We start from the raw sequence: 141,582 nt of genomic DNA on the forward strand, positions 1-141,582 counted from the left end.
CTTGGAGAAGACCCCTTTGACTTTAACCCAGAGGCATTCAATAGGCAGTCGCAGTCACCATAGCTGACTTCAAAATGTTCAAGGTTTTCCTTAATGTAGAGTGCAACTCCTCCACCTCTTCTACCCTGCCTGTCCTTTTGAAAGAGCCTGTAACCATCCATTGGGATCCCACAGTCATTTGAGTTGTCCCACCAGGTTTCAGTTACTCCTATGATGCTGTACCCTTCTGAGTGGGCACGGCGCTCCAGTTCCTCCTGTTTGTTACCTAGACTGCATGCATTTGTATACATACACTTGAGGTGATTACTCTTCTGTTTCACCTCTTGGGAGGCAGCTAAGGAACCTTTATCACCACACTGCTTGGCCTGACTTACTCCCCCGTTGGACGTGCTGGTGTGAGCGTTTTCGCAACGGATCCCACCCCCTAAGTCCCTCAGTTTAAAGCCCATCTCACAGAAAATTCAGTTGAGGTAAATGTTTGATACTCAGGGAAACTGAAAGCAAATATATACATTATTCCCCTGCTTTAGCGTAAGTAATGGTTCAAAATAAAACTGTATCTTTTAATGAAATTGCTTATCTGGCAATATTAATGCAAACAACCCCAAAAGTCTCACTTGAACACCTTCTCTGGAAAATTCACCTGGAATATATATTCAGTAAACAATATTGCAGTACTACTACTTTCAGTAACTTACTGTGTGAGTGGGCTACAGTGATATAAAATTACTTTATTCCTGAGAAATTGAGTACTCCACTATGAAAACAACCACAGTGGACACCTGAACAAGATGTATAACTACAATTAGAAGTATCTCCCACATGTAAATCACTGGATTAGAATTTAAAAGTTCACCTGACATTTGGAAACATATGGTTTTCCTCTGGGACTAAGGATTCATTGAATTCAAATCTTCAAGTAAATCTCATCAATGAAAAATAATTAGCTGCAATACTCCCATGTACTGTCACTGCATTTCTGTGTATTGGTAAAATCATTATGGTACAAGGTACTAAAACTAATAGAAAGTATTTAGAAAAAACCTTACAAAAGATGTGGATTCTGTTGATAAATTGAGCTCAAGCTTAGATCAACTTTTATTTAAACAAACTGAACAATGGCTTAGCCATTAAAAAGTAAATAAATATCAGGAAGATCTCTTGCTTCCTAATCTTGTCAGGCACTCTGTTTCATCAGAACAGAGGGAGCTTTTCCTATTCTTCCACAACAATACCTTCACCTCTGAGGTAACTGTGCACTCATGGACATTAAAATAAATTTTGTCCTCTCCTGGAGACTGAATGGCTTGTGTACAGCTGCAATTACCTCTGAGGAAAAGCTGGTGAAAAGAGAAATCTGTGATGACCACTGAAAGGGAGTCCTGTCATTCCAAACAAATACAAGTGAAGCTGGAAGCCAGATTAGTGACTTAATCATAAACTATAAGTCAATAGATAGGATTCCGTTATAATCCATCCAAGACCAGGTTTTCATAGTTCTTATGTTATAAAATAGGAGTGCTGCAAAGGTTATTCTTCTAGATTATTAAATGGCCATTTTGAAACCTCCTTTCTTTAGGCTAAAGAAAATATAGTGGAAAACGAGAGACAGTTGTATAATCTCCTGAAAGACACTATGAGAAACAGCCCCACCAGGAGCCATGTTACCCATCTGAATTAATAATAACATGCATTTAGGTTTGGAACTTCTCCAACTTCACATGATTTGCCAAATTTCATAAAAAATAGTGAAAAACCCCAATTTGTTTCCTCCTTGACGACCTCTGAAACATGTTTCAGCTTCGGGCACTTTTTACAGCCACGCACAACAATTCAGAAAAGAAAAAAATGACAGATCTCATACTCCAGCAGTGCTGGTAAATACCATTGCAATAATGTTATCATTCACTGTCAGATACTGAAAAGGTACAAATGGAGGCAGACAGTATGACACTGTGGGTGCACACGGTACTGTGTGAGGCTTTTTCTTCTCACTACTCTTCATTGCTTATTCGTGCAGACACCACTAATGCATTTCCATCCAAAGGAGGGTTATGATAATGAACTACTAGTGCTTATTTTGCAGAGTGAGTTAAACTAAGTCTGAAGTCTAAGCTTGTAATATTGTACAGTTCACAGACAGAATAATTTCAGATTGTTTCTTAGACTACTTGAGAAGAGAGTTCATAGGTTCAGAATACTTGAGCAAAAACCCAAATCGCTGTATCAAAGTTCCTTCCTCAACCATTCACTCCGCATGTGTGCTAAACATGAGGCACACCCAGAGCCTGTTCTGTGTCCAAGCCTGTTCTATTTATGAGATATCCCCATACCTCTGGTGTTTCCTGATCCTCTCCATTCATACACTGAGCTGCAGGCCTGGGAATCAAGCCAGACACTTTCTTGTGGCAACACATGGTAGTAGCATGCCTGGAAAACTGAATTATCTCCAGTCACTTAAAGCCTTGTTTTCCTACTGCACAATGCTCAGAAAGACTACACAGTTTATTTCTTTTTGTATCACAGCTTATGTCTGTATTACTTTGTTGAAAAGTCATGTTTCTGCGGCTTTAGTGCTATAAACACCTAAAAGCTCACCTAAAGCTTGCTTAACTAGGCTCACACTATCATATAGGCACTGACTGTATTTATTTCTTTGAAAGAGGCTACAAGATTTGCAGATGTAAAGCATATTCAGAGCATTAACTTGATTTCCTCAGTTTGTCCAATCAAAATTATCAATTCTGCCCTGAAAATTTAATTTCAGGGATTTGTCCCTCCCACAATATTTTTTACTTAAAAGCAGTGCTACTGTAAACAAGCTACAGTTCCAATCATACATTTACAAGCTTGTGGGAATCAGTCAACAGTCAGGCCATCGCTCCAGGGTCCCACTATATACCAAGGTGCCTCTGGTCCATGCTACTCCCTGTGACTTAGCAGAGTTGCTGCCCAGTGCCCATTGTCATGGGAAGCTGGGTTCTACACCTGCTGACCCCCAGTCACTGTGACATCACCCTTAATATTAGAAAAATCGTAAAACTTAGGAAGTAAGGTATTTGCAGTTAGAGAAGTGTACAGAAATTCACTAGGATTTGAGATTTTTGTGATTTTTTTCTATTATCCAGCTAAAAACCTATTGTATATTAGATATTCGAAAAATTTTACACATTCAAACCTTCCCTGGATGTCTATTCAAACTGAAACATCCCCCACTGCTCCAAGGATTTCCTGTGGTTCCTATAGTCTTAATCTGGATGCTGAAGGAAATACTGACTCCTCTCACCTTACTTTTAGAAGTGTTAATGTTCTTTGGATAAGGTGAGGCAGAGCCTTTTCATATTCAAGAGGTAAACAGAAATGTGTTAACAAGTATCCCAACACTTCACTTAATTATTAATAAATTGTAAACAACACATGAAGTAAATATATTAAATCCAGCTGTTGGAAGGGAGCAGGAAGGGATTCAACTCACCTTTCATCACATCTCCAAACCCAGGTTTCATATACACAGACAAACCTATTTTGTGTGAACCAATGAGCAAGAATAATGCACAAAATTTTGTCTTGATCTGGACATAGCAGCACCCAGAAAACTTCAACATGATCATAGCTCTATTTGGGTTTTGAGCTATAATATGACATGGACCCAATGGAACTTGACAGTCCTCCTTGTCATTGACCCTCAGACTGAAATAAGCAAGAAAAAAATTCTTATGGACAGATAGTTCTCCCAGGAAGGGCAACCAACCTTTATATGCAAAAGTGGTGTAAGACAACAACTAAACACATATTACTTGTCTGCAAAAGGAATAACACTTCCTGCACTGACCTTCATCTCTCTTCCTGCTGTGCCTTCCCATAAAATGCCTGTGGAGGTCAGTAATGCATAAAGCTGATAGAGGATTATTAATACTGGGTCCATGCAATGTACTGATGATGGAATCTTTCCTCTGCAAATAAACGAAGGTCTGTTCACTGTCAACACTTCACAGGAAGCTGCTGGAGTCCTCAACTATTCTGCTATACACAAATCTATAAGTATATATGAATTTAGACATATCCACATACTCTCTTTTTCACACACACTCTTTTAAAAAAATGAAGCCAGCAAATTAATATGAAAGCAAAATTATCTCTGTCCTGGACAGTTTGCTATCCAGCCTACTAACAGAAGTGGCAGACAATGGGAGTATTTAAAATACAAGAAGGGATAAGAGGAACACAGGTTTACAGAATTATGAACATTAAGTGACTTGGTTTAAACAAATCTATCTTTTGGGGTTCCAAGTCTATTTTCTATGTGTTTAATTAGAGGTGAATTGCTGTATATAGCACTATGGAAATTAATTTCTAAGTGCTACTTGAATTAGACAAGATATTTGGGAAAGTTTGAGAAAGTTATTCCTCTTTTGAATAATTTTTACCCCTCTTCTCATTCACTTAACCAGTCATTATGCTCAGTATGTCACACAGGTAAGTGGGTTTGTTTCTGTCTTTTTATAAAATCAGCAGATATATTCATATCACTTAGAACACAATATTGAAATGGTACTGATTAATAGCTCACCCTTCTACTAAATCTAAAGAAAGGCATTCTGACTTTCACCCACTTTGCTGCTTAACAGGGCAGTGAATGAGATCATTGCGGAGCAAACAAGTCAAAAAGAGCCTTTTCCAGGTAGGTAACAGAGCAAACCAATTTGTATATTTGGCACTGGAGGACAGATGTAAGGCAGCACCAAAAACTGAGAACTGTAGTTTTTATTTATTAATATTATTATTAATGTATTATTAATACAAATTAATACAATTTTATGCTGTTTTATTATAAATAAACTAATAAAAAACACCTTTGTCCTCCGAGTGTACACGTATAATTTTCTTTCCTGGGTCTGCCACCTAGAATAGGCTGCAAAAGTTACCTATGTGCAACTTTGAACAAGCAACTCTTGTTCACAGTTATTTTTTGGTCATGATTGGATGCTCATTAGGCACACAAATGCATAAGCTTTTTGCAAGTGTAAAGGGATAAAAGTAAGTTTACAGCAGGTAGTGTCTATTACACAAATGTTAATAAATACAGTCAAAGTCTGTGCACGGATGTTTACGCTTATCTTAATCAGGACAAAATTAAAATGTCTTCTATCAAGTTAGTTCGCTAAATTGATGTAAAAATCTAGTTAGAAACAATTCATTTTTGCAGTCAGTGGAGATCTAGTTAAGAGTCAACAGTGCATAGCATGCAACCCATCCTGTCCTGAAGGGCATTATGTATATTGGTCGTATGAACTACACCCAGAACATACTAATTTCTCTCCATTGGCTGTAAATACAGTCTACAATGACTAGTTCAGGTATCAATAACTGGCCTTAATTCCACCTGCTAATTTATAGGAAAGCTAAAAACTGTCTTGCTTCAACTCAATACTTGGATGTTTCTATTTTAACATTAGAAAACATGCTAGTCTCAGAGATATTGAGGGCACAGCATCCCTGCATGGGGGTAGAGTTCCTGAGTAAGCTTCATGCAGAAGCAGAGATGCCATAAAGTCCATTTTAAGAAAGAGAGTACCAGTGCAGTTATTTAAGTTTGGATCTGAACTTTCCCATAATTTGGAAATACAATCTTCCCAATTCAAACCTCTCTCAGTTGTTCTGCTATTTAGGGTAAGACAAGGCTTGCTGTTCCAGAATGATTTTGCAAGAGATGACAATTCAAGTCTGTTCAGCACCGAGATATCTGCTGCCCAGAGGGCTAGCCCAAATCACACTTCAGCTGATGAAAGCCTGTTCCATCAACTGTCTCTGCTAGTGTGTTCAAAAGAGGACAAAGGTTCTCCCACAGAGGAAGAGCTAACAAACTTCAAGCAGTTATTTGTCCTCTCCAAGAGGCTTTCCTGGCTCTTGTACCAGGCAATATGCTAGAGTGGCAGCTCTGCTCTGGTCTAAATTAATAAAAAAAAATCAGGGATTCTAGCTGTGAAATAATTTAAAGCAGCACAGCTACACAGGGCTTGACATACCCCAGCTCTTGGGAACTCTGGACCCAACCCAGCTTGTTACGGTTCTTTTCTGTCTGGACCCATCACAATATAACATGGTGATCTGGGTTCCGTTCTATAGTGACAGACTATGACCAATTACCTCTGAATTCAGAGGAAACTAGTTGCATAAATCTGGCAGCTAAAGAATCAGGCTCCTGGATTACCACCTACTTGTACCTTTAGGGCATTTATTTCTCTGATTCTGTGTTTCTGTTTTCCATGTGAAAGACATTCAGGATACTTTGACACTCTCTCATAGCACTGCTTTTCAAGGCCAAGTAGTAGTAAAATTTTTTTTCAAGTAAGCAGGGCTTGGGATCATTTTTTTTGAAGTCACAAGAATGATGCTGCAAACAGACTTTTTTAACAGAGTTTCCTTCCATATATGTTTCCATTATAGCTCTTGCAAGCCTAAGCAAGGTGAAAATTACAGTAAAAACCTATAGGCTTCATTTTGAAAGCAGATACCTTTACTAAATTCTACATTCTTTCATTTAACTATTAAAAACATACATATTTATGCAATATATGTTAACACACACAGGCAAGGCAAGAACAGAAGGAAAGCAAAGCTTCTCTTTCAATTACTTTGTGGAATGTTTACCATTGTGGTTCAGAACTCTAGTTTTTCAAAAGGTTGAGGGGATTAAAAAAAAAGACTTGAAAATGATAGCATCATTGGAGAAAGACCATCACCAAACAGCATATAGATGTTTGCCCAGCATCTGTTTTTTCTTATTTTGTCTGCTTTGCAATCATTTTTGCTTACATGTTCATAAATAGAGTTGTGCTTTAAAATACACTATTATTCAAATGAGAAAACAGGGTGCATTTTAAAAACAAGCAGTAACCACAAGTCAAAAAGAAGTGAAACATAATAAGTTTCCAAGGGTCTTTTCCCCTGTTCTCCTCTTATACTAACCATCTAAGGGGTCTCTAAATTCAGCAAAACAATAACACCTGAAATTCTCTATCCTTTTTTGTGATATTCTCTCTTCTCAAGCAAGGACAACGAACACCTTTTCTTCCCATTACAGGAGAGGCCTTGCTCTTGAAAGGCCACTACATGACACAGACTTTAGCAAGATGGCATCAACCAAGAACTGTTTTGGCCACCTCTACTCTGGTATGCACCCTTCAGAAAGATATAGCCAGAAGTACTTTCATCTCAACTGGCCACTTAGCAATATCTTCATGAGTTTGCACAGAGGCTGTGTCTTCCATCATTTACCAGTACCTTGATATAGACTGTGTGAATATTTTATGCTTTGTCCAGAAATTTCTTCACTTTTTCGATGCTTTTTTGTCATTACTGGTTATCCTGGTGGGAAAGCTAGTAGGGGAAGTAGGATGTCATATTTAAAAGAAGGATCACTTTACGGTCCTAGAACAAAAGAAAGAAAAGACAACTCATACTGAAATATTTGGTCAGAATAGCTAGCTTTTATTCCTTCTAACAGACACACTGTGTTCCTACCATCAAAAGTAGCATGACTTCTGTTAGAGGCTCTTGCCAGTGCCTTTGTTGTAGCTACTTCTCTGCCACAGGAAACAAAGCTGTCCCCCACACATATGATAGGTTTATACTCTACAAAAGTATTACAGTTACTGGGCTCATCTGACACAAACAAGGCATGTCAGGCAAATCCTGCCAATACCATTCTAGTTTTTTAAGGGAATCCAAGAAAGAAAGAGGCTAGAAGAATAGCACAGCCAGCTCTCCCACTGAAGTAGTACGTGAAAGAGTGAGGACACAGAGACTCCTCACCACCCTTTGTCTGGTGGCTTCTCTTAATATTTACAGAGGTTCTTAAAGGTATCACCAAAGAGCAACAGTGAAAGCACAGCATTCATAGCCTGATAGTAACATGCTTGGGTTGCCTTATATTCCTGTAGTAAGGTAGTGAGTCAGCATTAGTCAACTCCAGAGACCACACTTACATAGAAAGGTTTTTCCTTCAAATGCAGAAACCATTTCTGTAAATGACCTTTCTGCTGAGTGCACCTGAGATAGATTCCAAATTCACCAGCTGATTTACAGATTAGCACTTGTATATGTGTATAACACATACAGTAGGTACAGGTCCCCAGCAGGCTAGATCAAGATCTGAACCAAAAGGCTGGGGCCGAGGTGGGGGGAAGACACATGACCCAAAACCAAACACCAAACAACCCTCCCCAAATAACTCCAGACCTCCTGAAAAAACAAAATAAGTAAACAAAAATCCACCACACCACATACTTACATCACTCCCTCTCCCCTTCCTTTGATCTATTCAGCAGTCACAGAGCCCCACATGCCCAAACAACACCCCAATGACAAATCAAAGGACAAGGAGAAAATACTGATGAAAAATAGACTTCTAACTTTGGTCTCAAGTTCATAACAAACCTGCAATTAGAATATACATTAGAAACATTTCAATGTTGCATCAACAGAATTTTAAAAGAATACAGATGGATTCTTCATTTAGTTCTTGATCATGGTAGAGAAACAAATGCATTTTTAAATAATTCATCTGTTGCTGGCTTTATGATGAGACTTGCGAATCTTCCTCAAGGCAGAGGTCATGAGAATGGACATTCAAAATGTAATGTACTCAGGTAAGCTACTCTTTCTCTAATATGTATTTCTAGTTAGGAAAGCTCTTTTTGTTATGTTTTTCATTCTTATATTGTGGAATACTTGGGAATATACATTGATAAATTATGTTGATGCAGATTTTATTTTCACTTTAAACTGTGATTAGTATTCCAACCTATTGACAGTGACAGATATGTCATAAAACACTAATTATTCTTAGCTTATCTGTATCCTGGAAAAGAATTTGAGCATCAAACATAAAGATGACTTTTTCTTTTTTTTAAATCTGTTTCTAAAAAACCATGCTTTTTAACCTGAAAGATACAACTTATTAATTGGATCAGGGTTCCTTAGAGGTCAAGCAGGTAATGCATGGAGACCATTCCATAACTTTTCCTTAGCTGCCATTCATTAAATATGTTCCATCTCATGAACCATTTCATTTTTAAGCACTCTTATTTCGTTTAAATTTACCTAAAACTTTATTGGATTCAGTCAATACAGCCCTGACAGACAGCCCACATACATTTAAGACATTCCCAGTGGAGAAGCATAAAACATTTAAAATCTATATTTGATCTGACAACAGTAGCACCGCGTTTGAGTTAGAAACAGATTAGACATAATTGAAGATAAAGAGGACACAAGCATCACTCCCATTTTGGTGGAGTGGGCTTTAAATTATCAGATTCATCCAGAATACATTACTGAAAAACATTGAATTGTTATCTTTAGACAGCCTTTTCTAAGAGTTTACAATTTCTCAGTTCAGTGAAGCTTACCACCAGCTTGTTATCAGAACAAAAAACGAAAAATCATTCGGTTCAGAGCACAGAACTGATCTCACCTCCAAACGTACACGTTTTCTTCTGATAACAGACACTTCTTTGGACTGCGGAGGTACCACTTCATGCTTTACAGTGAAGGCCATCTTTTCCAAGATTCTTCCACTTTTCAGGTAATTCCTAACAACATTAGAAGTAGATATTGTTTGTCAGTTTGCAGAGCCAGCAACCCTCCCCACAGAGAAACATACATACCCATACTTTAATTCTTCCGTCCTCCCCTTGTTTTTTCCTTTTTTTTTTGAAAAATATTAGTTGACTTTATGTCATTCCTTCCCTATATCCTTATGTGGTAACAAAGGTGGACTAATTACTCGGGGTAATTTGCAAAATATAATTTATGCAAATGATTAAAGTTTGTTTACAATATCCTGCATTTCCTAGTTAGAACAAGTTTATGTACATTGAGTTTGGAAATAACCCTCAGCAGTATAAAAAAAGACCCCAGTGATGCAACTCACTATATAATAGTTTTGATAAACACATTATTATTTTGACCCACCCCTAAGAAGAGTGCAAAAATGCACATAGTGACAATTGAATGTAATAGTAAGTCCCAAGCTCAGGGTTAAGTGCTTTTGCTTAACCTGGCTAGCTCTTCGCAAGGGTGTGATTGACCCCAGTCTGGTCCCAAAAAGTCATATTCCTTACATTGCTTTCAGATATCCCAAAAGCTTATCTACTCTACAAGATATACCTGTTGCTGACAAAGAAGTCAGCCCCAAGCATAGCTGAGTATGGACAAAGGCTTGCTCACAACATGCAGAATTAGACACTGCAGTTTAAAGGCAACTATACAAAGACAGATAGTTTTGTTGTTGTTGTTTTGGAAAACTTATGTAGGGCTTTTGCAAACATTTGTGTTTACTTCGAATCTTGTTCTATATAATTCCACAATTCTATGACACAGCTGAATCTCATTGTCTCCTTGAAAGTCATATTGCTCGGAAAGGTTTCCAATCACTATTTGAAGCAAGCTGGTTAGAAGTTTAATAAACACTACCAATCCTCTGACAACGCATTCATAGATAAGTGTCACAACAAAGTATCTGTCTATAAACTGTATTTAAAAGGATATTTCCATGGTGAAGTTTATTTTTCAGCTACATTAAGTAGCATGAAAGATAAAAATTGAAAAGTAACAAAGTTATTTGGAAAGATTCCCCATTTTCATATGTAATATAAATCTTCACACTTCCTGCAAATCATGCGGGGGTGGGGGGGGAACCAAACCTACAGAAACACCTTTAGTCCTCTGGAAATATCAGGTTAAAAGCAAAGCTCTGATTCATAAAGAACTAGTGTTTTACATTCTAAAATGGTCAAATATTATAATGGTGCTATTTTTACTGCTTCAATTTTTGGTCTGTCAACACTTCCCTAATTAAAGTTACATTAAAGAGCATAGTTAAAATTTGCAAGACTATCTTCAATTTGCACATACCATCGGAGACTATTTCTGCACCTCTGTGTGCAAACAGGCACATACTCATCAGGGAGCAACAAGGGCTGGCTGCTTCCAGAGGGAAGGGGAGCCAAAGAAGGTCACCCTGGCACAGACAATGCCCTCACCAACCAAGGGCACAGTCCCGCAGGTACTTAAGGATAGCAGCATAGCCCGGTGCTTCTAACTAGGTTCATCAATAGCCCCAGGTGCAGCCAGCAACAAACCAGGTCCTAGCATCCTCTGGGAGATGCAGCCAGGAGGTGTAAGAGAGACAGGGACAAACTACAGCATACAGACATGGGAGCCTACCCAGGAGAACATATCTACCTAGAGCATAGGTCCAGATCTAGGTCACCCAGGAAGCAGGGCCAGAGGCAAGCTTAGAGACAGGCACACCTATCATGTAGCTTAGAGAGAGACTAAAGGTGCAGGGCTGAGTTTAAGTGGAGCCCCCTGGGTGTGGGGTGGAGCCCCCAGGTGGGGTTAGGCAGGATCATTAAAGACATATTAGTGCACTCAGGACCCTAACAGTTTGCACACAAGCAAAGTAATTAAGCTGCTAATTACCTGACCTACCTGCATAAACAAGGAATGCCCTGATCCTGCAAGATTAAGACTACTCAGTAGTTTTTCACAGGATCAGGATTTAACCTGCCTCAGGGTACATATAGAACTTTTTATTTCAGGGATAGAGGCAGAACTGAGACCTTTACAGTAGCTGTTTGCCAGGTCTTAAGTATGACAACTAAAATAAAATGTACCCTCTGAGTTTCTTAGCAAAGATCAGTTGGAAAGTAATTTTCATTTAACCAGAAATGTTCATGTTTCAAAAAATTATTTTTGTCCCAGGTTTAACTGAAATGCAAGCACGAACATAAAAATAAAAGCAAAAGTTTCCAGATGTGCCTTCTAGGACATATTTGTGCAGTCTGGAAATCCTATTCTGAGGAAGGCAGACCACATAAACTAGTGATCCTGTCTGGCCTTAAAATCTATGTTTCATTAATAAAGGAGATCCATAGTTTAAAATTGCCTTTAAAACTGCCTTTAGCTTATGACTAGTGAAAACACTACCTCACACTTACAAATATGTTTTTCTCCTAACATTTCAATTGATTCCTGGGAGGACAATGATGGTTCAGCATTGATAAACACTTCTCATTAAGTCTCTTGAATGAAACTTGAGAACTCTAAGAAAAATCTACAATGTCGCTGTTCTAGACCCAATTAAGTGAACAGAGTTTTTACCTTTAGAATTAAGAGCAGATGGCAGACATCATTCTATATTTAAAAATATATCCAGTAAAAGAAGTGTTCGAGGTAAACAGCTGTTCAAAAAAATCATATAAGCTCATTTAGGGTTATTTTTATTCTTGCTCCTATTTAAGTGTGAGCCAAAGTTTTATAGATGTTATGTTGAACCCTTACCCCCAGTTCTGCATAGGATCCCCACCCCCAATTTTGGCAGCTGCTATCCACAAATTCTAAAGATGTCAGTTTTAAGACTTTGAAAATGCTATCTATGAATTCCTGGTCCTGTATAGCCATTGGATGCCCCATTATTTCACTCAGACCTGTGCACTCTCCTCATACTGTCTTAGTCAAACCTGTCTCCAGTTTCATGAATGAGTCTCTCCATTCAATAAAACTAATAATATGTAACATAGGAAAATGTCAAGTTAATTAGCACAGAGCACCTGAAAACTTAAAGCAAACCACACACATCAATTACATTAATGAACAAGTAAATGCAATCAAATCAAATGTAGAAGCATTGTGTCAAGGCTTGGTTGGTGGGCTCTTTTTTTCTCTTTCTAAACAAGAGAAAAATTAATTTCACGCTTACAATAAGATATTTTTGAGAAATATCATGGACTTATTTACACTTGACCGTCTCTTCCTTTTCTGCATCTACTGCACGTATTTCGAGTAATAACGCTATTTGGGATCTCAGTGCTGCAGAGCCAGGGGCAGGGGTATGCTGGCTGACAGCAGGAAATAGTTCAGGTGGGCATCTGAGGGGATGGTTACAGCACTGTGATCCACACCCATCTTTTAGAAGAGTCCAGGATTACCACTAATTTCAAAGAGCTCTTCTCCCACAGAACAGATCTTCAGAATACCATTCACAGCCAATTTTCAATCTAGACACCAGCTCTCATGCTCTAAACAGTCCTGCTCTAGTTTTTTAGCATGGTGAGAAGTGCCATTCTGAAGTGCATTTTAGATATAAATTTATACCAAAGATGACACAGAAATGTTAAAAGTCCTTAATACAGTAATGACTAAAAATCCAGCCCACATCAATCAAAGAAGAAATAACTATTTCTAAGATATTATGAACACCTTCCAGAAGAAATTTAAGGCTAAAGAAGTTATGCCTGTTGTCCCAAGGACACATCCAAGGCAGCAGGGAGACCAAAGCCTACAAAAACATCTCTATTGTCTCATAACTAAAAGGGATGGAAAGGACTTAAAGACATCCTTCAGTCCATCTGTCTGAATTTAAATACAAGCATATATATACATATGCAGAGAAGGATTTTATATATATGTATGTGTGTGTATGTATGTATGTATACATAAAAATATATATGAAACAGAAACCAGAGAAGTTTGCCTAAGCCTAAGCTGTTTTCCTTAAAAATTCAGGTCCATTGTTAAATTAAATTCACCAATTATATTTAAAAGGCTTATGGTCAACTTGATTTGAAACAACTATTAAAAAAACCTTCTGATTTTAAGATTCACAAACTTCTTTGGAATATTGGCCCTAAAGAAAAAAAACATTACGAACACTGGTTTTTAAACAAATCAAAAAAATAAAGCAATTTTTTATATTTCCTTAATAGGCACAAGAAAGAAAAGTAAAGAAACCTCTTCAAAAAATGGAAATACCTGCTCTTTAGAGTGCACTAAGTCTCATGAACATTTCAGAAGCTCATACTTTTCATAGAATTCCAGCTCCCCTTTACTAAGAAATTGTCTATGGAGCAGAAACTGCTTCACACAGCCAATTTTATCATCCATCCTTTAAGTACCATTATCTGTTAAAGTGCTCCAGAACATAAACAGTGACCAAGTTCCTCTTCTTAATATCTACTTGACTTACATATCCCAGGGTATCCGTCTGATCTATGTCATGCTAAATGAACACCTGAAAGTGAAAAAGCGGCGGAGGCAAAGATTAAATTGAAGAAAGAAAAGATGTCGTTAAAGTCAAGTCACATGCCAAGATCCAAGATATTGTACTGATGGCAATGACAATTACAACTTGTCAGCAGCAAGTTTCCTATCTGCTTCTAGAAACAAGTTAATAGGAAATGACTGCTTGGATACATATTTCTCAAGGATTCTAATTTCTGTTTCACACATCATACTAACATAAAAAATACAAAGCACCTAGTGTCATCAGGCAGACACAAAACACTGCACTTGTAATTACTCACTTCCTCCAATATGTTGATTTAACTTAGAATGCTTGCTAGTGAGATGTGTTGTGATTCGACTCTTATGACCATCAGTGTCACTTTCCAGTAGAGCTCAAAAAATTGGAATCTGGAGTCCAGGTATCTTCACCAAGAGTTTTCTTTAGCCCATGAACATATTTCTACCCTTAGAGAGATGATGAAAATCTCTCAGCTGGCTGGACTGCTATGGCTAGTAGAGAGTCAGTGAGGCTCACAAACCCCACCCTTTCTAACACTGGGGTCGAAGATACTGTTTTGCTGGCAAAGGTAATGGACTCACTAAAGCCCAGAGTCAAAACTAGGGGCCCTTCCTGCTTCTAAGGGTACCAGTGAAGCATAGTTTACAAATACAAGCTGTTGCCTGTTGCTAATAACACAATTTCCATTTCCACAGGCTGCATCACCTGCTGGAGAAAGACGAAAGGAAATTCAACATCCACAGAGCACAGATTACGCGAACATGGTTCTGTGTGACTGGAAAAGCAGGTTAGGACCTTTATTTCCACTGTTTTCTCTTTGGTCCTAGCTTAAAAGGAGCCAGCCAAGCAGTGACGGACTCGTAACGAACAGGTATGTCCTCCTGTCCATTCAACAGGCAGTGCTGGTAAACCATTACATCCTTGCTTACAAGTATTGTGGAATCAGTTGCCATGAAGTTTGGAGAAAAATCAAGCTGGCAGAAGCCAGAAGAGCTTCAGGAGCAGAGTTTCCGGGGTGGCTGGCTATTTGTTCCTGTCCTCTTCTATCTTTTCCTCTGCTATCTCCTCACCTCATAATTTCTCTAGCTGCTTTCTTTTCTATTCTTCTCTGTCCTGTCAACATCCCTTCTTTTCTCAACTGTTATTTTACCCTTCCTTTGTTTAGTTTTCACTATTATACAGTGCAACTAACTTACAGTTAATCTATTTTTTTCCCTGGATAAACTGTGATATTTTGATTACTTATTTACTGATATTTGCTTCCATCTCATATAAAAAAATTTGAAAGAAGAAATTGCATAAAGATTTTTGCATGTCCTGCTAGTCTGGCAAAAAATAGTTTTGAAAAAAACCCCCTTGCATTAACATTAAATCTCTAGAAAAAGTGTTTCACTGTAATTCACAAACCACTTTTGTCTGCTGTCTGTGGATCTAACCTCATAGCTTATAGAGAAGGAAAGTTTTGTGGATACATAAGCTCAGTGATACTTGCAGATCTGGGAGCAGAAACATTATCAGGTGTCTTGATGAGAAATGAGGCACCAAAAGAGCAGTCAGCCAATAATCATAAACAAACAAACAAACAGTTCTTCAGAATCACCCAGCCTGGAATATAGGTATAGAAGTCATTTGACACCAAACACTCAGTAATACATGCACTGTCAAGCCAAAGACTGCCTGTGCACAACACACAAGCAAAAGTAGTAGGTAAATTCATGAACCAGTTTTGCAGACAGTCCGTCAAGCTGCAGACTTCAGTGCGTATTACAAAGGCACTCTCAAATGGGCAAGTGAACCAGCAGTTGTTACAAAAAAAGCTAGCCAATATCATTCAAAGAATGTGTGCTGCTGGCTGATGGAAATGACCGGGTGCATTCATAAAACAAGGGAGGCAGAGGTTAAGGAGGGCAGAATATGACAGCTCACAGTGAACAGATGGGAAAAACCCTCACAGCCTCTCTGGAGATATTAGCCGCCTTGTCATAAACTATTGGATAGGGGTGACTCTGCTGGGAAAACAACTACATTCAAATGCCTCAAGAAAGGGTCAGTTGTTACACTTCAAACAAAGAAACGAAACATAGCAAAAGTAACTATACTTGAAAAGGGTCTTTTCCAAGGTATTTGACAAATCTGTTCACACATGATGTAGTATTATAGGTGTTTTTGATTAGTCCCTCTATAATATCACAGAAATTGCCATTGACATTAAGTCCAAAGAAGGTTTAAAAGTCCTTTCACGGCCATTAAGAACAAGCTGCACTTCAAATAAAGGAGCGGATTTAAATATTGTTTCAGTGTTTTCAGTCAGATACTGAAGAGAACACTTGATAGCTTTGAACAGCCCATCTACAATCATGTGGTCTATGTATTCAGCGTAGAGTTTCCATTCATCAGAAAGAGGATCTGCCTGGAGCAAATACTGATTGTCCTGGAAAGAGTAATTTAGAGAATCAGTAACAGTTTAGAATTGCTCTTCCCAGTGTAGATTTCTTACCCCAGCTAACTGATCAGTCCAGGAATAAAGGAACTCTCACTTTGATGAAGAAAAGACTTTCCACTATTTACAACATAATTACCTTTTCATTGTAACTTTTACAAGTACATCTGGAACTAATTACTGAAAGCTATTTCCCTTTGGAGTTAGATTTGCATCAGCAAGTGCAAATATTTGAAAACAGTTTTAGCTTTTACTTAATCCTGGTTTTCCTATGTATTTACACCTACTTAGCGACTATAGCTACTCCCAGGACAAAATATTTACCAGGCCTACTATAATGTAGACTATCTGGTGGATCTTTTCTACTGTTTCTTGAATCATACTCCGTAGATTGAACATCTCTTTTTTTCTTTTTTTTTTTGTCAACAAAGGACAGAAGAAAGGATTTCTGCCAACTTTTTCTCAAGAAAAGAAGGGTTTGACTCTATCTATACAACTTCCAATTTCACATTATGCTTGAATATTCAGATTCTTTTATCCGCATTTTAAAAAAGGTCTCCCTGTCTGAGGCAGGCATCTTTTTTTTTGTTAAAACTCTCCAGTTCATGTATTCTACTTCTCTTTACAGCATGGTCTTCCACAGCCTCTGGCACAACTTTGTAATTACAGTTACATTTGTAGTATAAAGAGAGTAAGAAAAACTTATATTCTTTCTAAGGTTATCAGATATATTTTTGGCCAGAATCCTTCCTTCTTTGTTCAGTCTATTTAGTCAAGAAACCCTGATAAATCAATTGTACCAAAACAAAGTTTACCTGTTATGCTACAATAAACCATTGATCTTTTCCTTTAGAAAAAAGGATGAAAATCAAAGGTACTCAAACTTCTGGATTTAAGAACATCTAACGCCAGGTTCTCAGTTAATTCAGCCTTGTTCTTATTAAATCAGCAGAGTCTGCATCCTATTTATACATTAGTAGAGAATCTGGCTTTCAGTGTAAACAAAATGCACCAGGACAGCCTGTAAAATTGAACATTTCGGGCTCTTCATAGACAGATGAGTGGGCAAAAGCAGGACAAGTTTCTCTATACTGCAGCTCCTCCTTTGTCTTTCTGCCATAGCTTCTATTTGACATACACAAGTTTTAGTTAATGAGCAATGCAAGCTAAACTGGTACAATGCTGAACGTGGACATTACCCTGTTTTAAAACTGGATGATATCAGCTTGTTCCTGTTACATAACAATCTATTTAGACCCTAGGAAAGCCTATTTTACTGGCTGTCCTTATGCAGACTAGAACCATTTTAACTAAAATCAATCCTACAGCACATCTTTTATTAAAAAGGTCCATATTAACTTTTACAGAAAAATCCAATGTGTATCTGCACGGTTCCTGAGATGCCATTTCCATCCGCAGGAAGAAGTCCCATTAGGAGATTTTTTTGTTCCTATGGGGAGGCTGCAACACTTCCAGTCAGTACTCACTACAGTAATGACAGTAGTTTTGTCAGCATACATCTCTGGGAAACTGGACTAAAATCACCAATAGATTTTATTCCAGTCCTTGAAGAGCATTTTGTTCATCCTACTAAGAGAAGTTTCATAATCTATTACTAATCTCGTAAACCACTTATGCTTGATTTCATAAACTTCTTGATGGGAGGAATTAGTTCTGTCCATTCATTTACAGATTAATGCATTAGGAGTCACCCTTTTGTATTCAAAGAAAAACATACATACACTCAATAAGACAACAATATACGATTAACTACAAACTGCAGAGTAACAACCATCCAGCAGACAAGATAATTGGGAAAAATAGTTGAACACAGTTTGGTTTTGGTTTAGCGTAGTTGAAGATTTGAGGAGATTATTATGGTTATGTCAGTTTTCTAGTATGTCTTTATATCCACACACATCTGTCAGAAAGAATCTTCTTTATTTACCTTGTAAAGTCTGTGTGTCTTGCAACATGAGAACACTGCAACTGCTTGGTGTTAGAAGCATGTTGTAAAATCTCAAGGTATTACACCCCTTGGAGAAACAGCAGAAAGCTACAGAATCACAAAAAGGCAGGAAAAAAATCAGAATCAGAAAAAGGTAATCAGACGTTTACTAAAAAGCTTTCTCAAGTTACCACATCATGACTACAAAATATACTGAAGCAGAATTTACATCAGCCTCCTGAAAGCAAGAGATATAAGTCTTTGCCATATCCTTGTATCCTGCACTTCTAGTCACTTCATTTAGATCCCATGTACAATATCCTTTTTTAAAAATGAAATCTAAATAGCATTTCTCTTATTTTAAATCACTAATGATTCTCAGGGAGCATGTATTGTAGTTATCTGGAGTAAAAAATTATGAAATTTGATATATAACTTCTGCTGCTTATCTCTAGAGCGAAAGACAATTTTTTCCATAAAACAAGATCATTGCTAAAACAATTAAAAGAAATCCTTATTGTCATGTAATGAAATTTACTACTGTGTCACTTTCTTATTAAAATCACTTCATACCATGCAAATTGCAGAGAATTATTACAATGAGGTCTGGGGTACAGAGGAGGTATAGATTCTGGGTCTAAAAGAGGTATATTTCTTCATTATATCAGTCCATCCATTCCAATACTCTCTCACATTTTTGCAAAATAGGATTTGTTTCCTCTATCTGCAAAATTCTACAGAGACGAGAGATTTCACCTCAATGTCATTTCTAAGTACACAGCGTGGCTATAACTTCAGAAAGTACCTGAAGTGTTTTAAGCCCCATTGTACAATATTTTACAGCAATACTTACAGATGATTGATGTGCTTAAAATGTGTTCTGTGCCTGTTAAGATTCTCATAACTCCTGAGACCATTTTAAACTGCCTGCAGTCACTGGCATGTTTTTATAAAGTGCTCACATCCATTCCTTAACTTAAATAAACAAAAACATTTATGGTGATAGACTGCCAGTTTTACCATTGTATAAGCCACACATAAAACACCAAATCCGCTCTCTAAAGAGGGAGGTAACCAAAGTGGTAGCAACTTCAGATCCAAAACACTCTGCCTCTGGGCAAAATGCCCAAGGGCTCTGCGGGACAAGTTACACTGGGTGACAGAGGAGTTTTTTGTGCTCCACAGAGATTATTTCATTCCCCTCTGTGAAACATCCATCAGTCTAGAAAAAGCAAGGCCTTGTGCTGGCTATAGGCAAGTCCAGTTATTGTTTAGGAATCCCAGTGGCTTTTCTGACATGCCACAGAAAGGAAAATGCATTTCCAAAGGCTGGAGAACTGCTGGGTGTTCCTTCGGCAAAACTTCAGCAAGAAATGTATGGATGACACAAAAACAGTGGGCTGCAAACACAAATAAGGACACTTGTATAGTTATGAGGCCCATGAAGACAAGACACCTACCAGGTCTCATGTGGTTTGTAACTCGACCCTTATTTTAAGAGCATTCTGAAATCTGATTTCTACTGTAACTGCCAAGATAGCCAATTGCTTTCTCTTTAGATTTTTTTCTTACAAAAACCAAGTTTCTTCACATTTTGTGAAGAAATTTCCCTCTCTTCCACATGATCCCTGCAGAAATCAGAGAAATCATGAAAAAAATTCAATGAGGAGGATAGTTACAAACATCATTCAATGCTCATGGAACAGTTTATAAAAATGAAAAAGCATCCTATGAGAACTTTATGAGCACGTTTCCATATTTGTCACTCATGTCAAAGTATACCTGTAATTGCTTATATAACGATGTGCAGATCTAAGCTTTTAGAGACAGGAAATAGAGCCAAAATGTCACCAGCTACACCAGCTTTTTTGTACATCTATGCAATCTCTGCTGTAGTTATTTTCCATTGGGATTCTAAAGAACTGGAAATGGCCTGTCAAATTTTTGTCTAATTCCATTTTGTCCTTTAAGTGTTTTGCTTTCACTGAATTTCATCAGAAGGTAGTTTGGTTGTGGGGAAAAAAAAATTGAGCATCTGCATGTTCATTTTAAAGTGGTAGTTTAACATAATTTGAATTTCAATGAAATAAAATAAGAAAGTGTTCAGATTTCAAGTATTTTTAAATTTCTCATGAACTTTTAGCAGCCTCCAGAACTTGTGTTTTGGTTCACAAGAGTATCTGGCTTTTAAAATCTCCCTGTTTCCTGCTACTATTGCTACTCTGTCAAGTTCCTTTTCATGGTATCTCCTTTTTCAAATCCTAATGCACGGAAGAAGTGATCTGCCATACTCTTAAGTATGAAGGCCTCATTTCCACACAGGCAACAGGTGTCATTACAAACTAGATCAGTAAAGAGAAAATTTAAAAATATTTAACTTCCAAAGGCTGCATATTGGCCAGAATTGTCAAAATACCACAAATCCTCCAAATGGTACAGTAAATCTCCTCAGAATGAACTAAATAATGAAATTCCCATGAAATCTGCTTGTAATCAAGCTAGAAATATTATTAAAAACTGCCTGTCTCATGACATTTCTAGAATTCTGATTTTGGTTTTGTTTAGAAACCAGAATGCCAAACCTGACAATGCATGAAAATAAGCAATGTTCTAAAAGCCATGGCAGCATTTTGAGAAGATGGGAAAATTCCACTGCAGATTTATTTTGAATTCTGTTCAGCTTTCTCTTAAGTCATTTGGCTATTCCAGCATGTGTGGAAATGTTTCCTTACTTTCCAATTACTTTAGAAACAGAGTTATTAGCCATACAAAATTTCATCTTGTATACCTTAGTAATTGCTGGCTTGAAAATCAAGATGCTGTTCTATGCATATTTATGTTTCTTCCAAGGAGGAAAGATTTTTAATTTCTATCACCAAGGTGCAAAAATGAACAGAAAAAAAATTTGGCTCCCCTAGTTAGCATATAATAGATACACAAGTATGTACTTGCAGAACAGTAATACCACTAAAAACACTGCATAGCAGAAAACAAAATAAGCTCTTGGAACTAAACTTCTGTGAAAATATAGCATGTGTCCAATGGTAAGAGAGAAAATCAGTAGGTATAATCCAGAAAACAGGCAAAGAAAATTACTATGTTCCTGACACTGCACATAAAATGGTAAAGAATATTAAAAATATAACTGAAAATACCTAGCTAATACTTAAAACTTATGTCAAACACCAATCCAAATAAAATCTATTTCTCTGGGGAAAAATAGATAATTAATAAGATATATTAGATGAATTACTGTACTGTTTTGGCTGAGAAGGGGTTAATTCTCCTCACTGTGGGGGTCGGCTACCTTTCCATCTTCCCACGCTCTGCCGCGTGGCGGGGGGGGCTGGGAGGGGCAGGGCCATGGTGGGGGCGGCTGACCCCGACTGGCCAATGGCAGGTTCATTCCATACCATGTGACACCATGACCAGTATATGGAGGGGGGGCAGGTTGCGGCGCGGCGTCGGGTCGTGAGAGGCTGCATCGCGTACGGTTTGTTTCCGTGGTTCATTCCCCTTCCCCCCCCGGGGCTTTGCGCCTCTCGTTGTTCTCCTTTACATTGTATTTCTGTTGTTGTTTCTTTTAATTTTAATTATTAAACTGTTCTTATCCCAACCCACGAGCGCTAGCCTTCTGATTCCCTCCCCCATTTACCGGTGGGGGAGCGAGCGAGCGACTGTGTGGGGCTGAGCTGCCGGCTAAACCACAACAGTCTTTTTGGCGCCCAACGTGGGGCTCAAGGGTTGGAGATAACAACAGCTGCTGGTCACAGCACCATATTGTCCTTTTTGCAGTTGGTGTTAAAGACTGGTGTTGGTTTGTTTAGTCTGCTGGGTTCTGCTGTGATTAGTAATGTTTTGCCTACAAGATTTGTTATACAAACACTCGTTTTCAGCTTTATCTGGTATTTGGGGTTTTTGCTGAAACCGTTACTGTACTTCGGATACCACCTTGTTGAGGCAATTCGCAATTATACCTCCTCCTCTGAGAGATTTTATATGGAGGAAATACAGAATAGTACCTTTGCAACTTTGTTCTATGATGTCTGTGCCTCTATTACAACAACCTTTTTGTATCTTGAACATCCTTGGGTGGTTAAGGTGCACTTATTGTTAGTTTTTGGGTATGTTTTTTTGGTTTTGACTAAGCAACTTAAGAATATGACCCAGAGATCTGCCCCAAGGCTTGATAGTTATGAGTAGCAGGGCGTGTGGGATAGCATGGGCAAATACCTAGGGCAGTGGGCACCCCCAGTGTTTTGGAGTTTCACCCCCGAACAAGTGCAGAATCCTAAAAAACTAGTAGAATATTTGGATAAAGTATGTTGTTACGCTGGGAACTCCAGAGAGACACAGATAACTGCATCATGCTGCGGCCTGGCCCATGTGTACCGAGCCCTGCTCAACAGTATTCAGTGCTCCCAAGGGGAAGAGGAGGTCTCTGGATTGAAAGGCAAAGTGACAGGCATTGCGGTCACTCAAACCCCATGACAAGTACTGGAGCTGGCTCAGAGAATCAACCTGTACCCGTATCAGTTGCCCCCATACACAAGATGAAATATTGGAAGCGGACGTCAACTCGTTTAGAACGGGATGATGAAAAAGCAGGGCTGTCATGAGGAAAGGAGGAAGAAGTCATAAATGAAATAGAGACCACCCGATCCCTGTCCTTGAGCGAGTTGCGAGATATGCAAAAAGATTATAGCCGTCGTTGAGGTGAGCACATTGCCACCTGGCTGCTCCGATGCTGGGATAATGGGGCCAGTAGCCTGGAACTAGAGGGAAAAGAAGCCAAACATCTGGGATCCCTTTCTGGGGAAGGGGGCGTTGGCAAAGCAATTGGGGAAAAAAACACAAGCCCTCAGCCTCTGGAGGCAACTCCTGTCCGGAGTGAAGGAAGGGTGTCCCTTTAAAGAAGATGTTACGGATTGCCCAGGAAAATGGACAACCATGGAGAAAGGCATCCAGTATCTAAGGGAATTAGCTGTGCTTGAGGTGATTTATGGTGACCTGGATGATCAACGGTCATCCAAAGATCCAGATGAAGCCGAGTGCACATGACCCATGTGGCGGAAGTTTGTACGGAGCGCACCATCTTCGCATGCAAACCCATTGGCAGTTATGTCCTGGAAAGATGATGAGACACCAATGGTGGCAGAGGTGATTGATAGACTCCGGGATTACGAAACAAATATCTCTTCCTTGCTAGTCTCTGCTGTGGAGAAACTATCCCAAGAGGTCCAGCAACTCGAAGAAGATATGTCCTGCTCCCCACCTCGACAGAGCAGTGTCTCAGCTGTTAGGATTAAGCATCCTTTGGCTCAAAGGAGAGGATACGCACCATGGGCCACCCTGTGGTTCTACCTGCGTGACCACGGAGAGGACATGATGAGGTGGGATTGCAAGCCTACCTCGACCCTGGAGGCACGAGTGCGTGAACTGCAAGGAAGAATAATCACTCAGGGAGGCTCTTCCAGGAAAGCTGCTGCTCCAGTTTCCAGTAAGCAATTCCCCAGGCAGAGGAGTAGAAGCGCTGATTTTATTTCTAAGTGTAATAGAGGGACTTTTGATTCACATTTACAGGAAGTGAGTTGTGACTGCCATGATCAAGACTAGAGAGGTCCTGCCTCCAGCCAGGTGGAGGAAAGGGATAACCGGGCTTACTGGACTGTGTGGATCCAATGGCCTGGCACATCCGACCCACAGGAGTATAAAGCTTTAGTGGACACCGGTGCACAGGGCACCTTAATGCCGTGAAACTATATAGGGGTAGAAACCATCAGCATTGCTGGAGTGACAGGGGGATCCCAAGAGCTAACTGTGTTGGAGGCCGAAGTGAGCCTAACTGGGAATGAGTGGCAAATGCACCCCATTGTGACTGGCCCAGAGGCTCCGTGCATCCTTGGCATAGACTGCCTCAGGAGATGCTGTTTCAAGGACCCAAAAGGGTACAGGTGGGCTTTTGGTGTAGCTGCCTTGGAGACGGAGGATATTAAACAGCCGCCTATCTTGCCTGGCCTCTCGAAGGACCCTTCTGTTGTGGGGTTGCTGAATGTCAAAGAACAACAGGTGCCGGTCGCCACCACAACAGTGCACCGGCGGCAATATCGCACCAACTGAGACTCTCTGATCCTCACCCTTGAGCTCATTCACCAACTGAGGAGCCAAGGAGTCAACAGTAAGACCCACTCACCCTTTAACAGTCCCATATGGCCAGTGTGGAAGTTTAATGGAGAGTGGAGGCTAACAGTAGACTGTTGTGGCCTGAACGAAGTCACTCCACCGTTGAGTGCTGCTGTGCCAGACATGCTAGAACTTCAGTACAAACTGGAGTCAAAGGCAGCCAAGTGGTATGCCACAATTGATATCACCATCTACGGGTGGGGGAGTGAGCGAGCGACTGTGTGGGGCTGAGATGCCGGCTAAACCATGACAACTATATTAATAAATAATACAACCAATTAAAGTAAATTAATCATTAAAATAAAAAACAATTATTAAAATAAAATTAATAAAAGAGGGGAGATTTTCCCTACTTACTTTGATTCTCAAAGATCTCTTTGTACCAGGTAATTTCCTCATCAAACATTGAAAGACAGCAGCAAAACTGTGATAAAAGCTGGAACTGGTGACAAGACTTTTGAGTAGATTACTAAATATCTGCAAATTTGCAGAAAATTCATTGAACAATAAATAATAATAAATAAACAATAAACAAACAAAAAAATAAAGAACTTCTAAAACATCTTATTCTGAACCCTGCATTTTTCCCAGAAGTTATTTCGTTATAATAACTTCTATTTTACCAAATAATTGCTTTTTTTTCTTTTTGGCTTGAAAAGTAAACTAGGAATTGCATTAGGAACTGTATATAGAATCCTATTTTACAGTTACGTTTATTGCCTCTTCATATGCAGGATTAACATTTTGCATGAAATGGAATGGCATTAAGGAAGAGATTATTAAGAAGTGAATGATGGGAACTAATTTAATAAAGGTATTAAAAATTGAATATAGGAAAACAAAAATTATAGAAAAATCTAGGTACCTTGTGTATGAATGGAAGAAAAATGAACACAGCAGAAAATATAACTGTTTATATACATTAAAAACATATATGAAAATAGATACATGAATTATTTCTATAGTTATTAGAAAAAACTATATTTGCTCAATTTGTAGGAGTGTTTCTGAGAGACAATTAAGAATGGTGGCTGGAACAGCACCATGAAAGATCTTTGTACCACTTTGTATCTTGTACCACTGGAAATCAGGCTAGACAACATGCCCAAAAAACACCTTTTAAGAAGGCATGAAGTACTTGGGGGACAGTGGCAAAACTCTCAAACTTGTGTTAGCTTTTGTAGACCCATTCCAAAACACAGGACATTGGAATAGTGGTCAAAAAGCTGAGACAGTGCTGCAGCCTTGCAAGTAGCATTGGCCAGGAATGCTTTTTTAGATATTATCCTCAGTAGCTCTTACACTACAACAATGGGTCAAAAAGCCAGTGGCACAAAGCTCCAAGAAAACCATCTGGCAGAAAACAAAATAGCTGCCCTAAAGCACTGAACAACCATTGGTCATAGGTTCTCCACATACCCAAGTAATTTCAGAGACCTTGATGGACTGAGATGACAAAAATTCTTTATGCTCCGATCAGTTAACATCACTTGGAAAAAATGCCATAGAAGGTAATCCTAGAAATTCTTAACTGTTGTGCAACTGCCTGTTGAGTCTGTGACAATCCAGTTTGTTCATGGGAATACTCACAGTACAAAATAATTATTCTTACTATGTAAATGTAGGTATAACTATTCCCATGATACTGTCAAAATCGCACTGAAGCTATCACTTCTTCAGATGTCAGGTCCGCAAAAGACAAAATACAGATGCCTTGTGGACAAATCCAAGAAATAAACCCAAAAAGTTTATAGTGTGATTTTATAGAGTTTTCCCCAATAACAGGTTTGCTCTATTTGAATATGTATTACCAGCAGCAGCCTCAGTTTCTGGCAGTTTGTGTTTAAATATCCCATAAAAGCTAACTTGTTCTATTCTGAACTCACTACATTCATGCTGACAGCCCAAATTACAGTATTTTATTATATTGCATCTTCACTGTGTATTTTATTTATCTCTGTTGTGCCTTCTAGTTTCTGGCATCTATTCAGAACCTTTACCTGTGTTCTCCTGCTGTTCGTCCTTCTGGCAAACTGTTCTAGGGGTTTTTTTGTAGTTTGTTTTGCTTTGTACTTGGAGCAATATCTTTTACTGTCATATGGTACAAAGTTCATTAGTTTAGAGAGCTTATGCAGTCTCTCAATAACACCAAATTGTGCTTCTGAATTGCTGTGCAGCTGCAAAGATAGCCTGTGTATTAAATCACCATTTTGATGTCTGAAATGCTGCTCGTAAATATGCTTTTTATGGCATAAAGCCAGCTTAGTTTAGCAGTTAAATTTTTTTAAGTGAAACGTCACAGTAAATAGGTATGTTACCTATAAACAATTCACAATTCAACTAGTTTGCAAACTGTCCATTTACTGTTTGTTAGAACTTCATGTCTTGGTTCTTTATGTCTTTTCACACATTCTGATATTATAGTATCCATAAAAATTTGAACTTTTCATGGGGCATCTAAGTTTGCTCCCTGCTCTAACAGTTACATTGACTTCATTGTTTCTGAATTTCCTTGAAAGAGGACATTTTTCCTAGGTCTGAAAAGCTTTAACAATTAATGTCTTAATCTGACAATACATTCCACTGTGTAGCTCTTAAGAGTATTTTGTCTTCAATTAACTTTGGTTTTCCTCCAGAGTCTGAGATTAGGACACAGCTCACCACAGGCATAAAATAACATGCTTCTATTTACTTCAGCAGCTGCACAGATAGGAACAGATAGTGAGCTTCATTCACTGACATTTAACTTCATCATTCTTCATATGCATTGCAAAACCTTATCTTCTTTTTAATGTTTGCAAAGGGATTTTTTTATGAATGGCTTTTTATTTTTATTTATTTGCTTGCCTCTCTGAAAGACCATTTCTAAATAGTAGCTTTTGAGGACAGAGATTTTATCCATTTTTGTTTGGGTGAGCTTTTATAAGGGTCATAAGCACCTGCATCTTGTAAAACTAAAAGGAATGCAGTTTGTAATCGCCCTCTTTTTCTTCTGAAACTTCCTACCACAGGTTTGAAATCTTATCTATTAGAAGTGAATTAGACAGAACTTGAATTTCCATTTAGATCAGAGAAAGTCCCATGTTTTACTGTAATACTTTTTATGGAACTAGTGAGTTATTTTGCTGAGTATATCTGCTGGATAAAGAAATCCCTGCTGTAAAGATTTAGCTTCTCCCTGTGCCAATTACTTTCATCAGAATCGCCCTTCTTCAAGGCTCCCCATGTTCCTCAGCCAGCCGTATCCTATCACCTCCTTTCTTCCTCAACCACAGTGCAATGCCCATTTTCTCCCATGTTTTCCTTTTTCCCCCCACAGTTCTCCCTTTGTTCTGTCTCTCCTCCGTTACATGTGGTATGTTAGTATGCTTATATAAATGCCTTCTCCTACCTCTTCATTTTATGATGCATCTACTTTTACGTTTGTTGTACTTGTTGGGATGCATTTGCAGAGCACTGATGGTAAACTACTTCTGTCTCAGCAGGAAGCTGTTCCTCACAGCAATTATACCTGATGGCTTTCCTTCCATTTTCCTTCAGCTTCTCAATAAAAGATTTTTCTGAAACCCTATGAATTCTCCCTTAGAGTCTTACATAACTCAATGTATTCAGCCACCACTCTTCCATACATCATCTCTTTTCCATCACGTTTTTCATTTTGTTAGATATTTGGCTCATTTGCTCATATATTATATACTCTGATACTTTATATTTTTCCCCACTATTTCGATTGTTGTTTTCTTAAAAATTTCTGGAGTTTACGTGAGACCAAGGTACACAGCTCCCACTGATTTTAGTAACACCCATCGACTGTAATGTAAGTTTTGTGGCTAACTCCCTGGCAACTCTGAAAATACAGGGTCTGGTGGGTGTAATTTTTTTTTTTTTTGTACCTTCTTTTAACAGGAGTTTAGAATCACTTATTTAAAAGAATAACCTTTTAAAAGATTTTTCTATTTTTGTGATCTCACGTTATTATGACTTCTAATAGTTGAGGGAACAAAGCAGACATTTTAATGTAAGTTAGAGCATTTGAGCTCTGCACTTCCAGATTCAGAACAAATTAAGAAAGATTAGTCATTTCCCCTTGAGTCATGGCCGAATTTTGCCCTTGCTTTTATCGTTGCAGTCATTGGTGGTCTTCTCTCTTCTATTGCAGATGAGCACACGTCTTGAATAGTGAATGAGTCTGCCATCAAAAATATGCAAATCTTGTTCTTAATTTCAGTATTTGGACATATCAATTTCAATTTCCTAAATCCTGTCTTCTAACTTGAGCTATTAATGATGCTAAGACAATTATCTAACTCTACCAGACTGCCTCTTGTTCATCCAACAATAACTCCTATTTTTACAAGTATGTCAAACTATTTCTGTAATTTTTCATATATAATTTCCTTATTTTTCCACAGTGTTTCTGCATCTGAAGTAGTAGCCAGGTTGTCTACAGCTATAAGACAAAGCAGCTTTCTCTGAAAAAGCAATGTATTCTTATAGACCATCTGATATAGCTAAGAAGAACAGGTGAGCTTTTAGGCTCATAATGCATTCATCTGTATTTTAATCTTGTGTTCTTTTCAACAAGACTAAAATCCACTGTCACACTTTGGTCATCTAAAAAAATTGTTCTTTTCTTCCATCTTCTTCATGTACGTCCAAAGGCAGTTTCTCCAAACCTGGGTATTTTTGTACCCATTTTTCATTCTAGACATCAAGCCAATTCTCACATAGCTACAGCTTCTAGTGCAACTGAAGACATCAGGTTTTAGCTACTTGTCATATTTGTTTTTAAAGTCAATACAGCAGCTTACAAAATATGAGACTGAACATTAGAAATACCTACTGTAAATGAGAACATGAGGTCTTTATTCAAGGCCAGACTGTGATTATCCTTTATGTAATTTTAAGGGAAAAAAATAATATACTGGCAGCCAACCACTGCTGTGGTCTTGCATACTTCTTGGGGAGCAAAAGACCAAGGTGTTGGCAGAGCCCTGAGTCACCTTCCCAGACCGGTAAGGAAGCTGGCCACGAAGAAGAGAATTGAGATTCCAAAAAGGCTAGGGTACTTCAATGCACAAAACTTTTTGCATCCCCTGTTTCAGAGAGGTAATACATACAGTATCACTTACTGTGAGCAAACAACAGGATTACATTCATTGTCTACCATTGCTTCTTATGCAAATAAGCTGTGACTGGAGTCAGGGTCACCATATGTCCCTGCATATAAAGTGATTTGCAACCACAATGACTGATACTTGTCTTCAAACTACTGCAAGGTTGTGTTTTAAACAGATTTTAGTTATTAGCGTTGATTTTAGTTGGGGCTGAGGAGTTATATCTCATTTGTCCATATTCTTCAGATTTTGTTTCCCCACTTTTTCTTTACTAGGAGACATTTACTCCATGTGAAGGAAAGCTTATTTTAACAGTTGAGAGCATTTATCCAGAAACAAAAGTCTTTGTAATTGAAAAAAGAATATTTGCCAAAATTATTAATTTCCCAACATTTTCTGTTTAATTACATGAAGGCTAAAAGCTGCACATGAACCAAATCTAAATATTTTTTAAAATCAATCCATACAAGTTCAAAAAGGAAAAAAAATAAAAAACAAGCCTATAGGGGTGCAAAACAGGCTAGCACGATTTATTTTCATTCTGCCACCCTTATTCACATATGTCAAATTTTAGCTCCGAGTCCTGAAAATTGCTCAAGGCAGTTAAGTTTTCATTGGAAGTCTGCCTGGAGCATTTTTCAGGATCAGGGCCTGCCTCATCAGGTGGCCCTATCAACATGAGTTACATTAGTTCAAAGTACAATTCTAATATAAATTAATCACAGCTCATAATCAAATATTTATCAAAATGTTTCTCAACCTAGTAATTTCAGACTATAGAATTTTGAGATATGAAATAGATAAAATATTTTACCTTAGAAGCAGATTCCAGTCCTTTTGACTCTTGAAATGCAGGATTTAATATTGTTCCTAACTGGTGAACATTCGTCTGCCAAGTGAATCTCACATAATGAGAGAGCTTCCTGCATTACAAATGTATGGAAAGTTCTATCTCAGAGGGCAATTACAAGTATCAATACTTGCTATTCAGAGCAAGTTCCAAAATAAAGCTCTTTAATTTCAGATTATAATTGAAAGTGTAACCAAAAAATTCTGTCGCTTTTGGCACCACTGACAAATACAGGAACTAATCCTGTACCTGCTACTCACATTAACACTAATGCAAGTAATCCCATTCAAATTAAGAATGTGTAAATAAAGATTATTCATGTAAGTAAAAATTACAAGATAGGGTGGATAAATCCCCTGAAACTGAATGATACGATCCATTTATTTAGTTTCTTTCTCTAAGGTATGTGGTTTCATATGCCCAGTTGAAGCTGAAAGTACAATTGAGAATACAAGACCCTAAATAACAGATACTGCACAAGGTGCAGTCAGCAGCCCTGATACCAGTTGTTGAGCTTATGATAAAAGCAGCTCTCAAAACCTCCCTGCATACCTCAGTTCTCCCACTTGCTTATAGAATCTAGGAGGCTCATGACTCAAGCATAGGGCTCAACCTTATGAGCTCTTTCTTAGGCGGGTATAGCCTACTGCTATGAATAGTCTTATTAGAGAGAATGAGACAGAAACAAATATTGGCAGGATTACACCTAGAATTTTCTATTTTTCTGCCTCGGTTTTAGATCCTCACCCCACCACTACTCAGTTACAGCACAGATGACTCACCAAGAAATGGCACATTATAACCAAGATAATAACATCAAAGGAGCATTTGAGTAAGAAAAAGTTTTAAAAAAACATATCAGCATTCTCCTTAAAAAGGGCTGAATAAAAATGCTATGGGTAAAACCCAGTTAGATTTAGACTACAGTTTTGCAAGGCGCCTGGTACTTTCAAACATTTGCATGCTTAAAATATTCTCATACACAGCTCCACCACCGGTACTGGACCATTCTAACTACACTTCTGCTGCTGCATAGCCAGGAATGTAACAAGCACAGCTGAGCTGGTGAAAAGAGGAATTCATTTGTGTAGACCCAGAGCTTACTTCCCAGACAGCTTCCCATGATTTAGAGTCACCCTGAGCCAGCAGTCATGCCTCGATCTGCCTCTGTGGCAGCTAGGCTTCTTGTCAGCCCTTACTAACGGTCCAGTGCTATGTGAAATCATCAGTCCTTCAAATGTCAAGGTAAAGGCAATTAGTTTGTAAGGTTAAAAGTAGAGTTTTGTGGATTGACTCCCTAATCCGTATCATAACTCTCAAAAGAAGTATTTTTATACAACTTGTTTAAAAATAAGCAAGCCATATCTAGATAGAGCATGAGTCTTCTGTGCAAAAGTAATAATCACGTTTCACCAAAAATTGAATAAGTCTATCGTGTAAATGAAGGACTCCCTAAGCACACATTAACAAGAGAGACCATAGCAATCTATCATTTCAATGACCCCTGAACAACAGGATCTGTAAGTAATTTTGATAGAAAAGGTTGTGACAGCTTCATAGGAATTATTACGACTTGCACAGGCAAAAATCTACAGAATAAAAGAAATCAAAATAAGCTGTAGGCTGTTGTGTCAATACACATATGATCAAGCATTGAAAGTAGCCTTGCTAAAATTGGTGGAAGGGTTCGCTAGAATAAAAAGACACAGTGATGGTACAGGAGTGACTGAAGTGTCACATATGAGCTAACCATACTGAGAATACTAAATGAAGGTTTTGTTGTTAATTTAAAATATAAATAAACCAACAAGATTTCTTTTCATCTTTCAGAAAAAGCAAAACTAAGCACTGTACTCCCCATCATATATAAAAACAGTATGTACATATGTATATTAGCTTGACTGGCCTCCCAGCCAGTCCTGCAAGTTAACTGGGTAAGAACAGGAAGGTCTGGATATTTTTTTTACAAAACGATAAACCCAAGTTATTAATGCATGGCGTAGTCTGTTATAGGTGGAAGTAGGTGTGCTGGCATTATTTGGGTTATCAATCTTTTACCTTCACCTCCTTCATTTGTCTTTGCATACCATCTTACACAGAAATAGTTACAAGAAATTTGCCAAGTAGGACAATGTTAGAAAACTGCACTAGCCTTCTCCTTGAGGAACAATTCCAGGTTTAAGAAAATGTTTCTCCATTTGACAGAACTCGCAAACAGAACACTTATAATGAAATACTTCATAGAGCAAAATATGGTGCTCTCCTCTCAACTTCTCTGCAAAAGAACTAAGAAGTTGCTGTCTGTGAAAGTGAATGTGAGTGGAATTTATCTGCCAGCCCATACTTGTGAATAGTCAGAAAATAAATAATTGAGAATAGTTCAGAAATTCTTGTCCATGGTAATTTAGGCTTTCATATCAACACTTCTTTTACCACTGACATTAGTGTATCTTGTCAATAGAAAGGTGTTTACATTTTGACAACTTTGCATGGGGGAAAAAAAAAACCAAACAAACCAGAAAGGTAAAAGGATGAGCTGAAAAGAAGAAAAGTTAGTATGTGCAAAAGTAATAATCACAGCTGACTGGGAAGTTAGGCCCATTTTGTACTTCCACTGTGCTGCCTAAATTTCAGCATCTTGATGTTAAATACATAACTTCATTTATGTTCCCTCTCCTCTGCTCAGGGATAACTCCATGGATAACAAACAAAAGCAATTCAGATTGATACAGAAAGTTATATCAGTATCTCATTGCATTCGACAAAAACTAGTAATTGAGCCTTCCTCTTCATCCTACTAAGTTCAGCGGTAGTTTTGCCACAAAGTTCATGGGAGTTAGAGGTGTCTCTGTGCCCAGCACTGTTGCAAGGTACAGGTATGGTTTACAACAACTTTAAGACATTACAGGAGACCTAGGCCACAAAAATGGTGTTCCGAAGGCACACTAGAAGCCAAAACCACCAGATTCCAAGACACCCTGATAATGACTGGTTTACCTAAATTGTAACATCTCTTTTCCACATTTTTTTGGAAACTTTTATGTCCCTCAGTGCTATTACTCACCAATTTCAAGCAACTTTTGTAAATGAAACAAAAAGAAGAAAGGCAAATAACTTATAAAATATGATAATAATAAAACAACATGATACATTGCATATAACAGTTGCCTTTACAGAAAGAGCTGCATGGAAATGTTACAGCATTTGTATTTACTAACCTGTTGCAATCCGGTTGGCTGTGTTTACTTTCCTGTGTTGGACATGTTCGACACTCATGAAACTCTTCCCGTATGCACTGAACTTCTTCTCTGAACACCTTTCTCTCTGACTCCCAATCGCTGTTTTCTCCGACTGAGAAGGGCAGTAGCTGGTGTGAAAAGCTTTAGAGAACAGCAGAAGAGTTTGAGACATCAAAGCTGCTTCTATTATCTTTCACCAATAAAATGTTTCATTTTGGTGACTTCAGCAAAAGTGACTCCAGTCACTGTCAATGGCTTCATTCATGTGCCACTAACACTGCAAAATGTCATCTCTTTTTTCACCCAAGAAATAGGTGTTTTTGCTAAAACATGCAGGTTGAGACAACCCAAAAACAACTGCCTGCTTAGTAAACAGTTTGGGCTAGCTACAAATTTTTGGCTTTGGTGCCATTTGTAAAATAACATTAGTGTTGACAGCCTACCCCTTGTACCTTCTATCATATAAAAACTAGGGCACTCAGTGAGGAATTTGCAGGCATTTGAAGTCACATATTTGTCCCCTATTTACCCCCTTCAGAGAGTGCTGTTTCTGAGAATCTTTCCCCCACTCTCTCCCTGGAATTTCAGGTGGGAAATGTCAAGAAATCAGTTGTCCTTCAATAACTTTTATTCAATTAAGCTATCAAAACTCAAAATTCATTTTCCTGATTCAGGCAGTCCCCAAAATTTAAATCTAATAGTAATTAAAAAAAAAAAAAAAAGGCAAAAAAGGTGAGTGCTACAGAATGAAAACCTGATAATGTAGTGACTTTACCCTGCCAAAGAGAGGATGACTTGGCACCAGTTCACAAGCTTAGCACAGGCACAAAAGTGAGACCGCAGCAGTCAGGGTCACACTCAAGAATTTAAGTCTTCACTGATCACCTTCACTGAAAATCCAACTGTGTTTGATTTCCAGATACAAGTTCTGCACTCTGCATCAGGGCAGTCAAATGCAAGTTAGCTTCAGTCCAAAAATCCCATATTGTCACAGTGCATATTAGCTCAGGAGAAAAAGAAGCACTAAAACAGTTGTGGAGCTTTTGGACTGAAGTTGCCTTCTGTCCAGAGCTCAGAAGGACTTGTGTCATCAATCAGCCTACACAGCCTACACAGGCAGAGACAGCTTGACTCGCTTATTGTTAAATGTTCTTTTTTCCTGATAACTTTGAAATCCATTTCATTGTACTAAAGCTAGTTTTTGAAAACAGACTGTAGCAACAATATGATTATGGGAAAATTATGATTAATCAAATTTCAACTGCTGCAAACAAACTGTTTTCAAAAGTAGAGTCCTTCTCCCCAATAACTGCTAATTACAACCAAAACATCCTGGCTTTCCTTGTCTCAGCTGAACATACACATTGTTTTTCTGGCAATTCATGCTGCATAGGCTGCATTATGTTCTTAGCCCACTGCTTTTTTTTTTAAATATAAGATGTAAAATTGTATTTAATTTTGTATACAAACTAAATAATAAATTGATTATACTGTCCCAATATACAGCAACATTTCAAAAATTTCATTAAACTGAGAAAATACCTGTGCAGAAGCAAAGTCTCACTGTTTAACAGCTCCCCCCTTTTCTAGGGCTCTAAGGAATTGTTGTCTTTTAAGTATAAAAAGCATTCTTAAAACTTCTGAATGCATACACGTTGTTGGACATTTTCGATTCCTTCTTCTAGGTCTATTTTGATAACCTCTGCATAAGCTTATTTCAATTTCCAAAAATACATATAATTATTCCCATAGGTTTGAAATATTACACTTCTATGTTTCAAATTCCAGTTAATCATATAGCTGTGCAATATTAGCCTGTGATACTGATGATATTCCTGTAAAATAAACGAGTAAAAATTGTTTTGCTTTTCAGAGCCTGATGTATAATAATTAATACCCATTTTGTTCTAGAAGTGCATGAAACACAGACAAGCATATAAATCTTGACAGAAAAACTGGCCAGAGATGCACATGCATTACCATGACAGTCAGGGCACATACTTAGCTGCACCAAAGAGATCTGTGGTGGAGTAAGCTGAATAGATGGAACAAATTTCTAGAGCAAGAAGCAAGAAGGGAGGCAGAAGCAGCAGCATCTGGGGCTTTGAGGAGGATCTCTTGTATAAAAAAAACCCCAAACAAATCATGGATTGACATCAACCTGAAAGTATTTTCTTTCATTCTGAAGATTTATAACCTCCTTCTTTTTTCCAAATAAATGAAAAATGCGATGCCAAAAAAAAAAAGTAAAAAACCTTTGGTTTTAATTTCTCAAAACAGAGCAATCCAGCTTAAAAAACAAAACAAAACAACAATAACAACAAAACCCACAAAAACCAACGACCACTGCCCTGTGGCCAAATACTCAATATCAGATGATCTGAATTTTTAAAATTTGCTTTCATTTTTTCCTGGCAACAATATTTGCCAAAGTTGAGCAAAAGTTAGGAATGGTTTGAATTTTTCAGAGATCCTTTTTATGATGAATACACTATGAACAGTTAAAACATCATCCTACCCTTAGAGCTATCTTTTCCTCAACATCATGCAAGGTGTAGTAAATATTTATATCCTCATGCTTCACTCTACTTCCCTGTATAATGATATGCTGCCATACCTACACTGTCTTTATCTAAAGTCTGATTCATTAATGATTGTAAGGCACACTGAAAGGCTCACTTAAAAGCTTAATATCAGAACCAGCTTTTGCAAAGAGCATCGCAAATGAAGTGTTGTTACAGTAAAATTCAACTTTTCTATAAGAAAAGGTACAATTACATTCATATGTATTTCTTAAACATTAGAAAGACTGATATCAAAAGCTTTTAATCAACAGAAATGCACTTCTATCCACATTTAAGTACAGAAGAGATCATTTGGTAATGATTCTATTTTTAACATCTTATATTTGTGATCTGGAAGCCAAGTACAAGAATAGGCTTAAGCAGATCCTTACCAGACACCAGACAACTGACAGTTAAAATCTGCATCTCAGCTTTGTTCCTGCTCTCCTATGTCAAGGTGCAACAAAGAGGCCTAGCTCCAGGTGATTCAATGTGCCATATGTGCTGCATTTCCTGCACACACTAGGAGTCGAGAACAGCATTTCCAGATTTACAGCTAGTCTGATTTTCTTGCTTTTTGTCAGTTTAAGCCTGCCCCCTCCTGTTGTTTATACATTTTATTTAACTTGTGCCTTTTTTCTTTTTTTATACCAAGGACAATTAAAAACATACAAGAAGGCACAAGAAGGGAAAAAATGAAGTATTCCCTGAAAGACTCACAGCCAAACCCAGTCCTTTGGAGAGTCTGCTCACAGAAGCATGAAATTTTCACAGATGTCTGGGTAGTGCTAAGGGAGCATGACTGACATATTCTGCTGCCCTTGCTATTCAGAATATTTTTGTGGGTGGCTCTGGGTGTGGGAGGGGCTTCTCTTTCACAGCATTTCAAAACACAGATCAGCATAGCCATTTTCAAAAGGGGAAGACATACTAAAATGATGACCCATACGCTGAGCTTTAGCCTCTCTGAGTGGTCTTGCTAACTTTGAAGGGGCCATCCATATGCAAAAGGTACAGAATTTGGTGTGGGCTCAGTTGTATGGTCAGGTTTTAGGAGGTATGCCAGCTTTGCTGAGGTACCTCAGACTGATTAGCTGGTTCTGCCATGGAGGGGCAACAATGAACACAGGAGGCAGAGACACTGTGGGTCATGCTGCAGCTGTGCTCTACAGAGCTTCAGCAGCAGCGATACTGGCATGGGAAGGAAAAGAACAGGGAAACAAGACCATTCAGACTACAGTTTTGAGGCTATTATTATAGCTGCCGTGCAGCATATCTCCTACGCCAAGAACATCCAACATGCAAAAGGTAGTTTCTCACACACAAAATTCATGGAGCAAGCATATTCACCCAGGTTTGCAGAGGCAGTAAGATGGGAATCACTGGCAGTAATTGTCCTCCAGCCACCACTTCCCCTTGGGATTTGGCACAGTGATAGTCTAAGCACTGCAGAAACACGAGAACAATGAGATAAATCCAATGTTACAGACTAGTCACATCTGAGAAGATTAATTTGGAAACTAAAATTCTGCAAAAGCAACTAGCATTGGTAAACATTTTTATTTGTTACAAGTACTTTGAACCAGATTTCCTGCTCTCCAAATATCTCTATCCTGATGTCCAAAAAAAAAGACCAAAACCTTTTAAAATAAATTCCATGCATAAGCCTGTTTTTAGCAAGCAAGTTATTGTGGCTACAAGAACAGGGCTCAGGGTCAACAGTACTAATCCAAAAAACACTGCTTGTGACAAAACATTATGCTTAACATCACAGTCCTATTCAATTTCCACATTCTGGTCAGTAAGATTGTTTTGTGACCACATTCATGTAATTAAATAACAGTGAATCTCTTATTAAATACAAGGCCTGATTCTAATCTCACAGGAACTGTTTTGCCACAGGAAAAGGATCTGGCAGTGTACATCTGTTTCACAGTAAAAACAAGATATGAATATTACCCAGTAATTCAGCTGCTTCCCAGTCTTTGGGCAAACTTTGGTGAAGTGAGCAGACTCCCTGTTTTCATACTTGTTAATTCTGCCAGCTTCCTCTTGAGGAATTTACATAAGAATATGTTCATTTTCATGCAAGTTACAGTCTGGGGCTTTTTTTCCAGATAGCTTTCCAGACTAATAAATATCATCTGGTTGTAAAGCTACACCCTGCACTATGAGTTAGGTGCTGAGTGTCTGTTTAGTAAAGAAGACATAGTAAACCAATATCATAATTGCACAAAATGGAATCCAGATACAATTCCAGCAGGTTGCATTGAATGCTGATCACTTGGGGGGGGGGGGGGAGGAATCTTTCAGACAGTGTATTGATAACTCACAGACACATTGGAAAAAATAATAAACTGTAAATTGCTTTTGGTACTGAACACATTGACCACCTGAAGAGGGGGAAGAACTTTCTTGTTATAGAAACTTACTCTGGTGCAGGAAATACACCTTCTCAAATTCCAGCTGAAGAACAGAAAATTAATTATATTTTCTATTTCTCCCTCTTTAAATTATCAAGGTAGAGACTCATTAGGAAGCTATTTAACATACGAGTTTTATCAATCATATCTGCCTTTGCAGTGAAATTGTTGTCCTCAGCTGCCTTGATTTCAGCCAGTCCTGGCTTTTACTTACCAACTATTACTTCAGTGTATCAGCACAGGTCAAAAGATGAACATGGGCTTACATGCACTACTCCTGCAATTCCAGTTCAAAACAGGCTTAGCAAATGCAATATTTGTACTGCCAGGGCACTAGAAAAGGGCCCTGTAAAAGAAACGCAAGTCTTCAAGTTATGGCTTAGAGTAGACTTAAATAGTGCTGACACTTTTGAGCTACCCTCCATGTGTATCCTCAAACCATTGACTGAACTCCCAATGTCTTGACCCAGCGTGCACAGGATTCAGAGTTAACCCTGGACTGGCTGCCTGAGAAGACAGCTGTTTCAAGCTCCTAGTCAAGAATTTGGAAGTGACTCTGACACAGTGATTGTTCCTGAGAGACAAAGGTTCACTCTTTCCATTGAATGGATGAAAATTGCTCCTTGAAACCAGGACTACAGATAACCTAAGACATTCATCTTTCTTAAAGAAAAGAGTAGTGTCCTCTCTTAAATGTGAGAGTGCATACAGTAGCAAAAAAAAAAAAAAAAAAGAAAAGAGAAAGGCTGTGTGTGAGATATTCTGAGAAGCTTCTGGGATACATAGTTAACTGTTCAATAAGAAATTCTATCACTGTTCAGAAATTATCTACATAGTTCAGAGTATAATGTAATATGCTCCTCTTAAAGGAAGTTGTCAGTGCCTGATGAGTGTTCGTTACAATTGCTCACTGTAAAACACACAATGTAATTACTAGCATGAAAGTGATTCTAGCATAAAGGAAGAAGGGGAAATGAGACCTCTCTACCTTTTCAACAGTTAATGCACTTTTGCACATAAAAATACAATGCTTATTCATACGTATTTTTTATGATGCATTGCATTCTCTTAGGTCTATGGGATGTAACTTCTCTGTTGATGTCCTTAGATATGATGCAATAACTAAAGCAATATATGACCACAATATACAATTTAAATAAATCTAAAATTCTTAAGATATTAGTCAAGAAGAGAGTAGTGATTTTGTGCCCAACATTAAATGACACTTGGCTAAGTGCTCAGCTTCTAAAATACACTTCTTTCCTAAGACATCTCATGTTGAACTTCTAAAATAAGACAACTATTTCCAAAATGTTGAATTAACACTTCTGCAATGTTGTGTATAATCTGGAACTTGACTTTTTTTTTTTTTAAACCAGCAACCAGATCACAAAACATGCATTCTTGAAGATTATACTGATACTGTAATAAAGTAATTGTCAAAATGAACAAACGAGCACAGAACATAATGACAGAACACACAAATATTTTTAACAGTGAGCGTCAAGTTTTCAACAAAGCAGAGTAGAAGTCAGAGTTCCTGACAAACAGAGTTTTTTTTTTGGTGTGCACCTTAGAATCTACAAACTGTAAGTGTACATGGCCATTCAATATTTATATGCACTATCAAAGAAACAACTGAACATAATGTGAATTTTTCTTACCCTGACTGAAAACTCTTGTACCAGGACAAGCATATCCATTGGGAAAGCAGTATTATTTGGAAAGAGGCCAGATCAGACAGATGGCAGAGAAAAGGGGAGCAGTGAAATGTTCAGTGTTGGAAAGTTTCAGTAGCAATGTAATATTTTAAAGGACAAAGAAATTGGTCGGTCTCTTCAGCTTCTGATTTTACTAAAAGCAAAGAAAGGTATGGCATAAACAAAACACATTTTTCTAAATTAAACCAAATAACTATAATCACCTGTGGTTTTGAGAAAAGTATCTGAAATATTTAGTGAAAAGGGGTATCAAAATGTAGACATTCTCTTCATATATATATATATGATCCAAAATATTTTCCTGTGTTTTCCAAAGGAGTACACACTCTATAAAAAAAATCATGCCTCTTAGCTTCCTTAATTTTAAGATAAGTTTTTGAAACTAGGGTAGTTTGAGTCTTATTATTTTTATGATCTGTATGACCACCTGTGACTTTCAAATTTTTAACTACGATAAAAATATGACATATTCAGTTCAGGTGTGTGATCAATAGACTACACACTTCAAGTCACTGTTTTTTATTTGATGTAGTGCTGCTTACAAAAACCTGAGATAAACAAACAGACATCACCTCTTTTCATGTTTCATGCACCAAGTTTATGTATGCCCAGTGAAACCCTAAAGTAAAAATTTAACCAGATCTAATCAAGCTATCAAAGAATGATTCAAGCAGACCTGTTTCTGTTGCCAGCAACACACAAAATGTTGGAGTGGCTCCATCACCCGGCCACTTTGACTCCCCACCTGAGCGACTCTGGGAGATTGATAAATTTGGGAATGAAGCTCTGACTCATACAACTGGATCCATAGTGCTAAGGGAGATAAGTGGCAGCTAATAACGCAACAAGAATCTGCTGAGACATTACAGGGGAATCCTGTGGAACTACAGTGAACCCAGCTGTCTTTTGCAGACCCCTCTGAACTGTTCAGGGGAAATATTTTAGGCAGCCACACAACCAGTGTTCCTGCAAACATCTTCATATTAAATCCAAGTCATGTATATGTACGTATTCTCTTTATTGGCTCCTATCCAGCTCAAACACATGGGCAATATGGATCCCACTGTGTCAGTCATCATGCTATACAATTATTTTCATTTGTGCTGCCACAAATAAAGAATTAAAGATAAAACTGTTACCTCTGGTATGAAATCTAGCTTTTGTTGTTAAGATTATTTCCTTGCCCAGTGACATAAAAGTGATCAGTATGCCATTATGTGGATAAAACAATTAAAAAGTTTCTCAGAACTAACTCTGTCATCCTGGACAGCAAAATTACTGCTGCAAGGAGCCGCGAGCACATTTGTTTTCATTATAACCAAATGCACCATCCTCATCAAAATGATAATTTGACAGGGTTTTTTTTGTTCAACTCATGACAATTTATCCATGTCAGTGTTTATTATCATACTGTCTTGAAAGCTCCTATGCAGACTGCCAGTTCATTATCTATACATGAGTTTAAAGCAGCATTTTGCTTGATCAGAAATGCCAAGCAACTTATCATTTCGCATTTGCCTAAATTATTTTGTCAATGGGTTTTTTTCTTAGAAAGCAATCTGTACTGAATCTTTTCTTAAAGTGTTAGATAGCCACTGCATCTACTGGATTAGTATAGTTCATTGGAGTACAGTGCCATAGTTTCAATGGAACATAGAACAAAGATTTTGGCTAGTTGTAATGAAAATAAGTACCAATTCTTAACTGTATTTTCTATTAAACACTGTTTAATGCCAGTTCTTTTGCCCACTTACAAGAACATAAAACTGGAAAAAAAGTAGGTTTATTATTAGCAAAACACCAAGATTCATAAATGCCGAGCCTCAGCACAAATCTGAACATTTTACAAACTACTCTGGGAAAGTAGCAAAGACACAGCAAAATATAACAAGAATATAGCTCTGTAAAGAGATATCAAAGACTACAGTAGTGACCAGTGTTTCAGTTATGAGCGAATTGGATTTCTGGCTGCAGCTTGTTCCTTCAAATTTTAAGACCTCCTATCTTTAAAAAAACCCTCTCATGATCTCTGTTGAACATTTTCCTAACTACCACCAACACTTGGTATGTTCACCTTCATATGATGTTTGTATGTACTTTCTAAAGTTGTTTTTATCTTTTCTGAGGTACAGCAGCCCCTGACTCATTCAGTCAGCCTCAACAGTCAGGAACACTCATCTTGATGCCCTGTTCTTTCTTGACTTGAGGTTTCACATTTTCTTTTACTTCTAATATCTCGTTGCCTTTGCAGGGACATGTATGGAGAAATCCCTGTGATTGTGCCCTTCAGCTTGCCAGCTCTATCAGGTATTTTGCAGACATATCAGATGTCCACATCTGAAGTCTCTAATCCTACACCTATACTGCAACTTCTTTGGACCTCCATCCTTGGTTAGTCTTCCCCACCCCCCAGACATTACTGCTTTTGACTTCAAACACAAATCCCTCTAGTGCACACACGTCAAGACAAACTGCCTCAGTTCCCCAACACCTACATCTTTCTGTATATACGTTCCCACCCACTCTCTGACAGCTCTCTCTGGATCACCAGCTGAAATAGAGCTGTTACTCTCCCCACCCTTCTCTCTGTCCAAGTTAACCTTGCACACGGTCTCCTGTCACAGCCACAGTGGATAATACTGCCATCCTGCCCATCACTCAAACACATAACCCAGACATCATCTTCAAGTTAGACTTCTCTATAGGTCCTTTCCTAATAGCTATATACAACTATTACAGAGCGTTGCTGCTTAGTGCAAGAGGTAAAGTTTTCTCACCCATCCATATAGATAAAAGTCTTCCCCAAGCTCTCGTCATCTCACAACTTGGTTATTCCAGTATTGTTTCTTCCAATCCTGCCAAATGCCACCATATTACATTGTCATATAAGAACACATACACTTTATCCTACACTGCCTTTCACACTTGGGAGGAGCTTTTCAGAAACACCTGTGCAGGATTCTGTTATCTTCAAATCCTTCCTTCAAACTCTGTTTTACCACCATGCCAATTAAATGCTGAGAAAACTGCTGTTCCGTGCTCCCAGACCAACACTGTCATTGGGTCCTTCAGCTTCCCTGTCTCCATGTCCACCTGCTGTCATCTCTCACTTTACACCTAGACTGCAAGGCCTTTGGGCTAGGGACAGCCTCTTGAGTTTGTATAGTGCCACCCAGAGCAAAGCCCACTTTAGGACTAGGACTTTTAGAGAACATAGAGCAGTACTGCAAACCACAGCAAAGCACCACTGTGGTAAGAGCAGATCTCTCTGCCAGCATAGCTTTCCTTACTGCAGAAGGGAGAGAAACCCCAGCAGACCTTCCTTCCCACACTTGTCTTCTTGCAACTTCTCGTAACAAAACAGTGCCTGGTTGACTTGGAGGCAGTCTCTCCAAGGGACACATCAGTGTCTCACACTTTGAAACCTGTCTAGCAGTCAACCAGCCCTCGTTCCCTCATCAGAAACAGAATAAAGTAAAACAAAAACAGTGTCAAAACAAGCAGGGACCACATCCAGAACCTATTACATTTACAGAAAATGCTAAATTTACTTTAATGGACTTTGACAAAAGTCCGCTGTTATAAAGAAAAGCAGGCTTTTGCTGAAATTGGTCAAGTCATCACAGTAAGAGGCAGAGCTCTCTTCCAGTCCCACCACTGAGTTATTCAACCATTCCCAGCCACCTGCTGGCAGTTCACACTCCCTCTCTGGGCTGCCTTCCTGTAAAACTAACATATTCCAGCTGTTCTGTGGCCCCAGGCCTTAACCCTTGCCTCCCCTTCCTAAGTACTTACTGTCTTCCTCTGTGTCTTCCCTTTTCCCAAGCAACTTCATGTCATGCTCTTTATGTAACTTTGTGATGAGGCCTAAGAGAAAGGTGAACCATTTAGATTGCAGAGTAAAACAACAAACAAACAGGACTCAAACTGGGAACGTCTTCCTTTGAATTCAAGCATGGGAATTCTGGAGGGTTGAATAAGATAAAAATAATGATCTGTTCAGTATCTGAATATTTTGCAACCACTTGGTATTTTAATTCTAATGAGAACATAAAAATAAATTATAAACAGGTCTTCAGCATTGCCCTTTCAAATTTATATCTTAGGAAACAAAATTAGTCCTTGCCTCCCAATTTTTAAATATATACTCTATATATACTTTTCATATATGGATATACACTTCCTTATTCTATTTCTGTAGGAAAATTGCTGCCTTGGTATATTTATAACATGATATTAGAGCAGATATAGCCTTAGTATCATTGCCACATGTTACTGGTCATCATGAGAACAAAGTCAAGGAAAAAAACCTACAGTTTCTGTATGAAAAGAAAAAAAAGTCTTATTTTGATTTCACTAAACTAAACAAAAAAAGTATTAGGAGAATTTCAGATGTGTCTTGTCATCCAATTCTGTTCCTAGACACTGTGGTTTATACTGATAATCAGACACAGCACACACAGTAAGTACTTATTCTTCATCTCCATCCGTGGTTCTCACCTATTAGGGGAAGGGTAAGTAAGTCCTTGCAGCCATTAATTCCTCAAGAAGATTGCTTTACTTTGCTAATACACATTTTCACATCCTCAGGCACTCTGTGTGGCCAGACATCATAACTGTTTCAGTTGGAAAGAACATCAAGTAGAATCTGTCAATAAGTCAAATGCAGGGAAATAATTGAGGTTCTAAAAAGTGAATCTGGGAGATGGTGAGGGGAGAATACTTACACTTCTGAAAGAAGCCTCTCAGCAATAAGAGGTCTACAATGACTGTACAGAGACCAAGGTAACACAGTAGCATACGTTTAACCCCCTGCCTCTCATTCCAGCTGTTCACATATGAAGAGTCAATTTATATTCTGTATGTTCTAGCTGTTTTGTGGCAGGACATACACAGCTCATATTACAAAGTCATTAGCTGATATACCTTATCACAGGACCAATATACTCTGTCAAATTCCTACACACGGAAGCACTTGGCGCTGAAAGTAAAATATAGTAGTTCAGAGTCCTTATCAATAAAGGAAAAAGGACTGGAATAGCATTTTTTACTACCAAGGAATAGAGCAACAATTAAAATTCATTCCAATTTCAAATTTTTTACTTGTATACAGTGATATATACCTAAATTCTCAATCTTTAAAAATAGTTTTTAAATTAGGTATTACTTCTAAGGGCATTAGGAACTGTACAGCATGGGAAGTAATTAGAGCATTGTATATCCATAGGAAGTACTTCAATAGACAGATGTAGAAAAACAGGGATAAGATGGATTGCCCTAAAGCATGAAGGAATTGGTGTAGAGATGTTTCAAAATTTTGCAGCTGAATTCTGAAAGAAACAATGATCAAATATGGGAAATTCTATGCAAACCACCAAAAAATCCTGTGGATGAGGATTCATCTTCTGTACTGAGCCCATATCCAGAGGCTTTTCTCTACCCCTAAGGAAGCTAATCAATGAGCTATGGAACCTAATTTGGATATTTATTTCTAGATCTTGGTTCCTTTTACATTTGTAATTCGGGCGTTTTGGATTCTGCCTCTTAGGCTTTCTAAACTCAGGGTCAGTTTGAAACTTTTCAGTATGATATGAGTACCTTGTGAAAGAAGAGAGCTGTTAGTGTCTACCAACCTAGACTAAAACTGACCTTCAAGACAGCTAAGATGGCAGTCACATGGGTTTTGGTATATGCTTCATTTGAAGATGCTAAAATTGAATGCTGAAAAGTGGGAATTTGAGAAGAAGTATTGATTTTAACTCTGAGTTACATATCTCTCCAATTTGCTTTTCTGTTTGACTCTTTAGGGAGATTTATAGGGAAACTGAAAACATTAATTTCCCACTCAGATTTCTTTTTATGGAAATTGGCGTGCTAGCAAAATAGGCTTCAATTGACACACTTTTAAAATGGCTGCAGGAAGTCCAACATATGGGGACACAGGGCAAGAGGCATGACTTTGTCTATCTTCTCTTTATCATTTTGAGTAGCGGGTGCCCTTACTATAAGCTAGGTTTATGGTGATGATTATAGCCTTCTAATATACTTTACAGCAGTGACGTTTAACAGAGATGCTTCAGCAAGATTTTACAAAGCAATGTATAAACTTCCAAAAGCTAAAGCTTACCAGTCTTTAAAAGCATAGTGATTGCTATTACAAGCTGCTAAGTAAACTGTTCATAAGTATTTAAAAGACCTAATCTTTGGACTAACTGGCATTTTTCTGAAGATGTTTTCTAATTTTTTTCTTACTCAGATGGCTTCATATGGTGATTTGGGCATCTGGAACCTGGGGGCATATTTGCTTCATTACATACATTATTTTGTCAGCTGGAGCTGATTTTTTGTTAATATACAGATGGACACAGAAAACCTTCAAAGACCTTACAAATATACTTTGTTTTAAATGTAAATACCACTCTGGTATCATTAATAGCCAAGCTAGCTTGTTTCTCTTAGCATTCTACACCTTATATGCCAATAATCTCAGGGCTTTATTTTGCCTGATATAAATTTTCATTAAGCCTGAGGAGGGCTCTTTCTGTCTTTCCTGACTGATTCAGGTTTAATTGGCCTCTAAGGATAGTAAGCTGCTTGAGGGTTCTTTCAGAATCTGTGTTCCTCTGCTTCTTTGCCAAATATTTTTTTTGTTTCATCTAGCAATTTGTTTTTATCAACTTCTTTTCCCCATTCTCCCTGCCAGAGACAAAGCTGCTACTTTTTTTCCCCTCATTATATTTTATAAGCATTTCTCCCTGCCATCAGTGTTCTCAGAAGAAACACTGTTTTTCAGGTAGCTCCACCTTTTCTTTCAAAGTCTATTCTGATATGTGCTAAAAAAAGGGTTAGACAGAAGATTTTTGCTATTTGCCCCACTCCACTCTAACTGAATCTCCATAATAGATGTGTGGGCTGACCATGCCATTTAACCTCTTTCCAGTGAGGCCAAGCCAAGTGTAGGGAAGTCAGAACATAATTGAATCTAAGACAGAGACAGCGTGAAAATAAAAGAAACCCCCCAAATCCCTCTTATATAAAGAATTAAATATTATACAGAAAAGTACTTTCCTTTCAACTTTCTTTCTTAACAATCATATAGAATTCTTGGAGATTTTCCCCTTCTTTCTATGTGGGAAGACCAGCATTCTTATATGATTTCCTTTAAACTGGATTAAGAGTTTTGTTATCATTGCGTATTTTCCTGATCTTCTGTGCATTCCATCTCCTGTCTGTCTCCGTTTCAGCGAAATATTATTTCCATAAGCAGTACTGAATCTATTATTTGCTTGCTGTGCCTCTAATTGTGCTTTCAGGGTTTCAGATATAGTCCCATTCTGCAACAGTAATTAGCAGATTTCTAAGCTGGTAGCTCACAGTTTGCTTTTTCAGGTTGCCTTTGTAGCTTGTGCTCCTCTGTTCCTTTATGCAGCTTTATTTTTTTAACAAATTTCCAACCATAAAGTTTGTGGCAGTCAAAGCCATCTCTTTTTTCACAGATGATCATAACATTCAAATGAATGGCCATTTCATATGGCTGAGTACTCAGAGAGGCAAGCTTAGCCTTACATAGATTCTGATCTCTCACAGATGATACCTGGATTTTCAGTAGTGTAGCCTACAAATGCTGAACCATGACATTCTCAAATATGCTCTCATGTTCATGTCATATTCTAATGTTCAAGAGCCTTTAAAAATGGAAGAGACAACTGTTGCAGAATTTGGTGAAGTTCTGGATAGTAACAGCAGAAATTGGATCAAGAGGAGTCTAGCAAAAATCAGTCATTTGCAATATTTTTTATGTCTAAGAACTAAAAATTGCACAGAAAGGCTAAAAAAGTATACTTTGTACTTTCTACGACAGGGATGGAGGACAGAGGAAAGACTCCAGAGAGGTAAAAAGAATGGGAGAGAAATAATTAGAAGGGATAGAAAAATAAAATGTTAAGACAGAGAGATGTCTGACAGAAGCAGTCTGCTGACCCAAATGTGGCGGATGCTTCCCATTAAATCATCTGTCTCAAATTAACACCTTGAATGAAATTTTGCATCTGCTGAACATCAAGGGGGACAAAACTCCATCAATCTCTGAGATAAAAATAAATAACTGGATAGTTGTTTAAGAATGCCATTAGAATGTTTTCTGCAGTCTTTCTTGAAATTAAAAGAATGAGAGAGAAGAGCATGGAAGTAAGTAGTTCAACAGTTTCATGCAAGTATTTATGCTTACCTGGCTGAAGAGAAGCAGGAAAGCATATTCTCCTAGCTCAGATACTTGCTTGTAACTAGCCTCGGAGCCTTTCACTACCTTTGTCTTCCTCAGAACATCCAAAATTTCATGCTCCAAGAAACAAGAATCTAAGATAACAAGCACTAATATTTCTTTGCCTTAATAAGTTTAAACATACAAAGGACATGTATCAAAGGATACAAGATCTCTTTTATTAAGCACCTGATAAGCATCAAATACTGTACCTGTATCTCAGCCTGGTTTTGAAGTCTTGGGATTGCAGGACCACATTTCACTTATCTGCTATGCACAAATCTTCAGCACAGGCTAAACTGACAGATCACACACTGCTGCCAAACACAGAAACTAAACAAGAAAAGAGAAGACTTTCGGCCTCTGTGGTCTTTTCTAGTTATTGATACTTCACGTTCCTTAGATTAAGCGCAGGTTAAAATACAGTCAAAGAGAACTGTCATTTTAAATTGTAGGGATCACTAATATGTACTGAACAGTGCACTTGAAAAACAAATCACATTTTGCATGCACACACCAGTCTTTAAACATTCACATTGCAAACTATTTATATTTGACCTGTCAAATGTGTGGGTTTTTTCGTGTTGTTTGTTTTTTAACTTAAATAACCTTATTGCATGTTTTAAAAGTTTTGTTGGAATCTTTTACAGCTGTTTACATGTTCTGGTCCTGAAATCTGCTATCTTCTTACATTTTCTGGTGCTGAATTTCAAAACTAACCTGTTTCTAAAGTATGAAAAAAGTAATGAACATTGGGAGAAAGTTTATAGCCCTTACTCAAAATAATAACAATGTTTCATCTGACTCATTTTTTGTAGCATAACACTGAACCAAGTTTTACTGTGGCAATCCTGTACTTTTGTCATAAAGGCATATGTTAGCCTTCCCAAATCAAAAGCATAAAACTTGTTTGTAAGCAAGACATTATTTATGAATTTGTATATTTAAATATATTTTTAATAAAAGTGAGAATGAGAGTTTTTTCTAGTTGTGTAGGCTTTATTGTATGAAATTATGTAGATGGGATAATACAATCTTACACAGATTTTAAAACCTGTGTGATGACTGGACGAGAAACATTTACAAATAGCTCTTTTACTTTACCTAACATTCACATCACCTGTCCCTCACAGTGACATCAGGCCACAGTTACCTCTTTGTCTCCTTTTTACATGTTCAACATTCAAGAGCAGGGTCCTTAGTTTGTTTTTTCACACTCGCTCACAAGCTGGACAGAACAAAGTTTGACTATTCCTACCCCAGAGCTTTCTGCCTCCCACAAATAAATTGGCAGGAAACATCTGTTGCTCTTGCTCAAAGAGGCAGGAGGAGCAAAGGAGCTTCTAAGAAATTTGGAGAGCTGTGGAAGAGGCGTGTGTTAAGTGAAGCTGAAAACAAGGCAGTGAAAGTATTAACACTGGAAGGCAACAGTTCACCTCCCTTACTCTGCTCCTGAAGTTGGAGCTCATCCATGATTGCTTTGTATTCCCATTCACTAGTGTTTGGTATTGCACATGTACTGAGGGAAAACTGTAAAATATGGCAGATCCTCCAATCCTCCTGCATTTGAAATATTTCTCATAGCTCTTCCTTCCTCTGAGGACTGTTAGTACTTCCAGGGAAGCTAGAAAACACCTCCTGCTCCAAAGCTCAGATGAGCAAATACATAATTGGTCATATAAAAAAGCTAATTGAACCACTGAAAATGGTATTATTTTAATTTTTCAGGGAAATACTGATTAGGTGTGTCTTTTTTTAACAAGAAAATGTAAGAGAAGTCCCAAAATTACATTAATTATTGATATAATTTTTAAAGGTGTGTTATCTACAGAAGAGACTTGAATACCTCCTTTGGAAGGATTTCAAGCTGTTAAATAGTTATGTATTTAGGACACAGTACATTTAGTAAAAACATCTGCAAACATACATGGACAAATTACAACTAAATCCTGTTATCTCAGACACCAGCTTTAGCACAAATAACCCCAGACAGAATTACAGATTTAAGCCAAGAACATAAGGCACTGGCCTGCATATGACACCCCCTCACAGCTGCAGTGACCATCCTCACTTCTCACTGGCATGGCAACACACTGGCCAAACATCGCTTAAAAGGAAAGCCCAATGCCGACCAAACGTCACTTAAAAATGAAGTCCAATGCCACATGCTTGTGCCCGTGGACCACACCCCTGCCATGCTCAGCCCCTGCTCACCCTTTCCCCCACACAGCCCCACAAGCTGCGTGTGCCTCCTGAAAATGATGAAGGGGCAGCAGGGAGCTTGGGGCTGTAGTGCCTGCCCTACCGCTAGGCTGTGAATCCCCCACTGCAAGCAGGACCTGGGCCAGCCCTTTGGACTGGCCTCCAAAATAAATTACGTTACTTGAATTGTACTCTCTCTGTGAGTGTGTGTGTCCGTGCGCCTGTGGAGGCGGACGCAGCAGAGTCGTGGCCACGGAGCTGCAGGGCTGCAGAGGTGTGTGGAGGTCTGCGGGTCCTCCAGCCCGCACAAGCGTCCCGGCAGGGCCTGGGCCTATGCCACCGTCACAGGCTGGCTGCAGCATTCCTGTAAGGCAAAAGAGCAGCTCTAACCACAGCAGGCAAACAAAACCACCTTTTCTTCAGACAATAAATAAACCCAACATGCAAAAGAGCCATGGAGATGAAGAGGCAGACAAGCTTGATTCTGCCATGGGACCAAGTACCCCCTCGTCCTACTTTCCAATCCAGTTCCCAAGACGTGGTATCCCTGTATTTAAAATGAAAGGGCAGGATTCAACCAAGACACCACTCAAGCGGCATCCACAGTTCAATCTGTGGGAGCAAGTGAAAAACATTGGCGCCCAAGTGATCTTCTCTTCCATTTTGCCAGTTCGAGGGAAGGGAGCAGCCAGAAACAGGCGCATAATGTGTATCAAATCCTGGCTACATGGCTGGTGACACCACGAGGGGTTTGGGTTTTAGGACAATGGGGTGTTGTTCAATGACTACAACATGCTCGGGAGGGATGGAATCCACCTGTCTAAAAGGGGTAAGGGAATCTTCAGCAGTAGGCTGGCTAACTTGGTAAGGCAGGTTTTAAACTGAGGGACTTGGGGGGTGGGATCCGTTGCGAAAACGCTCACACCAGCACGTCCAACGGGGGAGTAAGTCAGGCCAAGCAGTGTGGTGATAAAGGTTCCTTAGCTGCCTCCCAAGAGGTGAAACAGAAGAGTAATCACCTCAAGTGTATGTATACAAATGCATGCAGTCTAGGTAACAAACAGGAGGAACTGGAGCTCCGTGCCCACTCAGAAGGGTACAGCATCATAGGAGTAACTGAAACCTGGTGGGACAACTCAAATGACTGTGGGATCCCAATGGATGGTTACAGGCTCTTTCAAAAGGACAGGCAGGGTAGAAGAGGTGGAGGAGTTGCACTCTACATTAAGGAAAACCTTGAACATTTTGAAGTCAGCTATGGTGACTGCGACTGCCTATTGAATGCCTCTGGGTTAAAGTCAAAGGGGTCCTCTCCAAGCAGGACCTCACAGTGGGCAGCGTCTGCTATCGACCTCCTAACCACGATGATGAAGCTGATGAAGCGTTACTTGGGGCACTAAAGCAAGCTTCTGGCCAACAGAACCTGGTCCTGATGGGTGACTTCAACTACCCAGACATCTGCTGGAAGAACAGTACGGCAGCTCGCATGTCATCCACCAAATTCCTGGAATGCATAGAGGACTGCTTCCTGATACAAATGTTAGATGTGCCAACCAGGAAGGAGGCGCTGCTGGACTTGCTAGTCACAAACTGAGAAAGCCTGCTTTGTAATCTCTCGGTTAGCGATAGCCTTGGCTGCAGTGACCACAGCATTGTAGAGTTCGGGATCCTGCTGAGTGTGCTGAAGGTCAGCTCTAAGACAAGGGTTCTGGATTTTAGAAGAGCAAACTTCAGTGCACTCAGGGCTCAACTGGGAGGGATTCGATGGGAAGCTTCCATGGGTGACATAGGAGCTAGTGAGTGCTGGGAAGTCTTCAAGAATTCTCTCTTGGAAGCACAAAGCCAATTTATCCTCTACAAAGGAAAGGGAAGTAAGCAGAGCAAGAGGCCCCCGTGGATGAACCATGACCTCCTGGGTCTACTCAAATCCAAAGGGAAGCATACCAGAGATGGAGAAGTGGAGGATTATCCGTCGAGCACTACAAGTGCATTGCCAGAGTGTGTAGAGATGTAGTTAGAAAAGCAAAAGCCCAACTCGAATTCAGACATGTCAACCACAAGCAGAAAAAGAAGGAAAACATAGGCCCTCTGTTAAAAGGAAGATGAGAGTCACCGACCCACCGTCAGTGAAGGAAGAGTTAGTACATTAATTACTACAGGAGCTTGACCCCCCCAAATCAATGGGCCCTGACGCCATCCACCCGAGGGTGTTGAGAGAGCTGGCTGACATCATTGTAAGGCCACTCCCCATAATCTTCGAGAAGTCATGGAGAATGGGATGTCCCAGAGCACTGGAGGAAGGCAAATGTAACCCCTATCTACAAGAAAAGCTTGAGGGAGGATCCGGGTAACTATAAGCCCATCAGCCTTACTTCAATCCCAGGGAAAGTTATGGAATGAATCCTCCTGGGAGCCATCACAAGTCAAATGAAGCACGTGATTGGGAAAAGACAACATGGCTTCACTAAAGGCAGATTGTGCTTGACAAACCTGGTGGCCTTCTACAACAAAGTGACTTGCCTGGTTCACATGGGGCGGGCTGTGGACATTGTCTACCTGGACTTCTCCAAGGCCTTTGATACGGTCCCCCACAGTCTCCTCCTGGAGAAATTAATGTGTTATAGCTTAGACAAGTGGTCTGCGCAGTGGGTGGGGAACTGGCTGACAGGCCGCACCCAAAGGGTGGTGGCAAATAGCTCCTTTTCCAAGTGGCAACCTGTCACAAGTGGAGTCCCCCAGGGATCAATATTGGGCCCAATGTTATTCGATATCTTTATAAGTGATCTGGATAATGGGATCAAGTGTAGCCTGATGAAGCTTGCTGATGACACCAAGTTGTGTGGGGACATAGACACTCCAGAAGGGAGAGCTGCTCTGCAGGGAAATCTGGATAGGCTGGAAGAGTCGTCTAACAAGAACCTTATGAAGTTCAACAAGGACAAGTGTAAGGTCATGCACCTGTGAAAATATAATCTGGGTGTGCAGTAAAGACTGGGATCCACCTGGCTGGAGAGCAGCTCTGTGGAAAGGGACCTGGGGGTCCTGGTGGACAGAAAGCTCAACATGAGCTAACAGTGTGCTGCTGCAGCCAGGAAGGACAACAGGATGCTGGGTTGCATCAAAAAGGGCATCACCAGCAGAGATAAAGAAGTCATTATCCCGCTCTACTCAGTGCTTGTCAGACCAATACTGGAGTACTGTGTACAGTTCTGGTCCCCGCTATACAAAAAGGATGTGGACAGGCTGGAAGGGGTCCAGAGAAGGGCCACCAAGATGATCAGAGGACTGGGAAGCCTGCCATATGAGGATAAGCTGGGAGAGCTGGGTTTGTTCAGCCTTGAGAAAAGGAGGCTCAGAGGGGATCTCATCACCCTGTACCAGTACTTAAGGGGCAGCTACAAAGAAGATGGAGACTCCCTTTTTACACTGAGTCCCATGGAGAGGACAAGGGGGAATGGACACAAATTGCTCTTGGGGAGATTCCGATTGGACACCAGAGGAAAATTTTTAACAGCGAGGAGAGTCAACCATTGGAATAATCTCCCCAGGGAAGTGGTTGACTCAGCCACGTTGGACACCTTCAAGAGTCATCTGGACAGGGTGATGGGCCATCTTGTCTAGATTGTGCTCTTCGTAGAATGGTTGGACTAGATGATCCCTGAGGTCCCTTCCAACCTGTGATTCTGTGATCTTTAATGCATATCTATTTTTCTCCATCATAAATTGCTTTCAGTGGTGCATATCGCCAGATACAAGCTTTAGTAGTCCTCAAGCAACAATGCCGATCTATGGCAAACCTCAGTCTAGCGTGTGCTCTCTTGTTGGGTTTACCGTATCTGGTGACTTGGCAGGAGAATTATGACAGGAAAAGAGGTGCACAAAACAGTAAAGAACCAAAAGGTAGTAAGGTCTGCTATGAAAGCATCACGAATGCCGGAAACCTTTATGCAACACTCAAATTTTGCCTTCCGACCCCCTTTCCTCACTTCATTGCATCTTGTCTGATCTATCTACATCCCCCCTGAATGGCTGTATTCACACCTGCCTGGAACCTGGACCCCACAAGGTTTTGTGGGGGACACACCAGGGATTAGGACCCATAAATTGCATCAACTGTTATTGTTATGTGACTCCACAGCCTTCTGCAGCCCTGCTCCAAGTCACTTATCCAACCCATCTGTTCCTACCTCTTTCCCGTCATCCTTACTTCGTTCTCTTGTTCACAAGTCTTCCTACCAGCCCATAAAGGTGTGCCACAAAAGCACTCTTTTATTAACTGCTTGTTCAGTGTCTGGTACTAACAGGCTGCTTGTTACCAGCTCACTTAGCTCTTACACACTCCCCAGTGCTGCTCTTGAAAACCATGGTGAAGTGCTTCCATACAGTCCTGTATCTGCTCCAACCACATTTGAACATTAGAATTTTCTTCATATAAGGCTGTAGCAGAGGTCCCAATAGGGATCCAAGGCTTACATAGTAAGGAATACAGCTGTGTCAGATTAGCTTGTGATCAACACCTCCAAAACAGGTGAAGAGTGTGACCAGAAAAATCAGGAGATTGGAGAAGTGGAAGGGCTGGTGAAAGGTCCCGGCACAGGTTGCAGCCAAGCTAACAATACAAGACATGGCTTCTTACCTTTCAGGAGGCATAGTTTTCACCAATAAACCTCCCAGCAGTACCATTTGTAGTGCTAGAACCAGACTGCAGTACCAGGGAAAAGAATGATTCACAGAATACATAAAAAAGCCTCCAAACCCACAGTGAGCAGAAGCAATGGGATTTTTTTGTATTGAACTACCTTCCCCATGTACTGATGATGACTCATGCAGTGGCCTAGACAGGGAGGATAGAAATCAGGAACCAATTTAACCAGTAAATGTAGACCAGTCCCATCAGAAAACATCATCATGATGTCTCCACCATGGGGTGAACACACGCACAGAAATCCAGTGATTCTCCCTGCAAGCCTCTACTACAGTGTCATTTCTTAACCAGCGGCAATGGTTGCTTGCAACAAAATGTGCAAGTGTTTGTCTGTCAAATCAAAGCATCTGTGATGAAGTAGCCATTTGTGGGTTTTGTGCATAAATTATGAATAAAATTCTGTGAATACCTTGCATAGGGGAGTAAGCTCTATAGAAACAGGAGGGAGAACTTAAGAATGTGGGTGGGTGGCCCAGCCAAAGGAGTCAGGGACTCCTTAGGATAACATAAGATTTCAGTGATATTTTGCCCATGCCTGGGACCCAGCTCAGCCATCTCTCTGATGGTTCCTTTCTTCTCAGAGGCCAAGAGATCCTCATTTGAAAAACCTTCCTGGAGAAAGGTGTGTTGGATTGTATGATACCACTTACTAACTAATCTTTGGTGCTTGAAAATTACTTGCTATGGTGATCTAGCAGCCTATAATCCTTGCAAAGGCGTTGTTCTTCAAGTGGTTTTGTGAAAAATGCCAATACATTTTAAGATACACAAAGTAGTAAATCTTGTTCTATCTGTAGGCATGCCACTAGTGTGCCCAAGATTTGAGCTTTCAGAGGGAAAAGGAAAGCTGAGCAGAAACAATAAATAGTTCCGAGTCTTGCTGTGGAACCTTTTCCTGGTGGTGTCCATCTCATGTTGAGTTCAAAACCTGTGCAACTGGGCTTTTCGACTAAAGAGAAAGCATAGCAGGGGAGGGAAGGTTATTTCCTTGCAGAAAATTTCCAGAGCATTCTTCTGCCAACTCAGCAACGACAGGGCTTGAGAATGTGTACTGACTTGTCCAGACAGGGGCTCGGTCAGTGTCAAGATGCAAAAGTGAGCTCTGGAGTTACATAGAGATTCTCTGGTTTGAGTCAGAAATGGCTTTTCTTTTCTTACTTTCAAGATTAAAGAAGGAAACATATGTAGAACACCTTGTATAAAATGTTTCCTTTTGATAAAACCTTTCAGAAACTAGGGCACAGAACAACCTGATGCAAACCACCAGTACCCCACTGGGGCAATTCATGTCTAGTAGAAACACTATGGGTAGCACAGCATCTTTCTCTGCCAGGGGATCAGAGAAGAGCTGTGTACTATTATTTTGCAGACTTTGTTTTACGTTTACTTAATTTCAAAATACATAAACCTTAAACTTTCTTCATATGGGCAATTTCAGGTCCCAGTTACCACCAAACTATGGGATTTACCATACATAGTTTGTAGCTAGCTGTGACTGTCAGAGATAGTGGAGACTTACCACTTCAGTGAAGGTTTTCACTGACAGCAACATTTCTGGCTTCTGGGTAAAGATGAATCTTCAAATCACATATTACCTCCCCCCACACACATTTACAGAAAATGTGTGTAAATCTTACATACAATGCAGTACCTCATGTATTGTGTACCTAAAAATCATGTACACGTTTTATAAATACTTTCCAAGCACAAAGGCTGAGATGCTGTGCAAGAAAGGCACGCAGCACAATTCTAAGCAAAGGGACAACTTGAACCTTTGGACTGCTGCAAAACCCCAAAACCACACTCAAGAGCATTTTACTCTTACTTTCCTTTTTTCCCCCCCCCAGGGCCTCTTGGACATCTCAGGAGTCAGGAAGGATCGACGTACCTGGACAAGAGAGGTAGAAGGCTCCCACAAACCACTGTTTCACTGCCAGGAAGAGGTGTGGTCACAGGTTCTTGTGATAAATTACTGATCCTATTTGGAGCAATACTTGAGACTGCATACATCTGACTAAGATTCTAGAAGACATCCTATAGACACAGATTATAGAAAAGATGTACCAGAATAACTGAAGGAGTAATGAACAGCAGTTCTGGAGCATCAAATGGAGGTGGTCTTTTTACAGAAAATATAACTGCAAGGTAAGATCTGAGTCAGCCACGTCAGCTTCTTCTGCCCTGTTCTACACTCCGCCTTTCTGATGGTAATGGTGCTGGTAAGAGCTAGAGGAAAGACAGCCACCTGCTCATTAGACCTTTACTTAAAGGAACCAAGAACCATTTGACAGGCAACTATTAGCTCCATTCCCTCATTCCGCAACACCTGGAACTTGTTAGAGAACATATCAGAGCTTTCCTGAAGCCACTGGGAAGGCTTATCTTACTGATTCCAGCATCTCAAAATGCCTCAAACCAAAGACTGATATTTCTTGTTCAGACAAGCTGAAAGAAGAGCTCTGTGGAGTCCCTTCCCAGAGGAAAATCTGAATCTTCAAACCAGAAATCCTGCTCCTCGCAAGTGTTTCAGTGATTATATCATTCACCTTAGTCATATTGCCCCTTGGCCTGGTAAGTAGCAATGATTAAAACCTCTTGTTCTCTGCAAGAATCAGTAGTAGTTTGTAACTTGCAGGGATCAAACCATTAGTTCGTTCAGGAATGAGCCCAAGAATACTTAGATTATAGCAAGTGTATGTACAGGCCTTGTGTTTATTGAAAATAAGTACCCTGACTGTTGAAATTGATAACACAGGCTGCTCTAGAGCTCATGCTCTCTTGCAGAACCAGTTTTAAGGTCTTAATTAGTGATTACATCAGACTGCAAGGGATACAAACCATAGAAGGTTCTAAAGGTTACCGTGCCAAGAAATTATACAAGCAAGGAAGCCTGACATGATATATGTACAGTCTGTAGCATTTTACACATAAGAAGCAAGAAGCACACCAAGCAACCATCATCAGGAACCCATGAAGAACAGATTCACCGATAAACTCAGAAAGCCTTCTACAGTGTGCACAATTTTTCTTGGTATCATACTAGTTGCTAGAGTGACAATGAAAGAAAGTCATGAGGTAGCACCAATCCTAGATATACCAAAGATCTTATACTTGGGCTCATGAACCTTTGCCCTGGAGGCGAGCAGATCTTTCAAAAATCGCTACTGCACAACATGTGAACACACGCAGCAGTTCTCAAATAACACAAACGCTATGGCTGTGAGCCATTAGGCAGACAGCCCTTAGACTGCAGGCTTTCCATCAGACTTTTATCTACACATTTCCAGAGCTACATTTTTCCCAAACTTCTACCTTCTGAAGCTTCTTAGCAACAAAATATGCTTTTAAAATATTATACTACCTAAATATTAATTAAAGTTACCACTTCATGTGCTGAGCATTGAAGTTCTGACAAAGCAATCTCATCTTCAGCAATGAGGCATCAAAACACCTTCAGCCACAGATGCACATCAGTGAAACTGTCGTTCCATAAAACTTTTCAAAAGCAGTTTCATTCCCTCCCTCTTAAATAATGCACGAATACAATGGCTAGAGAGATGAGAAACAGAACCTAAACATTAGACATTGAAGTAATTTACACTAACATCTGTGAACAAAAACAGCTTTTGGAAACCAAGCCCTGTACAAAGGAACTGGATTCAGAGTATGTTAAAATATTGACAACATCCATGGAACAGTGCAAGTCCAAGCAGAACTGTCTTCTCTCCCAAGGTGCTGCTCTTGTGACTTCCAAAGCAATTTTGCTCTCCCATTTTACTAAATAGAAGATTAAGCTGATGGTGAATTAACTCCCTTTTCTCTGTACCTGTCAATTCCTGTTGCTCTGAATCTCAAAAGATTTGCATTGAATTTTTTTTTCCCCATTAAATTGCAAATGCAGAAAATCTTCCCTTCCTGACTTTTTTCCAGTTCTCCTTTTCTAGGCTGAACTCTGCCTGGTTTATCCTAAATTAGCCTGATCTGTCCTCTAGTCATTTGATACTCCAAGACTTCAGAAATGAAAGCTTTTCACTTTTGTTATAGCATCATATACAACCATCACTCTCTTTAATCTCACAGTTCTCACTGGTCTTTCTTACTCCACCTAAAACCATCACCTCACTCTTCCAGTCCTATTTTCTAAGCTGACAGCTTTTTCCCCCTTGTACTTATTACTTCTTCCTATGCTTTAAGCAAGAGGCCATTATCTCTTTTAGCCACAGTTCCCTATCAAGACTGACTGTATTGTGGCACATAACTGTCAGGGGACTTAAATGCAACTTTATTTTTATATTCTATAGGATAGGGCCTACGTTTCCTTCGTGCCCTGCTCAGCATAAGGTCAAAAAAGTTACCATGACACTGATACAGATGGGGTTTTTGAGAGCGAGGAGGTGGTCTCTCACCATCTCCTTGCATGTAGGGAAAGGAAACTCCATTTCTACTTCCCACCACCTAGTGGAAAATAGTAAAACATCTCAGGCTATCAAGATGTATTACAAAATTACACCTTGTTGTTAACAAGAAGCACAGTAAACTCAAGTCAAAAGAAAAAAAAAATAGTGTTTTATTAACTACCACACTGTTATAATACACTTTAAACGTACAATAAGGTAGCCTTTAAATTTGAGGTGGTTTTAAGAATAACAAATGAACAGATTTCCAAATGTTTTGTAAATAGGTGAACTGCAGTAATTATTGTTGTACAATTTTTGAAAATGGTATAGCACTTACAGACTGGCTATATAACTTCATTTTGTACATTTTTCTATAATTGAAAATATAAACAGTAATTAAAAAATAAAAAGAAAATTCAGCATAATAAAAAACATATATGTTTATCAGTTAAATGTACTGGATACATACAATTTTTAAGGGAAGAAGCAAAAAAGGAAAGATGGCTGATATTTAAATGCAGATTGACTAACCAAAAACTAAACAACAAACAAATAAAAACCTCATAAAACCCCTAGTTCACTATGACTATATCCATATGTTTGGGAGTACTGTCAATATGGAAGTGATTTTTCTATTGTATTTGCATATGTTATATTTTACTGGTAATTTACATGATGGCTTTTAAGGCCCTGGCAGACAGATGGTTTTTTGGAAAAAGATTTGATTAAAATCACTGCTGAGACGCAATACACCATATTTTTGGTCCTCCAATGTTCAAAAGAAGGGATATACTTCACTATAACATTTGCCTTACCACCCAAATGCCTCAACCTATACATATTTTTTTTAACATTTTAAGCTTTTTAAACATTGGTTATATTGCCCACCTTGGTTATTGAAAGAATATTAACAAGACATCATTTTGGCAAATTAAATCTTAAACATGGCTTTTCAATAGGATTTAAAAGGTGACTATCCCTAGAGTTCCATGTTAAAATGTAGTTTTCAAAATCTTACAAGAGTAATGCTTAAAATATTGTACATAGTTAACCTAATTAAAATAATTAGCTTCAAAATGACAAGTTGATGAGCTAAGTAAAGCCTACACTATGTAACATTTGCTTGGAAACTTGATTTGTCAGTTATGCATAATAAAAATTCCAGTCATCAAGAAAATTACAAAATTTCTTTTATCATAACATGATTTCTTTTCACCCATCAACTTCTTTTATCTTACAATAGATAAATACCAACATGTTCTCATTTTTTTACACTAAACCACACAGGATTGATGCATTTGGTTAGACTACCATTTCCATTGTTAAATTCTTTTTTTTTTAATATAACTTGGTAAAATTTCATCTCTTCTAGATTCCAAAAGTACCTACAAAACCCATGCAATTTTACCATTTTAATATACTATGGAATATCATACAAAGTAAGGCATTTCAGTGTCATGTATAACCAAGTTACTGTCAATCCAAAAATTTTTGCACATCAATAAAAAGATATCTAAGAACTTAGGAACAATATTCTTCTCACTACTGTATAAAAATAACCACAATTAATAGGTATCTTGTGTAATATTTACTCCATTGTCTCGTTTCCCGAAACTGTGACAAGCTGTAAAGGTATTTCAGTGTTGGTAAGAATATCCTGATTGCTGGTGCCAGATGTATTAACAGTTCCTATTCCTGAAACAGAACCTTGTTGAATATTTGCAAGGATAAGTGTTGTTCCTCCTGCAGTAATCAAAGTATCATCGGGTGTTGCTTCTACTGATGCCAGCACCGTACTGCTAGAGTGAATACCTTTTTTATTCTGATGTGTTTTAATATGTTTGGCAAGGTGGTCACTTCTCATAAAGCGTTTTGAACATTCTGGACAGACAAATTTCTTCTCACCTGTCACAGAAGAAAAAAAAAAACTCTTTTCAAGAACATTAAAAATACCACATGTACGCCAAAAACTAAGATAATTTACTGCCTTTAAGAGTCAGAATTCTAACATCATCTATACTGAAGAAAAAAAAAGCAATCCAACATTATAAACTTCTGTGTTAAACTTCTAGACACCCATACAAATCCTTTGAAAGAAGTGAGACACAGAAAAATCAATCAGTGAGTTGGGGAGATCTTTCAGGCAAGCTAAAGAATATTGCCGTCCCATATGGCTCATCCTCAGGCTGCTAAGTTTCACTGCAATTACCACCAATAAATAACTTTTAAGAGGAGAACAAAACCTGCTGAATGATGGACAGGGAAGACTGTATGAGCTCCTGCAGAATCACACTTGAGACTAACAGACAAGATCATAGAGTAATTCAGGTTTGAGGTGACCTCTGGAGGTCCCTAGTCTAATCTCTCTAAGCACGGCCAGCTGTAAGGTCAGACCTGGTTGCTCAGTAATTTATCCAGTCTGGTCTTGACAACCTTTAAGGATGGTGACTGCAGAAACATTCTAGGCGTCCTGTTCCAGTGCCTGGCTGTCGTCACAATGAGAAAGTTCTTATTTATATCTGGTCTGAACCTCTCTTGTTTCAACTTATGTCTGTTGTCTCTCATCCTCCCACCAATGCATCACCATGAAAAGTCAGGTTTTGTCTTCTTAATGGTGGCCTTGCAGGTACTAGAAGGTTGCCATTAAGCTTCCCTCTGCTCCTACTCTTCTCTTTGTGCAGCTGAATAAGCTCAGTTCCTACAGCCTCTCCTCATAAGACAAAAGCTCCAGCTTCCGGACCATCTTGGTCACCCTTTAGTGAACTCAATCCTGTTGATCAACATCTTTCTTATATTGGGGGCTGAAAACTAGAAACAATATTCCAGATGCAGTCTAACCAGTGCTGAGAAGAGGATAATAATTTCCCTAGAACTAGCGTCTCTGCTTCTGTTGATACAGCCCCGGACATCTTTGCTGCTGGCCCTTGCTAATGTTGTTCTTGTCTGTCAAGACTCCCAGGTACTTTTCAGTAGAGCAGCTTCCCAACTAGTCAGTGCTTAGCCTGTGGTGCTACAAAGGTTAATTCCACTCCAGGTGCAGTACTTTGTGTTTATCCTTGCTGAATATTGTAAGGTTCCTGCCAGCCCACACTTTCCACCTGAGTCCCTCTGAATAGCAGCTTTGCCCTCAAATATATTGACTGGTTGCCCCAGTTTGGTGTCATCTGCAAACCTAAGCAGCGTGCACTCTGTTGCCTCCTGCAGGTCAGTGATAAACATGTTAAAACAGGTCAAAGGAGAGATCCCTGCAGTTATTGGTATGCAGGTACACTAGGAGCCATTAACCATACCCTCTGAGCCGGATCATTCAACTGGCCTCTTATTTTTTTAAACCCATCTGGCTGTCCAGACAGACAGTCTGTAACATCCCATCTTGGGTTCAAGCATCCAACACGTCTAACAAAAGCATACCAGTAGGTACAAAACATGAAATATTTTTCATAGACATTGAAAAGAATTTTCTAAGCAATGTAAGTGCTGATAAATACATAAATTATTTATATATTGTCATTGAGTTTTTCAAATAGTCTAATTTTAAAAGGTAAGCATTCTGTAGAATGTAATTATGGGTTCAGTTTGTAGGAAAAGAGGTAATACAGACAATAGATTTGAAACAAATTGCTCCTTGAAAAGGTGGAAGATCTTTTCTTTGTATTAGACAAGAAAGAAATGTGAACCTGGGGTCCCTAATTAGTGGTCTAACCATGAAACTAGAAGATGCAGAATGATGCAGCATCACATGCTCTTTCTTGGTTTTATGAATGACATCTAATCTCTTGGACATTAGCCCTCCATTTTTATTTTTCTTTTTTAAAATGAGATAAAATTATTGAAATTTTAAGCTGGAACAACAGTTCTAATCTGGTTCAAACAACTGAAACACATTGCTGAACCTGAATCAAAGTATTCTGCTTAAGCTACATTAAATGTCGGTTCTGAATCAAAAAAGGTAGCTGTTTTTTCTCCTCAGACCTACTAAAGAAACCATAGTGTATACTAAGCTCTAAGTATTAGCTGATTTTAGAAAACACACTACACTAAAATCAATTTAATACCGAGATCTGTTCTCCTCTTAAAAGGTATTTATCCAAGCCCTCTCCATGACACATCTTTAGTCAAATGCACCAGAGGAAAAACTGAAAACCTGTGTGCGTTCTTCGGTGTCGCTGAAGCTCATCGCTGCGAGTAAACCTTTTGCCACAAAACATCCAAGTACAAACAAATGGACGCTCTCCAGAATGCCAACGGAGATGAGCTCTCAAATGTGAAGTTTTCCCATATACTTTGCCACACCCTGGTATGTGACAAATGTGTTGCTTCTTTTTTCCCAAGTTGGAGCCTCTGTTTAAAAAGAGAGAGAGAGAAAGAGAGAGAGAGAAGTTATTAATTCTAATACGTTCCTCCTAAATACTGGTCATACATGTAAGTGGGGTTACATACACCAACAGATCTGCAAACAAACTTGAGCAGCTTCCCATTTGTCTTTCAAATACAGAGTCCAGTACACTCCATAAAAAGCTAGAACTAAATTCTACATGCTATCCCGATTCTGCAACAAACGATAAATTCAACAGCATGTGAAATTTAAATGACAGAAGTGTAGTCTTTAGCAAGCATATATGGATATGGAGTTACAAATAGTCATTACAGCAGTTTGTACTACTTTGATGCTGAAGTGCCCATATTTTAAATTTTTCCCAGTTTCATTTTTTACCATACCAAATACAGTTTTGGCAAAGAAAAACACAAATGACTGCAATTGCCAAAACGGAAACTGGAGATTTTGGCAACTGGGATGAGAACAGATGGGACTTTTGGCATCTTGGGGAAATCTGAGAAGCAGTTTGGGGTTGGAGGACAAGCATACTAACCTGAATATTTCCACTAAAAGGAGTGGCAGTGAAACAGCTGATCTTGCTGACATTTAAATTAATTCCTTGGTATTTCATTAAAGAAAAAAATCCATCAAAATGAACACATTCACAGATAGCATAATCCAGACTATTGAGCTTAATGCCTATTTTAAGATGCTGCCTCACTGAAATGGTAGGTGATTGATTCAGTGGAAGCACCTAACACAAAAGCCTTTTTTTTTCTTTTTTTTTTTAAATAAAAGTAAGTCACCAGAGAGAGATAAGAGCCTCTGAAGACCCAGAGAAAGAGATCAGCCTGGCCAGTGCAGGGCATCATGATTGATTTTAGCCAATTTAAGTGTTTGCTGCTGCTGAAAGGGGCACTCCAGGGAATAGATCAGGCTGACAACGCAGCTATAAGAATGGTAAATGCTGGTACAAGGGAGGAGATTGAAAAATGCAGTCAAGCATCAGGCCACCTTATTCATCAGCAATGCTAACTTAGAACAACTTAAGTGGATTCTGAAATCACAGTCTTGGGCACTCCACCCTCCATGACTGATTATACAATATTCAGTTGCCTCCCCAGGGCAATATTTTTCCTTGAATTGGGTGCTTGACTTCTGCTTAACCATCCAGTGGCTGAAGGATTTGCCAGGCCACTGTTAGACCTAGATTCTCATCTCTGCATTCAGGACAATTCTGGTGTACATCTAATGAGGGTTTCACAGTAAAATGCATATACACTTTAAGGAGCTAGCACTTGGAGCACACATTTCTCAACAGGCACAGAAATTAAATCACTCTGAAGGGAATTCCAATCCAAGCACATAGGCACCTAAAACATTCCAGACAGTCCAGAAAAGGAGATATAATCCAATTAAGTCCTAGAAAATGTTTTTAAGAAGTCTCAATATAGAGCAATAGTCATAGCGCTTCATTAGTCATTTTGTCTCAGGAAAAGAAATGATCACTTTTACATACTAATTTTTTGTCACAACAGTCCAGGTTTGACTTCAGAACAAATTCAATGGCAGAAGTAGAGAGTCCAGAAGACTTCTGACCCTGCTGTGGTAGCAGAAGACTCCTATGAACCTACAGATATGGTGACAGAAGAGATTCTGCTTACCTGTCTAGCGATTTTTTTTTGTTTTATTGACTCCCCTCAATCCTAAACCACACAGAAAGTTCACCTGCCTGTTTTATCCAGCTTGTTTATAAATTTCATGCAAAAAATTCTCTGACATCTGACCTGATATCTTAAGCTCTTCTATCGTCATTAGTCTTGGCAAGAATACTTTTGACTTAATTTGCCTTTTTCAAATGTCCCAAAAGATCACTTCTTTGGACCAGGACAAACATTGCCTTTTTTACATCTCTTACCTCAGCTGAAACATCAATTTTTGGTAACTTTTGCTATATCTGAACTGTCAGTTTCACACTCTTCTGTGGCCTTCCCTCAAGCCAATATTAAAAAGCAAAATTAACTGTGATGTCAGGCATTTAACTTTGTACTATGCCACCTACACAAAAGCTCAATATTTACAAGTTTTGAACATTCAGCCAGTCTCAAAGGCATTTAGCAAAATGCCTTTAGATTGCCCCCTTTCTCTTCTAGTTTCTCAGCCTCTGCAGACAGCTAGACCACCACACAAAACTCACTGTACCTGTAAGAGTTCCAGTGGCATTCACCTATCAGCCCAAAACACCCAGCTCCCTGGACTCCAAGGAAGAAATTTCCTGTAGTCTTCCTTTTGCCTTACTGCAACCAGTTCCACAGTTCTCAGGCTCTGTATTCATCTTCATCTAACGAATCACTTCTAAACAGCTCTTCTTCAGGTCCTCGTTTGGTGGCTCAAATCATCCAGCAATTGTGGTGCAAGGCAAAGGAACTCCCATGGCTCTTCTCCATTACAGAGTCTCGGTAACAGAAAGAATTCTCCAGAGGATCCCACTATCCTGTGTCTTTAAATGCCTGTCCAACGCCATGTAACCCTAAGAATTGCTCAGCCTGTACTTACTATAACAAAATGTACTTCTGCATTTGAGAATGTATTTCTGGATATAGAATTTTTTTTTTATTTGGTATTTCATCCTCACACCTTCTCCAAGTGAACTATAGTCTCCCTCTCCACAATATACAGTACAAATATTTTGGAACTTTGCATGATATGGTACATAAATGTAACACAAATGACATGAAATAACACCAAAATTCCCTTAGAATAATTTTAAGATTCCTAAGTCAACCATTTGAAGTTGCTTAATTGCACCTTTAGTCTAGACTGAAGGAGACCAAGGTTCAACTCATGGCTAGCTTACTGTACGTAGGTGGTGTAGCATACATAATTCTAAGCACCTCACCCAATTGGTGACAGAATTGCATAGTGGACTCCGAAGTTCAAAGTAAGGGATTCACAGAATGAAATCTGCAAGACTACTGTGAATGAGTACCTAAGTGTATTCATTCTACACGGCTTCACACAGGCATCTGCATGTTTGCTTCATGTGTGCTCTGAACTGGCTGGATACGAGCCAAATTCTATCTGAACGCTTTGCAGCTGTGACAGTCTGGCACTATGCCCTAACATGTCATGGTAAGCGGCCTTTCTTGCTGCACTGGCCATTAACCATCATCACAGAGCAAAAAGATATGACTCAGGCCTACTCCTTGACTGGAGTCTTCAAATCAGTTAAGTATTGTCAGAGTACACTGTAGCTTTATAAAGATTGGAAACCATGTTTCTCAGTAACCATGCAGACTGCAATGGTTTCAGCAGAAGACACTTTCTTCCACTGAGAAGCTGGACTTCCAGTCCAGCAGTACTTCCAGGAGGAACATCAAGTATTTCAAGGGTAAAACGTACACTTACTAGTTATTTTAAGAATGTGTATTTTAGAGTTATGTACCTGAAGTGATACTCAGAAGCATGTTCCTCTATAGACCCAGACAGTAGAAGTTACATCTCAATGTAATTCCAGATGAAATTGAGAGGAGGGTGAAATTTCCAGATGTAACCGAGAGGAGGGTGAACTTTCTACCCAACTTCAGGCACCTTAACTATAAGACTAAACACAGTCTGTTTGGGATCAGAGTCATCCTTTGAGGTACATCTCTCTCTCTCTCTCTCTCTCTCTCTCTCTCTCTCTCCCCCCCCTGCCCCTTGCTTATCCCTCATATGCTATATAAGCTTGAGGCTATAAGGTTTTAATTTACACCTCTAATACATCATCCTCTTCCTTTCCTACCTCCCCGCCCGCCAAGTAAGGTAAAGATAATAGTGGCTTCCTATTTCACAGGACTGGTACAAAGAGAAATCCTCTGAAGACTGCAACGTGGTCTAATTTGGTATTGAGAGTGAAAAAAAGCCAACAAAAACCAATAACAAAAAAGACAAAGAATGCCTCAATCCCCTTTGCATCTAGAAAACAGAAAAGACATAAAATGCCAAACCTGAGGCTACACAAAAGATGAAATTATGATGAAGTCTGCATATGTGGAGCCATGTATTACTACCTTTTCCCATCCCATTGAGTGCACAGGAGGGGTAGTATTCATTGAGTGAAATGCTATTCAGCTTTTTCATAGTTAATGCACTTTTCTTGTCTTACTAGTTACACATTATTTAAGTACTATCTTAAATACAGCATTACTCATTTCCCCAGGGTTTTCTTCTTCTTCAGCATGGGCACTCACAACACTCACAGTGTCTAAGCAATTCACAAAACATTAATGAATTTATCATCCTGCAACACTCCCGTGTAGTGAACTTGAACTAGTACAATTATTTCATACATCCAAATAAAAGGTAGAAAGAGATTAAGGCCAAAATTGTCAAAACACTCCCCAGCTTGACGTGTTAAGTTCAATACAGCAGAAGCATATTTTCTTAGGGTACTGTAGATGTTCACAGTTCAGCTCTACCGACTTCTTTACAGGAATGAACTCAGTACTTCTGCAGTGGAAAAGGTGGGGTAGATACACACAAACACCTCCAAAACTTCAGAGCCCTGTTGCTGCAGTCCTGCATCTTGATCCCTAGATGCCTTCCAATTTCTGCAATAAGTGAAGCAGGTGCCAATCATTACACAGCCCTGATTCACTCCCTGTGCATCATCCATCCCATCCACTGAATGGCACTGGGGTCATATGAAAAAAAATAGTATGCAGTCATGTAATTAGAAACAAGATTATAATGTATCTGAACAAGGGATTAAATTAAAGTTGCCCAGGATATGTTAACTTCTGCATTTGCCAACTTCCAAGTTTTCAATTTTGCAACCTTAACATCATTTTAAGATTTGTGAAAGCTATCTGAAGAAATTTATAAAAGCAAATGTCCTGTTATCTGAAACTCTGTGAGTCATCAGCAGAGTTGTAAGACAAATCAAAACTCAGAATTACAGCACCAGAGATAAACACGTAACTGCAGCAGCTATGGAACATGATCAACATGTATCAGAGGGAGAAGGAATGTATTCCTCCAAATGGGCCTACTCCTTTTTGCTAAGCTCTGAAGGAATTCCACATTCCGGTGGGAAAGTTGCTCTAGCAACTGTAGGCACTTGCACTCTTTTTCTGTTTCCCCACCATTGTCTCCTTCATTATCTTGTTTCTATTCCCGTCTTAATTCTTCTCACATCCTGACTTCCTGTCCTACTTTTCCTACTTACTTTGTGCATTTGATGCGTCCAGTCCTCCTTTACAGTGGATTTCAGATTCTCACCTATCTAAACTCTGCCCTAGCTCTTATCTCAACTCCTTCCCAAATTTCCATATATGAGTCTCAGGCTACATCCTTTTTCAGACTTCATCAAAACCATTTCTCTAAAAGATCTTATCTTGGGCTTTGACTTTAAAATTTGGTGCTATAGCAACTCCACTTAGGTGGAAGAAAATTTTAAAGTAAAGCTGTCTCTAAATTAAAGCCACGGTAGTTTGGAATAGAGCACAAGGAAGTCACAACATGTAAAATCTCTATGTTTCCTAAGAGTAGGGACAGTGCAAATCACATTTTCAGAGTTTTCTCCCAGACCGAAGTAAACCTCAACCCAGGGGCAGAGCCAAGATTCACCAAGAATTTAGAAATGTCTGTGCCAGGTTTCAGTGAACAACACATTGGAATTTAACATGAGGAAGCTGATGGACAAAGATGCTATATAATCCTAACTGCAGATATCATCACTAGCTTCATTCGTGATGTAAACATATGAAAGTGTTTTTGTCTTTAACACTTAATATTTACTTGGCATGGCTGCCTAAGATATTACTTCTGTGCTTGTAAAGAAGATATCTAGAACATACAGCAAAAACCCACAAGAGACTCGACAATAGACATATTCAGTCAGTACTCTTACAACTCTTACAGCCATAGGACACTGACAGGTTCTTTAAAGAGAGTTCAGTAATTTACACTAAAATATAAGTCTTATTTATGTGATAACTATAGAGAAGAAACTATACACTAAAATTTGTCCATTTTGATAAAAGAGGTTTTAGTGGAAAGAAGCCCCTGCACAATTATAGCAAGCGAAAACACACACAAATATTTTCACTTGTAGAAGGCAGTCTATTATCCCCACTTCCTCTCTCATATCCATAATCAAGATGTTTAAAAGGAAGTGTTTTGGAGTAGAATAAAATCTTTATAATAACAAGAAGATGAAGAATACTTTCGTGAGATGTAGAATAATAAAACATGGCTTCCTATGCAGCCCTTTAGTTTTATACAAATTGGAACTTGAGTACCTCCTTGCTAGCCAAATCTCCACTAACTTTGACTGAAAACAATCAGTCAATTCAAAATTTGGTATTTAGAGGTTTTACACAAACCTTGTTTTTCTTAGGAAACCGGTGAATGAGAAAACCAGGATAACTGTATTTTTATGACACTCTAAAGCAATCAAACTGTGGAAAAAAAAAGCTCAATCAGTGAGGAAATGCAGGAACAGAGGTTTTAATCAAGTCCTTGACATATGATAGGAAGCCAATCACGGATGTGTACATTCCAAAATATTTCATTTTCATATTATTTAGGGCAATGTTGTATCCCCCCTCACTTGTACTCGGTGGCACCTAACTCCAGATTTTTCCAATTAATCTCAATGGAGTAACAGAGAGAGGATGGAATAATCTGCCCATCCACCTGCAAACCCAGAAATAATGGTGGCAGTCCTTTATTGCATAAGCTCTTTTGCATAAGCCTCTAGTTTCCTCTCGCTGCAGACAACTGCTGTTAATTAAGGCTCCTTTTTTCCTCACTCATTTGTTTTCATTATTACATGCACTATATGAAACTGAACATTACATACCTTCCACCACCTTCTTTGCAGTTGGGACACGTGCAAGCTACTCGTCGCAGTCGCTTTCCCTCTTGATGTGGTTGGTCCCCTTCCTCATCTACCACCTGTACTCTCAAATGTGTTAGATCATTGGTATTCAGTGTAGAATCACCACTGAGCTGCCACTCTTCTGGATCAGGCTCCTCTTCTTTAATCCTAATATCTGAGGAAAAGAACAAACACAGATCCATAAGTAGCCCATTAAATAGAGAGAAGGAAACCATAATGATCAAATCTTTTTACTGTTGAGAGCACTATGTCAGTCAAAAGTCAACATCCTTTAGTGCATACTGACATTGCTTCTGTGCCCTTGTAACCTGTAACGTATTTAAAAAGTTTACCTTACTGTACATTTCAAAGTTGAAGACAAGCTATAACAAAGTATTAAAGTTTAAATTTGAACTGTTCTTGGTAGGGAATGCTGTCACCAGGAGGATTTTGCCTGCTTGAAGCTTGGTTAAAACTAAGGAACAAGAGGTTGGACAGAGGTTGAAAAATATGTAAACGCATGTTTCAAATGATCCTGAGTAGCCATTTATGTTTCCACAGGATTTCTCAATTAGTGTCACTTGTAGTAGAAACAGCCTTTCTCAATGACCTTCAGAAGTTTTCAGTATGCACAGTGGTATATGAAGTAATATGATAAATCAATTAAATAAAAGGTATTGACCTAAGACAGACCAAGATATCCAAGGAAAACGAACAAACAAGCATGTCTCTGTTCAATTTTCCCCTTCTCACCTCAAATTCATGACTTTTCCACTATGCATAGAGAAGAAAACATTTAGGGAAGAATGTTATTCAACATTAGAGAGAAAGTAACCAACACACAAATCACTTAAACATTTTGATGAGCTAGTAGTCCAAATAGGTCTTTGCAGTTTCAGGGATGCAAAAAAGCCTCTTAAGTTATCCTCCTAGGATGGACTTTTTCAAGTATGTGTACCTTCCCCCTACAGAGCATTCATTCAATCTAATCCAAGAACTAATTACAGCATCACAGTACACTGTGAAACAACAACTATTTTAACAAATTTACATTTTAATAGCAATATTTTTCCCCTCAGACACTATTCTGGATTCCCAATGAGCTGAAAGTCTGTAAGTCTGGATTTTAAAAAAAGACAGCTTCTATACATCATTTTACAAAGATGAACCCCAGTCCCCTCTTTCGTTCAGTAGAGTAGCTTACTTGTATTGTTTTCAGTGAAAATGATTAGCCGCTAGTGCAAACAAATTAGGAAACCATCAATTTTTTTTGTTTTTATTTTTTTCTTTTGTTGAAGCTTCAAACTAAAAGCCACGTATCTTTCTGGATATATTTAAGAGACTGCTTTCTCTGCAGAACAAAATCAGTTATCATGTAGATTTTTGTCCTTAACCCAAACCCCATTCAAACACTGAAACCTTAACTGAGCGCTGTGGCTACTCTGAATTCTTTCTGGGAGTCAGTGCATCAGTCATCATCTGTATGATGAAGACAAAGCTGCACAGATTGCATGATAAAACGTAAGAAAAACTGTACTGGGTAAAGAGTAATAGTTACCTGGTCTACCTTCTGAATCATCTCTTGCGTTCATCTGTTTTTGAGACAAACGATGCAGCTACGCACAAAAATTTCCTTGGTACTAATAAAGTCTCAGTCCAGCCCTTCCCAACACCACCATTTGCCTTCCTTTTAGTTGCACGTGTATAACCGTTTGCAGGACTGTACTGTAAACTACATCACTGATATAACTGAAGTTAAAATAATTCTCTAGGAAACCACCTGCGCACTGAGCTTCACTGCTACCATAAGAAGTTCACAATTTCAGACAGTAACATAACAAGTATTTTTCATGCGAAGACCTAGAAAACCTCTGTGGTGACTTCGTCTTCTGCATTACCCACCAAACTATCTTTCCTACCAAATTAAGTCATTTTCCAAGACTCACCTATGAAATAATTTTATTATTTGTAATAATTTGTATATACATGTTATATATAACATTTGTTTTACATAAGTAAAGATTAAACAACTATACAACATACAAAGAGTTTATAAAATTGCTCTTTCAAACTGGTTACTATTAAGTATACTAATACGTTAACTTACAGCAACTTTAGACAAAGGTAAAAGCCCAATTTGCTCTTATGCAACAGGGCACATAATAGGTATTTAAACACAGCAAAGCAGCAAGGCTGCCAGCACAGGCCAATTCAAGACTCCAAGCAGTTCTTTAGGACTGGATATGTTATATATCATACTCAAAATTCTTTTGCCAAATTTTCCACAAAATGTACATTGTATAAATTCTGGTTTTATTCAAAATAAGAATTAATGTTAATAAAATAAAACACTATATTAATAATTTCATTATGATCTCACTAACACTAGACACTGGTATATAGTGAGTTTGTAAAGTCAGTGGCTGAATCCAGTTAACAGTGCATACACATACTTCAAAAAAAGATATCAACAAGTCCTAGCACAGATGACTGCATCAAATCAGGGTACAGATCTGTGCTCCCAAGACCCAACTCCACTACTGAAGTCAAACATTCCATATAACATATGATTTCTCCTGTTATACTGACACCCCAAAGTCACACTCTAGTAACGGAGATGCACCTAACAATAGAAACATGTCCAGAATGTCTATTTCTGCACACCAGTATCCAGGACTTTCTGCCTTCAACTTATGCAACAATTGTCCCACTTCACAAGCTTTCATCATGAGCTCCTTCCACTTTTTTCATCACTATCCATCTATTCCCAGTCATTCCCCATCAGCATCATTTTGCAGCAGCACAATGGTGGAGCCATAAATGAGAAAATTATTTGGACAAAAAGAGAGGGACAGATGAAGCACTCCTAGGAGTTGAGGGTACTGGAGAAAGCAATAATTTGCATAGACATACAATAGTTTACAGTATTATTTAAGAAATGTAAAACTGAATTGAAGTCAAAATAGTACTGCATTTGTAATCTTGTGCTGTGTTTCCTGGTTGTCTTGGTAAGGCAGAAAGTGTAGCTATTGCTTTAGGTGTTCCTCAGAAGGACCATCTTCTACTCCAGGCACACAGAAAAGTACAAGTAAACTGGCAGGAGACTTTTTAATATTTAATTATGTAGCTTATACTTAAAACAAAATTAAATGAAATATTAAAAGATGAAGTGCTTATCTAGCCTCTCCAGGATGTAGTATAGTGGTGGATCATATCAAATCCTGTAGTTAATCTCATTGCCTTAACAAGGTCCTTAGAACCAATGAGTCTGTTGCCCTCCAAGATGGTTTTACATTATTGCAAGAGATGAGGGAAAATTCCACCTGCTATTTTTTGGGGGAAGAGGGGGTGCCACTGTAACCTGGACAACAGTAAGAAAATGAAGGAGCAGAAGGGGCAAACCATGGAGAAGTGCAAAAGATAGGAGTCTTCTCCAACGCAATGGAACTGGAAATCATGCAAATTCATATAGATAGCAACCACTCTGCATTTCTCCCTTGGTGTTCCACTGGACGTGCTCTGTTCTAATTCAGTCTCAACTGACAGAACAAGAGGTTTTACACATACTCTGCAAAAAATTTGCCCCCCCCCCCAATTTGCATAATCCCTAAAGGCATGACAAACTGATTCAAACACTGGTAAATTTGAGGCAACTTTTGTTTTTTACCAAACACAGACTAAATGAAGGTTGCATTTTCTTTACTACTGTTTTATTCCCATGCTTTCAAACTTCTATATTCCATTACTTCTTAATTAAGTTCAAGACCTAGTACTACGTAGAGCACGAAGGGGAAATTCAGTCGAAGTATTTCTGTTCTGTATAAATACAGATAAAAGCCAAATAATGGTCCTATCACTAGATAAGAAAGAAAAGCTTCCCGCTGACAGTAAGTCAGGAAGATGTAAAATCAGCTACTGAAATAAACACTTAATAAATCAACAGATTAGGATAATTTTCATTCAATAATTTTAAGAGAAGGCTGAAGAGCTCTCTGCAGTTTTAGTGCTGTAAGCCTTTGACCACGTGAATGCTCCAGTGGGTTAGAAAAAAGCTAGCACTGTGATAACACTAAAAAAGGGTAACCAAAGCCTCAAATAAGTAGGGAAAGAATTAATGCCACTCAAAATGGGACTATGGGAACAATTAGATTCAAAAGAAGTTTTTTTTTTTAATCAATGATGACACCATTGTTGATATAATATACTCGAGAGTTCTGCACAGGAAGTGACTTATTAGGATACAGTAAGACATTTTCATTAAGAAAAATGAAGCACAAAGCATATGTGAAATACATGGATTAAAAACTGGCATGAAGTTTAAATGCAGATTGAGAATGATCATTTCTGTATGATAAATAGTGAGGACACATCACTGACAATGTGTATTTTTTTCCCCCCGTTGCCCTTAAAAATTACTACCTTTTGAAAAAACACCTCTTCTACAGCAGTGAAAGACAACCCATCTAAAACCCAGCCTTATCTTCAAGAGGGCAATCACAACTAGGATCCTGGTGAGCATTCCTGGCATTATGAAAAGACTGCCGTTGTCCTTGGTAGAAACTGTGGCTACTTTTTATGAGCCAGACACACTGACAAGTTAGCTTGAGGGATCAGAACCAAAGTATGCGATCCTGCCTGGAGGTTCAAGCACAGAACCTGAAACAATAGACCTGAAGTGCTGAGGCTGCAAAAAGAGAGAAGATGAGTTTCCAGCCTTCTTTTTAAGTTGAAGCAGTACTGGAAATAAAATCCCTTGCCTCTGTCACTTCATGGATACTTGCCATACATCCCCACAGAGGATTAAGAGAGTTTTCCTTCTGCTTCAGGAGTATATTGCAAAAAGGGTATTTGAAAAATGAAAAAGGAATGAGTACCTGAAAATGGGTAATATATTCTTTTGTGAACATCCAGAGGATATCTAAGCCTAAAATAACTCAGGCTAACCTCCTTCACCTGGAGAATCTAAGTTGCATCATCAGACATTCAGCATACATGACAGAATATTCACTTAAGAGTAACAGACATACAACAAAGGTTCACCTCACCACCATGGGCTATAAGAAAATGAATTAGACCCTGGGCTGTTTTGGAACACAGAGCAGAAAAGCACACGAAGTACGGAGAGGAAGGATGCGACAATTCGATCTTTTCAAAAATGTGAAGAAAAAGTGCAATTCTACTCCACAGCAGTACATAGTGCATTAAAAAAAAAATCAGGCTAAAGTTATGCAAACTTTCTAATGCTTGAAGTGAGATAACTTACTACATGCTGATATAAGCAAGGTTGTGAAATACATACAAGCATGATCATCTAATCCTTCCATAGTTTATTAATTTCCTTTAAAAATTATGAGAAAATAAGGAATGTAAACTAAGCATGCTGAAAGCACACTATTTACACAAGATTGGTACATAAATAGCTCTAATTCCTCCACTAACTCAAATTTGTCAGTGTTTCCAATTTAATTTTTCAGATAGAAAATATAAGTGGGGAATTGTTTTTAACTATTTTGTTTTTACAACATGCAAACTAAGTGCCTCAAATGTAAATGGGATAGCCCTAAACAGATGTTGTCAGATGAAAATATTTACTTAACATCATTCCTCCAGTTTACTTCATGCATTTCGTAAGACTTTTTTTTAATAATCAGATTGAAATTCATAACAACACCATGCCCTTCTCTCTAAAGTTTGGTATAACACCTTAGAAGGAAAAAATGCATAACAAAGTCAAACTAATATGGTTCAAAACTGGAACTTAAAAAGAAGGAGAAAAAACTAAGTTGTGTAAGACTGAAAAGCAGCCAAAACTTTTTATAAAGTTCTAGATGCCAGAATAAAGCACTACTTCACCAGAAGTATTAAAACATTGAAACAAATATCCTGCAAGTAAAACTGTAAATACCCCATTTTTAATTTTGTTCATTTGGAGGTTTAGACTGCTTTACCTAACAGCTATTAGACCAAAGCCTCACAAAATACCAGCAGATTAAAGGTAAATTGTCACTTGGGCAACTATTTACCTTGAAAATTGTCAGCCAATTTTTAACCAAATTTAGAATAACTAAATTACTTCAGCATGATAAAGACTTCAGGTTCTGGCAGGAATGGAATGAAGTCCCCACCACAAATAGCCAACCACTCCCACCCTCTATCAACTGGTGTAAGTTGATCAACAGGCATGACTGTAAGCTTCAATGGCAGCAGGCAGATGAGTCCATTAAGTGGCTGTGTATACTCCTGCAGAGGAGGAGCTGGGAAGAAAGATATAGAAATGAAGACCTCATTTTTGCAGTGGCACATTGAGTCAACTCTTGAAAGGAATACCTTTGACTTTATTCCAACTGTAGACCAACCTGGAAATTTGTTAGTAGGTTGGGGTTTTGTTTTTTTTTTTAAACAAATGAATCTTCCAGCTGGGTGCGTCTAGGTTGATAAGCAGCAAAATCCCTTTTCAAGCCAATGCTACTTTCTTTCAGGTCACTTGCTAGTTTCTTCAGATGCTACTGAAATAGCCAAAAGTAGTATCAAAAAAAAATGCATCCAGCATCTTATAAAAAGTTAAGCAACCTAGGTAAGACCTGGTAAAATTGCCTTTTTTCAGGAAATAACCAATTTAAAGCTGCAATTCAGTACATTAATAAATTAGCTGAGACACTATTACAGTTAGATTTTGATTGACACTGTTAAGTCTCCTTTGTCTCGTCAACGACTTTATGGGAAGAAAAAAATCCAGTAACTTAAAAACTCTTTCAAGTTGACAAAACTTACAGATCAGAAACATGAAAACCAAGTCAGTACATTTCAGTACCTTGTGTTTTTCCAACAGAATGCTACTCTATATGAAATGTTTGAAGAAGAAATCTATAAATGTGCTAATAAAAATAAATACATTTCTTGAACAGGTAAGTTGTTGAAGAGTAATGAGAACTGTGCACATAATGGCTTTTTTTTTTTTTTTTTTTCCCCACACAATGCAGTATTTTATTACAAACTGCCAACAAAAGGAGTAGACTACTAGAGATCTTTCTCAGGTTTAACTTTCTCTCAAGGCCAGAAGACTGAAGCCAGAACACAGGTGAGAAAGACATCTCTTTGCCAGTGTTTAACACATAGATACTATTTGATATAGCTTTTTGTTTTGAAAAGCAATGCTGAAGAAATTTTCAGCTATGACCAACTGATGCCCTTCCCTTCTCCACTGCAAGACAACACTAAGCACAATGAGGAGGAATATGAACTCTAATAAACATTCTAAGAAAAAACAAGCTCAGCCAAGTCTTTTCAGAACAAATTCAGGTCAATGGAAGCCTCTGCGTATGTACGCCTAGTAATGCCATCATTTTGGGAGAAGCATAATTACTGGACATTTTTCAAAGAAAACTGTACATTTACTGGACAAAGCTATTAGCTTTGTATTAGGGTTGTGATGACTTTCCATTATGTAAACAAAATGTAGGACCTAGGTAAAGACATTTTTTCTTCTCACACACTCATGAGAACAGTAAAGATGTCCTCTGTTGCCTACCTAGGAAATGAATCTTGGAAGAACACCTCTCACACAGTGCGCTGCAGCTACCTAAATCTAAAACCTAACCCACAGTTTTCACAGCTATACCACTAACAGAGCAATCTCTGTTACTTGGACTTCAGACAATTACCAACCATCTCTGACCGAAGTCTAGGAATATGTTCTTTTTAATTTTGCCTCAGGTAGAAAAGTTTTGCTAAATAAGAACAGAAAATATGGCCCGACTATATTTGTTCTGGAAGGAATTGTATTATCCAGGCCTTCTTATCTTGCTTCAAAAAGCTGTTGGTAGTTTGCAGAAAAAGAGGAATCAAGTAGCCTCTCACCCTTTAGCTTTAACTTCTCTCATTCTGCTGTCCCTTCCACATACCTTCCTCTTTCAGTTTAAAACTAAACTGTTTTTCCTCATTTGTAGATCAGACATGCAACACATTTTTGACTGAAAAGGATTTTTTATAATTTCATTATCTGCTTCTAGTTGTATATTTATTCTTCAACCTGAGGAAAGGGTGCCATACCGTATTGTAAGGCATTATAAATAAGGGAAGGAACATCACTGAAGAAGATTGTCTCAGGCAGTTTTGATATAGACAAAATACCAGATGTATATGGAGGAGACACTGAAGGTCAATCAGGATAATTCAGTCTGATTCTGTTAGCTAGAAGCTGTTTCACATTGATTGTTACTTTGGAAAGTGAGTTTCTTATAACATAAAGGAGGGATCAATTAAATTCTCCCCAAATGTAGGGGATGGCAGTTTTAATACCTTCCAGTCCATTTACTATTCCTAGACAAGTATGAAAAATGTCACTATAAATCTCCACCCTATCTTCAATATAACCAGATGCTTATAGCTATTCACTTCAGGCAATAGTTTCTGCTATTCTTCTACTGATTCTGCCTATTTAATCACATTTCATATATCCCATTTACTTTCTTCCCTTCCCATGCGAAATTCCTCACAGATAAATACAGTTAAGGAATGCTTCGTGCAACTCCTTTGCATCTTATTTTGAACTGCCATTAAAACACTCTCAAGGACCATAAACTAATACACACAGTGCACAGCAGGCTCAACTTCTTCATGCGTCTTTTCTTTTGGTTCCTCTCTCCTTTTCATCTTTCTTCTCAAGTTTCTGCTATGTTACTCAACAAACAATAACATTAGCTACATGATCCTATACTGAATATAAATCTCAGAAATAAAGAAGTTCTCATCCTCCTTGTATTTCAGATTAGCCACAGGGCCCTTTTCTAAGAGCTAGATTCTGTCATCAGAGTTTAGCTGCATTATCATGCATAATACATGCTTTTTGTTACTGATGTCTATACCCCATGTCCTCATAGCTAACAAGGTGATGGAGATAAACGAAGACTTTCTGTGGTCACTGGAAATAGAAAATGTAAGGATCAAGCAGCACATTCATTTGTTTGGTGCTGTTGCCTACATGCCAATGAAGAGCAGGCTTATCTAGGGTCTGGGTAGCTTTGCCTTGATAAGTCCGTAATATAGAAGCCACTTCCAAAACAAAATGAACTAAAATAAACCATCCCACCTTACTATTTTAAACTCAAATTTTAGACTCCAAAGGGAAAGCAAACTTCCTGACATAGAATATACCAAGACCAATAACTATATAAGTATTACAATCAGTATGCTTTTGGAACAAAGCCAGTTCAGCAGCTCCTCTAGGCATTCTTTACTCAACACTGCATTCTTCTCACATGCTTAAATAGGCATACAATACAAAATATTTATGTTTTACTTAAACATTTATGCTTCAGTATCTTAATGAACCAGAGCCTTGGATCACATAGTTACAGTAAAACAGTGATTCCCGAGCTACTTTGTGCAACAGTTCCCACCCAAATTACCTCTACTGCTCACTCTGCCCCTCATAACTAGCCTGGGCACAACCTCACAATGATGAGATTAAATGGCTTCTGGTACAGCAAAATGACCTGAATCTCATCATGTCTTATTTTTTCTTTTAGGTAGCTATGCCCTGAAATTTGGAATGTACTGTATCAATTTTACCAGAAATAAACAGGCATGTTTATTTTTTCTTACATTAAGAAGCAACTATTTTAAGAAAATAGTTGTTCTTCACTTACAAAGATAAAACACACTGTGAAGTTTATCATTAACAATTGTACATTCTGAAACATAATGCAAATAAGTAGTACAGGAAATTCACGTATGTTCTAAAGCACAGCCTCCATTTTGGTATTTACATGCTTGTTTCACTTCTGCTTACATGAGTTTTGTACATCATAGTTACACTGATATTAAATCAGTAGGAAACAAATTTAACAAAACAGCGGATTAACAACAGTGCCTCAGGGGGTCAGAAAATTTTCAGGGGAAAAAATAAATTGCAGCAATATCTGGATTTTCCATGAAAACTTCATCTATTCAGGTCTGGGAAGAATGGGGTACACTAATGACACTGATGCCTTAGAAGAGTGGTAGTTGATAGATTTCTCCCTTCTCAATTTAGTATGCAGATCTTCTGCATGGTAAGACTTATAAGCACCAATAAACACTGTATAAGAAGTGCTATTAGCTAATATGACCAGTTGGGAGTTACAGGAGCTTATACTAAAAGAGGGGAGGTGGGACTATGTTCTTCCATTGCAGCGGTTTCTAATGGAACAGTAGTTTCAAACAAAATCTACCATCACTATGTTTAACCCACTGTATTTTGTAGGCTTCTGCAGCAAGACAATAATGTTATGATTATCACCATTTAAACCAACCACATGCAGTAACAAAAAACAATTTTCTGCAAAAAAAGTAAAATAAATACCTGCAGGACTGCCAGCATTTTCTCCTTGATGCAGCTGAATACCAGCAGAATCTATAGAGTTTACTGTAACTGTCTGTAGATTTGGCAACTGAGCAGTGCTTAAACTAACTGGAGTTGATGTCAACGCCCCACCTGCTGCAACTTGACCAAGAGTGAGAGTCTGCACAGGTGTTAGAGTTATTTGTTGACCAGGTGCATTCTGAATTTGCAAGTTCTGCAAATTCTGAACTCCTTGCACTTGAAATGTCTGCCAGGTTATCTGCCCAGAAGGGGTCACTGTTTGTGCCTGAATTAAAAAAGTTCCAGGATTCAGCTGCAGTTGAAGATTTTGAAGAGCCTGTTGAGATACACTTTGACTTGCTTGCACACCATGGATTGTCTGTTGCGCAATACCTTGTACAATCTGGGCTTGACTGGTTGGCTGCTGAGACTCTTGAAGCTGTATGTGTTGAACAATTGGCTGTGCTGTGGAGACCTGAATATTCTGAGCCTGCGTGTCATCAGAGACTGATGTCTGGATGTAATTTCCCTGAAGATCAGAACTATGAACTTGACCACTACTTGTGGACAAGTTGTTTGCATTTTGTTCCAATATACTTGAACTGTCTATGGTAACGGGCAATTGTGATGAAGATGATGTTGGCACGAATAAGTCATTATCAGTGGCGGTTTCTGTAATTTCAGGAGAAACTTGCTCACCAGTCCTTTCAGAAGTATCTGAACTATCCATGGCCTGTCCAGTATTTATCAAGTGCCCATCTGCATTAATGCCTGCTGTCATGGTTTGAGAACCACTGCCAAGTCCCAGAGAATCTAGATCAACGCTATTGATGGGTACAAAAGTAATATTTCCTGGCAGTCCAAGAGGGACGTTAGCAACTACTTGTGCTTGCCCAGGGAAAGACGAACCACCAATTGCAACTCCCTGAACCTGGACTTGACCAGACTGCGATAAGATATTCTGAATATTAGTTGAAGGTGTTCCAGAGGCAATGATGGTTTGATTAGAGCCAGGAATGATCTGAATTTGACCGGTTTCTTGATTTATACTGCTATTATCAGAAGAGGCTGCAAAGCCAAGTTGAACCTGCTGACCATCCGCTGTCTGGATCTGGGGTATTACTTGGTATTGTACGTTAGACACTGTACCATTCGACGAATCTGATCCTGGTGCAACAGAAAAGATTTGTTGATTTTGCAAACTCTGAATAGGAAGGACATACTGCCCACTTGAAGTTACTGTGGCAGCACCTGGAATCTGTACTATATTACCAGCTTCGTCCTTTATAGTGGCAGGAGCTGCAGACAAGACCTCCCATCTATTTGGAGTTCCTGTTAATTGCACAGAAGCCAAATCCCCTGTCTGAATAAAAAGAAAAAAGAAAAGACAAAATTAAAACAAGAGGCATACAGACTATATGCTAGAACAGTCATGCAATTCAACACTAGAGATTGATACACTACTGGAAAACATGCAATGCAGCCCATATGAACAACAGCAACTGGATTAGAACTATGAAATACAGATTTTGTAAGTGAGCTAATGCCTAAGTCAGGGTAACCAACCTGTGGGTCATGAGCTGCATGTTGCTCGCGAGCAGGTCAAATGCAGCTCCTGTGCCATGGCTACGTCAGGTGACCAGCAGCAGGGTTATTCTGGTGTGGGGGCTGCTGGGTAATCCAAATCCCTGGCTGAGGGAAGAAGTGAGCTGGCAGGGGCTGCTGGAGCTGTCATCACCAGGTTATCCTGGGACTCAGCTACGCTCTTTGCCTAGCCCAGCACCTATCACACAGAAGTGAAGGAACTGCTGTGAAGCCAGTGTCACCTGTGTCTCCTGGAGCTCCACTGCCTTTTGACTCTGTGTTATATACGGTATAGATGTGCATGTTGTGACTCTCAGCAGTACAGAAAGTGTTAAGAGGTGACTTAGTCACACGGTTGGAAAGATTGGATAGCGTCAGTCTAAGTTACGCATAATACAAAGTCCTAGTATTTATAAGCTTATATGAGTTACTGTTTCACTAGGGAAAAAGGCTTCTAAACTAAGGACTTTTACACTGAAATCACAGTTGGATTAGTCATATGTATCCGTTACGGGGGGGTAGGGGTAGGCAGGGGGGAAATCTATTTTCATTAAGTTGGAACAATAGAAACGGCCAATGTTTCAGAACAGCCCCCCAGATAGTTAAAAATTAAAGAACCTAAGGACTGATGTAGTATGCTTTTGTTTCTTATTCAGTAAAGAAAAGGTAAATTGCACTTACCTTTCTTTACCAAAGCAAGCTTTTTCAGAATAGAGTATTAAGAATTAGATTTACCATCCTGCAATGCTTAGCACAGATTTGTGTAGTCAACCAACTTGGTATTGTAAATAACCATCAATCTAAAAAAGATGTAGTTAAGTTTCTCCTTATATGTTTTACAGCACTACAGTAAACCAATGGAATAACTTAATATTTAGCAACAAGTAACTTGTCTTACAACTCATTCAGCTCTGTGAAACAAATTTTGTCTCTTTGGCAGAGTCCACAGGACATAGAAAGAAAAGCCCTAGTTTGTCCTTCTGCACTGATCCCGTGATCATTTCTGGTAGGGCAGTTACCGGAGCATATCGCAGCTTCCTTCTCATGCTGCACTCTGATTTCCTTTAGAATAAAACCTGGATATGCAAAATACAGCACACAGCTTATTCTTCTCTAACATGGTACTGAGACTTAGCCAGCCTGAATGAATCCTGTGCATGCATCTGAGTGAATTTAGTACACAGTGTAGGCTGGGACTTTGCTAGTTTCACTTTCTTATCCTATTCCAAGTTACGACACCAGAATGTTTACGTGTACAAGAAAAATACTCTATTTAAGTCTGAGTACTTACTAAAAAAATAGTTTTGCTGTGCTTGGCAAGCTTCATTTGCAATACGGAAACACACATCTTGGTTCTAAATTCCTCTCAAAAGCTGTACAAATAATAATTGTGAATAAAAAAAAATAATGCTAGCCTTCTTTTGCCCTCAAATCTTTCAGGTAGTTTATTAGTAAATAGATAAAGCATCACCAGAACAGAACTAATTTTACGGCTTTAATGTTTTAAGGATCAGAAAGAGAAAAAAGACTAATGGCAATTCCATTTTATTATTTTCTTTTCTTCTTATACTGATTAGCCTTTAATTTAAAGGACATATTTAAATCCTTTAGTCTTTCAATCTTATAATTGATGAGTTTAGAAGAAGTTATGAAATATCATGCCATCTTATCTAGAAAAAGGCAAAAAATTCAATTTTTTTTCTGCTACCACATTAGCTTTACACTCTTGTGTTGAATATTGTTTACACACAGATACTGGTTGCTGAAATGCTGCTACGAAAGTTCATAACTACTCAATTCACTAGTATATAAATACTTATTAACTGAAGGTTTTATACAGTATCAAAAGACCCATAAAAGTCGTAAGTAAACATCAGTCAGAAAATACCAAAAGCAAAAATATGACTGTTACATGTTTATGGTGTGTCATTATAAAATAAATGTGTAACATAAGGTGCTGGTAGTATCTGTTAGAACAAGAGAGAAAGAAAAACTAATAGGAACCATTACAAGCCTGATATAATTTCTCACTGATTTAAGACTATGTACAAGCAAGTGTTGAGTGTTTAGGCTATAACTGGACTGATCGAACACACAATAGTGTGTCTATGTCTACTCATACATAATACATATGAGTATCCTTGACAGAATTAGTTCAAAGGGAACCTGTCTCCTTCACAATATGGAAATGACCTACGTTATTCTTCTCCTCCCCAAACATATGCTGATTTCTATATTGCCATTCAATGGTCTTTGCCCTTTTCAGGTTGGGCACACATCTTCCTCACCTTTTCATCATCTAGCAAAATCCTCCCTCAGATCCTGCTCTGTTAAGTGTTTTAGCTCAACAGAAGCACTCTTTTAGAGGATGAACTTGTCAGTCCATGGAGAAGTTTAGGGTGGCCATCCATGTGGGTATCAAGCTATTGCTACACATAGAACATAAAGTGCCTGATATTTGCATGTTTCTCTTACAGCTGGCTGTATCAGTCACTACCAGATGAATCATGAGGAGGGAGGAGAAAAAGAGGGTGAGGCTTTCTAGAAGCTATCTGACAGCTATCAAAATTACTAGTATTGAAGCACAAAAATATCCTGTATGGTAAAGAGTATTTGAGGATAACCTCTAACCTCAACTGGTCATCAACCTGTCATAACAAGCTTGACTGTTGTACCCTTTCTCAAAGTCTGCTGAGCTAGCAGGCCATTTCTTGGACTCCCTTTTCTACTAAAAAGAGTAGGAACTTTTCACTGCATCCTCAAACAATTAAGCATTAACTCAAAGTTCTACAACTGATGTATGAGCAGCAACATCTATAGCCCACTTGCTTACTGATCTACACAGTGCAGTCCTAACAGACCAGAGTTTGCTGTCTCTCAGCCATCCATGAAAAATACTTAGAGGGCAGGGATAAAGCAATGGTTCTTTTCCTTATCAACTGATTCTCAGACGACAGTTATTTGGAAGCTGCTCCTTTAAGACAAGACTGGACAGTTGCAATCCAAAGGCTCTGTGTCAAGAGGAAGGCACAAAGATCTGAGGAAAGTTCAGCATTAGCACCACTCAGCCAAGGAGGAGAGAACATGAAGCAACGGGAAGTTCACTGGAAGCAGTATCAGGAAACACGAGAAAGAGACAGGAACAGAGCAAAGAGAGTAGCTGGCATGAGGCACAGGAAGAATTAAAATCAAATGATATGTCCACCTGAAGAAAGGTCAAGTACCACTGAAGAGTGGAAGCAACAACTGCTGTTCAGCCTGTCCTTTGATTCTTTAACAAGCCTTGTACAATTTCCAGCGGGTAATAGAAAGATCTCTCTAAGCCAAAATTCTCATCCCTGAAGAATGAGGGGTCTTGATAAATAAAAATCTAATAATTGTCTTGTTCAATTTGTTTAGAGAAAATTAAAGCAACATTAAGTCAAATGTGGAAGGAGATAAGAGAAACACATACAGAAGATAAAATACCTTTAAAAAGTATCTCTACAACGTTGAGGGATGGGACTTGGGTTGGAAAAAAAAAAAAGTATGTGTTGTACGTCCTGTATTTCAACATATGAAATGTGATCAACTGGACACGTGCCATTAGCCATCGGTATTTTATTGCTACAGAACTACCAACCATTTATCTGTGCCGGTCTATAGTAGACTGCTTTTTGCTGCACTTCTCAGTCACTTTTGCGCCATTTAGTCCTGGAGCAAAAGCATCAGCAAAATGAGCAGGGGTGGTCAGATAATGAATCATGAGCTCCTAAACGTTTAAAATCACATACCTAATGAAGAAGATTGGCCACTGCCTCATCCAAATTGTTGTTTTATGAGTTAGGGCCCTAATGCATGAGTTTAATACCATGTGTTTACCAGGCTACAGTAAACTATCTATGCATTCTTAGGTCATTACAAATATAAGATAAAATGCACTTGCTTCAACTCTTTCATTAAAGTATGAGCTAATACATTCTATCTTGTATTTGCCATAGGTTAAAAACACATTCAACATCAGTCACTGTGGTTCAGCTGACACAAAGCTGCTTGTTAAGGCAAATTAATTCTGTTGCATGCTTCAGTCCTCTGCCAATGAACCCATTCAATTCAGAGGAACACACATTTGCCCAAATCAAAAGTTCAGAGAATCAAAGAATGTTTCGGGGAAAAAGTATTATCTGGGGGTGCTTCAAATGTTATTTTAAAAGACAATTCCAATCTGGGGAAACGTATCTAACATTTAATTGTGTCTCATTTAAGGAATGTCTATATTTTTTTGCTTGAGATGGACAACTGGACCCGAAACTTTAATTGCTTGTTTTTAATCAGCGGAAGTTCAGAACCTGTCTAAATTAGGATAACGCAACATCCTGACATTAGTAGAATCAAGAAAGCTGCAGTATCAAGTAATGAGACACAGCAACAAGGAGGCATTCTTAACTAGGCTGTATGTAACTTCATTTGTTTATTAATTATTAATCTATAGATGCGTATTAATCTCTACATAACTGCATGCCAAATGAGAATTTTGCATAGAAGTTCCTGCAAAATGTTACGTTTTCCTCCTGCATTCAACTCAGGTGTTGAAGGCTCTACCAAATCACCAAGAACAGCAAGAAAGAGGACCTGGGGCCAGTCAGCCTCAACTTGATCTTTGGCAAGGCAATGGAGCACATAACCTTGAAAATATCGGGGGGGGGGGGGTGGGGGGGGGGTGTAACCTTCAAATAACCTTGGGGGGCAGGCAGAAGAAGGTGGTCAGAAGTAGTCAGCCTAGACTTCGGAAGGGAAAATGATGCTTAATTAACAAACCCGACAACCTTCTATGATGAGACGAGTGCTTTGGTAGGTGGGGTTAGACAGGGGATATTATCACTACTTTAGGCAGGTTTTTTACTCTGTCCCCCATAATATAAGAAAAAACTACTTCTTTGTTTGTTTTGTTTTAACCGTAAGGGTGATCAAACACTGGAACAGGCTGCTCAGAGAGGCTGTGGAATCTCCATCCTTGCAGATATTCAAAACCCACTGGACACAGTCCTGAGTGACCTGCTCTCATTGACCATGCTTTACGCAAGGGGGCTGGACCAGACAATCTCCAGAAAACCTCATAACCCTCAACTGTCCTAGGAAATCTTATGCTTCTTACTAATGTTGAAATGTCAGAAAGAACACTTTTTGTTTTATGCTGTCTTTAAATATGGTAATGTTTTAAAACATGTATTTTCTTACTTTCTCTAACACTATAAAGAGAAATGTAAGAAAATTTTTTAAGAACACCCTTAAAGCACCTGTAAAAGAACATCTACATGTGGTTCTGATCCAGCACTAGGAAAACATAACTGGAATAAGAAAATGAAAGAACATTTTAAAAGGTGAGCTTCTGGACAGCAGCAGGGGAAACATACTGCTAGGCAGTACGTTCTACCGGAAACTTTTCTGTTTTGCGAAAGTATAAAACAGAGAGAAACAAGACAATCCCAGGCAGACTCTTCTATGGTGGCTGAACACATCCTGGTGCACCTGTTCACATCCAGAAACTTAGCATCAGGAAGCTATATTATCACCCATAAAGGAGAAAACGCATGTCAGAATAACTCTGAGCTTCCTCAAAACCACCATATAGGCCAGAGAACTGAGAAGTATGGATAACTCTGATGCATGGCATTCATCCATATGTTTGCCTAGTGGAAAACATTAAATTTAAAATGCCTACATATTTCTATCCTATCAGCACTATTACTATTTCCACCTAAACTGAGCTTAAGCTAGTTGCATATCAGATGGTTAAAATAATGTTCCAAGGCATAAACAAACTGGAATTCCAGATTCCAGTTCTGTAAAGCACTCAATTCTAAAGCTCAGGATATGGCAAAGCAGTCCTAGAACACTCCAACCTTTATTAGTAAAAGATACAAACAAATGCTTTGTCTACAGCAGAGAAATACTCATCTTCCCCACACTGCTAATTATTAACCTCTCCAAATGTTTTCCACATATTTCTGGTACACAACAACACAAATAAATCATTCCCCTCTGCTTTTTTTTTTTTTTTTAAAGACTGAAGAATCAGTGCAGCCTGCAGCACACTAGATGCAGCTACATACCACAACTGGGGCCGTCATCTCTGACAGCTCCCATTCTTTGGCAGCTGTCAGAGCCAACAGCTTTCTCAGCCAGCCTGCCACTTCTCTCAATTCACCTACCTTCCAGTCCTCCCACCCCATAGTCCCATCAGTCTTGCACTGTATCCTCACCTATTTCAGTCAACAATAAACAGTGGAAAAGCAAGACCCAAACTAAAACTTCTCAGACTTTAAATTCCCAAGAGAGGGAAAGACATCCAGAGAGGTCAAAACATATGAGCTGTCATTCTAGGTCAGGCAGTAGCACATTCCATCCCAACAAGGCTTTCATACATACCAGCAGGCAGCAATATTCAAGGGGAAGTTTCCATGGCAAGCATTTGAACCAACCATGGATGCACCACTATGGCAACCAAGAAGATTCTCAGGTAAGCAAGCCACAAACTCAAGGCCATCTACATTAAAACCAAATACCACTAGGCAAAACACAAAGCACTGGTGCTGGATGATCATAGGCAGAATAAATCACGGTGTCAAAGCCTAAGCTGAAAGACTGCAATCTCCATCAACACACAAAGATGAGATCAGCAGTAATGCCTGCTAGTATTTTGCTACAGAAAAGTAAATATAGCTCTAACCAGAATCCTGGGTCAAGCTGAAAACCTCATGGACTAGAAGACAGCCTGCCCAGTTCATTGACAGGATGGAAGGGAGAAGAGGGTTGACTTCAGTTCTGTCAACTGACTTCTTCACTTGCTTTCCATACCAAGCAGTTGCCACATTCATTAATCTTTTTCCACACTAATGCTTTCGGTGGCATAAAAGTGGCATCCACTCCAGCAGCGGGATTGGATTCAGATACCCACATAGAATCATAGCATAATTTCAGTTGGAAAGGACCTCTGAAGGTCAACTGGTCCAAGACCTGGGCTCAGAGGAGGGCCAACTAGATAACAGCAAACACAATCACATTTGTTCCAGCTCTTCCCCAAATCCCCGACATGCAATATGCCCTGCATTCCTATGAGAGTCTTGTTGTTGCTGCTACTTTTAAATCATGCTCCTGGTCTCTTGGGGAGCAGCTGCAGCATACCATTTCAGCCAGGAAAGCAGCATGCAATAACTGGCTAGCCTAGCATACTGGCTCCAGCCCTGCCAGTTCCTACAAAGCGAATGTCAGTAATGCATTAACAAAATAACCCCCCAAAACACAGCACCTCTATCCTTATACATCCAAACTCTTCATATGCTTCTAATAGGAGACGTCTAGTTTGACTTCTACTTCCATTTATAGGGCTTGAGAGTTCTACCAGACGTTCAGCAGTCAGAACTGCAGTGCAGGCATAGAAGATACTGGGAAAGAACTCTTCCCATCGCTGCATTAGACACCATCACTCATACAGAGATATCAAACTGATTCATCTATACTCCTGGGAAAGTGATGAGCGTGAAACACCCCAGGAAGACAATAAGTCTGTGTCCATGCATATAGATTTCATTTCCCATACGAGTTATGATGTACCTACAATTTAAGCCTTTTTAGCTCCTCCCTCCTTCTTCCACTCCCCAATAAGATACACTCAGGGGACCAGGGGAAAAAAAAGAAAAAAGTATCTTCATTGCACTAAATCCCTTTCAGCATTCTGTTTTTCATGAGGAATATGTTTCAGGGACTTTAGTCCCCTCCATCCCCTCCCTTTATTAAGGTAATCTTAATTAACTCCACTGTCTAGCTCAGCTACTGTAGGTACCTCCTCCAGTTTATATTTAGTTTCCACCCAAAATATTCTGAATCATTCAAGACCTATGTTGTAGGAGTGTAAAAATTACCAGAATGCTATAACCTAACTCACAGCAGATATGTAGGAGAGGCCTATCTGCATGTATGGAAAGTAGTGAGTTTATATTCACATTTAGTTTTAACTAAGATTTTAGCTTCTCTTGAATTGCTTCTGCATTGCCCTGAAAAGCCCCTTATATATAAACATAACAACAGATGAATTTAACAGGAATAAAGAAGTACTATTTCAGAACAGCTTTGCCCATTTGGAACTATCAGGAACCATGTGTCCTGTACTAGCACCCTAGTACCCCATCAGACCTAGCACTGCTCATGCTAAGCCATCAACCGATCCTCCAGATGCACAATACCAGCTTTAAAATGAGAACAGCCTTAAGGTGGATATAGGAAAGAAAGCTATCATTTTAAGCACCATTCATTTGTTCATGTGTACGTTTATGCAATAGACAGATCCAACATTCTAATTCTCGACACTGTATGCATCTGGTATTATCAAACAAATTTTAAAGGTATAAGGCACTTAATGCCTAGAAAGACTTTTAGAAGTGTACTTCTTAAGAAAATAAACAGGTTCAACAGAAAGGACATTTGAAAGGGGGTCAGAATCTTAATATATTTTGGAGCTCTGACATTAGTCTACAACCTGCTGCCTGACCTCAGACAATTATTTTGCTGCAGCTTCCCTTTACGTGAAGTTGAAATGTACAGACGGAAACTATTTTAAAGTGTAGCACCTGAGCATTTAATAAACTTAACATTATCATGAACATTTTGACATTTGTTAAAAGCTTGCCAAAGCCACTTCATCCACCAGTAAAAAGCTTTGCAGGTTTTTTTCGTATTTGTAGAATCCTGAAGACATACAAAGCTGTTGTATAGCGAGTTTAAAAACCAAGTCTTGCTTTAAAAGCAAAAAAGGAGCTTTTTTGGCTTGTTTTAAAACCCTTTTTGTAAAAATAAATAAATATATCAGAGGTAATAGATGTCATTTCCCAAGGACTAAGGCCAAAAAATACTTCATCATGCCATTTTAAAAGGTATTTTGGAACTCCCTTTTAATATACCGATATTTTTAGGTATCAGTTATTTAGAAACGCCCCACCTCTTTTAAATTTATGAGCATATGCCAACACAAGAGTTTAGCTAGACCCATTAAGGAACACACGAGTTCCCATTAGGCTTTTGTTACAGAGACAGTTAAACTGGCTTCAACAAGAATACATTTCTAGTCTGGAAGATCCATCTCAACACACAAGGTCCCAAGGTCATCAAGGCTCCTTTCAGAGCCGACAGCGCACGCGAGATAAGGACAGAAATCCAGTTTGCAATACGAGGGACCGCATGATAACTGCGCCTAGAAAAAACAGCGTCGATACAGGAAGCAGCTTTCCACCACCGCGTTCGCTTCTAAACAGCCATTTTACTTCTAACTACATCCTTCCCTAGAGCCGGCCTTCATTTTGTGCTCCCGCCCGGGCGCGTGGCTGCAGGCTGGCAGCCGAGGCGAGGGCACCGGGGTGCGCTCAGGTGGAGGTGAGGTGCCTCCCAGCCTCGCCGGGTGCCGAGCGAGCCGCTCCGGTGCCAGGGCCGGGGGAGGGAGGCTTCCCCCGCCTCCCCCCGTTGTCGAAAGTAAATGAAGGCGCCGCTCCCAACGGCGGGGGAGGGGGGAGCTCGGCTCCCTCCTCCTCCTGGGAGCCCGGCTCCTCCTGGAGAGGCAGGGGAGCCCGGGGACCCCTCTCCTGGCAGGTCGGCCCTGCTATCGTCCCTCCCCCCGGGCGGGCAGTGCCGTGTGTCCCGTCCCTCCCCCCGGGCGGGCGGGCTGGCTGGCTGTGCTGTCTCTCCCCCCGGCAGGCCGTGCGAGAGCGGCGGGGCGGGCACTCACCGCTCCGGCAGAGTGAGAGGCAGCGGCGGCGGCGGCGGCCTCATCCTCCTCCGGCGACGGCGGGCCGATCTTGCTGCAGGTGGCCGCCAGCAGAGCGAGCGGTGACGGCTGAGCGTCCTACCCACAATGGGCGGGTTCAGGGAGAGAAAGTGGGTGGCGGTTAGTGCGGGACAGCGACCGGGCTCCTCGCAGGCGCGCACACAGGAAGCGGCGGCGGCGGCACCGGCTCCCGCAGCCGCTCACAACGTGTCACCCGGGGGAGGGGGGGAAGGGGCCCGGCCGGGCCTGCGCTTACCTGGGGGGCGGCCGCCCCGGCGGAGGCCGAGGCGGCGCCGTTGCCGTGCTGGAGATACTCGCTGTGGCTGCTGCTGTCCACGTCTAAGGCAGCCATTTCCTCTTGTTTCACGGGCTTCTCGGGAGCTGCGGGCACAGCGGGGAGGGGGAGGGGAGAGTCACTGACGGGAGCGATCACCCCCCTCCCTCTTCCTCCCTCCCTCTCCCCCCCCCTAACCCCAGCGCTCCCCCCGCCCTCCCGCACGGAGCCCTCCTCCTCCTCCTCCTCCTCCTCCCCGTGCTGCTGCCCCTGCCCCTCTTCTCCCTCCTCCCCCTGCTCCTCCTGCTGCTGCTCTCAGTGCCGCTCTCGCCTCGCTCGCACACGGACGTTCGGGGGCCGGAGCGGGGAAGCGCAGGGCCGGAGCAGGAGCAGGGAGCCCCGCGGGGCGGCTCGGTCGGTGCGTACGTACCGGTCATGGTGTGAGTGCGAGCGGCCGGCTGGCTGGCTGGGCGGGAGGCAGGCAGGCAGGCTGGCTGGCTCGCACACAGGCCCTGCTGGCGGGGGCTAGGCGGCTGCCGCCGGGGACATGCTTATTGTGCTCACGGGCTGAAGCGGCGGCGGCGGCCCGAGCCTACTCCGGGGTTTTTTTTCCTATTTTGATTGACGGTGCGGGAAAGCCGAAAGGTGGGGCTTGCAGCGGGAGAGGGGGCCCGGCCGACACCGCCGCCCGCCCGCCCGCCTGCCAGCCCGGAACTCCCGCCTACGCCCGCGCGCGCTCGCTCATTGGCTACGCCTCGCCGCCGCCGCCGCTCGCACTGGTCGCCCGGCCTGCCAGTCAGCCGCCAGGGGCGGGGGGGGCGCCCCATGCCGAGGCGGTTTCCTGTTTGCCAGGGGTTGTGCGAGGAACAATGAGCGAGACCCGCCGAGAGCCCGCGGCCTGCTCCGGCCCGGGCCCACGCCGCCCCCGCGCCGCGGGGAGGCGGCCCCGCCGCCGCGATACCCCGCCGGGGCGACGCGGACCGCGAGGCCTGGCTGACCGCCCGCCCGCGCCGCAGGGGTCAGCGCAGAGGCACAGCTGCGCGGCGGCGGCGGCGCTGGCGCTCCCCGTCCCCCCGCCCCGTTCCCCCCGCCGTGCAGGCGGCGCGGTGCGCCTGTGCCCGGGAGGCGCCGGGGAGCCGCGATCGTTTGAAATCTTCCCGGCGGGGGTGTCACTCACGGCCGGCCGGCGACAGCCGCGGCTGTGGGGCGGCGGCCGAGCTGCGCCCTCCCGGCAGCCAGCGCCGGCGCTAAGATGTCGGCGCGCCGGCCCCAAGGGAGTCGGGCGGCCCGCCTGGGCGGGCCCTGCCCCGCACCGCCGCCGGCCGACCCGCACTGCTGCCGGAGCCCCCGGGGCAGGCCGCCTCTCATGCGGGACGGGGGAGCCGGCCAGCGCTGGCCTTGGCGCGGCCACACCTCAATGGCCGGCCCCAGGGCCGTTGCGTAAGCTTTCTGGCCGTGGCGGGCCCCGCACCTGACCGACCCGGGCAGGCTACCTTTGAAAAGCCCCTTTGCCTCGTCAGTAAAATAAAACCTATCGAGCGTAAGGCCGCGAGTAAGATTTTAAGGCGACGCATCCTTCCAACGGGAGCGTCAACGGTAACGGCACACTCTGAGCTAGGGAGCTGAGCCTTGGCGCAAACCGAGTATTTATGCCAGCAGATTTTATTTTAGTCACATCAAGGGGCATTAGTAAGATCTCCGCGTCAGTTTGTTGCTCTGTCCCTTGTGTTACGCAACACAAAGGAAACCAGGAGCTCTAGGGCTGCTAAACTAAGGCAGGAAATGTGTTTAAACCATTATATAAGTAAATGATGATACAGAAATTATTATTAGTGGGGCCTTTTTCCCTGCTGTGCTGTGTAGCTTAGGAAGAGTTCCTGTAAAGGGGAACAGCTTCAGCTTGGCATTTCCTCAAGTCCAAATGCACGCGCAGGACGATGGGGCGGTGTGTAGCCTGAAGCGGTGATTTTGACCCTTAGCTTGTAAACTCCCCTGATGAATGAATTTTTCTTAGTTACCTTTCATGTGGTGTTCTAGGGAGTCTGTGAATTAGGCTGAAAAACATTGGACTGAAGAGCTCCAACCTACTTTCCTGTTAGAATATTTAACGTAATTATCACTGAGAATTACCTAGGAGATAGAGTGAACATAGTCTCATATGTCCATAGTTGAGCTGAGTATTTGTAGCCACAGGCTAGCCACATAAACCCATGGAGAAGTTAGTAACTAGGAAACACAGAAATACAATCAGGATTTTCAGCAGCCTCTCTGAGCAGAGAATAAACAGTGCTTTTTAATCAGTCCAGCACTATGACCTTGCAGTAACTGCCCAGGCTTAGCCTAGAAATTATTACAGAAGGAATAAAAACACACTGAGAAACGGTGGAAGACTGCTGTATCTTCCCTGCCAGTGGAAGATTGCTTTACTGTGTGATGTGTAGTCCTATTGTAAGGCCTATTGTATGTTGAGAGTGCTTTGAGATGACTTTTAATAGCAAGTTGTAAATTAATCCTATAGCTGTTTGTCACAATTCATTTTTTCCCAGGGTAGTAAAAAACCAAACTCCACTTCTGTTTTTAAAATGTCTATATTTGTTTATATAGTCTTTTGTGATTCTACTTTAGAATCAGTTGTTGGCAAGTTAAATAACGTATCGATAGAAGGGAGGAAGCTTTTTTTGCAGTTCATTATTTTTATGGTAACAACAGAACGCTCTGAGAAGCAAAAGTTGTAACTAGGAACAGAAGTTACATTTATTTTGACAAATAATATAAATGTCAGCAACAATTTTTAGCCAGTAAAAGCTAGAATACAAAATGTCTAAAAATCAGTCAGTATGTACACATAAGCAAATTTTAGAAGAAAAATGAAAATGTAAGATTACATGATCCACAAGACTACTGGTGTATCTTTTAAGAATCTTCTACAGCTGGTATAAAGTCTGCAATTTGTTTTGCAATATCAGAAGTTGTTGGTGAAATGGATGATAGCATGTCATGCTGGAACTGGAACTATTACGGGTGACTTTGGACTTCCAATAACGTAGGAAGTGGTCCATTTAAAGATTGATCTGTAAGAGAAGTAATTGCTCTTCATACACTGGGAAGGTGGGAATGATATTACAAAAGCCTGCCCTTGCTAATTAGTAGGATATTGCCAAACATTATCAATGGCATTTTGCTTTAGGAAGATTACGTTGTCTAGGACTTAAACTAAATATGAATGTTGCTCTTTCTTCTACAATTGGATGTACGCTGCGAGCTCTGTGACTTCATTGAGATGTTGTTGACAGAGTGGTTTACCTGTATAAATCTGATTATAGGCTTGGGATGTAACTGCAGTGCTTTAGGACAGAATGATCTGAAATATTAATGAGATTGTTTTCATATATTAAGGAGTTTTTCATTGCAGTAAAACTCAGATGTAAATAGGCTTCACAACACTAGCCAAGGATCAACTTCTAGTCAAGTACCTAAAATTAGGGGACACTGTGATAATAATATTACATTCAGATAAAAAAAAGAAATGAAACATAATAGAATAGTAATAGAGGATTAAAAAATATGATAAATTACAAGAAAGTTTCAAAAAAGGTATGCTATTACAAAAAATGGGTGTAAAGAAGAGACTCAGAAATGTTACGTAGGAACGGCTTGGTAATAAAAGTGTTTTTATTTACCGCTTCCCAGTGGAGAGTAAGAACACATGAGAAGAAAAGAAAAGTCAAGGAAAAAAGGAAATGAGAAAAGACATTATTTGTAGCTTTTTGCTTATCAGTATACTAGCACCAAAACATTCACTAGAAAAATCCTTGTTTTATTGGGGAGATCATTGTATCCCTGCTGGGTGGAAGTTCTGTTAGGTGGTGGTCTTTCTGCTGAGTTAGCACTATGCCGATATCCCCACAGAGATTGAGCTCCATGCCCAATTAGAGGAGCCATTGTTTCCTCTTTCTTGAGATTACCCACCAGATGTACTGTATCAGTATGTAATCTGAATAAACTAACCATGACCAGTTTATTATTAAAGAGCCCTGCCTCTTTAAGCCCTTGCCTCCTGCTTCTAGGCTGCTTGTGGTAAACTGCCGGTCCTGGGATGAATTCTCAATCCATTTGCTGTGTTGTAATTGGAGCTGTATAGGTACAGAGAAAGTCACACTGGTCTGCACGTAACGAGAACACCTCCACCAGATACCAAAATGCAGCTGTTTCAGAACTGAGATGCAGCCTTTGTGGTAAGTAGCAGTAGAGTTCAGGAAAGGAAGTGATGCCTACCAGCTTCTGATGAAACTTCAGGGAAGGTTTTGAAAGATCAAATAAGATGCAAAGTGGAAAGAATGCTAAAACTAACATCTGCCCTGTAGTTCAGTTATAAGCTCCGTGCTGCATTTGGAGCTCAGTCTCTGAGGATATTGGTTCAGAAGGAAGCGTACCACCTAACACAACTTCTGTCCGGTACAGTGCTGGCTATACTTGGAAATGTCTTTTCTGTGTGTATACTCCTTTGAAACTTTTGAGTTATGACTTATTATTTCTGTCTTTAGTAGTCCCTTCTATTGGTGACCCTGCATTTATTTAAAGAAACATATTATTTAAGGGTCGTTGGTATGTGGTCCGGTTCAGTTTTCACATCTGTGTTACCCCATTTCCCTGTAAAGTGGTGGTTTTGCCATGCTGAAGCCTAGAATGCAGCTGGACAAGACAGGCAGGAACGCGTTCTGCTGTGGCGTGTTCTGTACCACTGGGAAAACTCAGACTCGGGTCGCTTTAGTTTGAAAGGCTGGATTTAAAATTACATTGAAGAACCAGTAGGGATTCAATTCAACAAGCAACCTAAAACGCAGCCTTTACTGAAGGGATAAGCAGAATTATCTGTAAATCTCATGCCTGAAAAAGGAACTAGAACACAAAACCCAAGAATTCAGAGGAGGTATCCTTTGGAATTTGAGGTACCTTCTTTAGTCATCTGTTTAAAATTTAAGTAGAATGTGGAGGGCCATATGTTTTGATTTCTAAGTGCCAAACATTTACTTGGTACTACAAAAACCAAGATAATTACAAGGTTCTGAATGAGACCTATTAAACTTACTAGAATTCAGCTTCATTCTGAATTTCAGCCTTCCATTCCAATTTGTTTAAGTCTTAGGAAACAGGAAACAGAATCTAGCTACTAGTCCTAGACATTTCACTCTTAATATCTGCGTCACATATGGTCCCATTTGCTTAAGGATATTGGGAGATCTTTACATAGGGCCACAGGAAGGACTGACAGGTTGAGTCAATGCATAGTAGTTGGAGATTGCTGCATGACTTGAGTCCATCCCCTTAGAAATCAACAGAGAAATCATTCCTTGCCTGGCATAAAATCAGCAAGGAAGAAGCAGTGGTCAGAGAAGGGTATTGGCTGGGGTGGTGTCATCATCCTCCAGGAAGCACCTCCCTATTCTGAGATGAATGGCTGCAAGAGCACAAATTTTGCAAGGCGGGAGCAGGCTTGAGCAGTAGGTGTGGTTTGACCAGAAGAAGTTGAGCCAACCTAATATTTCGTTGACCTCGCCATAATATACTCAACTTACACAACTGCCAGAAAACAAACCCTGCAAAAATACTGTTCCCCATACTGGAAGCTAAATTGAGTCAGACTAGACACAGTGGGGGACAGGGCTCCATGGGTGGGAGCAAATGAGGAAAGAGGTAGGACTCCCTGCAGCAGCAAGTAGTAGATTAATTCAGAGCGTCAAGCTTGCTAGACTGCACAGGAACTTGCTTTTGGCTATGTTTGTGTGAAGTGCCTGTCAGTAGCCTGGGATTTCTAGCCTCTGGAGGAGCACAAACAGTACTCGAGAGCATCTGAAATATCAAGGCATTTGTATAGTCTGCTGCACAAGTGTGATGGTATCCAAGTGTAACCACATAAAAGACAAATAATATTTATTAAAAGTGAAATTGGATTTTAGAAAAGCAATTTTTCTGTTTTAAATGGGAAAGCAATTCTAAAAATACTAGTTTCTGCCTGAAACAACTCCATTAAAGAGAGCTCAAAGAGAAATCTGTGGTACCTGGATCCAGCTGTTAGCGGGGGAGACGTTTGATTTCACCGACATGCTCATGTCCAGTGGAAGCGCTTGACAGGATAAAGAAAGGCCTAGCAAACTCATGGGCAGCACAGCGTTCCCAGCAGGAACACACCAGCTCCAGACACTTTCTGCACTTGACTGGAGGTCTGAGACATGCAGCCTAGGTACAGTAAGAGGAAGAACCTGTGAATAAGTAGCCTAACTACCCAGTCTGCGCAGAAATCTAAAGGCTGTGACTCTTCACCGACACAGATGACAGATCTTCAAAGAATGGGGCCAACAGAAAGTCTGTCCAAGCTCTACACGTGCCAGTGTGTGAGGAACATTGTTTCTGGCCTAGTCACTGTATTTATGAATTTTTTTAAGCAATTAGGACAAAATAAGTCATGTTCCCTTTTAGTCAGAAATTCCTCCTCGTTTATTACAGCTGCAACTCTCCCTGGGTGATATATTTTTGTATATTTTGCAAATTGTCAAATTCCATGGGGACATATAATATTTGACCGGTAAACAAGCTCTGTCCTTAGTAACATGTTAGAGAAAACTAATTCTGTTGTTTTTTCTTTCTCGCATTAAACTATGTGACTAAGACAGGAGAAGAATTTCAGTGTACTTGCATGAGGTTTTTTTCCCCCTTTAATTGTATTTTCTTGGTTTTAATTGTGTATACAAATAAATAAAAGACTATATTAGTTATATCTTCTCTGGAAAATTGGGTGGTTTTTACTCCCTTGGTAGCTTATTCCATCTAAGTAAGAAATTTTTCATTAACAGAGTTCATCTAATCTCCCTCCCATTTGAAGAGAGGTGGAGGAAAAAGCAGATAGGTATATAGCTGAAAACGTGCCCCTTAGCAGGTAAATAACTGTAGACAACTGTCTCATTTCACCTTGTTTAAATGAGAAATACACACGTCCTCCTTCAAGCTTCCTAAAAGTTACTGCCTTTGGGCCCCATTGTTATCCTGTTTGTTTATGCTTAGTTCCTACGCTTCAAGGTCATCACAACAGCTACAATTATAGAAATAATTGAAAAAAATCATAAATCCTTTAGGTAAGGTTAGAAAAATTGTTCCGAGGGAGAAGTCCATAACCATGACTTGCAAAATCAGTAATATGGCATCTAAGGATCCTTCTCCATACCCTGTCATGAAATCAAAATGGAAATAGGCAAATAGATACATAGATAAATTCACCAGAAAGGGAAAAAATAAGTGTGTTGTTAGGTACTTGTCTAGCGTAATTCTGTCTGTCTCCATTTGGCATTTTACTTTTAATAGTGCTGATAGAAAAGTAGGCCATTGTGGAAATGAAAGAAACTGGCAAATTATATACATGCACAAATGTTTACTGAAAAACTGAAAATTTAATAGCAGGAGCTATGTACTCTGAAAGGAAATATTTTTAGAGGGATGAAGTGACATTTTTTAGGAATCTCGCATGAATTCCCATTCCCAGAGCAAGAGCAAGCAGGCCTCTGTGGCTCCCTCTAGAAGGAAGTCTGGGGCTTCAGTCCAAACCACAGCCCTTGCGCTCTCTGGCAGGTCTCGGGGTTGTTGATGAGCAGCCCCAGTTCCAGCAGCCTAACGGCCAGAGGGTTAAGGTGGTCTGAACTGTGAGGGATCAAGTGAGTGTCCATTTTTGTCTGTACAGGAGATTCATAAACCTGGATAACAGCTCTAAGCTCTTGCATATCTTCAGGTGAGGGAGGGTTTGTTTGTTTGGTTTTTCTTAAAAAAAAGCCACAGCAATCCTTGACGGGCTCTTTGAAAGAGGATTTGTGGGCAGTGACTGCCAGAAGAGGGCTGGAGGCCAGGTGTGGCAGGAGAACCTTCCCTGGGAGGTGTCTGATGCAGGAACAACCTGACCTCGGAGCAGTTTTCAGTGTTTTGTTTTAGCTGGCATTAGGGGACTGCACACAGTCCATGCCATCTCTAGACTGGCAGGCTTGGATGCCCCCGAGGCACCTGATCTGCTCTTGCTTCCCTGAGAGGAACCCCAGTTGTTGAACAGAGTTCTGGCATGTCCATGGTGGCATATAAAGCCTTTGTGGTTTCTTCCTACAAGCATAATTTCATTAAAGTAGACATAAGCATTAAGAGCAACAGAACAAATCATGTTTGAGAGGAGGTGGAAAGTTCTAGGGTTCATTTCAGGTTTTTCTGTGTCTATGTTGCAGAAAAGTCAAAATTTAAAAATCAGACAAGACCATGGTAACAGATACATTCACCTTGCCTTCCTGCAGTACCACAGACAAATGGAATTGCATCAGAAATACCACGGAAGAGAAGGCTGAGTGAGATTTGAAATTCCAGTTCTGGCCATAGAAAAAAGTTCTCAGGGGAAAAAAAGATACTAATTAAAATATATCTAAGAAATGTCTTATTAAAAGAATCATCAATCTATCTCAGCTTAAGTCTGAAAGAGGCACATTTGAGGCTTGAAAATGACAATAACACACTGATGGTGCTGACATAAAACAATAGACATTTTTTAACTACTAATTAACCTCTGACTTCTGTGGATATCTAAAAAAAGTGCACATCATCACCTTTTTTGCAGCTCACTAGCAATCCCATAGTTCACACTACTCAGACCATGTTGCAGATCGCTTTTGGTCCCTTTGACATGTTTTCATTTCAGAATTACTGCACATCCCTCCCAATCTAATGACACTTGCAAACATCTCTACTTGCTTCAGGTGTCCTTCCTATTTCTAAAAATTAATTAACAAAAGTTAATTATTTTTAGTGTATTGTTTCTCTCTCTCATGTCAATATCTGAATTATTGAAGTGGATCATTGCTATTAGTTTGTTTTCACAAAGTTGGAAAACTCAGAAACCCCACTATCATCTTAATTACTTACCAATGAAGGGTAAAACACCTTCCTTTCCGTGGCAGAACTCCAAAAGACGTAAAGGAGACAAGATCTCGACAGCAAGCCTATGTTGCCTATGTGTTCCTCCAGTCTCAGCAGGACCACTCAGGCACTGGAGGCAAAGCATGCATGCCATGCATAAGCACGAGTATGCAGTTCCAGGACAAGGATCCCACTACAGCTTTTACCTTACAATAGTAGTGCCAGATTTTCAGCAATGTGTTACACTTAAACAGAGTGGTAACTGAATATTCTGCTGCGTAGAAAAAAAAAAAAATTAGTTCCTCCTCTTTTTCCTCTCCCAAAGAAAAAGCATTGCAATACTTTTTCTTTTCCTAGCCCGGATTCCCTCAGAAATTAAAAGGGTGTTGAGATCATTATCTCTTCATATGTATAATAAATCTCTCTGTGTGTGCATGTGTGCACACGTATGTGCACGTACATACTTGCACGCCACACTGTGCAAGAGAAAGAGAGGGAATAAGAACAAACAGTAGCCAGTTTTAACCACATCTGACAGAGCAGTAAAAGCCTAAAAATGTTACGTTCCTGTACATTTCGTGAAAACTGGCTGCTTAGTAAAAGAAGAGAGACCCACTGTAGCTTGAGTTAAAACCTTATTAAGCACCAAAAAAGCTGCAAAGGTAAAAGGTGTTATGAACACACACCCACCGGAATTGCTGCTGTCAGAGCTTCCAGCTATGTAGGCCTAGGAGAATCCAAGCAAGAGACTACACAAGGGAAACCAAACACCATCAGATCCATAGCTCACAGGACTACTCGTTTGTGCTGGATTTCTATTCCATTGCTGTCCAGGTGTGAAGATGACATACTCAATGTTTGCCCTTTGACTCTGGGGCAAAAAGATATTTTTTTTTCATACAAACCTGGTGAGCTGAAATCCAAGATGAAAGGCAGGACGAGAATGTCTTCTCAAAGACCCCATGGGATAGTCTCATCAGAGTCTTAGTGATCCGCATGCAGCACACTAGACAAAGAGAAAACATCATCTTCAGGTTCTTGAACCATGGAGACTGGAAAAAAAACTTCATGCCCTAGCAGCCGGGACTTTGGCCTTGTTTAAGTTAGCAAGAGCCAGTGCTGTTAAAAAGCCTTTCATCCCACTTTCCAACCTGTCACACCACTTATGTCCAAGGGTCTAACCATTCTCAGAAGTTGGGTGAGGGATATGCATATTGGGCCTATTGACCTTCCCAGTTTTTCTGTAATAGAGGTGTGGTATCCATGCACAAGACACAGCTGGTGGAAGGAGTAAGACAGGCTTCTCAGCACTGTTGTCCCTTGCTGGTGCAGTACGGGGCCCTTGGCTCTGCTGGTCTGCGGAAGACACATGGCAGTGCCACGTCCTTGGCATCTCGCCTGGATGCCAAAGGAAAAGTGAAAGCAAGAGGGTCCAAACCGGTTTCTGCATATAGTACCAATAAACACGCTGTTTTCAACACTAGCCCACTATAGTGCTTGTCTTGGTCACATTTTCTCCCTGTTCACAGCTGGGGTACGTTTGACAAGGTTTGTTTACTTCACCCCAGGATTGCGTGTTCACCACCTATCAGTCACACATCCGGAGTCAAACGCTGGTACTCCCAACATTTGCAATCTCCTCTGGATGACTGACTGCCTTTTAATGTCCTAGTCACAGTAACTCATCTTTCATCTCTACCTCTCCTCTGCACTGTGCGCTTCAGACCCTTCTGTGCTAGGCACGTTCACATTTCTAAAAATATCATCCAGGAACTTTTTATTCTTCTTCATGTTGTGTAGCAAGGAAACTTGGCTCTCAAGCTCAGCAATCTTGCTCATAGATGCTGAGGCAATCAATGCACCTAGGCTACCTTGGATGCCTGTAGCCATATCTAGCAGTGCTCTGATTCACAGTCCTTCATACCCCACACAAAGGAAGGAGAGATAATGAAAGCATTCAGCAGCCAAATCCTGCTATTCCCCTCTTCTTCCCAAAAAGGTTAACTCCAAGAAAACCAGAAGTGCCCATTCTTGTCACAGGGTGACAAAGGGATGTGTGTGGTATTATTATTATTGTTGCTGCTACATGTATGTGAGGTTAGCCCGAAATATTTTTTATTAAGGTTTTTTTTTTCCAGTCTTTTGTTGCTAAGAGAATAATAATGACCTGGCACAGTGATAAGAATCTCCAAGGCTTGGAGCAATGAAATAAAGTTACAGTCGTCTAAACTAGCTACATTTTGCTATTTTATGGGAAAATAAATATCCATTCTCTTCAGTATGTTATACTTGTCAGTCCCTGTTTTTCCTGCACTAATCTAAAATAAATTACACAAGTGGCCTTCCTTTTGTGCTCTGTCATTTATTACTGAAGGGTATAGAGAGGAAGTTAGAACAGCATGTTTGTCAAATAAGTAAATATTTAACAATATACTTTCATTTTAACAGTATAAGGGAACAGTATCATAAAACCTTAGAAATCTGGCAGTACTCGTACAGCTTTTTATGTGACACTCAAGTTAGTCATTGGAGCCATTTTATTTCCTGGATGGATGATAATTCCTGTAGCAGGACAATTCAACATAAACATCTGCAATAAAACAGGTCAATTAAATCTGCAGTTAATTTTAGGCCAGAGGGAGAAAAAGCTGCCGTATTCTTATTTACTGTTCCCTAAGGAGTTAAGACCCCAGGGCAGTACAACTCTGCATGGACTAGAAGTTCAACATGTGCTTGATTTCGGAGATTCTGGGACCCAGACACTCACAGTTCTGTAATTCATGATAATGCTTCTAGTTGGAAGGGATGTAGTCAGGAAGTGTTTCCTTATTCCCATGACTTTCAGGCACTGAAGGAGGCAGGCTGGGAAGCAGGTTTCTGAGACCACAGGAAAAAAAAAAATTAGGGGTTTCCAAATGATCCATGAAACTTTGTTACCTGCCTCTGGGCTTTCCATGGGGAGAAGAAACTTATTTGTGAAAGTCAGTGTAAAAAGCCCCAGTTGGCTTCTGGGAAAAGTGTGAGCTAGATATTACTTTTGTCATACAGAAGCCAATAGGAATTAAAGTATGTTAATGATTTTCCACAGGGTCAGAGGGGCAGCCACTCGCGCATCAAAAACAAGTGGCCGCCAACATGACAGTGAGCTAAGCTAATGCTCCTTTCTGCCATTTCCTCATCAGTTTGTCTACCATTTGTCCACATTTGACACCCAGGTCATCAGTATGATGATTATAAGCAAGAAGAGAATTCACAGAGAACATAACCTGTTGTATCCTGAGCAAAAAGGCCTCAGCCTTCCCAGTATCTCGTATTTGATTCAACTCCCCATTCCAGTCTGTGCCTGATCATTTGGTATATAGTAACAGAGTCTGAGAACTCCCAACTAGTGACTATGAGAAGTATTTTCATTGTTGCAGCTAATCTACAAAGGCAAATATTTTCTTGTTTACACTGTGAGAAACAAGATATCCTTATCTCCCGATGTAAAACATTTGCTCTTAGTTGGATACCAACGCTGTTCAACTCCAAAACTGTTTGAAATCCTGGCTTGTTGCTTATTAATTCAGCAGTGCCCGTTATAGAAATCAGAGAACTCCCTCTGATACCGCTTTACCTCCCCCTCCCTGCCTGTCCCTACCTCAAACATTCCTCAAACATCCCATTGAGGATGGCTCCTCATAAAATCTCTGTTGATCATGGAAGAGATTATCCCCATTTCACAGACATGATTGATATGTGCAGGAGTATTGAGAGCCTTGCCAGAGATCAACAGGAGAACCAAGGACTAAACTCCCATTTTTTGGATCCAAATCTATCCTCCCTTTCACCTTCTTTCCACCTCAAAGAAGAAAAATGGAACGTTCTTCCTTGTCCTCTGTTTTGAGTAAGAGCCTAATTATTTGGCTACTGTTCCATTCTGTTCTTTGGAGAATGTTTTTCCTTCCTGTTGTAGGTTTTCCACATACACATACCTTCACAATTTGCAAATTGCTGCCAGACAGCATCAGTTAACACAGAATCATAGAATGGTTTAGGTCGGAAGGGACCTTTAGAGGTCATCTAGTCCAACCCCCCCACAGTGAGCAGGGACATCTACAACTAGATCAGGTTGCTCAGAGCCCCATCCAATCTGACCTTGAATGTTTCTAGGCATGGGGCATCTACCACCTCTCTGGGCACATGTTCCAGTGTTTCACCACCCTCATAGTAAAAAATTTTTTCCTTATATCCAGTCTAAATCTACCTTCCTTTTGTTTAAAGCCATCACCCCTTGTCCTGTCACAACAGGCCTTGCTAAAGAGATTGCTTCATCCTTCCTGTAGGCCCCCTTTAAGTACTGGAAGGCCTCAATAGGTCTTCCCACAGCCTTCTCTTCTCCAAGCTGAACAACCCCAATTCTCTCAGCCTGTCCTCGTAGGAGAGGTGCTCCAGCCCTTGGATCATTTTTGTGGCCCTCCTCTGGACCTGCTCCAACAGCTTCATGTACTTCTTGCGTTGAGGGCTCCAGAGCTGGCTGCAGCACTGCAGGTGGGTTCTCACCAGAGCAGAGTAGAGGGGCAGAATTGCCTCCCTTGACCTGCTAGCCACAGCCCAGGATACGGTTGCCTTTCTGGGCTGCAAGCACACATTGTTGGCTCATGTCCAGCTTTTCATCCACCAGTACCCGCAGGTCTTTTCTGCAGGGCTGCTCTCAATCTCTTCATCCCACAGCCTGTACTGCTATCGGGAGTTGCCCCGACCCAGGTGCAGGACCTTGCACTTGGCCTTGTTGAACCTCATGAGGTTCTCACAGGCCCACCTCTCCAGCTTGTCTAGGTCTCTTTGGATGACATTCTGTCCTTCTGGTGTGTCAACTGCACCACTCAACTTGGTGTCATCTGCAAACTTGCTGAGGGTGCATTCGATCCCACTGTTCATGTCATTGATAAAGATATTAAACCATACTGGTCCTAGTAGGGACCCTTGAGGGACATCGCTCATCACCAGCCTCCATCTGGACACTGAGCCATTGACCACTACCCTCTGTATGCGACCATCCAGCCGATTCCTTAGCTACCAAACAGTTCACTCATCAAACCTGTATCTCTCCAGTTTAGAGAGAAGGATGCTGTGGGGGACCATGTCAAAGGCCTTACAGAGGTCCAGATAGATGACATCCATAGCTCCTCCCTTTGTCCACTGATGTAGTCACTCCATCATAGAAGGCCACTAGGTTGGTCAGGCAGGACTTGCCCTTGGTGAAGCCATGCTGGCTGTCTCAAATCACCTCCCTGTCCACCCTGTGCCTTAGCATGGCTTCTAGGAGGATCTGTTCCATGATATTCCCAGGCACAGAGATGAAGCTGACAGGACAGTAGTCCCCTGGGTCCTCCTTTTTACCCTTTTGAACAATGGGCACAATGTTTCCCTTCTCCAGTTCCTAGGGATTTCTCCTGAACGCCATGACTTTTCAAATATCATGGAGAGTGACTTGGCAACTACATCAGCCAATTCCCTCAGGACTCTGGGATGCATCTCATCAGGTCCCATAGACTTGTGCATATCCAGGTTCCTCAGCCAGTCCCAAACCTGATCTTTTACAGTGGGAGGGGCTTTATCCCCCTGGTCTCCATCCTGCGGTCCATCAGCTTGGGAGGGGTGAGGAGAGAGGTTACCAGCGAAGACTGAGGCAAAAAGGTTGTCGAGTACTTCAGCCTTCTCCTCATCTGTTGCTAATAGGCCACCATTCTTGTTCATCAGCAGGAGTATGCTTTAACTTTCCTTTTCTGGCTGACGTACCTGTAGAAGCCCTTCTTGTTATTTTTTGCATCCCTTGCCAAATTCAGCTCCAGCTGTGCCTTGGCCCTCCTGACCCCATCCCTACACAACCGGGTGGCATCCCTATACTCTTCCCTATACATCCTGGGAAGCAGCAGGCCAGCTACAAATGCAACTCCCAAACAGCACCAGCCCAGGTTGTGCCTGCACCACGCATGTGTAGTCATGCAGAAGGAAAAAAACTCAAGGTGTTAATGGTGGGAGCAGCCATGAATTCATCAACAACTCTCTGTCCTCTTGGGCACTTCAGCATCTGAGTGGGGAATCCTGCAAAGCCCACACAGAGCCTGCCGACACGTGGCCTACACTCCCCAGTTTGGACCACTTCATGCACGCTCATGTGTAGGAAGCTTATCATTATGGCCCCTGGGCATTATAGGCAACTTGAGCTTTTCAGCCTGGATGTTAATAGAAGCCATTCCCAACAGTTTGTCAGTTAGTGCTATTGCCAAGATACCGGCTGGAGATTATTTAGATCTGATTTCTACTTTTTTTTTTTTAAGGTTGTTCTGTACCTAAAAAAAAACCAAAGCCAATTTTTCCATGTCTACCTGTGCAGTAACTGTTGCCTTGTGGGACAGTGCTCCTCTCTCAATCTTCTCTGTACGGTTTTCAAGCCTTGCCACCCGCCCATCTAAGTTGTTAATTCTCACTGACATTTCCCTGTATCTTTCTTCCAGAGAAGAAAGGGGCCATTGAAGAATATCGTGCAGAGTCTCAAGCAGTTCCCGAATTGATCCCTCTAGGCTCAGGCTGGTGAGAGGGCAGCACGGCTCAGAGGCAGAGCCCAGCAGAATATGTTGAGGAACCTTTGAGCCGGCAGCACACTGCTTGAAAAGCCTTTCTCCTTCAGACACGTTCATGCCTCGAATCATTACCAAATATAGAATGTATTCTTTAAAAGATACTACTTTCCCCACATGAGGTATCTAAAACTGTTGGAAAAAGCAAAGCTGAAAAATACAATGATACCCCTTGCCATATGAGAGACGCGATTAAATCAAAATGCCCTCACAGCCTGACCTGGTGGCCATTCACTTTACTCGCCCGGGTAGGGGTATGAGATACAACCAGACTCCCCAGGGGTACAGAGGCATTCACAGGCACACAGCCATGGGCTGGGCTCCTTGCACACTGCCGGCTATGTGACGGACTGCGCTGGCATGCCTGCGGTCAAGCAGCCTGCGTGCATGTAGGAAGGGGCATTCAGCAGGATGGTTGTTAATAACAGGAAGATATTCAAAATAACCAAACCAAAAATGTAACATTCCCGTGCTCAAGGACTCTGGGTCTCACAGTTGCTGCTCTTACTGTTGTCATATCTGGCCATCACAGGAATGGTCTGTCCCAGATCATTCTCTGTCATGTAGAAAATAGCACTCCCAGCTCCATTCCCACCAGAGCTCCAAACCCAGGCACCCAGTGGCCCCTCAGCCCCTTGCCTTTCTGCCCTGTTGCTCGCTGACTGCTTTTGCAACGCCGAGCCTTAGGCACACACACTCACCCAAGAAGGCCAGAATGAGCCCAGAGTGGCACATTCGTTTTAACGTTTGAAGTGAATCCATTATATAAAAAACAAATTTGCATGGTTTACATGACGTATCCTTCCATCAGGAAAGGTAATTCCCAGGAAAAGGTTAAGGATGAGTAGGAGAAGGATAAAGTCCTTCTTCCTGCTACTTCCTAACCCCCTTGCTGCCTAATTTTCCTTTTTCCATTCCAGTAAGCAGGCCCACATTTTAGTGGCAGCTCTTGATCTAAAAATACATTCTAGTTTATTTCACATAAAGAAGTAAAAAAAACATTTCTGATTCAGTGCTTACACTAGGTAGCTGTTTTAGCCCCCAAAACTGTCAAAAAAGGAGGGATAACTCTCCTTCCCTTCGTTTCTTTTCCACTTTTACCCAGTCTCTGGTCTACTTCCCCTGTGGCTGATCTCATCTCCATGTTTTTTCTCACTGTCTCGTGAGATTACTCACTGCATCCATCACCTGTGCATTTGACACACGTTTATCTTCCACAGGCATTTGGTGTCCATGCTGAAGTCCCAAGTGAGCTCCGTTATGCAGCACAAACCAGGTGCATATCAGGTGCCCAAAGCTGTGGTCACCTACCTTGTGTGCCGGCCCTGCTCAGACTTCTCTCTTTTCAGGTGTGTCCTCGATGCCCTTCCCTACTCTTCAGGTAGGGATACAGCTTCCCCTTCTTCTAGCTCTTCCAACTGTGCAGTCTCCTCCAGGAGAGGAGCCAGGTGTTTTGGGCTGATCCAGGCTTCGCTGTGGGGGCCCAAACCCTTCAGAGCTGGCAGTCCCAGCTGGGCTCCTTTGCTCCTTCCCATTGGTGCTGTTCTGAATCACATTAAGGCACAACACAGACCAGGAAACAACCACCCTTGAGCAAATACCCTCCACTGTTGCAACACAAGAAGTGAAAAGCAAGATTGCAAATACTACCGAGATGAGGTATTTTTTATTTTGATGCACATTTGGTTGAACATTCAGAGATCCCAGATCATCTCAACAGCTCTCTGACTTGCAGACAGCATTTGCCTTGGTGTTTCTTTCCCTCGTGTATAAAGACTAACCATATAAAAGCCACTAAACAGACCAAAACTGAAGGCTAATCAAGCAAATGGACTGCTCATCTGCTGTGTAATGTTTAACCGTGGTATGAGTTGAGCCCTAAGAAAATGTCAGCCGTTCACTGGGAGTAGCACACTTAGAAATAGATTAGGAGAGGCATAATAACGTATACAGCAGAAAAGCCCATGCTCTGTGTTGTGTGCATCTGTTGCAAAATAGCACTTACATGCTGCAGTGCTAGGTGGTTATGCTGCTTGGTTGAATGAAGGAAAAAAATGGAGGGGAGGAGGGAAAGCAAACTGCCACCACTCCTCGGGTCGGAGCCCTGACAGTTTGCCCACTCTGTTGCTCTGCCTGAGCACCTGAACATTATCACACTCGCACTTCTGAGACATGAATACAAATGCATCCCTTAGATGCTGGCCAGCTGATCGCTTCTGCCTTGCAATGTTTTGCATATTCATTTTGGTATCCTTTTATTATAAGGTTGATAAATATGATCCGGACATTGAGGAAGTGGGAAGACTCAGCATTCTTCCACACTGACACTGCATTCCTAGAAGTTAAATCTAGCTAAGGCAAGTCTTAACCCCTGCAGGAAGTGAAAAAAAAAAAAACAAACCACATACTCCTAGTTTACGTCTTTGATCCACCAGCTTTACAAATGGAGCACAGCATGCCTCCTGTGGATTTTGCCAAGGGCTATTTTCCCCTCATGCTGCCAGTGAGACCCCAGGAGTTGAAGTGTTCATCTGTTACAGCTGCAGGACAACAGCTGGGGGGGGTCAAGAAAATCCGAGGCAGAAAGGGCATCAAAACTATTTTCTGACTCATCACAAAAATCAACTGGAAAAAAAAAATCTTTAAAATCCTCTCAAGATGTTTTAACATTAAACATTAAAAGTTATACAAATGTGATACTTACAACTCCCTCCCAAATAAGCAAGAACTTTGCAAGCAACCATTAGAATACTACGCGGTTTGTAGTAACACTATTGAAACTCCTAAAGTATTTAGAGTCTTCCCTTCTAACCCAGGGGTGTGCCAAAATGCAAAAAATAATTCTGCTAACAAGGAGACTTGCAGACAAAATGGTCTTGTAAAATTTCCCGAGCTTTTTATAGTGGAAATGCATTGGGATCCTACTTGTTCACACACGCCATCTGAGCAGCAAACATCAGGTTTAAATATAAGGTCTCGCCATGGGAGAGAGGCTCTACAGCTCCTGCTGGCCATACGGCAGTGGGCATCTCCCAGCTTGGTCTCAAAGAACTTAAAAGAAGAAAATGAAACAATATATCACACTATCTACACTCTTATTATTGAACTGTTTCTAGCTGCTGTAAGTTGGAAGCCTCTGAGCATGAACTGATACTAGTCTTCTCAACTACAGTGGTGCGAAGAAAACCAGTATCTGGCTCAAAGGTCAGAGAGGATTTAATGCTGAACGCTAACAGATGAGCAGAAGGTATAATTAACCTTTCACTGTTACAGTCAAACCAGATTTGGGATTCTGGGGGAAGGCTACACGGGTCTTTCCTTTTCAACGCAAGGTGAGGGTCCAAGCATCTCTGAAGTGAACTGTGTCTTCTGGTCTCGTTTTCTTACCTGCTATAACTGGATTAGCCACTAGGGACTGCAAAAGTAAACGCCCTGTTCCATTCAAGCCCCCTGAGCAGGCAATGGCAGGACTACCAGAGTCCTATCCAACTGGCCTTGCAGGGAAGGGCACCTCAACAGGGCTGTGCCACAGCCAGCGTTTCCCTAAGCTGGACCAAGAGAAGATCATCCTGTGATGTCTCATGGTTTCCTATATCCCGCCCCAAAGTTCTTGCTTCACTTTCCTGACCTATGGTACCTTCTTTCTGTTCCCTTCATCCCTAGCTATGCTTGGTATTTATAGAAGTTTTACTTCTCTTTTCTTCAGCTTTGTTTACTCTGTTTTCTTGTTCTCAGTACTTCCACCCAAAGGGATATGCTTTGTTCTCTCCATTCAACATCCACAGCTGGAATAAGCAGCACAACTGTGTGAGCTCTGTACTTGTCCCTGTGCAACCAAGGAGAAGAGGGGCATAGAGTAGAAATAATAAGAAGAAATAGGGAGAGATGTTGGCTTCCTTGCAGCCACTGTGCTACCTCTAAGCAAGGCTAGTCCTCTCACATGAACCTAGAGCCACAAACCCACTTCATACCGAAAGCAATGACTTTAGCAACCCAAATGTCACAAGGCTTTGCCTCCTCCTGTCTGACATTCAGATAGTGGAGGGCATATGAGAAGGACTCACCCATTAAAATAACACCTTCATCGGATCTCCCCTGAACCCACTGAAATGCCAAGCAGCTGCAGCGTTTCCAAAAGTTCAGCACAGAAAGTATGTGGCTCCCTGGGATAAATCACCTTTGTTCTCAGCTTTTCATTTTCTGAAATCTGATGAGTCCTGGTGGCCTTAGCATTGCACCCAGCCCGGCTGGCAGTTCAAGCTGGCTCTCTCCTGCTGTGCTGTTGCACTGAGACCTGAGGGGAAAGCTCCTGTCTAAGGTCCTAGTTCCTCCACCGTCCTGGTGTGGGGGAAGCAGGTTGCTGCCTTTGGCTGGTGGCTTTCAAGTGCTCCTCAAAAACCCCAGAGAGAGGAATAGGCCTTGCGAGCTCTTGCGTGCACCTAGCTTGATATGATTATGGGGTCATAAGACTTCAGGGGAAAAACAGACCAGTTCCTCCCTTCTACCCCTTCAGTCAAAGTAGTCTTAGAAATTCCTTTTAATAACAGTGAGCAATTTTTAAGTGTCTGGCATCTTTCAAATACGGAGCGATATCATGTATTCAGAGAGTCACAGCAAGGTTTTTGTCTTGAAAAAGCTTAATTTCCTGAAGCACATATCAAAATCCCACCCTATGAATCCCTTCTGTGCAACAGAGCTCTCGTTAAAATTCTGCACAAGCATATTTCCTCCCTGCTCCCTCAGGTACCATTCTCTCTATGTACACTACAATAACAACTGCTCCTTTACTAAGATTGAACACAATAACCAGGTCTTTGTAGAGGATAATTAACAGCCAGCAGTGAATCTTAGCATTTATTCAATATGGTATGAATGAGTTATGAAAATTCTTTTTTGCTGGAGAGGTAATGGGATATTGTTACGCTTGCATATGCTTTGCCTCTTGCATGATAGCATATTTATGGTGTTCGTAGCTTGAAGTCAGAAATATGTACACAGATATTATGCGTTTGTATTCAGGCAGTTATGCCTCAACATGTTTGCCTCTCTTTCTGTCATTAACGAAATCCCCACTCCATCTGTATCTAATCCAAATTCCTTGCGTCCGTTCTGAGCAGGATGAGTAGACCTGAGCCTCTCCAGCTGTTCCTAGAGATGCGAAGGTTCATTTCTGGAATTGAATTTCCAGTGTCTTACATAAACTATCTAGATCAGTGCCCTCACACAGGATACTTCACAAAGTACTTGGAGGTAAATACAATGACATTACACAGTTCTGAAATACGTGGAGCCCCTAAATTTGTGTGTGCTTTTCATTTCGTGGTAGAAAGCTGTCATGTTGTTCTTTACTATTGAATAGCTGAGTATGTGTGAAAAGCAGCAAATCCCACTTGCAGTAGTGTATATATTTAGAGAGAGTATTTGTCTATGCATATACGTTATATATATAAAATACAGAAATATCTTTCAATTCCAAGCCAACTGTAGCAAAATTTAAATGAGAACATGGTCTTTTTAAAGTAGAAATACTGGTGACCATTGGTAAAAAGGCAAATGGAATTAAAAAATGTCCAGGTACATTAAAAAAATCATAAATAAAATGAAGTTTTATTGGGACTACTCCCAAATCCCACAGTTGCAGTTCTCATCCAAGCCACCAGGAGATGATTAAGAGGAAAGGGGACTGGGGCTGAGAAAAAGCACACTTTTGCTGCTGACTCACAAAACACCTTTTCCCCACTTTTTTGCAGCCCAAGAAATGTTGATGTTCCAGAAGCTACTGCAGAAAGTCCCCAGCTCTTACCTGGCTGCACATTGCAGGCGCACTCCTGCATCACCAGGGCATATCGAGACATGACTGCTTAGGTGCAAGTGTTGGATCAGGATGGGGTGAACTCTGTTGCTGCTGTTACTTGGTTTTGCATTGCGAAGCACACACGAACACTTGGGAACACTGCCAGAAAAGGAGCTGCTTGATCTGACCTTGGAGCTGTGAAGTGGCTGGAAAAGCAATAACGTGATTGCTGGTATGCCAATGAGTGTGCCAGGCAGCCCGGGCAGGTGTAAGAGTCCTGGCTGTAAATGGGCCACGAGGGTGAGTTTCCCATTGCCAGTCAGGGTTTGCTGAAGCTGAAAATATGGCTGTACCTGGGCAATTCACACCGGTGCTCCTGACAATGGATTTCACACCATTTCTGTAATTGTTACTGAATAGTTGGGTTTTTTCTTCTCTGCTGCAACCTAAAAATCCCCTTTCAGTCCAGCAAGTCGTTCACACTGAAGGTGCATTTCCAAAGCGGCAATCTTAAGAGAGGATGGGAAATAAAAACATTGCAGCGCTCCGCTGCAGCGCAGCAGCCCTCAAAGCTGACCTACAAAGGCAGCCCGTGAGCCTCTGACCTCCCCTGCCCTTTTATCATATTTTAAAGAAGACTTGCATTTTTTTTTGCTTTGAAGACTAGCAGGGATAGATGAGACGTTCCGCACAATGGTTTGTTTATTTGTTTGTTTTCCTTTCCAAATGTAGGCCCTGCCTCTCCCAGAAGGGGTTCTGGCTAACTGGGCAACTAATGAAACAATAACATTGCCTGAGTCAAGGGAGTGAAAGTCTAGAGGGGAAAAGGCTTTTTTTTTTTTTTTTTTTTTTTTTTTTTTTTTTTTAATCTGGCTGCTTAGCATTCCTGCTTCCTAGTTAACATCTACTGGAGTTCAGTCATCAACTGACATTTTGGCGAAACAAGCTTTTTGTAAAACGTCCAAGAGCTCCACTCCTCCTAGCACTGAACACACAGCTGCCAGCCCACAGAACAGCGCTTCAGGCAAGACCAGCGTTTAGTACTGTGCACATTTTAGGGGTTAAACAAAGCAAAAAAGGGGGATTTGTCTTTTAAGTATCTGTCCACTGCCTTTTTAACCATCATGGAAAAGAAAAGAAAAAGAAAATAAGAACTGCTCTGTAAATCACCTGTGGACAGCAGATGAGATGAGTTGGAGATATTTCGTTCAACTGCAGGGATTTCTTCTATGCATTGTAAAACATGTGCTCTGTAGTCCTTAGCTAACATACCCTGCACCGTGGTATAAAATGAATGTGTAACATTTGAACTGCTGGCCAGAAGGCCACTCGACAAGTACTGCACTTGAAGTTATTCATTGCAAAGATGAGTTAAAAACGAATCTGCTTCTGCACAGGTGCAAAAAAGCCATTCTTTGTACGGGAGGGTTTTTTGATATTAAATTAGGTTCAGTAGATGATGATGGAGATGCACATAATGAATTTGTAACTATGGGGAAGCAAAGCATCATTTCTGACCCAGATAAAGTCTGAAGCGCTTTGCTGATGTCCTCCCTGGCTCACAGGAGGAGCGCTGCCCACCCAGCCCTGCGGCCCCGCCGGCTGTGCAGCTCCCTGCCTGGGGCTGACAGCGCTCCAGCACCTTTCCCAGCTCCAGCAGCCTCATCATTGACAAATGCAAACACAGATTACTACACTAAACACGTCAGGCTAAGTCAATAGTTTAATAACCACTATTAAGGCTTTTCCAAATCCATTTAACAACTGTAAATTATTCCAAAATAAAATAGCCTCAGCCAATCAGCTGTTTAGTCAGTGACCCACAACTATGTGCTTATTTCTCAATTAAGCAAATCTCCACACTCTGGTTGGCTTTAGCTGCTGTTGTGGTTTTGTATGTTGCAAGATCCAGTATCTAAATCTCTGTCCCCTGCCTGAGAGCCTCAGCTGGCTGGTCCTGACACCAGGTACCGCAGCTTCACCCTCGCTGGTGGCGGGATAAACTTCTCCACTCCGCTTGTACCCTACCGCCCCTCCTGTCACATCCCCCAGCTAAAGCCATGCTGCTCAACCGCCCCTGCCCTGCCAGGGTGCAGAACCACGCTGAAGACCTGTGCTTGCGTGTGCAAGGAGAAGGGTCGCTCACCAGCTGGTGCCATCCCCGAGCTCTCCAGAACCGAGCTGGGGCAGACACCCTCACCTTTTGGAGCACCATCTGAACTCCCGTCAGCTCCAGGGCTTGCTGGGTCCCAGGCACTTTGCTGGCACCAGGGAGGCAAACCAGCAGCGGCACTGCCAGCACCGACAGGGAGGTGATGGGGCGGGGGAGCGCAGCGAGGCAGCGCTGTTAATGAGCCCGTGGCACCGCTCAGTCATTTAAAGCCGGAGAGTTTATAGTAGCCAATCAGCCCATCGGGGGGAGCAGGGAGAGCCCGTCAGGCACAGCAGGAATAATTGGAGGGAGCTCCTAATTAATTTGATAATAACCCTATCCTGTACTAACACACTCCACATGCAAAAATGGGTAAAAAGTGCCAATTAGCGGTGGAAGTGAAAGGAAACGCGTGATGGGGATTCAGGGCACTTTGCAGCCAAGGCCTGACAGCACGCAGGTGTGCCGGGCCCTCAGCAGCTCTGTCCCTCCTCAGGCACTGAGTGACCTGCTCGCACCTTTTATAGCCCTGTATCTGCCAGAGCCTACGTCTCCCGTGGAATGAGTTAGCTTTCTTCTTGGCATTTGCATCCATCAACCAGCTGTAGATGGGCTCATGGTACATTTCAGGGGTGCTGTATATTGTTTCCCTGGTTGGTTTTGCAAGACCTAAGATCCTCATCCTCCTCAAACGCACGGGAGCTGGTGAGACCTGCGTGCCTGCAAGCCGTGGAGGGAGGTATGGCCAGCGGAGCAGCACCTCACCACCTTCAAAAGCAGGGCTGTAGCTGCATGGCCAAGATGGGCATCAAGAGACATCTTAATCCTTCTACAGCAGTGTCATCAGTTTTCTTATTTTTCTTGCCACTTGTCCAGTCCAACGGGAGGTTTGGGGTGAAGTGGGCAGAGCAGCCTTCCTCGAGCTCCACTGCCTGGCTTGCACTGCCGCTGGGGTGGTGTCAGCAGAGTTGGCCTGGAGAGGCCACCTGGAAAGCCTGCAGAGAGCTGGGACCCTGCAGGGACCCTGGAGCTGCCCCTCACCTCCTGCAGCACTCATCACAAGCTGCTGCTAGTCCACAAATCAGAATTAGGTCTTAATTTCTAAATACTGATGTTGGCCTGCCACCAGCATTTAAGATAGCCTTTTTTTTTTTATAGTAGTCTGTGTCAAGCTGGTTTGTATTTTCACTCCTGAATTTTCTCAAAACTCTCAGCATTGTGTGTTACAACCTAATCCCAGCACCAAAACTGGCAAATAATTCAATATATTTTTCAGCAAATAGGCAACTTGGATCTAATTATATGTTGTTAAAGTTTTACCAGGTATCTCGTACTCACCACTTTTAAAGCTCCCATGGAGCATGTGGCTATAATGAGCTCCAGCTTGCTTTCTGGGCAAATATGAAAGAGGGGATTTTTTTATTAATATTTGTGAACACGGACAAAAGTCTGTGCTCTGTGGTTGCTATTGCAATCGCTGGAACAGACAGGCAGTGTTTTACTTATTTCCTAATTTGTGCCTTGCAAAGCAGAGGGCACATGCAGGAATTTGTGTATTGTGTACTTGTGTAGCCTAGCAGTTAGAAAAGCCGGCAAGGAGAGGAGCTTCTGAGAACAGAAAGGCAGTAGTTGTGGCCCTTGGGAGAGGCAAGAACAGAGAAAGGGGACCTGACTCCAATGGCCTGTCAACACAGCAGCTCCACATTCACAAACACAAGGCATGACATCCAGCCACTTGGTATCCAGTGCTTGCTTTCAGCCACAGGATAAAGACGGTTGGGATGAAGTGGGTGCCCCAAACACAGTGGTAGCCCACAGACCAGGGTCACCAGCCCTTGGGGGACCTCAGCCAGGGGATAAATGGATGGGAGGGTAATTGCGGGAGACTCTTGCCTGGGTGGGGATGCCTGTGCCCAGTGTGCCAGCAGGGACAAGCTGTGCCCTGGGACCCCTGGCACACCTGTGTATCCTCAGCTGGGCTGAAATCAGGTTTAATGAAGCCTTGGAGGAACCCCCTGCCCCTGAGGAGTCCCTCCGGGCCCTCCCGAGTTGAGGGTCAGCAGAGGGAGCCTGAAGCCGCACTGTGGACAGGGGTGGGAAACAGTGTTTGTACCTGTGCAGCAAAGCCAAGCAAGATTTCCCTCCTCATGGGGCAATGCCTTTAAAATTGGGGCCAAATCTTAGGTTTAAAACAAAGCCAAAAAAGAAAACCCTCCCCCAACATTCATAAGCCTCTTTAATTTAAAATGAAACACAAACCTGGCACCTTGCCATGGGACTGCACAGCTTTTAACTGACCCCATATGTAAAGTCAACCTGAGCGAGCTGTTAAATACTTTAATCCAGCCCTCTGGCCCCCTAGAGGCACCTTCCTCCTGTGAACTCTGGAGCCAAATCTCTGCAACAGCAAGCTTTAAATCTGGAAACATTAACTACCCTCCCATCTCGTTAGAGGATAAAAGTATTCGCCGGGACATAAAAAACAGCAAACCAAATGCCCAAGTTAGGGATAAGGCAGACTCAGTCCTCCTGCAAGGAACAGCAGTGAGACGCAATTTCAAACCTGCTCAGCTTTGCTGTGCAATTGTACATCTCTCCTTTTCAGGTAAAACTGGGCCCACCCAAGGCTCCCCCACAAGCTGCCTGTCCCTTTCTCCTGTAGAGCACGCGCATTGGGAAACCAGTTAACCACTAGTGGTAGCACTCAGGCACAGCAGAGTTTGCCGTTTAGTTAGACAATGATATGAAGAGGGTCTCCTTCATACTATGTGCAACAGAGAAGGCGTTGGTTGTAGAAAGCATGCCCGCCACTGCTGTCAGCTCCCATCCAAGCACATTACACAGGAGGAGGGGTCTGCTCCTCCTTTCCTGGGAATTTATTAATTTTAGACTGCATTGCAGTAGAGCAGATTCACCCCCTAGTAGAAGTAGAACACTCTCTTTCCTTAGAGCAAAGAGACTGAAACTGAAGCAGAAGACATACTTAGAAAAAAGCAATACACACACAACTTTGATGTATTTGATGCAGGAAATTACATGGTTTCTCTAGCTACATTGCTATGAAATCTTAAGTGAAAGATTGCTTCCAGCAGAACACTCTGATTAAATCTGGAGAGATTTAAGAAAAAAATAATAAGATTTCAAGGCCCAATTAATTTTCTGATTAAGAAGTCAACATAGGTAAGGAACTGGGAACAGCAACCGAGATGTGAGTCTTTCTCCCCAATTTTGCTTCTGTTTATTAATGAAGTTTTAAAAACCAAGGTACAGGAGGATAAAAGACTGACCTTTGATTTATGCTATATGCCATAAACTAGAACCAGTCCTCCAGATTCTTGCTTGCCAGCTTTGCATTTGCTAAACAGAAGTTGCCTTTAAATATAATTTAACATGATTACAGGTGTCTCTCTAAGACTGAAGTTCTGTCTTAAATGTAGCCTTATATGAATTGCCCCTTCTTCCTTTACAGTGATTAAAAAAAAAAAAAACAAGGCCTGAAATGTTTGAGAATGAATGCTTCCTGCTCGTCTCTTTTTCTTGGCAGCCCGAAGTCATGAAAAATCTTGTCCTTCCTTTTTATGCTAGAGATATTTGTAGATGATCTGGGCTTCTCTGAGAGGGGAGCGGGGCTTCCCTACTCCTATGGAAAAGTAGGAGAAAGGCAGTTCCTCATAAAAAGAGCTTTTCTTATAATTATATTAGTAATGATCATAAAAATGAGATCAGTCTAAATAAGAAACATTTCTGAGTGCTGAACAAAGGTGTCACATGCTCAGCAGAAGTGAGCCCCTATCAGCCGTTCTCCAGGCAGCCAGAGCCTCACAGAACAGATGTGCCATGTCAGTGTCTAAAAACATACAGCTGAAAAAGAAAACCCTTTCCAGGATCATCTTTACATGCTAATAATCAAGCAGCATGTTATTTTCAAGGAATAATGTCTAGAAATAATTTCTGCAGGACCATGTTCCTAACAAAATCTAAACTTCCAACTTATAAATATGATTAAAAAGAGGGAAAACAGCCAAGCTTTCCCCTATGTTGGGGAATTTGAGAGACTTCCCCATGCCCAAATCAGCCACATACTAATGCTAGAACAAGGGGTTACCTAAATAAGGGCGGGGGGCGGGGATCTCCCAGGAGTAAAGTCGACTATACTGCGATTCCAATGTACTGCAGGCAGTGAAAATTGTCTAACCCCCTGAAGTTTGTAATCCATGTCTAAAGTACTATATACTCTGTAAGTAAAACCTCCTGCCCCAGAAATCCAAGGGAGGGTGAAAGAACTCACTTGAAGGTTTGCCTCTTTGAAAAAGACCTGAGGAAAGGAAAAAAAGGTCCATTTCAGGGCTCACAGAATAAGTGTATTTAGATACTCCTCCTTAAGAAAGGACCCAGATGCAAGCAAGGTTTGTGCCATAGTTTAAATCCAGGTTCCCAGGAAAACTTGCTTACAGAAAGATCAGAAGATCTGAGGATCATTACTGCAGAGGATTCAGAGAAATTATCTCCTAATACGCAGTTGAAGACAGAACTAGTCTTGGTCTCTCTTTGGCTTGAACCTCTACTGAAATTTAATGCTGACAAATCAAAAAGGGATATATCCAGAATCCGTAACCCTGATAAAAATGGGAAATCTGTATCATCTTAATCAAAGGATATGCCACCCTGAGCTGGATCTGTGTCTTGTCCCTTGGCCTCATATGACTCCTGTGTGCTAGAGGTTAAGGGTTTGTTAAAGAATATCGGTTTTGATTAAGTGTCACATACGGTGTAAAACATCCTCTTTATCATTGGAAGTGAAGGTTGGGGGCCAGACAGTGCCTTTTAGTGAGCTTCTAATATAAATTAGGTGTCTTAGGTAATGGGTGGTTTTCAGACAGGATTGATCTTTCTATGGTCCAGTGAAAGTAGGTGTGTTTGGCGAGATGTCACAAAAGCGAGCTTCCTGGCACCTATACTAATGGGCTGGTTACCCCTTTTGGAGTAGGACTTGAAAAATGTAGCACAGGAATCCCCCCTCCCCCTTCCTAACTTTTTCATTTTCTTGATGTAATGGGCAAAGGTCTATATATCCTTTACTCCTTTGGTATTTCAGTCCTTGTATTTGCAGTATCACTCAGTGAATCGTAATCCACTCATCCTTTTAGTCACTTACAGCTCCCTAAACTTGCATGAACTTAAAGATGAAGCGGTTATGAGTAGACTAGGTTACTTGCTATTTTTATCGGTGTACAACCCTTAAAGAAAAAATGTATCAAGTACACCACCACAACCAAATGATTTCTGTTCCCCATTGAGTCCTCCTTGGAAACTTTGATTGCACAGAGACCTAGGAAGAACTGTAGAGATGTTAAACCCTAAGTTCCCCTGCCTCAAAAATAAGAGCAAGCATGCATTCTATAGACATCAAAACGTGTCTGTATTTATCTCTTCATGAAGCAGAAATTCTCTCAGCTTTGTGCAACGAGTGGCATGATCAAAAGCACAAACTGAGCACATGAGAGTCAGAAGCTTTAATGCAGAGTCTAACCATGGACCTCAGGTAAAGAAGGTATATACAAAATAAACCTTTCCTTTATAGTTCATTGACATGTTTTAGTTAAAACTTTTCTGAAAAGTTTCCATAGATTTATGAAGAAGTGAAAGCACAAATGCGCAGGCGGTATTGCAGGCTCGTAAACCCGGCCAATGAACAAAGTCCATTAATCTTTAAATATGCTAGAATACGTTACAAACGTTATAATATTTCACTGCGCTTCCCACATACCCACTCATCATTTGGGCATAGGTAAATATCAAATTTGTTAAAAATATTTAGATACTCGAGATACATAAGTCTATTCTGATTCTCACCCAGAAAAGCTTCCCAATTTAACCAGGATAACCAAGATTTAGAGCATGAATAAACTTAATTTGCTTATAAAAATGTATTTCTCTTTAGGCAAAGACTTAGTCACATATGTTAGTCTAAGCACAGAATAGCTTCACTGAATACAGTGGGATTATTATCATTAAAGTTGCATTTGCCTGCAAACCGTAAGAGAACTGGCCTGAGACATTGCCTTCCTTTTTGGTTATTTCAGACACAAAGCACATAAACTCTTCTGTTAGCATGGAAGACCTAGACAACATTTTCTCTCTCCTATCTCATGCTTATTTTTGCTTATTCACTCATTGTTATTCTGAGGTAACTTTGTCAAAGTGCTTTTAAATGTCTCATTACAGACATTTTCAAAACCTGATTAACCAGTTTGGTTGTTTTTGGTTTGTTTTTTTTTTTAATCAACAGCATCAAGCGAAGGACACTTATTTCTTACACCCCACTTTCCCAAACTGATTTCTACGTCCAAAGGGGACACAGGGAACTGGTAGCGTGATGAATGGGTATTTCTGCTTGGTAGATCACATATCAAAATAAGAAGAGTGACAGATATTTTTCAGGTGTGGGTGCTTGGTTGGTACACCTAAGGGAACCAACACACTTGCCAGGCACTGGGGTCCTCAGCCCCCCAGCAAGGCTCAGGCAGCAAATGCCTTTGGGCTCATGGGCTGGTCTTTGGATCCTCAACCAGCTCTCTTATTTCGAGAGTGCCCACCTTGATTGTCAGGGATATGGTACATCTTTATTTCTAACGTGTTTAAATATATTTCCTCCCAAATAAAGCCACCAAATGGAATAGAAATAACATACGTATTTTTACTGATTGCTAGAAATAATACATGAATACTTCTGAGATATATTTTAATACTATGGCAAATTGTGAGTCATGCAAATAGACCTCCATTGCCTTTGAAAACAGAACTATTAATTTCAGAGTGAACGCACCCATCTCAGAGTGGCCGTCATGCCAGTGGCCTTCCAAACCACTCCAGTAGCTCACTTAGGAAATAAACATATCTTTTATGAGGCTGTTTTATACAACATCACAGATTATTCCTCGTGGAAGAACTGAAAAATGTTTCAAAACTGCAGAGTTTGCCAAAATAAGTCATTCACCTATCAGAAACACACCTGATCCTGCACGAACAACGGCCCAGCAGCAGAGTACATGCAAGGCTGAGTGTCACTTAGCTCCATGAATTCATTGCCACTAGGACCACACCGTCAGGAGTATGCAGGATATTTACAACCACTTTTAAAACAGGTGATGCCAGAAACAGGGGAGGGAGGCAGAGCCACCACAGCAGGAGCCCCCTGCAAGCTCCTCAGGCCGTGGTGGGGGCTGCCTCTAGCAGCTATAGGCAGACCTTGGTGTTGCTTCCTCTGACTCCCATCACCATCCTAATTCCTTTTATTTTTAATTTTTTTAATGGCTCAGACATAATCTCAAGGTGCTCTTGTCTGCTAAAACTCATGTTAAATGTTAACACTGCCTGATTTGTCACGGGAGCACCTCCTCCTCACTGCAGAAATACAAGGGGGAGGTGGGAAGGAGCGCAGGCTTGCCATGCTCGCAGCTTCTCTCCCAGGCACTGGGCTGCAGACTGAGACACAGCTATGAGGGGTGGGACTGGGATGCAGCTATGAGAGGTTGCTGGTTCTCTGTCCTTTCCAAACGCTCCCTCTCGCAGTCTGGCAATTACTGAATAAGAGTGTTTCCAACAAGGATAACTGGCTTATTCCCAGCACACCCTGTGTATCCGTAGGGCAGGAGCACACAGGCTGTGCGCAGGACCAGGAGCATTCTGGCAGCAGCAGCATGGACCTCCCTGCAGCCCTATTTATCCTGCAGAGGGGGAAGTTTGCCTGGGGCTTACCTTTCGGAGCAGCATCACAGCAGCACTCTGTGGCCTGCCCTACCATCCTCTGTTTCCCACAGACACCATCAGTGGCCCAAAGCACCTGCGTGTGGGGTCACGAGGAGCACAAGACAGGATTCAGTGATTGGCAGTTCATTTTCTCTGTGCCACAGAAAAATCACTGCAAAGACAGAAAACGGAGATATCTCACTGCTGCAGAGAAGCATTATAGAGATATTGGTGACTCAACATATGGAGATTTTGTGCCTCCCTTGTATTATTCAATTTGGCAGAGATAAGAAATGCTAGCAGTGTAATATCAAACGGAAGTTGCCTGAGGGATCAATCTACATTTATTACTCTCTTTTTTTGTGCTGATGGGAATACAAATTAATAAAAGTTGTGACAAAAAGGTGATTGGACTCCTGGGATTTCGCCTTTTATCCCGTGGCCATCAAATCACCACTACTGTGCCTTGGTGGGTTGGCTACCCTCGCCTCAGGTGCAAGGAAGGGGAGATCTGTTCTGTTCGGGGACGAAGCATGGAGAGAGGGGAGGTTTAAGGCCCATTGCCACAGATGGTTCATGGGGCCTTGCTGGTGGTCCTGATTAAATGTGCAGTAGCATGTCCTACCTGAAACGTAGGTGATGGATGTGAGCAAACATTGCTGCAGGATACGTAAGAGGCAAACAAAGGCCTTTGGAAATGCAGGTCTACTATCAAAGAAATCTGCTTAAAGGGTTTACATTGAAATTAAGAGAAAGTGGTTTCTCGTCTTCCTTACTCTTTAATGCCAACACAGCCCAGAAAACAATACGCCTTAAATGCAGTTTGATACCCCAATACCTTCTATGTACCCCTCTGAAGGGGCTCGCTTGCAGACCTTAACGGTAAAAAATTTCTCTGTACAGAAGTGACCCTTCAAGGGTCTGACAATTTTCCATGTATGAGTGGAGGAGGAGAAAATAAGACCAAAAAACCTTGACCTTTAAAGAACAGGCCTGCCAAATTCAAGGGACAATTTTCATGAAGTATTAAATCGTTCAGCACTCTTCCTAAGGACAAGGTCCCCGGTTACTATCCTGCACCCACTTTGGTTTTATTAATCTGTAATGCCTATTAGTCTGCCTTCATTAGATGGGAGAAGAGTGGGTTTCGTGTGCTGCGGTACAGATCCACCTCTGCTATGGAGACAAAACGGAGGCCAGCCCCGCTCCCGCAGGAGCCCTGGCTGCCCAGCCTGCTCCCCGGGACCGAGCCCCAGGCATCGCTGCACACAAGTTCTTTCTGAGCTGCGTTTTCAGCACCTCCGCCCCCTCTGGGGTGCGTGGTGCTCTGTGCCACCCCGCGGTGTGCCAGGCTTGGCCCAAGGCTCCTGTGGCAGCTCATGACAGATGAGCTTGACAGCCTGCGCTGCAACCAGGTGACGGAGCATTAGCTCGCCTGCGAGTGCAGGCACTAAGTAAATCTCATTCCTAATCCAAATCGCTTTTGATAAGAACAAAAGCTGTGTGCAAATGAATATTTCCATCTTATTTCAAATTCTAGGTTTCAACTGCAATATTAATGCTATTTTACAGTGTAATTTACTTGTAATAATATGTCATTATTGCCATTTTACAGTTTTCTCTTAAAGTAGTAAAGAAAATGTTTTAAAAGGCACAAATAGCTGCAGCACAAATCTCCATTCAGCCTAAGAATCTGTGCTCTCCCGTCAGAATGGCACGTAATTGAAAACAATGACATCCCCAATGCGCTAAACACTCCAGTCATTAACGCATTTTTATTTTGGAATAAAAGAGCACACTTATAGCTTTTTTCCTAAATAGTAAATATAAATTAAACATTTCTCTTCTGTTTCCAGAACGGCATCTGCCAGTGAAGCCAGGGCTGACCTCGAACACTTTCCACAAGTGTGTCTCAAACGAATGTGCTGACTTTAGACGTGAACCTCCCAAAGGCGAAGAGTTTGCCTGCAACACAGCATGTAAAAGGTGGCCTGCCACAGGAGAAGCACCCTTACCTGGAGACAAGTTCCTGAGTGCCAGGTGACCGTACCACTGGGTTGGAAGGAATTGCAGAAAACTCGGGCAAGCCTTCAAAAGCCAGGCTGCATGCAAAGGGATGGAGATGTCATGAGGAAGAAGGCGTTGCTCAGTGGAGGAGTACTTCATGCACCATACATGTAATTTTACACCAGTCAGTTTCCATCTCTGCTCTATATCTTTGGATGAAAACTGATACATCATTAGTCCCCTTGATGTGTGAGGGAACCCATCCTAGGGAAGAGCGGACAGTTGAAGTCTTTGCTCTGTGAAAGGCTCCACAAACATTAAGGGCAGGATCTGACTGCTACTTATGAAAAATATAAATATGTCAACAGTTGGACTTAAATAACAGCCGTCCCTGGTAGGAACTTGAAAACCCTATTTGTGCCCTGCACAGACTTCCAGCACCGTTCCATGTAGGAAGTATGCTCACAGCTCTGTTTCGCCCCCTCTGAGCTCCCAGTCGCAGGAGGACAGATGAGAGCTGTGGTTGGCCAGAGTAGAGATACAGACATTCCTCCTCCAGGGAAAAGTCCTTTCTACGGTCTGTGCACGGGACACCTCTGAAGCAGCGAGGTCACACAACTGTGGTGCTCGGGCACGAGCCTGAACAAGAGGCAGCCTTGAGTGTGCCAGCCCTGTAACCTACTGGGGGACCATGAGTAGGACACCACCACCCTGGGGAATTTGTCTGAAGCCCAATGAACAAAGGCGACATCAGGGTTTGGCTGCCAGTTAGGAAGGAAAAACCAATTCATATAAACTTCTTCACCCTCATATAGCAACTGAAGAGAGACTTCAAAAATAATTTTTGATTAGTCTTCATCCTTGCTTACTTCGTGGCACACCTGTTTGCACAGTCAGATGGTTGCAACCATTTGGTTCATCAGGGTGGAGCCCAGAGTCAAGGGATGCAAGCTGTCTGTGTGGGAAAGTCTAAAGACTGTCACAGACTTCCCCTCCTTCTCCAGAGGATTCCCACCACTCTTCCCCCACCACGACACTCCACAGACAGATGGGGCGAAGGCTATTTGCAATCCAAGTGGTCAGGAGGCTTATAGGTTACACATCAAGTTGTCTCCTGAAGCCTGGGCGTTTATACCAGCAGAAACTATTGTTGAGCAGCTGTGAGATTAACACCACATTTCCAAAAACTGTGATTTCTCAGTGTGATGTCTATCCGAATTTGGCAGAAAAATATTTAATGGCTGGCAAAACATTAGTAAATAAAAGCAGATCAAGATGATGTTGTTACAATAACAGATTACATTACCATTCCCTGTCCTTAGGAAAACCTTGATTAGACCAAGATCCTCACGGGGTCTTATGAATAAGTCAGGAAGGGGCTCTAATGACCCCGCAAGAGAGCATACGAGCTGCAGCACAGTCAGCGAGGTGCCAGGTGCCTCTCAGAAACAGGCGCTAGCCTGGATGACTAACAGCAGTTATCACAGGGGGTTTGTTGATTTTCTTTAATAACTTGGGACAGATTTTCTGCTAGTATAAGCTAGTACTGCTCTACTGAAGCCAAGACAGTGCTGCCAATTTATATCAGCAAAAACTGACCCTTAGTCTATTTTTAATCCCTTTTTTATGCAAGTCATTATCTTATTGAAGAACGGTACCTCAGTCAGAATATTCCCCTCTACAGGGACAAGCAACAGACTTTCTTGTTGATGGATATATGGGAAACTCCAATAGCTGAAGTACCCTTCCACCTTTGCAAGCACACCTAGCATTGATTGCTGATCTTAGATCTTGAATTGCTTAATTATTGAACTAAGAGAAAATTACTTTTTGCTTGTGAGTGTCAGGACAGCTCTGAATCCATGAATGACTCACCCTCAGGCACTGGTGTTTAATTTATGAGCTATTTATCTCCTTGCACACACCCCAGCACAAACAATTATACTTAGTAATTTGTTGATCTTATCAAGGCTGTTCAATGTTACTATTGCTACCTCCAATAATGCTGTGCTTTGAAACTTAAACAGGATTTATAACCAAATTTGGATCCTTCGCACACAATTCAGATTTCAGAGGCATTTAACTCTTTGGCAGCTAAAAGGTTTTGTGCGCAATTTTCAAAGGAGAGCAAATGTTACATCTTTTGCTGACAAATTTGGCAAGGTGGCCCTTCAACAGCATCAGAGGCCCTGGTAAGAGCTAGTTCTGTCCTTGCATGGCACGAGTGAGTTCTCCTAGCAGAGGAGGAGAGAGGAGCATGGATCCCCATCCTGGGCCAGGTCACCTGCATCACCTCCATCCCGTCAGCGCTTTGGGCAGGCTGCAGCAGCTGGGTACAGTTAAACCCTTGTGCTGGCGTTCACTGAGCCATCGTGTCTTCCCCCAGAGCCCGTCCTGCTGCTCCAGCTTGCTCCTGGGAACCTTTCTACGTGGGTAACAGCCTTCCTCATTACTGAACAAGGACTTTGTTAACCTTTAAATTATTACATGTGTACCGTAGATCAAACTTTATGGACCCCTTTGCACAATCTAACTCTCTTTCTTTGGTGTCAGAGTAGGTACCAAACTTGGGGCCACACATGCTTTCCTCAGGCTGTACTTCAGGTGCAGGCATCTTCCCTGGGTGTCTGGAGCCATGAGGCAGTGAAGGTCCTCACAAACGGGCTTCCCAAATTCCCCTCACAAACATTTCTTCCTCCTTGCATGCTGCCACGATCATTAGGCTCACCAAAATATAGCAAGTGAACTCTGTATAAGAGGTACAAGCAGCGCAGGGGTTTCACTCTGCGTTTTCAAGTCCAGGCTTAAATTAGCCATAACGTCAGAGCTGGAGGCACTGCCACAGGTGAGGCGGGGGACCGCTGCTGGCGGCTGTGGCGGCAGGGGGTCTGCAGGCAGCGCAGCCAGCACACCCTGCTCCTGGCTCTGCTTGAGGTGAAGGGTCTGAGTCACTGGGGATAACAACATTGTCAACACAGAGCGGTACTTCTTCCACCCCGCCCCTCACTGAAATAGCCCTTAGTGTATTATTTATCTGTGTTTGGACATACCCCCATATATATAACCTTAGCCTTTTCGATTCCCCCTGTTGTGCAGAGTTCCTGCCCCGCAGGGCTCAGCAGTGCTGAAGCCAAAGACCTTCCCCTCCCGCAGTAGCGGCAGAGCAGCAAAGGGCAGGGAAACCCCCATGTTCCTGTTCAGCCAGCCCGGATATGTCAGCCCACATACTTTCCGAGACTCAGGTGAATGTATTTTGTTAACTTACACATCTCATGTGCTCTTGCAACAGCCACAGATTTTATTTCCCATACAGTTTATAAAGTTTTTCTGTGCTGAGCACATACATTTTGCATGTAGAAAATAAAACGCTACAGGCATTCTGTAACTGTGCAGAGCCGTAATGAGCTCTGATGAGCAGGCACCTACCAAATCATTGGTTTATGATGGCAAGCACACACATGTAACTTATTTCACAATATGCAACACGCTGCCATATGTGTCTGCTCCCATGGATCGGGAGTGGGCACTACCTGTAGGTAGAAGCCAAGAAACAACTGCTTCAAAGACAGCCTTGAAACGCAGAATTTACTTTAAAACTTTCAAAGCCCAGCCAGCACACCACTATTTCAATCCATTGGATACTGTGATGAATGCCACTACTTTGATTATTTTTATTTTTTTTTCAATGCCTCCGGTGGTTTTCCTGGTTTAATTGAAGTGAAATAGTGGATTAGCATAATCAAACATATGGAATGGGGGGTGTGTGTGTGTATAAAAATTAAAACCAGTGATTATTAGTTTTAAACAATTACTAACTTCTAATGATTTTCCCCCTTCATCCTCTGTGAGCTGGGTTCATGAGTGGAGAGAAATGTTAAAATTTAGCTAAAATTTTTTAAACTGAAAACCTTGCCACACACTTTGTTCTTTCAAAATACAAATTTACGACCCTACCCTGCACCTGGTAGAAGAAGTGCTCAGTGTTTAAACCACCCAAAGGAACAGGGCATGCAGCATCACTGCCAACCGCCAAGGAAGGACCGACAGAGCTCTGCAAGGATTATCTGAGCAAGCCTGGCAGCCGCAAGAACATAAATCACTGCACTGAGAAAGCACGTTGCTGATACTTTTGAAGCTGCGAGGGTTATTTGCCAGCTTGCTGGCACAGAGGCAGGAGGAGCGGAGCACACTGCCACCAGGCTCAATGCCTGGGGGCTGCTGCTTCCGCCGCCCAGCCAGGAGCCCCACGCGGGAGCACGCAGTGCTTGGCAGGGCTGCCCTGCCCACGCCGGGCAACCATGGGCAGCATCAATAAAGTACTGGGAGGTGTTCAGCTAAGCTACACCAGCTACAGTGCAGCCACTCCAGCCGGAAACTTGTTCCATGGGAGAGGAGGAAGAAAAATATGGCTTACAAGAGGGCGTTTTTGAAGCAGGTGCTCTGGCATGCAGACTCCTTGACCCACCAGGCCTTGTGGTCTAGGAAGAGATAAGGGAGAACTTGGGCAATGAAGGGGAGAAGGTAGATGGAAACCTACAGCAGGTAAGAAATGATCCTTCCAGAAAGGTAAATAATTTAAAACAACTATGATAATGCTACCACCTCTAAAGGACTGGACAGAATCAACGAAAGAACAAATAAACACAACATTAAGATAGTACCTTTTTTTTTCCCCCCCCAAGAATAAAGATTTTAATAAAAATGCAGAACTGGGAAGGACATTAAAGAGATCATGCTCTTTACTGGTGTTTGGGGATAGCCTTTGAAGAAAAGTTGCTTTGGAGAGGAGGCAAGAATGGTGGCACTGGGTCAGATGAGAGGCCCATCCAGCCCAGCATGCTGGTTTTTGACAATGGCCCAGCAGATGCCTGACAGAGACAAGGTATACATACTGGTTTTTCTCCCAGCATCCAGCAATTTCTGACATTCCAAGTGCAGAGGTGATACCTTTTTTTTAAATCAGGTTTTTTTTCCCCCCCTCCATCAACCCCCTTTTTCTTCCCCTACAACTTTGTCCAAGCACTTTTGAACCTTTGCCAACCTTCAGCATCCACATCATCTTGTAGCAAGAAGCGTACGGCTGAAACCATGTAAAATAAGTATTTGTTTTAGCCTGTCACCCACAGTAGCCAGAGCACTGAATTTATGAAGACATGGAAATCCGTCAATTCCTCTGTGGAATACTCTGACCCCGAAGATGCTCAAACGGCAGCCAAGAGATGGCCAGCTACATCCTGGTGGCTCTTATCCTACTAAAATGTTTACTCCAATTTTCAAACAGCCGTATGAACACACCGGAGTTTCAGGCAGCTACACGGCTATTTCCAGTTCATCGCTGACCACTTGAGCACGCCCACCATCTGTTTTACTTTAGGTAACATGCTGTGAAAACAATATTATGTTTTACATGATATATTAATCCACACAGAAAGCGAAGGAAATGCTGGTTAGGGCAGAAAACTATATCCTACATGAGGGGTACTCATGGATACAAATAGTCTTCAAAAAGTTAAATTTCCATTCTTTCTGCTTCGTAATGGCCTGAAATGTCACGTATTGGGGTGCCCAAGCACATCACCTAGATATTGCTACTGATATTGCCAATAAAAGACAGCAGTAAGCCTTTACTTGTCTACAGCAATGTTTTTATTTGACCAGGAACATATTTTTAAAAGTGAATCACCTGATCACGCCTCTTACACACACACACTCCCTGCTTTGCTCTGCATTGCACACGAGTCTCACAGCAGGCAAACTGGCCATCCCTTGGGTACCTTACAGCAAACTGGTTCTCTCTTCAGACCGAAGTGAAAACTGCACTCTAATGCCTCATGGGACCAGCCTGCAACTAGTCCGAGGTAGCCCCTCAAAGACATACCACGGAAACATCAGGTCCTCCGTGCCAACCACTTTGCTCTCCAGATCTACTCCTTCAGAGTCACCCCACATGCCAGTGCAGGCACAGCTGCTTTCACTGGCACCTGCGACAACTCCGCATTGCTTTCAGGCACTCTCTTTTGGTCAGCTTGGAGGCAGATAGCAGTGATTCCCCTGTTCCACTAGCATTTGTTTAACCCCAGAAACATGCCACCAACACCATGGCTATTTAGCACCGAAGAATGCAAGTTAAGAGGAGGGTTGGTACTCCTCCTCCTTTGCAAAGTTCCCTACTTCCCGTATTTCGGATGAGCAGTACCTACAATGTTTTCTCACCCTTCTCCAGCTGGAGAAACAAAATGTCTCCTTCTGCTCACCATCTACTCACCATCTACTTCACTCACATCCCCAGTGAGTACAAGTCACTGAGACTTCGTGAAGAGCATGCAGGCAGATTTCACTTTTCTTTCTTAAATAGCAAATGTGACTAGGCTGGATACCTTGCACCTGGAGTCACCTGTGCAGGTTGAAATGCATAAATAATGTGTGCTTGGCTTAAGTTAAATCACAGTTATATTTAAAACAGAGTGCTTGAAACTTGCTACGCATATCTACAAGATTTTAGGAGTTGTACATCCTAAATGCACAGACCCACTGAGGAGAAACACGGCTGCACGTACTTAATGTTGCAGCTCCCACAAGTCACCAGTGATAGGAGTAACAGAGCTTACCAGATTATTCTTTTAAGAAAACTTGTTTTTATCCTGGAATAATTGATTAGCTTCAGTAGTTAAAGGAACATTAGTTAAAACAGCTGAAGAGAGAAACTATTCAGGCAAGTTAATAAGCTGAAACATAAAATGTTCTAGAATATATATCTTTAAAGAAGACGTGGCAAATATTTTAAGTTCATTTTCTATTTTCGGAATACTGTAATAACTTCAAAACCCCGTCTGTCAAGAACAACTTGGTTCAATTTTTAATTATTTTCATTTTTAGAACATGGAGGTATCATGAAGTACACACATTCAAATCTAAACACATATGGCTTACTAAATGTAACTAAGAGATGCAAAAATAAAAAGCAATCCATTAATTCCGCTGTCCTTTCTAACAACTTCTTCACTGACACATAATCATGAGCGAGCACAGGGATATTTTGGAAACCAGAAAGAATTGCAGACAGGACAGGAGAACACGTTTCAGCAGGTATTAGTGCAGTAAAGAGGTTACTTCTCTTTCACCAACACATATACTCCACTTCTCACTCACCTTTCATTGCATCTAAAACCCAGCATGAGCCCTTCTCTGTTACTAGCACCTTGCTGACTTCCAAGAGAAACAGGTAGGCTCCATTTTCTTTTGGATTTGACTTTTAACACAAGATTTGATGGTCCTAATCTTTTCTCAATTATCTAACATCAAAATAACCCCAAGAACAAACACTAACTGCACCAGGGAGACGCTACAAAAGAGAATTTCAAGGGTTCCAAAACATCTGAAGTCCTAATTTCCCTGCTTTACAATACTCTCCCCCTTCCTGCCACCATGAAAAGGAGATGCTTTTTAAAACAAAATCAACAACTATGTATTGAAGTCATCTGCCCTCCCTCTTTCTCCTCAGTGCAATTAAAGGCATGATGCCAACTTTTCAACAATGAGCCTCGTGGCTCTGGCTGACCCATGTCTTACTCTTTCAGAAATGAGCAATGAAGCTCAAAGGCAGCATCTCATGGGAAGCCTCCGAGTAGATGACGACCAGCGCTCCCAGTTTCTTAAACACAGAGGGGAGGTTAGCCAGTGCTAAGTTGCCTTTTCAAAGTTGATAGCAAGCAAATTGATCACAGCGATGTGAGAGATCTGGCACACCAACGAGCCACAGGTAACATCAGCAGCTCTCCCAGCCCTAACCCCGCTGAATCTGTAGCTGAAACCACAGGCACACGGGCACTTCAGAAAAAGTCAGGCTGTTTTAAATATATTCAACATACTGCAAGTAAGGGCAATTCTACGACTTGCATTAAAAGTAAAAACTTGGTTTCATTTTTGTCAACAACTTACTCTTCTGTGTTACCCAAAGAGACTAGCTCTCCCTCATGATTAAAGGGGTAAAAAAGTGCTCACACCTCCAGCCTTATTTCAGCAGAATGACTTACCTACCCGGCACAGCATGACCTCTTCCTTCACACCACTATGTCACCCTCCACTGGCCTGAAAACCAGACCTGAGAGGACAACACACAACATCAGGCACTACTGCTCCAGCCTCCACAATTTAATAATTTCTATGCAAGAATGAAATACTTTTTCAGAATGATTTGAACAAAAAAGCTTCAGTCTCAAAGATAACATGATTTTTCTACATCTCCAGTAAAAATAATTTATGCTGCATCGTTCTTATTATCCTTACTATCATCTTTCAGTGAATGTCCATCTACAAATTCATTAACTTTTTTGAGACAAATCACTGGCATCCTAATCTTCTGATTCCCATGAAAGACTCACTTTCGAGATACAATTGCAGCTGCCCCACACTGCCAGTTACTGTATCATACACGTCTTAAAATTCTGTAATCAGCATCCACCAGGTGCCGTATCGCATTCAGCACACCACAGTCAGTCAATACAGACATCCCCAAACACACCAAGGCTGGTTTTGTCAAATGTTTTATTGAGTGTAGACATCTGGAGTACTGTAAAACATGCATTATCTGTAGATTCAAAAAGGAGCAAGCCACATTGTCCTCACTGTCAAACGTGTCAGGCTTGGCATACATGATGGAGATTAATGAAGTATCATGAGAGTAATATGGTTCCTGAAAAGCTTCTACAATTTGGAGTAGGGTCTTAATCGTTTGAAATGCAAAGCTGTTCACATTTAGTGAACTTGCATGTTCACTGGAGGTGCCATATTTTAATTCAAAACAAACAAGAATAATTTCACTTGGGGGAGGGGAAGTTCCCTAGGTAGAAACTGTATGCTTTTTGTTTCCAGATAGTCCACCCTAAGTAAAAATTCATATGCTTTTTGAAGCAGCACAGTTTGTTTCTGAGCTATGGGCAACATCTGATATTCATTTCTTCTTGGGTTGTTGAGGTGTATTAAACTTAAAGAAGATAATATCTCCATCCTCCACTATGTAATTTCTGCCTTGTTGCCTGTATTTTCCAGCAGCCTGTAAATAGAACAGACGAAAGGAAAATGGGTTATTTCATTAGACATTTTATAGTGTTATCAAATTGTAATTATTTAAATGCATTTTGGTAAAGAAGTGGTCCTACTTTAGCTTCAGAGTTTGACGGCCACAATACTTCTTAGTTTGACATGATTGAGCTTTACATACATATATATACAAAAATAATTTAACCTCCACTGAATCAGCGCTGCTTAAATGCCGTTGACATTATATAGTGGTAAATCTGTAAACCCTGGCAAGTTTTAAGATAAAGGACACTAAAACAACTCAATTTTTTTTCCAGCTTTCAGGCTTTTTCTTCACCTAAAAAAACCCTGTAGATGGCAAACACTGGTGGCAGGAATCTAAGACAGTATTGCTGGAAAGGGTGATCTGCGACAGCTTGCCTCATGACTGCATGCCTATTAAACTGGTATACGTACGAATTACTCTTCTGAGCGGCTCCAGCAAAGGACAAGTGAGTACTGTCAAAAGTAAAGATAGGCACACTATGCAAAAGTCACAACCGTACATGCCGCGTGCTTCGAGCAGGGCTCTCTTGTCTGCTTGTGCCCAGATAATGAAGGACTGAGGAGCACAAAATACAGGCTCAGTTTTGCGGTCGGAAATTTCCTTTAGAAGAAATTTGCTTCACAAGAACAGATATAAGAGCAGATAGACTGTGAAACCAGCATACAGGAGGCGGCATACAGTCCAAAGACTTGAAAAGGGAATTCGTTATGAAAATGTTGTACTTGAGAGCAGAAAATAGGCAAGGAATGTATTAAATATCATTACACTCCACATTAGAATTTATGATTATATTTTTCTATCTTTATCTTGTTGTAATTAAACCTAGTATTATAGAGGCTACTGCGAAGCTGTGGTATTAGGACTGACAGACTGGGCGGGAGGTGGTCTGCAGAAGCATTTATCTTGAAAAGTGATCTACAATATGGAAAAGTTGAGAGCTTCTCCTTTAGTTCAATAACCATTCCTGTTTTGAAGTTTTCTCTTGCAGGAGAAAGTGCTTCCATGCAAGACCTCACTGTGCCATTATTCTCAATGACACTATCACAGTGGTGGCATGCTAAGATCCCATTACAGGAAAGCTGTTAACTAATGACCTTAGTTGCAGTAGAACAGATCAGATTAATGGTACATAGTTAACTTAGACACCTTTCTTTCACAAAACCTGTTCTGTAAAGCAATGTACTTCCTCATATTGCTGTCTAGGAATTCAGAGGCTGGATAACCTTGTTGCTGTTATTCCTTATTTAAATGTTGTCACCAGTGATGCTAGCCTACAGAAAATTGCAGATAAAATAGCCTCAACAATAAATATATAGTGCAATAGTAATAGACCTTACCCCATATGATGCTATCGATAAATAATAAATAGGACTTTGCAAATGTTTTTATATATTCTCCACCCCCCCCACCCCACCCCCCGGAAATTTGTTTAGGCTATAGAAGGTTTACTTTCAAGTAGACTTAGTAGCTCTTTACTTTGAAGATCCTAATAATGCTCAAAGTCAAGAGTAATTAGACTAATTGATGGCATAAACACTAATAAAACAGTGCTGTAAAAATAATCAGCAAACATAAGCTGCAAGCACAGGTACAGAGACATTTTACAGTCAAATACATTTATTAACTCACAAATATTTGTAGAAAAAAACTGACCTCCACAAAGTAACAATGCAGATTTTTTTAGCACACTACTGCATGCTGTCAAAGTGGCATAGACTTCTTTAATTAAACACATTTTGACACACTAATGCAAGTTTATGTATTTTTGTTACCAGTTTACAGTTAATTAAAAGTGACAGTGTTCCTTTAAATTCTCTAGAGACCATTTAATCCATTTCCATTGCTATCAGAAACACTGGTTGAAAAAATCAATACCCATTTGTGAATCTTGAGTATGTATTAAACAAGACACGTCTAACCAGTTCATTTGCACTTGAAAGCAGCCATCTGTAGAAGCCAGCTTTGCCTAAGCAGATATGATTGCTAATAATGTGATATCCCTGTAGACTACAAAGCCCACACAGAGCTATTCAGTGTATAGTTCACAGCACTGGCATTAAATTAGTTATGCTGTACTGGTGTTAGACACACACAAAATCAAACTTAAAAATCGATCAACTTGATATCATACAAAGCAAGCAACTCCCATTACCACTGTTATTTCAGTTGACTCCTAAGAGCTCCCAAATTTAATTTTGAAATTTACCAGCAATATAAAAGTAATTAGTATTGTGTATGGCGTGAAACATTGTATTAAATGCAAATTAGGAAAGACTAAAGTAATATAATGCATTTTTCTAAAAGCAAGGTTTTTTTTCTAATCTTGATTTTAAAACTGAGTAACAAATGCAAATATGCTTGCTTTACAGGCACTTCAAAACAATAAAAATTTAATCATTAACTATAGTTTGAACATGGACACTTGATGTCTAGAATCTTACTTTGTGAAAAGCAAATAAAATATATATAAGCAAAATACTTATAGATTAATTTAATTGAATTGAATCTGATGCCGCTTCTCAGGGAAACCACTCCGATTTGAGCTTCAAAAACTGTTGCTGGCAAAATTTGAACCTTGGTAACATAAAGCGGTTTCTGACTGCAGAATATTAGATTTATTTATAGCTGTGGTTTCACTTTACAACTACAACTCTACTTCCCTTTTCATAAGGCAGTTCACATGTCGCAACGAACCAATTATACTGGGATTTTTTTCCCCTCACTTCCTGGGGTTCAAACAAACCTATTAAAGTCCTGCTGCTCAGTATGATCTTCCTTAGTGATACCACTGAGAATAAGCTGAATCTGAAATCATATTTTTGCATACCTTTCAAGCTATCAAATAGCAAACAATAAAGCTGAACCTTTTAAATTCTTCAGCGCATTATAGTGCGTAGGAACCTTCAAATACTGAGACTGATCAAATCAGACTGACATGCTTTGTAATTGCAATTTTATAAAATACAAATCTTAATAAAGCATCAAAAAATGCCAAATGAAATAAATGTGTGTGAAATAAAGGGAAGTTTCTCTGCTTAAAGAGGGTGGAAATAATGCAATAGCAACGCAGAGAACAGCTCTTCTTAAGATATTTATTTGCCATGTACAAGTTCATTTCATATTAAGTAACTTCAAATCAGATATAATTTGTCAGCTATAAGAAGGGCGCAACTTTGGGCACCCAATCAGTCTCTGCCCTCTAGTGTTGAGAAAGCAGATAAAACTCTTCTTAATAGACATGTCGCTACAAAGTGTGAGCTCAAGGAAAAAGTTTTTCATTACATATCTTCACTGTGTATTCAGTAGATAGTAGCTAGGAAGCTTCACCTATTTTCATCTGTTTTCGTGGATTGCATACAACTATTACTGGCACCCTGAACAATCAAAGTAAGATGTGGCATTTTTGAATAAGACATCAAAGGGTGATTGAACTAAATACTGAAATGGTGAACATTAAATTCTAATTATGCCTATCAGAGTCGAAGAGTGGAATCCACTAATCCTAAAAAAAGGTACATTTTAATAATACAATATTGTCTTAACCATTTGCATCTGACATTTGTAATGCCTTCACTGCACACTCAAAACAAGACGACACAGTATTAGAAGAAACACATTTTCTGTGTTTCTTGCATTTCCTTTCAGAGGTGATTCAAAATGTGCTCTCTCTTGTTCAAAATTTGATTTTTTAAAAACAAGTTCATTCGAAAGCTAATCCAATTCTGAACGCCAATATGTAAACAGAAGAAAAAACATTAGCATAGCATTTGGTCTTAGTGTTGACATTTAGTCCATAAGCTATCACATCTTGGATACTTAAATAGTTGCATTCCTTTTCAGTGAGTTGCTGCTTTTGATTTCTTTCCTAAGTGAAAATGAAAATAGATTTTAGTCTATTGCTAGGGGTGACTGTTAAGATTCACTTAGCATCAAGAACTTCTTCCCAGTAAAAAATAGACTTGAAATGGAAAAATGGCACATATGGAAGGAGAAGAAAAAGATGGGGTGCTCACCTTGACAGCAGCTTCTGAACCTCCTTCTTTAAAATCTTCGTATTTCATTACTTCAGCCATAATGAATCCCTTTTCAAAATCTGTGTGAATCTTCCCTGCTGCCTGAGGAGCCTTCGTCCCTTTCTGTCAAAGGAAAGACCGGAAGAAAATTAATTGCATTTAAGAAGATTGATTGCACGAAAGAGGCTTCTCCTTTTTGATATGCTTTCAGGATCTGCTGAAACTTTGTTTCATATCAGTTAAAATGTCACACCATACAGCTGGGTAATTCTCAATATTGGGACATACAGATAGATGCCTTCGCCACAGATAAACCAACTGATACTAAAGAAGGGCAGCTTTGTTTTTCTTAATAGGTATCAACAGCAGTATTGATTTTAGAAGGTATGGTTGTGTTCTGTTGTAGGATTCACTTCGATCCCTAGCTCTCCACACAGAAAGTGAGGAAAATAAAGATTTTAAAAATAACTTTAAAATCTGAATTACTTAAGACTTTTACTTTCGTCCAAATAATTTCAATTAAATGATAACATTCATTGGCAAACCACATTTGTAATAAAAAAATGATTTATGAATCTCAAGCCCTGCATGTTAGCTTATTTTTATTTCAGAATAATTTTAGTAAGTCTAATATAGAACAAAATGAGTGTTCATTCCAAAGTGTCAACAATTGAATCACTAAAAAATAAAAAAACACAGGCAACTATTACAAGATAATTTAAGTTTATGCAATAAAGGAGAATGCATTATAACTGCATGCCTTAAATTACAAGGACATACATTCTGTGCACATACAACCATGGAGAGAAATTTGAGAAATAATGATGACCTAAAGGCTGCTTAATAAAGCATGTTAAAGTGCTAAGGAGTCTGACAGTGTAAAGCACAGTTTTTACAATAAAAGATGTATTGGGTTAATATGGCTACTCACTGATGCTTACCTGACTAAATATCTTCACACATTAAATCAAAGATACTTACAATCAGTCTTAAGATAAACCAGCTTTCAAATTTTGTAATAAAGGGCGAGCGTTTCTCCTACTGAAAACAGTGGAGTTTCAGAACGTGCTTTTAACAACTATGGCTAAAATTAGAACAACAAAACTTCTGCTTTTATATTATTTTGGTAGCTATTTAAAGGACTGCATAGCTAGCAGTTATCATGTAAAGGAGATGAGATGAAAAAGCTAGAAAAATAAATGTGCTTTTAGGAAAATAAGTGTAACGTGCTAAAACGTATCACAAACACCTGTAGCAGTACTAATAAAAATATAAATTTACTGGAAATTATGTTGATTAATGAAAACAAATTAATTCCATTGAACGAAATTAAATACGGCACTGAAATCCACTGCACAGCACTAAACACACTGATGCAAAGAATAAAAGCTCAATGACAGCTATGCACCTCCAAAAGTTGCCATTTTCATAATTTTTAAGATAGAGTTTGTAACTACATGCATTTCAAAAATATTTTTCAATACTAATCATTATAATATAACATATTTACATTCAAAGGCAAACCACTACAGCTCAGCTCGTACTGTCCTCTGGGAATAAATTAGTCAATCTGTATGGCTATAATCATTCTACATCAATATTTAAAATACATAATGTAATTTTAAGCATTACATAAGTTCCCAGATAAACACACAAGCTACCAAAATAAACTAGGTCTAAATATTAAAGTCAGTAAAAGACCTGAATTACTGCACACTGATTTTAGGTTTTTGAGCCCAACTGTGTATCCATGAGGAATATAATGATGTTATATTGCTTTTATTGCTGAAAATGTAATCCGAGCAAAGCAAAGGAGGAATGAACCACCCGCAACCCAAACAAACTTAGTGAATACAAAATGAAAAGCAACATCAATTTCACTGCAGACAAACCCAGTCACACAGA

At 40.6% G+C, this 141,582-nt stretch overlaps 2 protein-coding genes across 6 annotated transcripts in view; both read right to left on the reverse strand.

The window, feature by feature from the left end:
• Positions 1 to 60,287: 60,287 nt before the first annotated feature.
• SP3 (Sp3 transcription factor) lies at positions 60,288 to 100,411 on the reverse strand. Of its 3 annotated transcripts, none has more exons than XM_075093478.1 (8): positions 93,748 to 100,411; positions 93,300 to 93,424; positions 93,005 to 93,121; positions 82,918 to 83,029; positions 81,667 to 82,833; positions 71,307 to 71,499; positions 64,286 to 64,482; positions 60,288 to 62,046 (listed from the first exon to the last, which is right to left on the reverse strand). In XM_075093478.1, the coding sequence occupies exons 1-8, from the start codon at positions 93,752 to 93,754 to the stop codon at positions 61,730 to 61,732; spliced, it is 2,235 nt and encodes a 744-aa protein (XP_074949579.1). In that variant the 5' UTR covers positions 93,755 to 100,411; the 3' UTR covers positions 60,288 to 61,729. The 3 variants fall into 3 exon arrangements, with proteins under 3 accessions (XP_074949579.1, XP_074949580.1, XP_074949578.1); XM_075093479.1 differs by having other exon boundaries at positions 82,939 to 83,029; positions 93,748 to 94,494; XM_075093477.1 differs by having other exon boundaries at positions 81,667 to 83,029.
• A 34,695-nt stretch (positions 100,412 to 135,106) lies between these two features.
• Positions 135,107 to 141,582, reverse strand: part of OLA1 (Obg like ATPase 1) — a 107,556-nt gene continuing 101,080 nt past the window's right edge. For all 3 annotated transcript variants that reach the window (XM_075093482.1, XM_075093481.1, XM_075093483.1), the window contains exons 10-11: positions 139,678 to 139,800; positions 135,107 to 135,631 (exon numbers count right to left, since the gene is read on the reverse strand). In XM_075093482.1, the coding sequence (XP_074949583.1) occupies positions 135,530 to 135,631; positions 139,678 to 139,800 (225 nt within the window). In that variant the 3' untranslated portion in view covers positions 135,107 to 135,529. The remainder of the gene's footprint in view (positions 135,632 to 139,677; positions 139,801 to 141,582) is intronic.

This window comes from Phalacrocorax aristotelis, chromosome 5 (genome assembly GCF_949628215.1).
Source record: "Phalacrocorax aristotelis chromosome 5, bGulAri2.1, whole genome shotgun sequence".
NCBI lineage: Eukaryota > Metazoa > Chordata > Aves > Suliformes > Phalacrocoracidae > Phalacrocorax > Phalacrocorax aristotelis.

Excerpts from the sequence above, each read along its gene's own strand:
- SP3 (XM_075093477.1), bottom strand. Across the intron at positions 64,483-71,306 it reads TGCAAAGAAGGTGGTGGAAG|AGGCTCCAACTTGGGAAAAA; the intron begins GTATGTAATGTT and ends CTTTTTAAACAG. Across the intron at positions 62,047-64,285 it reads ACACCGAAGAACGCACACAG|GTGAGAAGAAATTTGTCTGT; the intron begins GTTTTCAGTTTT and ends CTTCTGTGACAG.